We start from the raw sequence: 144179 nt of genomic DNA, 5'->3' as shown, positions 1-144179 counted from the left end.
ATGCTGTCAAAAGCCTTGGCCGCGTCCAACGAGACCACAGCCGAGTCAGAAGGGGAATTATGTGGGAGTTGCAAAATGGTATATAGTCTACGTAGGTTAATAGATGTGGACTTCCCTGGCATGAAGCCAGTCTGGTCCGAGTGAACGAGGGAGGCGATCACCATGTTGAGCCGTACTGCCAATATCTTTGCCAGGATCTTAGCATCGGTGGGAATCAGGGAAATCGGCCTATAGGAGTCTGGAGACCCAGGGTCCTTACCAGGCTTTGGAATCACTATTATAATTGCCTCTGACATAGAGAGAGGAAGCTCATTATTGGCAAATATATCCAAGTATAGGGCATGGAGCCTGGGCCCAAAGAAATCTATATGAGTTTTGTAAACCTCGGAGGGAATCCCATCACACCCTGGAGCCTTGCCACTAGGGGACATACCAATGGCCGCAGTCACTTCCTCGAGCGTCAAGGGCGCCTCTAGCAGCTCACAGGCCTCAGGGGATAGTGCGGGCAGCGCAATACCCCCCAGGTAATGCGAGATATCCAGAGTAGAGCACGTCAATTGTGAGCTATAAACTCCAGAGTAATAAGATCTAAATAACTGCGCGATGTCCGGCGTGGTGTCAACAAAGGAGCCATCCCCATCGGACATCTGGGTGATCGTAGACCCAGGCCGATCATAGTGTATCAGACGGGCCAGGAGTCCCCCCGTCCTATCAGCCTGCATATAGATATTAGTAGCCTTAAAAAGGAGGGAGCGTGAGTTTTTATCGGACAGATGGGCCATCCAAGCCGACTGAGCCACCAGCCAGCGTACCTTCGTCGCGGGGGCACCATCTAGCAAGTATTGGGACTCTAGTTCCCTGGCGTCGCTTTCAAGGGCCTGTTCTCTCTCCCTGGAGGATAGTTTATGAGCCGCTATGCGTCCAATATAGGAACCTCTCAAAAAAGCCTTAAATGAATCCCAAACTATCGTACCCGGGGCCGACCCTACATTATCGTTAAAGTACCCCCCCCCCCACTGAGTCTCCAGGTCGCTGCAGTCACCCAGCTGGGTCAGCCAAGAGGGGTGCAGCTTCCAATAAGAGTGTCCCCTCTGACCTCCCACAGCAATAGTCATCAACAGAGGGGAGTGGTCAGAGACCCCTCGGGCCTCATAATGAATGTCAACGATCCCGGGGACAAGGGCAGGGGACACTAGCATCAGGTCAATCCTGGAGAAGGAGCCATGAGTACTGGAAAAACAGGAGAACTGGCGGGCCGTAGGGTGACGGAGCCTCCACGCATCAACCCACTGCAAGCTATCTAAGAAATCTGCAAACTTGGTAGGGCCACCATCCGCCAGCGCAACATTCGGGGGATGCCATCGATCCAAGGACAAATCTAGGATGTTATTAAAGTCACCCAGGCATATCACTGGGGTGGTAGGAGATGGAGCAATGAAAGAGGCAGCCTGCTGCAGCACAACATATGAAAAGGGAGGGGGGACATACACCGCTAATATATAATAAGGCTGGGAGCTCAGTTTACATTCCATAAATATAAATCTGCCATATGGGTCAGTTTTGATCGACAATAATTCAAATTGTACTGATTTTTTAATCAGAATCGAGACACCCCTAGAAAAGGAAGAGTGAGAGGCATGGTAAGCCCATCCCACCCAGGCCCGGCGTAAAGACAATAAACTATGTCCCTCCAAGTGGGTCTCACTGAGGCATGCAATATCCGGGTCATATTTCTTAATCATATTTAAAACCAGAGATCGTTTGATTTTGTTATTCAGACCTTGGACATTCCATGCCAGGAATTTCAGGTTAATCATGACCCCATGTAGACTCTATGTGCCTCCCGGATAGACAGTTCCCAAAAATATAACTGAGAACCAACATCATTAATACCAGCAGCACATGACGCACATAAGCCCAGCATTAAAATCCATAGCATCTGAAATAGTAAACATCCTTGCTTCAGAAAAAACTCAGGTAAGAAAAATAACAAACTAAAGAAAGAAAACCAAAAACAGCAGCAAAGAGAGCCGCAACTAGCAGCTTCCCAATTATCCCTCCCCTCCCCGTATACCCCCCAGAACACCGGCATACTTATATCCCAAACCAACAACCCAAACTACCAAGTGCTAAGAAGGCCTAGATTCTCAACTAAACCTCTAACCAACACCACTTGGACGGAAAGTCTTGAGCCACCAATGCAAAGGAGGGGGGCTCCCCGATCTAAGATCGTTCCCTCCGATAGCCTAAGCCCAGCTTCTGTAACGCAGGAGATCAGTCCGGAGCCAGCTGTCGAGCACCTGGTGCAAATCTGTCCAGCCATTGTGCCACCTCCCTGGGGGAATTAAAAAACTTGGTCTCCCCATCCGCCACAACCCGGAGCCTTGAAGGAAACAGCATGGAGTATGGGATGTTGAGGTATCGCAGACGCCGTTTAATGGGCATAAACTGGGCTCGGTCCTTCTGGACGTCTGCGGCAAAGTCCGGGAAGGCCGACATCTTGACTCCATTACGGACCAGCGGGCCCTTTGTACGACCTAGGCGAAGAACTGAGTCCCGGTCCTTATAATGCAGGAATTTGGCGATGAAGGTGCGAGGAGGGGCACCAGGAGGTAGTGGCCAAGATGGTATCCTATGTGCACGCTCCACCGTGAATTGGGCCGTAAAGGACTCATCGCCATACATCTTCTTGAGCCAAGATTCGAGGAAGTCCTCCGGCTGCGAGCCCTCTTCTCTTTCAGGCAGGCCTACAAATCTGACGTTGTTCCTGCGTAGTCGTCCCTCCATGTCTAGGAGCTTGGTCTGGAGGGAGGAAACTTGCTGGGTCACCGTGGATACGGACTGCTTCAGGGGGCCACACATATCTTCCAGGTTGGAGACCCTTGTCTCCGCCTCCCCCACTCTCTCACGGATACGCTGAACATCTTGTCGGAGTAAGGATAGGTCACATTGCACCTTTTCCATCTTGTCGGAGAGACGCTGTTCACTGCCAGCTATAGCCTCTAGCACCTGTTGAATAGACGGTGCCTCCGCCGCCTCTGGGGAACCGGCCGCAGATGCAGAGGGGGAGTTCGAGTGGGCCGGAGAGGTTCCCTGAGAAGGAGCCGATGACACCCTGGGAGTGGGTTGCCTGGCATATCTTTCTAGTTTGGCTGCGGCCGCGCTCTGGCCGCCCTTAACCATATTGGACAGGAGCAGTCACACTCACCCAGGACAGGGTTTTCAGAATCAAAGTGTAAGCAGAAGGCGGTAGCAGCAAGGACGTATGTAATCAGTGGCGGGAAACAACCGTGCCCGGTCTTTAGGCCAAGATATCAATGGATAGAAAATACAGGCTTGTGTAAAAGCAACAATACGGATGGGGATATTGAGGAGGGGGTGTCCTGTAGCAATTCTGGGAGGCAAGGGTAGGATATTGGTGTGTAGTACCCTTTAGGATAGTAGTGCAGTGCAGCAGTGTAGTCAGTTCCAATCTATATGCAGCTCCTATATGACAGAATGGGAGAGCTGCGCAGCGGGAACAGCCGATTGTGCTTCCATGAACATATTAAGTTAATATAGATAGTATAGATATTGAGAGGCTGAGAATGGATGAGAGCAGCTTGCAGTAAGGTCTCAGAGATCAAAAACAGTTCACAGGGCACAGGAGAGTCTTATCAGGCAGCCCATCAGATGTCCAGACTTGGGCAGTAGCCTTTATAATCCACAATAATCAAGAGAGTAAGAATGGGAGAGAGCAGCATGCATCCAGCTCCCAGTGTGCAGAGATAGGACACAAGGCACATGAGGATCCCACAGGCAGCTTTATATAAGTCCAGGCGTGGGCAGCAGCCTATATAGGCAGTTTCTAAGATGGCCGCCGTGCCCCTTCCCCTTCCCCAAGAGTACCTGTACTTTCGCCGGTTATCCGGTTATCCGGGCCCCAAGCCACAGCCCGATAGGGAGGAGAGGAGTTATCCCCTGTGTGCAGTCCCTCCGCGGCGTCCGGAAGCCGCAGCAGCCGCCGCTCGAGCTCCGGGCGACTCGCGGTCGAGGTCACCGAAATCGAGGCCGGGGATCCGGAGGAGGTATAGGCCGCAGGGCCGGAGGTCGGTCAACGCCGCTCCACGGGTCCCGGAGAGTGCGGAAGAAGGTGCCCGCCGGAGTCAACAGCTTGTGGTAAAGATTCCGGCCGGGCAGAGGCACCAGAGGGGGTCAGGATTAGTTGCAGGAGTTTGGTGGCCGGGGAGCTCCCGAGTTCTGCTGCTTACTCCTCAGCCGTCGTAGCCATGCCCCTCGGAACAATTACATTTGACCTTAGTCATTTTTGAATGGCTTCCTGTAGGATAGCACTTTCTGTCAGCGAAGCTGGCAAGCCTGAATTGAAGAATCTGTGAGGTGGGACTTCTTGAAACTCCAGTCTGTACCCCTGGGTAACAATATCCTGTACCCAGGGATCCAGGCATGAGGACGCCCAGACATGACTGAAATTTCTTAGTCTTGCTCCCACCTGTCCGATTTGCAGGCTGGGAGGTCCACCGTTATGCTGAGGATTTTGAGGAAGCAGAAACAGGTTTCTATTCCTGGGAACCTGTGGGTGTAGGTTTTCGGGATTTCCCCCGACCACCTCTAAAGAAAGTGGAGGGGGATTTGGACTTTAGCGGTCCGAAAGGACTGCATTGCAGAAGTCGGATATGATTTCCTGGTTGGTGGTGTAGCAGAGGGAAGAAAAGTTGACTTACCCGCAGTTGCCGTGGAGATCCACACATCTAACGCTTCCCCAAACAGTGCCTGACCTGTGAAGGGTAGGTTCTCCACACTTTTCTTGGATTCCGCATCCTCAGACCATTGGCACAGCGGCCGCAGCCAGAGTCCTCTGCGTGCCGAGACAGCCATGGAAGAAGCTCTCGCATTCAGATGTCCCAGGTCTTTCATGGCTTCCACCATGAAACCAGCAGAATCCTGTATGTGACGTAAAAACAATTCAATGTCACTTCTATCCATAGAATCTAACTCCTCTAGTAAAGTGCCTGACCACTTTACTAATGCCTTAGAAATCCATGTACAACAAGCAATAGTGGGTCTTAAAGCTACGCCATTTGCTGTGTATAAAGAATTGAGAGTAGGCCCAATATTGCGGTCAGCCGGCTCTTTTAAAGCGGTGGACCCAGGGACAGGCAAAACCACTTTCCTAGACAATCTAGAAACAGAAGAGTCTACTACTGGCGGGTTTTCCCACTTTTTCCTATCCTCCTCAGGGAAAGCAAAAGCAATGAGAACCCTTTTAGGGATCTGGAATTTTTTCTCTGGGTTTTCCCAGGATTTTTCAAATAATGCATTTAATGCCTTAGATGCAGGGAATGTAAGGGATGATTTCTTATTGTCAGTATAGTAAGCCTCCTCTACCTGCTCAGGTACCTTATCAGTAATGTGTAAAATTTCCCTAATAGCCTCAATCATGAGTTGCACCCCCTTAGCAAGGGATGCCTCACCCCCCAGGATATCCCCCTCACCGTCTCCTGTATCAGAGTCGGTATCCGCGTCGACTTGCATTATTTGGGCAAGAGCACGTTTCTTAGGATATATATCAGGTTTTGGATGAGGTAGCCGGAGCAGAATACGACAAAACCTCTACAGATCTTTTCAAAACCTGTGTTTCAGTCTCATTATGAGCTATCCTAGATGAAATCTGGGATATCATTCCCTTAAGAGAAGTCACCCATGGGGGCTCGGATTCACAAAGCTGAGACAGTACATTGCATTCCTGAGTACATGGAAAATACTACTCTGGAGAGGACACACACTCTGTAGCACAAGATACAGAGTCCCTAGACATGGCAATGTGTGATATATAACATACACACACACACAGGAAAATGTCAGACACAGTTTCCCCCAAGTACCTTCAGAGAGACAGAGTATAAGGAGCCAGAACACACAGCGCCCCAGTAGGCAGTTATATGATAAATGCCTGGCACTGACTGAGTAACCTTAATAGGTTAAACAGTTAACAACACCTCCCCCCCCCCTTCTATAACACCCTGGTACCGCACAAGATAGCTGGAGTTACGTGGAGGGTCAGCGCTCCCTGTCAGCGTATCTGTATGTGATCTGCAGGGAGAAAATGGCGCTGGTGAGTGCTGGATCCGCTCTGAGGAGAAGCCCTGCCCCCTGTAATGGCGCGTCTTCCCGCACTTATTAGTTTATACTGGCCTGAGGTTTGCTGCAGCTAACAGTGGGATTAGCCCCTGTTAGCTAGTTTTGACCAATGTTAGGGTGTTGCGCTGGCCCAGGGCGCCCCTCACAGCGCCGCACACTTTGGTACTGCTGAGCCCTCCGGAGCGCAGCCTGTCAGCGCTGTGCTACGACCCTTATGTCACCATTCCTGCTTACCGGGGCACCGGCGTCATACTCACCACTCCATCTTCTGGCTCTGTTAGGGGGTGGCGGCAGTGCTGCGGAAGTAAGCGGTCGCCTCGGGGGCTTGTGATCATCACCCTCAGGAGCTCAGTGTCCTGTCAGCGAAGATAGGGGCCATTAACCTCTAGGGTTGGATCCTTCTCCCCCCCTAAGTCCCACGGAGCATGGAGGCTGTTGCCAGCAATCTCCCTGTATCTAACTCTTTAAAAATAGTATTTTGATAACCTACCGCTAAATCCTTTTCTCCTAGTCCGTAGAGGATGCTGGGGACGACATCAAGACCATGGAGTATAGACTGGATCCGCAGGAGACATGGGCACTCTAAAGACTTTTCATTGGGTGTGAACTGGCTCCTCCCTCTATGCCCCTCCTCCAGACCTCAGTTGTAGAAACTGTGCCCAGGGAGACTGACATTTCGAGGAAAGGAATTACTTCACTAGAGGTGAGATTCACACCAGCTCACACATAACAACAGAAAACCAAGCTAACCAGCTTGAATCAAGCCAGCAACGGCTGAACAACATTACGTAACCAAGTAACAATACAGTACTTAACCAAGGAACAAGGCAGTACTGAACCAAGTAACAACTGCAGGAAAACGAAGCGCTGGGCGGGCGCCCAGCATCCTCTATGGACTACGAGAAAAGGATTTACCGTCCTAGAGGATGCTGGGGTCCACATTAGTACCATGGGGATGTACCAAAACTCCCAGTACGGGAGGGAGAGCGCGGAGGCTCCTGCAGAACCGATTGACCAAACTTTAGGTCCTCAGAGGCCAAAGTATCGAACTTGTAGAACTTAGCTAACGTGTTCTACCCTGACCAGTTTCATTGGGTGTGAACTGACTCCTCCCTCTATGCCCCTCCTCCAGACCTCAGTTGTAGGAACTGTGCCCAGGGAGACTGACATTTCGAGGAAAGCAATTACTTAACTAGTGGTGAGATATATACCAACTCACACCCTCAACCATGCCGCACACATGGCATTCAACATAACACACGCCAACAGGCATGAACTAATTGCAGCAACATGCTGAAACCAAGATAACACAACTTGTGTAACTGTAATAACTAAACTGCAGGTAAAGTACGCACTGGGACGGGCGCCCAGCATCCTCTACGGACTAGGAGAAAAGGATTTACCGGTAGGTTATCAAAATCCTATTTTCTCATACGTCCTAGAGGATGCTGGGGATGACATCAAGACCATGGGGTCTATACCAAAGCTCCAGTACGGGCGGGAGAGTGCGGATGACCCTGCAGAACCGATTGACCAAACTTTAGGTCCTCATCGGCCAAGGTGTCAAACTTGTAGAACTTAGCAAATGTGTTTGACCCTAACCAAGTAGCTGCTCAGCAAAGTTGTAATGCCGAGACCCCCCGGGCAACCGCCCAGGATGAGCCCACCTTCCTAGTGGAGTGGGCCTTTACCGACGTCGGTAACGGCAATTCAGCCGTAGTATGAGCTTGCTGAATCGTATTTCTAATCCAACGTGCAATAGTCTACTTGGAAGCAGGACAGCCAATCTTGTTGTTATGATACAGGACAAACAGAGCCTCTGTTTTCCGTATACGAGCCGTTCTAGCAACATAGAGTTTCAAAGATCTAACCACATCTAGAGACTTTGAATCAGTGAATGTGTCAGTAACTACTGGCGCCACAATAGGTTGGTTTATGTGAAAAGCAGAAACCACCTTTGGAAGAAAATGTTGGCGAGTTCGCAACTCTGCCCTATTTTCATGGAAAATCAGGTAAGGGCTCTTGTGAGACAAGGCCCCCAATTCCGACACCCGCTTTGCAGATGCCTATGCCAAAAGCATCACCACTTTCCAAGTGAGAAACTTCAACTCTATCTTTTGTAAAGGCTCAAACCAATCCGATTGAAGGAACTGCAATACCACGTTAAGGTCCCATGGTGCCACTGGAGGCACGAATGGAGGCTGGATGTGCAGAACCCCTTTCACGAAGGTCTGTACTTCTGGAAGAGAAGCCAATTGTTTTTGGAAGAACACTGACAAGGCTGAAATCTGGACCTTGATTGATCCTAATCGTAGGCCCATCTCCACACCATCGTGCAAAAAATGAAGAAAACGTCCTAAGTGAAACTCTTTCGTAGGAGCTTTCTTGGATTCATACCAAGACACATATTTTCTCCAAATACGGCGGTAATGTTTTGACGTTACTCCCTTTCGGGCCTGAATAGGGGTGGGGATGACCTCCTTAGGAATACCCTTTCTGGCTAGGATATGGCGCTCAACAGCCATGCCGTCAAACGTAGCCGCGGTAAGTCTTGGTACACACACGGCCCCTGCTGCAGCAGGTCCTCCCGAGGAGGAAGAGGCCGAGGATCTCCTATGAGTAACTGCTGAAAATCTGGGTACCAAGCCCTTCTTGGCCAGTCTGGGGCAATGAAGATTGCTTGAACCCTTGTCTTTCTTATGATCCCGAGTACTTTTGGGATCAGCGGAAGTGGAGGGAAACATACACTGACCGAAACACCCACTGGGTCACCAGTGCATCCACTGCTACTGCTTGAGGGTCTCTCGACCTGGAACAGTATCTTTTTTTTTTTTAAATCACAAAAGTTTATTGACAAGAGAAAAACAATGACAAATGGAAGTAATTGACATACTCAGAGCACAAGAAATCTAGAATACATAGGCTAGAAAATTAAGTGCAGGAGTTTGTCTCTATGTTATTTAGGGATATTGTTGGCACTGGCTGAATGGTTTTAGGTCTGTGCGGACAGGGGAGCCATGGAAGATGAGAAACTGAATCGACCTGAGCCAAGTCACTCTCCAAGTCCACCCATCTCCTTGTGTGCCGTGGAGAAGGCCAGGCAACAAGTTGACTGAGTGCCGTGGCGTAGTAGTATCTTGATAGCAAGGGAAGGCCCAAACCACCACTCGTAGAGCTCTGCTGGAGAGTCTCCCTACGCAATCGCGGTTTCTTATCATTCCATATGAATTTACCATATTGGGTCTGGAGGGAGGATAGAATCCGGGGAGGGATTGGGACAGGGAGAGTCTGGAAGAGGTATAAAATCTTGGGGATGATGTTCATCTTAATGGCATTAATCCTGCCAATCCAAGAAATTAAAAAACAGAATGTAGTGACCACACCCGGCGCTACTTAATTCACCCAAAAAAAGGATTTTCTTTAACAGCTTACTTTTTCAATAATGCTCATGTTTACATTGGTGTCATAACGATCTCATTTCAAAAGAAGGTAAATATCTGAAAGATTAAGACACACAGAACATAGTGCAACCAATTTTTGGTAATCAATATAGGAGGTGTTTATTTGTTCAACTCACATAAGTATGAGTCAATATTGCATATCGTCCACCAGGTGGCGTCGATCCTTAGTTCTCACAATAGATGGTTTAGAACATCAATCCTCACAGATGCACTGGAAGCTCAAGAAGATAAATATATGGTGCAGTAGAGCTTAACCATAAAACACGTTTTTTATTTTGACAAAAACACACTTACATCAAACAGAAAATTAAAAGCATATATCACCCATTGGGATCAGCACCGGAGACCAAATTCCAAACAGAGCCAGCTGTAACTGTGTTGTGGATGGATTTCCGGATAGCAGGAACCTTGTGCTTAAGCGCACTTTCGGTCTAAAGAGACCTTCCTCAGAAACACAGTTACAGCTGGCTCTGTTTGGAATTTGGTCTCCGGTGCTGATCCCAATGGGTGATATATGCTTTTAATTTTCTGTTTGATGTAAGTGTGTTTTTGTCAAAATAAAAAACGTGTTTTATGGTTAAGCTCTACTGCACCATATATTTATCTTCTTGAGCTTCCAGTGCATCTGTGAGGATTGATGTTCTAAACCATCTATTGTGAGAACTAAGGATCGACGCCACCTGGTGGACGATATGCAATATTGACTCATACTTATGTGAGTTGAACAAATAAACACCTCCTATATTTATTACCAAAAATTGGTTGCACTATGTTCTGTGTGTCTTAATCTTTCAGATATTTACCTTCTTTTGAAATGAGATCGTTATGACACCAATGTAAACATGAGCATTATTGAAAAAGTAAGCTGTTAAAGAAAATCCTTTTTTTGGGTGAATTAAGTAGCGCCGGGTGTGGTCACTGAAGGGTTAACTCTTCTGTGCTTTGTAAATATTACTTTTTATATGATCAATTTCCTTATAATAGTTACAGTGTAAAAGTGAATATTTCTACTTCCCTAATGAAGGGTTAAAACATGCTATATGAACTGTTATGTGTTTGCATAGATGCGTGCTACCCTGTGCTGGGTACCTTTGTCTCCTCATACAGATACCAGGCTTGTATGAGGCTGGTTTTCAAGGGCAGTTCCATACCAGATCAAACCTGTTATTTTTACTTTTGTGTGTTACCAAATATCCTGTGTTACAGACCTTGATAAATGTTTTGAGAAACTTGTAGAAAACCCATATATGGACATCCGCCTTATCAATTCTGCCTGGTAACTACTAACGAGCCAATGAGAGTGTAACAACATGTCAGTTACACCCATATACGTTGTCTTTTATACTTTTGTTAAACGAACAATAAACAGTGTGAATCTTTGCTGCTTGTGTTGTGCATGTTCCTTGTGGCTAAAGGTTTACACTCACAGACGTCTGAGAGGCCATCACATCGAGGGTTAAAGAATATAGGGGCAATCCTTTCAAGTGGGGGCTCCGTCCGCGATTCAGTGATCGTCCCTGAATGGTAAGATAGAGAATTTATTGTCTGTCTTTGCCATACGGGATTGCGGTCATACACTGAAGCTGAATCCGTGTCAGTGTTCTGGGAACACGTGACCAAACATCTTTAATGTCTGGGACTTAAAGATACGTCTGAGAAGGGACCAGGGGTCCAAGCGCAATTCTCCAAAGACGTTAGTATCTGGGATACTTAAAATAGACCTGGGAGTCTATACATAACGTGATGTTAGTATCTGGGATACTTAAAATAGACCTGGGAGTCTATACGTAACGTAGAGAATACCTCGATTTGATCGTCTATATATTCTTGTATGTTTGTAGTGAGATAAGTTCTTATATTTGATCAGACGGCTGGTAAGTTTTCGTCTGCCAGATATCTTTACTCAAACACTTTTCCTGCTTCCTGTTTAAAACGCTGTATTTTTCTGACATCTTGTACGAATGGTAAGTATCGTACACGTCAAAAGATTTCATGTTCTCACTATACAGATAATATTGTGATATTGTCAATGACTAATTAACTGGTTAGCTGATGCATGTATAGTAGAGTGTTGTAAATTTTAGATATTTTCTTTTAAAGTTGTACTGTTGATTTATATTACTGTCTGACAATGGGCTCTAGTCAGAGTAAAAAAAAAAAAAAAAAAAACTACATATCCCCCGCCCCTCCCTGGTGAGACATGCAAGATGTATGTCGCCCGCAACTCTACCTCAGAGTATTACTTAGTTAACCCATGGGTGGATAATTTAGTGGGATGGACAGAGAAAGCAGGACAGGACCCATTCCTACGGGAAGGCAGTAATTACCCTTTCTATATGGAGGATTAAAAAAAAAAAAAAAAAAAAATGTCAGTTCCCAACAGCACAGAAGCGAAGAAGTGAGAAGCTGTAAATCTTTGAAATCCCTCTCGCCTCCCCCTTGCATTCCAATGTATCCTGCGCTCGGAGACACAGATCTCTTGGCAGCAGTAACCCTTTCACACCAGATGGGATCGCCTCCAACTCCACTGCTGGAGGGTGCGTCCACTAGCTCTATCCCTAACGCACCAGTAACCCAGAGTTTAGATAATAGTAAAACACTGTCCCAAGCCCACTATTACCCTCGATGGCTGTATATCTTATTTGCGCAAAGCTTGCAAAGGACGCAGCGATACACATATGAAGGAAGTCTTTAAAACCCGTGCTCCTTTGCCTGTGCTTTTTTGCCTGTCGCTGTAGCTTGTAAACAGAAACCTTCGGAGTCTGTTACTGAGTTTTGGAAAAGGTTTAAGGACTGCTGGACAGATGACGCTGGCTTACCTTTGCTTAACTCAGAAAGCTTACTCATTTCCACCTTCATTAACAACCTTCTGTCATAGTTTCTGTTAAGCAAAACGTCTAACGTCTCTTCCTGGACTTCTGATAGTACGATAGATTTTGAAAAAAAAACATCTGTATGAGAAAGAGGCTGCAGGGTGTTTTGATGTAAAGAAACCTGCGCCCACTCATAACTATCAGAACTCCGGACGCTTTGACAGACAGAACCAACCCCGCAGTCAGGGAAGATTCCAAAGACCCCGCGCACTGACGGGGCCCGGAGGAGGGTATCCCAGCCTTTATTCAACTCACCCGTCATAGTAAAGATTCACCTCTGCTGCCACTTATTATAAATGGAAGTAAAATTCCCTTTTTAGTGGACAGCGGTGCAACAACCAGTGTTTTGTGTTCTGACCTATGCAGTATCCCCTCTCACCAGAAAAGATAGAAGGTCTCCGCCCCATGATACAGCAATTCTTACAACAGGGTATTCTCAGACATATTGTATCACCATACTGTACTCCTGTGAACCCTGTTGCCAAAGCTGATGGCAGTATAAGATTTGTACAGGATCTCAGAGCGATCAATCAGTTAATTGTCCCAATTGCACCAATTGTTCCAGATGTAAACTCACTCATTTCTGCAATCCCTGCAGATGCTGCGTTCTTCTCTGTAATTGATTTGAAGAATGCCTTTTTCAGCATACCTGTAGATTCACAGACACAATTACTTTTTGCCTTTTCTTTTGAGGGTAAACAACTTACCTGGTGCAGATTATTGACGCACCTGTTGTCTCCAGGCCACATTGGGGCCCTGGCAACCTCACCATGGTTCAGTCCTGCTACAGTATGCAGATGATCTGCTGCTCTGTAGTCAAACTGAGGAGGCCTGCCGAGAGGATGGTGTTTCATTACTAAACTGGCTTTGTGAATGTGGACACAAGGTGTCCAAAACAAAAATGCAATGATGTAAAAAGCATGTTGATTACTTAGGTTTTGTGCTCACTCAGGGAGAGAGGAAAATCAGTCCACAACGCATACAGTCTGTATTGGGCCTGGTCACCCCAACTACCCAGAAGGAACTACTGTCCTTCCTGGGTATGGTAAATTACTGCAGACAGTGGATTTCTGATTGCTCTTATTATGATAACATTTTGAGACAAGCCACACTGAGGGACAAACCTAAAACTGTACAATGGTCACAAGAAATGTTAACTGCATATGAAAGTTTAAAATGTATGTTGATGAAAAGTCCGGCACCTGGCCTCCCCAATTATGTACTACCTTTCCATCTATATGCAAGGGACAATTGTAAAACCATGGCGGGGGTGCTCACACAGTTTCATGGAGGGAAGTTGCGCCCCGTGGCATTTTTTTTCCAAAGTCATGCCAGTGTCTGTGCAAGGTATGCCTGCCTGCCTCAGGGCTTTGGCAGCCTGTGCAATGGTTGCAGAGATGGCCACTACCCTCACTTTAGGCCACATCACAGTACTCCACACCACACATGATGTCCTGGCAATACTTAAAGGCTTACACACACAGCACATGTCAGCACAACGCCTTAGTGGATATGAAGTACTCCTTTTGAGTAACCCTACCCTTACCATTAAGTACACTGCTAGTTCTTCTGGCCCTGCACCCATTCTCAATGCCCTTTTAGGCTTGAAAGGTCCCGAGGATGAACCACCCGACCTACATGACTGTGCTGCTTCCATTGAAGCTGAAACTTCTCCCAGACTTGACATGTCTCCCGTTCCCATACCAGGCGCAGACATAGTTTTTGTTGACGGCTCCTGTAGTAGGCCCAATGACAATACATACCAGGCTGGCTATGCCATTGTCACCCTCCCTGACACTGTGTTGGAAACCCTGCCAATACCTTATCAGTCCGCGCAAGCTGCAGAACTCATTGCACTCACTAGAGCATGTCCCTCCCTTGACAACGTCCATCTGCTCACTCAACTTCAAGCTGCTGCGACTAATACTGATCTCTCCGACTGGACTTACCCAATTCTGCAGAAAAAATCCTAAATCAGGATTAATCTGCAAAGAGGGGAAACCCTGTATACCCCAGTCCAGTGCCCCTTTGCTCGTTGCCCAGTGCCGTGGTGTTGGTCACCATAGTAAAGCCACAACACTCCTCCTACTAACCAATGATTTTTATGTTACTAATGCCAAATCACTTGTGGACCAGTATGTTAGCAGATGCATCACTTGCCTCAGGAACAACCCTAACAACCCTAATAAAGCTAAACACCAGCATCTTGAATACCCCACCACCCCTTTTACACACTTACAAATTGATTTTACCCATATCCCTGGTACAGGTAAACAAGAATATGCCCTGGTCATTGTAGATATGTTCTCCCGCTGGCCAGAAGTATTCCTAACTAAGTCAGAGGATGCCAAGACAGTAGCAAGAATCCTAACACAGAAAATCATCCCTAGATGGGGGTGCCCCCTGCAAATAAATAGTGATAAAGGCTCAGCCTTTACAGCCAAAATCACACAGGCCTTAGTAAAAGCTCGGTACCACCTGCAGAGTTCAGGGGTCGTAGGAAGAATGAATAGGACCCTCAAAGACAAACTAAGGAAGGCCACAGGAGGTACCTTCCACAAATGGAAGCAGGTCCTTCCCATTGTCCTAGCAGAAATCAGAATGACCCCACAGAAAACTCTAGGATACTCACCCTTTGAACCCTTTGAAATACTAATGGGTAGACCCTTCCCCACACCCTGGGCTGAGAAACCGTTGGTAATACAGGAAGGAGATCTAGAACTCATCAGGGAAGAGTATGTCAGGTCCCTGATAACAAAACTGAATGAAATTGAACATGAGGTTGTTTGTAAAAACCCTTTGAATCCACAGGAACCTACACACCCCTTTAAAGTCGGAGACAGAGTCGTGGTGAAGGTGCTCCCCAGGAACAAGAGCCCAGGAGACTTCACCTATGGTCCAGAGACAGAGGTCGTAGCAGTTACCCGAACAGCAGTCCCGACAGAGGAAAGTCCTACCTGGATCCATGCATCCCGAGTAAAAAAGGTTCCTAGACCAGACCTAGAGAGGGAAGCAAGTGATTCCAGTGAGGTACGAACCGGGGCAGACAGCCCTGACCTCCCACCTAGCGAAGACAGAAGAACAGAAAACGATGAAGAACCTGCCCCCTATCTTTACCCTGGGGACTATCTTGATAGCCCTACTGGCCCATTTTTCCCCTCTCAATGACTGAGGTTGATATAACTCAGAATAAGGGAAACTGACACTATGGTATAACTCTTCCACCACATACACCGCAACCTACATACTAGATTATTTCCAATTCCCCCAACTAGCTGCTGTCCAAAAGTCTGTTGACTACCAGATCCGCGCTGACACCACAGACAACCTAAGCCCCGAGGTACCCTATATTTGCGTTACAGGCCATAACTGGGGAAATGATTGCAGCTCATGGTCCGCGGCTGCCTGGAACACAGGAACCCCATGGGGCTATAAGCCCGCTGAAGCCTTAGATGAAAAGGATAAACACGGAACATCATTAACTCAACGATTAACCCTTCTTAAAATGCCCAACAATTACTGCAACTCCCGCTCAGGCTAAAAATTGCGCCATTGGCGCGCAGAAAGACGTAAGCTTTGCAAGAATCATATAGTATAACAATAATGATTCTAAGAGGGGATTGAAGGGTTAACTCTTCTGTGCTTTGTAAATATTACTTTTTATATGATCAATTTCCTTATAATAGTTACAGTGTAAAAGTGAATATTTCTACTTCCCTAATGAAGGGTTAAAACATGCTATATGAACTGTTATGTGTTTGCATAGATGCGTGCTACCCTGTGCTGGGTACCTTTGTCTCCTCATACAGATACCAGGCTTGTATGAGGCTGGTTTTCAAGGGCAGTTCCATACCAGATCAAACCTGTTATTTTTACTTTTGTGTGTTACCAAATATCCTGTGTTACAGACCTTGATAAATGTTTTGAGAAACTTGTAGAAAACCCATATATGGACATCCGCCTTATCAATTCTGCCTGGTAACTACTAACGAGCCAATGAGAGTGTAACAACATGTCAGTTACACCCATATACGTTGTCTTTTATACTTTTGTTAAACGAACAATAAACAGTGTGAATCTTTGCTGCTTGTGTTGTGCATGTTCCTTGTGGCTAAAGGTTTACACTCACAGACGTCTGAGAGGCCATCACATCGAGGGTTAAAGAATATAGGGGCAATCCTTTCAGTCACTACATTCTGTTTTTTTGGTTTTATTCTGGTCTTGGTGAAGGCTAATTGTACCACACAGGCTGCCACTATATACATTTTAGCGCAGATCAAACCACACTATTTGTTTAATTCAAGAAATTAAATGTTTTTTTCCATCCTAAGATGTTTTGAGATATTTCCTTAAATAAGGGAGGAAAGTTTGCGTCATAGAGAGAATGGTACCCCCAAATATTTAATGGAGGTATGACACCATGCAAAAGGGAAGTTGGATTTTAGAAGATTTAGCGTGTTGAGAGGGATATGTAATGGGAGAGCCTCTGACTTGTCATTGTTCACCTTATATCCAGAAAGGTCCCCATAGAGAGTTAGTTCTTTGAAAAGATTGGGTAGGGAAATTAACGGGCTAGTGAGGGTGAGGAGGACGTCATCCGCAAAAAGGGAAAGTTTGTAGTGTGAGTCTTTGATAGAAAAGCCCGTAATGTCCGGATTAAGACGGATGCGGCAAGCGAGAGGTTCAATTATCAGAGCGAAGATTAGAGGCGACAGGGGGCATCCCTGTCGCGTACCATTGGTGATGGCGAAGGAGTCTGAAAGAATTCCGTTCGCTAGAACAGAAGTGGAGGGATTGTGATAGAGTGCTGAAATGGCTTGGAGAAATTCCCCGCGAACACCAAAGCTGCGGAGTGTTTGATCGAGAAAGGCCCACGAAACCCTATAGAAGGCTTTCTCTGCGTCTAGTGCCAATAGAAGAGAGGGGAGTTTGAGAGAGTTAGCATGATGGATCAGGTTAACGGTGCGTCTGGTATTATCTAGAGCTTGGCGTGTAGGGACAAATCCGACTTGGTCGGGATGTATAAGAGACGGAAGAAGGGGGTTCAGGCGTAGGGCAAGAATTTTTGCACAAAGTTTCAAGTCGGTGTTGAGAAGAGAAATAGGGCGATAATTAGAGACCTGTTGGTGATCTTTACCAGGTTTGGGAATAACAGTAATTAGTGCTTTAGTAGTTTCGCTGTGAAAGAGTTCCCCATTAAGGATTTTATTAAAAGTAGACGTCAAGTGAGGGACAAGAGAACACTCGAATGTTTTATAGTACGCAAAGGGTAGGCCGTCTGGTCCCGGAGCCTTAGAGGGTTTCTGTAGTTTAAGAGCAGCCAATACTTCCTCATCAGATATAGGCTTACATAATGCAGTGGCTGAGGGTGTATCCAACTGCGGTAGGGAGCATGAAATCAGGAAGTCAGAGATGCGCGTGTTTGAGTCAGGTAGGGATGACGTACTGCCTGGGGAGTTATACAAACGGGTGTAGTATTCCTTAAAGATAGAGTTGATGTCTGAGGGATTATAGTGTGTGTTACCGTTAGAGTCCTTAAGTGAGACTATAGCTGAGAGGGCTTTTCGTGTTTTTAATCTATTTGCCAAGAGGGCATCTGCCTTGTTGCTTTTCTCACAGAATCTCTGATTCAGCCAACGTAGGGATTTATCTATCTTTTCTGTGATTAGTGCATTGAGAGTTGCCCTAGCTGCCATAAACTGTTTGTAGTTTGAGTCCGTGGGACTACGCTTGTGAAGAGAGTCTAGGATTTGGACCTGATCAGTGAGGTTTCTAAGTATTGCTTTGTGTTCCCTATTGCGGTGAGATGCATAGCTAATTACATGGCCTCTGAGGACAGCTTTGTGAGCTTCCCAGACTAATGGGGAGCATCCTGATTCAGGATTGTTAAGAGAAAAGTATTCCGTGAGCAGTCCAGCTATCTTGGATTTGAAGGAGGGAATTTTAAGAAGTGTCTCATTCAGGCGCCAAGATGGGGCATCCAACAGATCAAATGCGGACGCGACGGAGGAGTGGTCCAACCATACATTGGGGATAATCGATGAGGACAAAATGTAGTTAGAGGCCGGGGGGCTGCAGAAAAGGTAGTCAAGTCTGGAATAAGACTGATGGGGATTGGAAAAAAAAGTGTAGTCCTTGGAGGATGGGTTAAGAGCATGCCAAGTATCGAAGAGAGATGCTTCTTTAATTATAAAAAACAAACAATTCCTGGCGCTGTGATTCAACAGATGTGTAAGCAGCTCTTTCAGGGGCAATTGGTTATTTGTCCCTAAAATCGAAACTAAGAAAATGCAAACGAAAGAGCGCTATTCACATCCAAAGTGGATTTTATTTTACAATTCAAAAATATCTAATTTTCATGCCGGCCGGCAATACATAAACATATATTAAAAATAACAATGTAACTTCATAAAATCCTAAAAACAGATAAATCACTGATTATATTCAAATAAATTCTTTACACACGCATGTGTAGGGATATCCGTCCCACTTATTTGATCATATTTCCTTATTCCTCAGATATCCAGAATTAGCATTATATTTCCAATCAGCTGGATACTCTGTGGATAACTTGTGTCCAACAATGAAACAATTATGTTCACATGCACTGCTCAAAAGCTTCCCAGCCTCATACTAGAACGTGCTTATGTCCATATATTCGTTTGATCTGATTAATGGAGCATGTATTGATCATGTTATATAAAGTGCATCCTTGTTCACAGCTGGTTCGTAATTTAAAGTGATTAATGCAAAGGTATTTTATACATCATAGTCACTGTAATGTAGCAATCTTGTGACTGAAAAGTGGGTATACCATACATATGCTTATGTTTGATCACGGTGCAGGTAATATTCCTCCTGGCTAATTACTCATAATCAGCTTTATATAGAGTAGATACAACCTTGCGCTTTGGCCACGGAAATCATGCTTTGCCCTCCCGGCCGGTGCTCATATTCTCGGCCTTATCTGGAGTCCGTGGGCAGATGAATCATCCAGCGCTCCCCTCCTCAAGGGTATAATGCGTCCGACCAGCTGATACCTTTTCGTCCGCTGTAGTCTGTGGTTTGTAACCGGAGGTACTGACAGACGCGTTTCCCCGCCTACTAACAAGCATCGGCGGCTTCCTCAGTGTCATAAATTCTCCTCCCCATTTACTCCTTTTTAAGCATACAATTAGCCAATGGGTACATGTGCAATCTAATGCTTCTCAAGCCTCAGTTTCATTAATCAATGTGCTTATACGGCTGCATTAATTACGTTTCTTTCATTGACAAACTACAATGTTATTTAAAAATATCTACAGCATACATTCATTATGAGAATTTATTTCTAAAATCTTTCTAAGTCTCTTGAACTTATATACCGAGGGACACACACATATACAACCCCTCAATCTCATATATCACTTAATACACACATCACTAATCACCTGTGATGGTTAACCATTTTCACACTGAATTTATTCTCTACAAAGTATTGGATATTTTGATGTAATTATCATTCTTATGTATACAGACAAACAGAAAAATAGAATAACTGAAGACCGTAAAACCGAAGGTGTTACATTTTATACTTTAACTTATATTCTATCTAACTATGCAACATCCTTTCATGTTCAACAAAATCAACTACATCATATGCACACTGTTTCTTTCCTGCTATTTATATACTACATTATGGCACTAATAAGTTATGCTAGATTCTTTCTGTATGGTGATTAATATTCATATCTCCTGTCTCTACTACATCATATAGCCCTGAAATCATGATGTGTATTGACTCATATTTATTCTCCTTCTAAACACCAATTTACTCCCCATAATTATAATCTACCAAACAATGTGAGGACCCTTTAACATGTTTAACCCTACTATGCACCTATTTCTCCCAATTCTTATAGACTGCCAAACAATATGAGGAACCCTTATCTGATCCCCTTCTATACACCAATTACTCCCCATAATTATAATATGCTAAACAATGAGGACCCTTTTATCATGTTTATCCCTTATGTATACCTATTTCTTCCAATTCTAATACACTATTTTTGAATTCAAGATGGGAAAATGTAACCATGATCGGCATTGAACATATCAAAATTACCAATAGAGGGGGAGATCGGTTTAATCGACTTCGCAGACGCGAAGCATATTGGATTTTCCTATTAGACACAATGGTTCCTTTGGGTTTGAATGATATGGTGGAACTGAATGGGGTTTAGATAAGGGTTCCTCACACTGTTTGGTAGTGTATTAGAATTGGAAGAAATAGGTATACATAAGGGATAAACATGATAAAAGGGTCCTCATATTGTTTAGCATATTATAATTATGGGGAGTAATTGGTGTATAGAAGGGGATCAGATAAGGGTTCCTCATATTGTTTGGCAGTCTATAAGAATCGGGAAAAATAGGTGCATAGTAGGGTTAAACATGTTAAAGGGTCCTCACATTGTTTGCTAGATTATAATTATGCGGAGTAAATTGGTGTTTAGAAGGAGAATAAATATGAGTCAATACACATCATGATTTCAGGGCTATATGATGTAGTAGAGACAGGAGATATGAAGATTAATCACCATACAGAAAGAATCTAGCATAACTTATTAGTGCCATAATGTAGTATATAAATAGCAGGAAAGAAACAGTGTGCATATGATGTAGTTGATTTTGTTGAACATGAAAGGATGTTGCATAGTTAGATAGAATATAAGTTAAAGTATAAACTGTAACACCTTCGGTTTTACGGTCTTCAGTTATTCTATTTTTCTGTTTGTCTGTATACATAAGAATGATAATTACATCAAAATATCCAATACTTTGTAGAGAATAAATTCAGTGTGAAAATGGTTAACCATCACAGGTGATTAGTGATGTGTGTATTAAGTGATATATGAGATTGAGGGGTTGTATATGTGTGTGTCCCTCGGTATATAAGTTCAAGAGACTTAGAAAGATTTTAGAAATAAATTCTCATAATGAATGTATGCTGTAGATATTTTTAAATAACATTGTAGTTTGTCAATGAAAGAAACGTAATTAATGCAGCCGTATAAGCACATTGATTAATGAAACTGAGGCTTGAGAAGCATTAGATTGCACATGTACCCATTGGCTAATTGTATGCTTAAAAAGGAGTAAATGGGGAGGAGAATTTATGACACTGAGGAAGCCGCCGATGCTTGTTAGTAGGCGGGGAAACGCGTCTGTCAGTACCTCCGGTTACAAACCACAGACTACAGCGGACGAAAAGGTATCAGCTGGTCGGACGCATTATACCCTTGAGGAGGGGAGCGCTGGATGATTCATCTGCCCACGGACTCCAGATAAGGCTGAGAATACGAGCACCGGCCGAGAGGGCAAAGCATGATTTCCGTGGCCAAAGCGCAAGGTTGTATCTACTCTATATAAAGCTGATTATGAGTAATTAGCCAGGAGGAATATTACCTGCACCGTGATCAAACATAAGCATATGTATGGTATACCCACTTTTCAGTCACAAGATTGCTACATTACAGTGACTATGATGTATAAAATACCTTTGCATTAATCACTTTAAATTACGAACCAGCTGTGAACAAGGATGCACTTTATATAACATGATCAATACATGCTCCATTAATCAGATCAAACGGATATATGGACATAAGCACATTCTAGTATGAGGCTGGGAAGCTTTTGAGCAGTGCATGTGAACATAATTGTTTAATTGTTGGACACAAGTTATCCACAGAGTATCCGGCTGATTGGAAATATAATGCTAATTCTGGATATCTGAGGAATAAGGAAATATAATCAAATAAGTGGGACGGCTATCCCTACACATGCGTGTGTAAAGAATTTATTTGAATATAATCAGTGATTTATCTGTTTTTAGGATTTTATGAAGTTACATTGTTATTTTTAATATATGTTTATGTATTGCCGGCCGGCATGAAAATTAGATATTTTTGAATTGTAAAATAAAATCCACTTTGGATGTGAATAGCGCTCTTTCGTTTGCATTTTCTTAGCTTCTTTAATTAGTTTAGAGAAAGTATTGGATATATGACAGGTGCGAGGGTGTTTCTGGGAAGCGGATTTATCTAATAGAGGGTCTAGAACTGCGTTGAAATCCCCTCCCAGGAATACATAACCCGCTCTGTGTTTTTGGAGAGCCTTGAAAAAGGATCTCAAAAACCGTTGTTGGCCTGTGTTGGGAGCATAGAGGTTAGCTATAGTCACTTCCAGGTTCCCCAGCCTGCCAACCAGAATGATATACCTCCCCTCTGTGTCAACATGAACCGAGCTTTGAGTGAAGGGGAGTTTGTTGCTTATCAGGATAGCGACTCCGTTATGCTTAGATTCACTTGAGGAGTACAACACAGTGGAGAATCGTCTGGAAGACAAAGTGGGGTGACCATATCGCTTAAAATGTGTTTCTTGTAGTAGAACTATGTCTGCGCGTAGAGTGCGGATTGTATGGAACAGGTGAGAGCGTTTATGGGGCGTGTTAAGGCCCCGGACATTCATAGAGGCAATGGTGAAAGGCATGATGTTGAGAGCGGGGGGAGTTGTGGATGAGGTATTGAAAAGGGGGAGCAGAGGAAAGGAGCCGACTCGCTCAAGAGAGAGAGTTTAGAAAAGAAGGAGAGAAAGAAAAGAGGAAGAAAAAAAAAAGAGGGGGGGGGGGTGTTAAAGGAGCAGAGTACCCAGAGTCCCCAATTCAGATTGAGCAAAACAGAGACAGGTAAGAAACAGGGGAAGAGCAGGTTACTCAATACAAAGGAGATTGGTACTCCTGTAATTAGGACTTAGTGGTCCAGAAAGGCGAGGGAACCAAAGTTCCGAGTCTCCAAAAGGGAATAAAAAATAAATAAAATTGGGGGGTGGTGGAGATCTAAATGAGTAGAGAAATATCACATGCAGGGAGGAGAACAGGGAGTATACGCACAACCCAAGAAGAGAAGGGATAATGCGTTAAACAAAACGGGCACTAGTGTGTAGGAGACCAGAGGTGGAGCTGTGTCCCCTGGGTGAGGGGGATAAAGGGAGAGAGACAAGGGAGAGGAAAAGAGAAAGGAAAAAAAAAAGTGTGTGTGTGGGGGGGAACAATCATCACCAGAAAATACATTGAGTAATTATCATCTGGAGATACCAGTAACTTTTACCTTTTACGGAGTACAAAGATACACACTTGTTAAAACTGGTAGGGGCGACAGGCAGAGGGGGCCCACAGTGCGGCATGTGGAGTCTAGGATAAAGCCAACGGAGAAGCTGGCTAAATATGTGAGGCCCCTGTGCCTGTGGACCACACCACAACCCAAACCAAATAGAACTTGTAAACGTTAGGACAGCGGGAGAGAAAAGACCTAATAATGCATGAAGCTAGAAATGTTACTGTAAACAACTAAGAGAAACATTGATTCCTTGAACTGGGAACAAACTAACAACGGGAGGTAAAATGCAGCCTCAGGGGACGTTAAAGTCAAACCGTGGCTAGAAGTGGCATGCGAGGCTAGGGGCGCTTGCTAGAAACCAAAATGTGGCCACCTAGGCTACTGTAAACATATTGAGTTTAGTGAGTATGAAGTGCTACAAAGAGTGACCTTGAGACAATTCCAGAAAAAGAAGATAAGGCATCATGGGGTAGGGAGGGGGGGGGGGGGAAAGAAAAAAAAGGTGGATGGGGGGAGGGGTGGACATATGCAGTACGTGAACATAACATTGAAGTCCTTACAGTCGTGGGGTGAGACCCTGACAACAAACAGTCAGTGAAAAGTTATACAAACGTCTGAGGGGGGAAGTGAGCGTAGTGGCGCAGATTTTTCAAGGGCTGATGTATTTATCAACGGAAAGGAAGGAGGGGCTCATAGGAAAACATCCATCCCAACGCATAATCAAATTTTAAGTTGAGTGGTCTGCCCCAACAGGGGGGTCCAGCTTCTTCTATATGCGAAAGCAAGTCCTTGCCCTCACGGGGATCTCTGATGATGACTGTTTTTCCCTGAAGGTCAACGATTAGCTTAAAGGGGAAACCCCATCGGTATCGGATGTTCCTGTCCCGTAGTGCCTTTGTTAGATCACGGAGTTCCCTCCGTTTAGCTATGGTTAGAGGGGCCAGATCTTGGAAGAACTGAAGTTTAGATGAATTGAAGAGTACATGAGGCTTTCCACGAGTAGAGTTGAGGACCCTTTCTTTATCTTTAAACTTGAGAAAGCGGAGGACCACATCGCGAGGAGGCTCACCATCCCTAGGCTTAGGACGGAGGGCACGATGAGCCCTCTCTAGAGGAAACTGTACATTCCCCAGGTCCGGTATCAGAAAGGAGAAGAGGTTGTGAAGATAGGGTTCGAGGTTATCCACACTGACGGATTCAGGGATGTTGCGAATGCGTAGATTGGATCTGCGTTCGTGGTTCTCAAGATCCTCGTTTTTAGTACGAAGTTCAGACAGTTCTGAGACAATGTGGTCCAGGTCACGACCCGTATCATTTGGAGCTTTCTGGAAATGGTCCTGACAAGATTCCATTTTAGAGGCTCTAGAAGCGAGGGATGAGATGTCCGTCTTAATGGAGGCCACCACCTTGTCCAGTTAGGACTCCAGGGAGTCCTTAAAGTCCGTAATAAGGGAGCGGAGAGCTAAGATATCATCCTTAGTGGACGGAGCAGAAGGCGGTGTGACGGAGTTATCCATAGAATCGTGAGGAGGGGAGGGGAGACCCCTATGTTGGGTATTCTTGGTGCCCCTGGTAAAATGTTGAGAGATATCAGCACCTCCTTGTTTAGGAGTATTGGACGAAGATTTCTGCATGTGGATCGGACCAGTGTAGGGTATTATACTATGAAATATGATCCGTCAGGGGAGACAGGGAGTCGGAAAAGAAAGAAGAAAAAAAAAAAGGGGGGGGGGGGACACACCCAGGGGGGACCACGCTCCTCACTTTCAGGTGGTCATAGAGCCGGGGGCTGGTATGGTGGGAATGCCAGCAGTGAGGACTCCACGTCAGAGGTAGGAGGGAGTCCCCTAGTCAAGGGCACTTCCGCCGTTGCGGATAGGGGAGTAAGAGTCCCGGGTATTAAAGCAGGCCAGGCAGTGGGGTCATCAAAGCAAGTTAGGTGCCAGTGGAGTCCCACCGGGAACAAGAGCCGGTGTCACCGGGGTCAGGGCGAAGCCGGACGAAGTTTCCAGCAACCGGCGTGTGATGTCAGGAGCCAATGGCGACTTCGCAACCCACTGGAAGCGATCAGATCGGCATATGGGGTCGGTGCGTGCAGAGGCAGGGACCAGGAATGATGTCCCAGCACAAGGGAGGGCAGAGGCTGAACCGTAATGTAATGTAGTGAGTGGGTGCCACTGAGGTCTTATGGCAGCAGCTAACTGGGAGATGTAGCTCCCAGGTGTTCCGCTGCGGACCCACAGTCCCCTCCGTGCGCCCCTGGGTCCCGGCTGAGGACCCCCTCCAAGATGGTCGCCGGGCCCCCCGCAGCTCCACCAATCCCCGGCGGCCCCAGCGATCCCGGGCACCCGCAGAAGTCGGCAGCGGCAGGAGACGCTCCCCTAGCTGGTCCCTTGATGGGTAGAGCTCCAGAGGGCAGGGGAGGAGTGCGCGCCGGCCCGGGGGTTTAATCTAGGCCCCTGTCTGGCGGCCGTCAGTAGGCCTCTCGGATCCGCAGCACAGGGGAGCGGGAGGAGAGCGGACCTCAGTGCGGCAACCCGTGGAGCCCAGGCGGCCGGCCGCAAGGCTCCCCGTGACCCAGGTTACAAGGAGGACGTAAGAGGCAGGGGAAGTAAGGCGCGTCCAGCGGCTTCAGCGGCTGCGGAGGACAATGGGCGCGGCGGCTGGCAGGGAAGCTCCGAGCACGGAGCTGACTCACCCGCACGTCGGGGCACGACTCTCCATCCACCGGGGAGGGCACAGCGGGTCCGAGCAGGGCGGCAGTATGCTGAGGGGGACCACCGGAGGCCAGTCCACAGCAAGGCTCCACTTCCCAACGGCCAGTCCGGGCCGCCTCCCAACTCCAGGCCCCGGCTTCACTCTGGGGGGGAAGGCCGCAATCCGCAGGAGCACTTAAAAGTGCTCCCCGACTCCGCGGGTCCCCCCAAACACCAGCAGCAGGGTAGCTGTAACCACTGAGGGGTGTCTGGGACAGTCAGGCATCAGTTGGGAGGGTATAAAAGATTAAATAAAAGCAATGCTTGCAGGAGCTGGGGAGATGCACAGCTACCCTCCACAGCAGCCAGGCCACGCCCTGGAACAGTATATTTGAAGCTTCTTGTTGAGACGAGATGCCATCATGTCGATTTGAGGAACTGCCCTAAGGCTTGTCACCTCTGGGAAGACTTCTTGGTGGAGGCCCCACTCTCCTGGATGGAGATCGTGTCTGCTGAGGAAGTCTGCTTCCCAGTTGTCTTCTCCCGGAATGAATATTGCCGACAGAGCTTGTAGATGTTTTTCTGCCCAGCGGAGGATTTTTGTCGCCTCTGCCATTGCTGCTCTGCTTTTCGTTCCGCCCTGCCTGTTTATGTATGCGACTGCTGTTACATTGTCCACCTGGATCTGCACGGAACGGTATTGAAGAAGATGTACCGCTTGTTGAAGGCCGTTGTAAATGGCTCTTAGCTCCAGAACGTTTATGTGAAGGCAGGCTTCCTGTTCTGACCAACGTCCCTGGAAGTTTTCTCCCTGAGAGATTGCTCCCCAACCTCAGAGACTTGCATCCGTGGTTACTAGGACCCAGTCCTGAATCCTGAACCTGCGTCCCTCTAGCAGGTGAGAGCTGTGCAACCACCACAGGAGCGAAATCCTGGTTTTTGACGACAGGATTATCTTTCTGTGCATGTGTAGGTGTGACCCCGACCACTTGTCCAACAGGTCCCACTGGAATACTCTGGCATGGAACCTGCCAAACTGTATGGCCTCGTAGGCCGCCACCATCTTCTCCAACAACCGAATGCACTGATGGATCGACACCCTTGATGGTTTCAATATCTGTTTTACCATTTTTTGGATTTCCAGAGCCTTTTCCAGCGGAAGAAATAGTCTCTGAACTTCTGTGTCCAGAATCATCCCGAGGAAAGACAACCTTGTTGTCAGTTCCAACTGTGACTTTGGGTAATTTATGATCCACCCGTGTTGTTGGATTATTGACAGGGAAACGGATATATTTTGTAATAACTGCTCCCTGGATCTCGCCTTTATCAGGAGGTCGTCCAGATAAGGGATTATATTGACTCCTTTTTGACGAAGGAGGACCATCATCTCCGCCATCACCTTGGTGAATACCCTCGGCGCCGTGGAGAGACCGAAAGGTAACGTCTGGAATTGGTAATGGCAATCCTGAATCGCGAATCTCAGATAAGCCTGGTGAGGAGGATAAATGGGAACATGCAGGTAAGCATCCTTTATGTCCACCGACACTAAGTAGTCCCCCTCCTCCAGACTGGCAATCACCGCCCAAAGTAATTCCATCTTGAACTTGAACCTTTTCAGGAAGAAATTCAGATCTTTTAGATTTAGGATCGGTCTGGCTTCGGTACAACAAAGAGGCTTGATTAAAAACCCCGCCCTTGTTGTAGCAACGGTACCAGGACTATAACCTGGTCTTGACATAATTTTTGGATTGTCGCTGTTACTGCTTCTCTCTCTGGCGGAAAAGCTGGCAAGGTCGATTTGAAAAATCGGCATGGGGGAACGTCTTGAAACTCTAGTTTGTATCCCTGGGATACTATTTGCAACACCCAGGGATCCAGGCCAGACAGAATCCAATCCTGGCTGAAGAGTTTGAGACGTGCCCCCACCCGAGCGGCCTCCCGCAAGGGAGTTCCAGCGTCATGCTGGGGATTTGGCAGAATTAGGGGTAGACTTCTGCTCTTGGGAACCTGGAGCCGGTGTGGGCTTCTTTCCCCTTCCTGCAAAGAAGGGGGAACCTCTCGCCTTTTTGTATTTATTGGGCCGAAAGGACTGCATTTGCGGGTGATAGGTATTTTTTGCCGGTGCAGGCGCAGAGGGCAAAAATGTTAACTTACCTGCGGGAGCCGCCGAGACTAACGCATCCAGGTCATCGCCAAATAAGGCCTCACCTTTATATGGGAGAGCCTCCATGTTTCTTTTGGAATCTGCATCCGCGTTCCACTGGCGAATCCATAACGCCCGTCTAGCCGATACTACCATGGTAGCGGCTTGTGAACTCAAGAGTCCAATATCCTTCATTGCTTCCAGCATGTAGGCGGCAGCGTCCTTGATATTCCCTAACTTAAGGAGTATCTCATCTTTATCAATTGTGTCAATTTCTGATGACACGCTTTCTGACCATTTTTCAATAGCGCGACTCACCCATGCGCAGGCAATAGTGGGCCTGAGCAGTGTACCATTGGTAACATAAATGGATTTCAATGTCGTTTCCATTTTGCGGTCTGCCGGCTCTTTAAGAGAAGCTGTGCCAGGAGCAGGGAGAATTACCTTCTTTGTCAACCTGGAAAGTGCACTGTCTAACACAGGGGGTGACTCCCAGACTTATCCAATCTACGGTTAATCAGATGCATACTGTCATGTAGCTCTTTCACCCATGCAGGCTCTTGGTGTGCCGGTAGTGCCACCAAATTACAACTCTGTGTCCCTAAAATGGCTTCCTCCGGGGAGGAACTCCTTGCCTCAGACATGCCTCACACGTGTACACCACACTCACAGACACATTGGGACTTATTTTGGGGACAGACCCACAGTAAAATCTGTCAGAGGGACACAGGATAGGAGCAGCCAGTTCACAAACCCAGCGCCAGTATTGCCTGTGAACACAATATGTCCACAGCCCAAAAGCGCTTTTAAATAGTAATATACACTATCAAATGCACCACAATCGCTTTGTGTCCCCCCTTTATAGCACCCTGTACGTGTCAGAAGTGGAGGAGAGGACCAGCGTGTTCTCTGCAGCCTGAGGAGAGAGAGAAAATGGTGCTGAGTAGTGTGCTGGCTGCCTAAGGAAGAAGCTCTGCCCCCACAATGGCGCATCCTTACACTCAGTATATTGACTTATTATTTATACTGGCGGGGGTAGGGCTGTGCCAGCGGCATCTTAAGCCCCCTTTTAGCCAGTTTGAGGTATTTTTTTTGTGGCCAAGGCGCCCCCCGCGCCCTGCACCCTGCAGTGCCTGTGTGTGTGGGCAGCAATGGCGTGCTGCGCTCCCGCCAGTCGCGCCGCACCTCAGCCGTCACTTACTTGATTGAAGATCATTCTTCTCATACTCACCTGTCTTCTGACTGTGTGAGGGGGGTGACGGCGTGCTGTGGGAGTGAGCATCTAGACACGGCTAGCGTTCAGTTCCCTTCAGGAGCTAATGTTGTCCTGTCAGCCAGAAGCAGAGCCATGAAACTCTGAGGAAGTTGGTCCTGCTTCTACCCCCTCAGTCCCACGAAGCAGGGAGTCTGATGCCAGCAGATCTCCCTGAAAATAAAAAACCTAACAAGTCTTTTCAGAGAAACTCAGTAGAGTTTCTCAGAGTGCACATCCAGTCGACCTGGGCACATTTCTAAAACTGAGGTCTGGAGGAGGGGCATAGAGGGAGGAGCCAGTTCACACCCAATGAAAAGTCTTTAGAGTGCCCATGTCTCCTGCGGATCCCGTCTATACCCCATGGTCTTGATGTCGTCCCCAGCATCCTCTAGGAGGTATGAGAAAAAACAATAAAACTAAAAGAACTCCTAGGAGCTCCCCTAGCTGTGACCGGCCCCACCAGGCACATTTTCTAAACTGAGTCTGGTAGGAGGGGCATAGAGGGAGGAGCCAGCCCACAATATTAAACTCTTAAAGTGCCCATGGCTCCCAAGGGGCCCGTTGTGGCCGGAGAGCCCCAGCCACAAGGGAAATGGCCGCCGCGGCACTGAAGGGGTTAACCCCTAGTGCCCGGCACCATTTTAAGAGACAATGGGCGCTTGGCGCCATGTTTGGAAAGTAGTGGGCGCTAGGCGCCGTGTGTATAAAGTGTTTAAAACTGTTTAAAATTGTATTTTAAACTGTGCCGTGGTCTCGGACCTCTCCGGAGACCACGGCAGTGAGGACAGCCCCCGGCGCGCTCAGCAGTGTGTGCGCGCCGGGGGAGAGGGAGCCGCTGACCGCCGGAGTCCGGGAGCTCCGCTCCCGGCAGCGGTCGGTGCAGCCCCGGGCACACTGGAGTGTGCGCGCCGGGGAGAAGGGAGAGCCGCCGCTGGGGGCCGGGAGCTCTGCTCCCGGCGCCTCAGCCCGTCGGAGGTGGCCAGCCGCGGCAGCCGGGATGAACGTCCCGGGCTGCTGGGCGGCAAGGGGGGTGCGCCGCAGCCCGGCTCCCCGCCGGACGCTGCGGCGAGGCCACAAGTTAGCGCCGCTCATGGGGGACCGGGCTAGCTGGCTCCCTAGCGGCGTGGGTGTAATTAGGATGGTGAGCGCTGGGGTCCGGGAGCTACGCTCCCGGCACCTCAGCGCTGAAACAAGACAGAGCTACAGCGGCCGGGACAAGTGTCCCGGACCGCTAGGCTTCGGAAAAGGGGGGGGGGACAGGGAGAGCCAGCTCCCTGGACCCCAGTGGCAGGCAGGCAGGCTGGAGGGTGGGGGAAGCCAGCCCCATACCTCCAGCACTGAGAGAGCCCTAGCAGCCAGGCTGCAGGGCTAGGGGAGCCAGCACAGACAGGGTCCTAGCAGCCAGGCTGCAGGACTAGGGCACAGGGTTTAAAAAAACAGACATTGTGTAAAAAAATGTATAACATGTACAGTGTGATCTAAATGTAATGTGTCACAATCCCATGTAGTTTCTACTCCATGCCTGGGGTGGCGCTCTCTGCTCTGGTGTTCAGAGTTCTGCTCTGTATCTGCATCTTGATTAGTAGCTGCTACCACAGCTGTGAGCAGCACCTGTACTCACTACTTAGGCCAGCCACACAGGCTCCCTGGTGCCAGTTCATCGAGTCAAGATTGTTACAGCTCCTGGTCCTGGTCATGCTGATCTCTGCTGCTAAATAGACCAAAGAACTGCCAGTGCTTTTGTTCCCGGCGAGGTTCTCCGCAGTCTACCCCAGTGTCTCCGGTGCTTCCAGCATTAACTGCTGCACAGCTTCCAGCATTCTCAAGCAGCTTCTGGACTTTAATTATTATTCTCAAGTTCCTGGAATCATCAGCGTCCTCAGTCACCGTTTACTACTTTGCAAATCACCAGTGTCTTTAATTATTATTTTCAAGTTCCTGGAATCATCAGCGTCTTCAGTCACCGTTTACTACTCTGCACACCATCAATGTCTTTAATTGTTATTTTCAAGTTCCTAGAATCATCAGTGTCTCCAGTCACCGTTTACTACTCTGCAAACCATCAGTGTCTTTAATTGTTATTTTCAAGTTCCTAGAATCATCAGTGTCTCCAGTCACCGTTTACTACTCTACAAACCACCAGTGTCTTTAGTTATCATTCTCAAGTTCCTGGAATCATCAGCGTCTCCAGTCACCATTTACTACTCTGTAAACCACCAGTGTCTTTAACCATTATTCTTAAGTTCCTTAACTCATCAGCATCTTCAGTCACCATTTACAAGTCTGCAAATCACCAGTGTCTTCAATCATCATTTACAAGTTCCTTAACTCATCAGCATCTTCAGTCACCATTTACAAGTCTGCAAATCACCAGTGTCTTAAATCATCATTCACAAGTTCCTTAACTCATCAGCACCTTTAGTCACCGTTCACAAGTTTACAAATCATCAGTGTCATCCTGTGTTCCAGTTACAGTGCAATCCTGCAACCCTGGTACGTGCATACTCTACCACAGTCTACATCATTCTCATGTACTCACAGTTTCCTGGCATCCCATGTCCCCTCAGTTTTCCCTTTGTGTTCTCTAGTTATTCCTGCTTTATATTTATTGTTTACAGTTGTACGTTGCTTTAATAAACTAGTTATTATTCCGTGAACCTCAGTCCCTGCTAATATGTTTTCACACTGGAAGATCCAAACGAATTCTGACAGTAATGTATTTAAAGGTAAATTGCACTTACTTGGTTGTGTGTCCCAGGAGGGGGGAATCCATGGCTGTGCAGGCTGATGGATTCTCCCAGACCTTTTCCCCAAAAACGGAATGCTTTCCCATCCAGCCTCACACTTCCAAGGGGCACAGGGAGAGAGAGAAGCAGCTCAGCTATGAAACAAGCTGAGTGGTTTCTTGGAGCTCCATGGAGATCACCCGTAGTGGCCAAGAGACCTGGACTGGGGAGCCAGGCTGCCCAGCTCTGGAGCCCAAATCCAGGCTGCAGGCAGTGAGCTGGGTCCCAGGCAGGTTTCTGGAAGTCAGATTTAGGAGGGAAAACTTCCCCCAGCCAGACTGAACGGCACCAGGGCGTATCCTGATCCTCCAAGATGGGAGAGTCAAAGGAGACCGACCACTCCCCACTGTCCATAGGGAACAATGTAAGCTGTGCATGAGACAAAGGCATGCACAGCTCATGGGTAAACATTGATTGGTTGTGCACCACAGGGCGGGCTTACCCCCTGTGGTAAGGGGTCTTGGAGAGGGATAAAAGGAGGGCAGTTGGCCCATAGGAGGGTGTATTGTAACATCTTATTCTGCTGAAAACATCTGATTGTATGCTGTTGCCCCTAGCAATAGGGAGGAGCCTTTTTAAAGGTTATCATTGAGCAAATAAACATCATTGCCTCAAGAAGAGTGCTTCATCTTGTGACCAACAGGGTTAGGCCAAACCTAGCTCCGTTCTCCGGCTGTCCAGGGAAGCACCTAACGTCTCCAAGCTCCGCCTTCCGCCAGCTACCGGTAGAGGCCTAGCAAGTGGCTAGTGGGGATTCGTCAGCACCACACAGCTGTGGTAAGGCAGTGTGTCGGCACATACAGAGCAGAACCGTGGTTCCAAACGCCACAGCAGGTTAGGAGTTTGGTGGTGGCAGCGAGAACCCGCCCACAGCGCAGTGGGTGGAGTCAGTAACAGGCGGTTACTGACGGTAAGCGGGAATCCCCTATGTGGTCAGGCCTCGTGTGACTTGACCTTCCATTCTGTGCGCAGACAACGGGACGCGAAAGCGGCAAGTGCTTTCGTACGGTCCCGTTCTGTCACACCCGTCTATACCCCATGGTACTAATGTGGACCCCAGCATCCTCTAGGACATAAGAGAAAATGACATCCACCTCAATGGGAGTTCATTGTACATGCAACGAGAACATATGTGTGAACGAAACTGTAGTGAGAACACCATGTGGTTGTGCCACACATGGGGCCTAATTCAGAGATGGGCGCTATGTGCGTCACTGCTGAGTCTTTGTAAGTGATGTGCATATATGCTGTTACGGAAGGAGGACAAAAAGACCCTCCTGCCGGCATCGCAGATCCATAAGGTGCGTCTTCACCATCGTGACTATTGGTCGAGACGGGATGCAGTCAATATGCCGGTGGTCGGGATCCCGGCGTTGAGGATACCGAAATCCCGACAGCTAGCATCCGCAAACCCGGCGCACCAGGGCTATTCCCACTCGTGGGTGTCCATGACACCAATAGAGTGGGAATAGATCCTGTAGCAAGCGAAGCGAGCCACTGTGCCGGCAAGGAGAGTCTTAGCACTCGCCACGTTGCCGGCATTCTGGATATTGACAGTCGGCATCCCATCCGCAGGTAAAACTTATGTAATCCGGTCGAGACAGCTGTATCCTCAGATTGCTCACAACGGCCCTCATAGCTCCGTAGCCCCATTTCTAGGAACGCCGCCCACCTCCTCGCTACAGTCTGTCAAACAGGCTTCGGCTCGGAGCACTGAGACAGTACTGAAAAATACAACAAAATTGAACTATATCCTAACACCTCTATCTCTCCACCACCTAAATATAAACCAAAACCTGTCAGTACCATCTGACGAGATGCGGTCACACGCCCGGCGGTCAGGATGCCGACGCCGGGATCCCGATCGCTGGCAATGCCAACGGTTGCCACCCCGACATGCAGGGACTATTCCCACCCATTCTGGCAGCCGGGATCCCGACCGCCGGCAAAACAATCCCCACCCCCTCTGACATGTTATAGTATTAATGAGAGCATAAGGACCCAGGGGAAGTGCTTTATCCTATACACAGACTTCATGAAGCAGAGATTAGTAGTTACAGGTCACCATACTCTGGGCCAGGACCTGGACATTACACAGTCTGCACTGAGGAGCAGCTCGGGATATGGTCGTTAGGTCGACGGTCATTTGGTCGACAACTGAAGGTCAACATGAGCATTAGGTCGACATGTACTAGGTTTAATTTTTTGGGATTTTTCCATACTTGACGATCCACTTGGACTATGATTGGAACCGTAACCTAGGGGACACAGTGCACTATTAGGGGTTCCCCGTCACTTTAAGAAGGAAACAACACAAAAAAATAAGAATTTACTTACCGATAATTCTATTTCTCGGAGTCCGTAGTGGATGCTGGGGTTCCTGAAAGGACCATGGGGAATAGCGGCTCCGCAGGAGACAGGGCACAAAAAGTAAAGCTTTACGATCAGGTGGTGTGTACTGGCTCCTCCCCCTATGACCCTCCTCCAAGCCTCAGTTAGGTACTGTGCCCGGACGAGCGTACACAATAAGGAAGGATTTTGAATCCCGGGTAAGACTCATACCAGCCACACCAATCACACTGTACAACCTGTGATCTGAACCCAGTTAACAGTATGATAACAGCGGAGCCTCTGAAAAGATGGCTCACAACAATAATAACCCGATTTTTGTAACTATGTACAAGTATTGCAGACAATCCGCACTTGGGATGGGCGCCCAGCATCCACTACGGACTCCGAGAAATAGAATTATCGGTAAGTAAATTCTTATTTTCTCTATCGTCCTAGTGGATGCTGGGGTTCCTGAAAGGACCATGGGGATAATACCAAAGCTCCCAAACGGGCGGGAGAGTGCGGATGACTCTGCAGCACCGAATGAGAGAACTCCAGGTCCTCCTTAGCCAGGGTATCAAATTTGTAGGATTTTACAAACGTGTTTGCCCCTGACTAAATAACCGCTCGGCAAAGTTGTAAAGCCGAGACCCCTCGGGCAGCCGCCCAAGATGAGCCCACCTTCCTTGTGGAATGGGCATTTACATATTTTGGCTGTGGCAGGCCTGCCACAGAATGTGCAAGCTGAATTGTATTACACATCCAACTAGCAATAGTCTGCTTAGAAGCAAGAGCACCCAGTTTGTTGGGTGCATACAGGATAACAGCAAGTCAGTTTTCCTGACTCCAGCCGTCCTGGAACATATTTTCAGGGCCCTGACAACATCTAGCAACTTGGAGTCCTCCAAGTCCCTAGTAGGTGCAAGGCACCACAATAAGCTGGTTCAGGTGAAACACTGACACCACCTTAGGGAGAGAACTGGGGACGAGTCCGCAGCTCTGCCCTGTCCGAATGGACAAACAGATATGGGCTTTTTTGAGAAAAAACCACCAATTTGACACTCGCCTGGTCCAGGCCAGGGCCAAGAGCATGGTCACTTTTCATGTGAGATGCTTCAAATCCACAGATTTGACTGGTTTTAAACCAATGTGATTTGAGGAATCCCAGAACTACGTTGAGATCCCACAGTGCCACTGGAGGCACAAAAGGGGGTTGTATATGCAATACTCCCTTGACAAACTTCTGGACTTCAGGAACTGAAGCCAATTCTTTCTGGAAGAAAATCGACAGGGCCGAAATTTGAACCTTAATGGACCCCAATTTGCGGCCCATAGACACTCCTGTTTGCAGGAAATGCAGGAAACGACCGAGTTGAAATTTCTTTGTGGGGCCATCCTGGCCTCACACCACGCAACATATTTTCGCCACATGTGGTGATAATGTTGTGCGGTCACCTCCTTTCTGGCTTTGACCAGGGTAGGAATGACCTCTTCCGGAATGCCTTTTTCCCTTAGGATCCGGCGTTCCACCGCCATGCCGACAAACGCAGCTGCGGTAAGTCTTGGAACAGACATGGTACTTGCTGAAGCAAATCCCTTCTTAGCAGCAGAGGCCATAAGACCTCTGTAAGCATCTCTTGAAGTTCCGGGTACCAAGTCCTTCTTGGCCAATCCGGAGCCATGAGTATAGTTCTTACTCCTCTACGTCTTATAATTCTCAGCACCTTAGGTATGAGAAGCAGAGGAGGGAACACATACACCGACTGGTACACCCACGGTGTTACCAGAACGTCCACAGCTATTGCCTGAGGGTCTCTTGACCTGGCGCAATACCTGTCCCGTTTTTTGTTCAGACGGGACGCCATCATGTCCACCTTTGGTATTTCCCAACGGTTTACAATCATGTGGAAAAAACTTCCCGATGAAGTTTCCACTCTCCCGGGTGGAGGTCGTGCCTGCTGAGGAAGTCTGCTTCCCAGTTTCCATTCCCGGGATGAAACACTGCTGACAGTGCTATCACATGATTTTCCGCCCAGCGAAAAGTCCTTGCAGTTTTTGCCATTGCCCTCCTGCTTCTTGTGTCGCCCTGTCTGTTTACGTGGGCGACTGCCGTGATGTTTTTCCCACTGGATCAATACCGGCTGACCTTGAAGCAGAGGTCTTGCTAAGCTTAGAGCATTATAAATTTACCCTTAGCTCCAGTATATTTATGTGGAGAAAAGTCTCCAGACTTGATCACACTCCCTGGAAATTTTTTCCTTGTGTGACTGCTCCCCAGCCTCTCGGGCTGGGCTCCGTGGTTACCAGCATCCAATCCTGAATGCCGAATCTGCGGCCCTCTAGAAGATGAGCACTCTATAACCACCACAGGAGAGAGACCCTTGTCCTTGGATATAGGGTTATCCGCTGATGCATCTGAAGATGCGATCCGGACCATTTGTCCAGCAGATCCCACTGAAAAGTTCTTGCGTGAAATCTGCCGAATGGAATTGCTTCGTAGGAAGCCACCATTTTTACCAGGACCCTTGTGCAATGATGCACTGTTTTTAGGAGGTTCCTGACTAGCTCGGATAACTCCCTGGCTTTCTCTTCCGGGAGAAACACCTTTTTCTGGACTGTGTCCAGAATCATCCCTAGGCACAGCAGACGTGTCGTCGGGATCAGCTGCGATTTTGGAATATTTAGAATCCACCCGTGCTGTTGTAGCAGTATCCGAGATAGTGCTACTCCGACCTCCAACTGTTCCCTGGACTATGCCCTTATCAGGAGATCGTCCAAGTAAGGGATAATTAAGACGCCTTTTCTTCGAAGAAGAATCATCATTTCGGCCATTACCTTGGTAAAGACCCGGGGTGCCGTGGACAATCCAAACGGCAGCGTCTGAAACTGATAGTGACAGTTCTGCACCACGAACCTGAGGTACCCTTAGTGAGAAGGGCAAATTTGGGACATAGAGGTAAGCATCCCTGATGTCCCGGGACACTATATAGTCCCCTTCTTCCTGGTTCGTTATCACTGCTCTGAGTGACTCCATCTTGATTTGAACCTTTGTAAGTGTTCAAAAAATTTTTAGAATAAGTCTCACCTAGCCTTCTGGCTTCAGTACCACAATATAGTGTGGAATAATACCCCTTTTCTTGTAGTAGGAGAGGTAATTTAATTATCACCTGCTGGGAATACAGCTTGTGAATTTTTTTCCCATACTGCCTCCTTGTCGGAGGGAGACCTTGGTAAAGCAGACTTCAGGAGCCTGCGAAGGGGAAACGTCTCGACATTCCAATCTGTACCCCTGGGATACTACTTGTAGGATCCAGGGGTCCTGTACGGTCTCAGCGCCATGCTGAGAACTTGTCAGAAGCGGTGGAACGCTTCTGTTCCTGGGAATGGGCTGCCTGCTGCAGTCTTCTTCCCTTTCCTCTATCCCTGGGCAGATATGATCTTATAGGGACGAAAGGACTGAGGCTGAAAAGACGGTGTCTTTTTCTGCAGAGATGTGACTTAGGGTAAAAACGGTGGATTTTCCAGCAGTTGCCGTGGCCACCAGGTCCGATGGACCGACCCCAAATAACTCCTCTTCCTTTATACGGCAATACACCTTTGTGCCGTTTGGAATCTGCATCACCTGACCACTGTCGTGTCCATAAACATCTTCTGGCAGATATGGACATCGCATTTACTCTTGATGCCAGAGTGCAAATATCCCTCTGTGCATCTCGCATATATAGAAATGCATCCTTTAAATGCTCTATAGTCAATAAAATACTGTCCCTGTCAAGGGTATCAATATTTTTAGTCAGGGAATCCGACCAAGCCACCCCAGCTCTGCACATCCAGACTGAGGCGATCGCTGGTCGCAGTATAACACCAGTATGTGTGTATATACTTTTTATGATATTTTCCAGCCTCCTGTCAGCTGGTCCTTGAGGACGGCCCTATCTATAGACGGTACCGCCACTTGTTTTGATAAGCGTGTGAGCGCCTTAGCCACCCTAAGGGGTGTTTCCCAACGCGCCCTAACTTCTGGCGGGAAAGGGTATACCGCCCCTAATTTTCTATCGGGGGGAACCCACGCATCATCACACACTTTATTTAATTTATCTGATTCAGGAAAAACTACGGTAGTTTTTTCACATCCCACATAATACCCTCTTTTGTGGTACTTGTAGTATCAGAAATATGTAACACCTCCTTCATTGCCTTTAACGTGTGGCCCTAATAAGGAATACGTTTGTTTATTCACCGTCGACACTGGATTCAGTGTCCCTGTCTGTGTCGACCGACTAAAGTAAACGGGCGTTTTAAAACCCCTGACGGTGTTTTTGAGACGTCTGGACCGGTACTAATTGTTTGTCGGCCGTCTCATGTCGTCAACCGACCTTGCAGCGTGTTGACATTATCACGTAATTCCCTAAATAAGCCATCCATTCCGGTGTCGACTCCCTAGAGAGTGACATCACCATTACAGGCAATTGCTCCGCCTCCTCACCAACATCGTCCTCATACATGTCGACACACACGTACCGACACACAGCACACACACAGGGAATGCTCTGATAGAGGACAGGACCCACTAGCCCTTTGGAGAGACAGAGGGAGAGTTTGCCAGCACACACCAAAAACGCTATAATTATATAGGGACAACCTTATATAAGTGTTTTCCCTTATAGCATCTTTATTATATATTTCTAACGCCAAATTAGTGCCCCCCCTCTCTGTTTTAACCCTGTTTCTGTAGTGCAGTGCAGGGGAGAGCCTGGGAGCCTTCCCTCCAGCCTTTCTGTGAGGGAAAATGGCGCTGTGTGCTGAGGAGATAGGCCCCGCCCCTTTTTCGGCGGCCTCGTCTCCCGCTCTTAACGGATTCTGGCAGGGGTTAAATATCTCCATATAGCCCCCGGAGGCTATATGTGAGGTATTTTTAGCCAAAATAGGTTTTCATTTGCCTCCCAGGGCGCCCCCCTCCCAGCGCCCTGCACCCTCAGTGACTGCCGTGTGAAGTGTGCTGAGAGGAAAATGGCGCACAGCTGCAGTGCTGTGCGCTACCTTTAGAAGACTGAGGAGTCTTCTGCCGCCGATTCTGGACCTCTTCTTACTTCAGCATCTGCAAGGGGGCCGGCGGCAAGGCTCCGGTGACCATCCAGGCTGTACCTGTGATCGTCCCTCTGGAGCTGATGTCCAGTAGCCAAGAAGCCAATCCATCCTGCACGCAGGCGAGTTCACTTCTTCTCCCCTAAGTCCCTCGTTGCAGTGATCCTGTTGCCAGCAGGACTCACTGTAAAATAAAAAACCTAAGCTAAACTTTTCTAAGCAGCTCTTTAGGAGAGCCACCTAGATTGCACCCTTCTCGGCCGGGCACAAAAATCTAACTGAGGCTTGGAGGAGGGTCATAGGGGGAGGAGCCAGTACACACCACCTGATCGTAAAGCTTTACTTTTTGTGCCCTGTCTCCTGCGGAGCCGCTATTCCCCATGGTCCTTTCAGGAACCCCAGCATCCACTAGGACGATAGAGAAATGTAAAAAACTCATGTTGGCCTATTGCTCATGTTGACCTTCAGTGGTCGACCTAAGTTGAGTCGACCCAACGACCCATACCCGAGCAGCTCATAGTGTAAATGAGACTGGCTGAGCTGGTCAGGCAGGGATACACAGAGCTGCTGCCCAGGGTCTTCTTTTCAGGCTCATCATCTTTCTGCACTCCATACATCTGGACTCTGTCAGACTTTATAATCAATCTCAGATCCTCTGGCTCCCAGCACGTTTTTTTTTTCTATGCACCATTGGTCGCTCACCACGCTTCGGGCTCTGTGTCTCGCTCTGCTCCGCTCGCCACAGATTACCATTCCAAATAGTTTGTGACATGGACCCAGGGGGTTATGGTTGTGTCTATTTCCTAGTAGGCTAAGGGACATTTTACCACACTTGCCTACCTGACCCTCTCCCTGAGGGAGAAAATGCTCTGTTCCTGGACTTTCCTGGTAATGTATGATTGCCATCACCTGTGGTGAAACACCTTTCTTATCAATTAACTAGCTCACCACAGGTGATGGCGTTCATACATTACCAGGAAAGTCCAGGAACAGAGCATTTTCTCCCTCAGGGAGAGGGTCAGGAAGGCAAGTATGCATTTGACCCATGTGACACGCAAGAGAAGGGGAGGCGCAAGTTCGGCAAAGGGTCCAGAAATGGACCCTCGCGGACTCGCCACACTTCGGGCACAGTGGCTCGCTCTGCTCCGCTCGCCACCTAATTACTAAACGGTAATAGTTGGTGGCGTGGATACTGAAAGTAGTATCCTGCTCCGCCCCCTGACGTCACAGGTCCCTTAGCCCACTAGGATTTAGCATCTACCAGGGGGTTATGGGAAAGGTCCTCTCCACGAAACGAAACTAGATGGTAGACGCTAAGTGCTAGTGGGCTAAGGGACCTGTGACATCAGGTCACGGTTGAGTCTATGTCGGAGTGGGAGAAGGGACCTTCTGACGTACCTAGGGAAGGAGACACGTCACCAGGGGGAGGAGCTACAGCCGAACAGGGTACCCGAAAAGTACCCTCGCGGGCTCGCTTCGCTCGCCACCCTTCGGGCTCGGTGGCTCGCTCCCCACCTGATTACTAAAGGTAATAGTTGGTGGCGTGGATAGTAGAGGAACTATCCCACTGGCATAGCTCCTCCCCCTTGTGTCGTGGGTCCTCCCCCAGACGGAAAAGGTCCCTTAGCCCACTTGATTCTAGCATCTACCATCAGGTCACAGGTCCCTTAGCCCAACTACACGCTGCCCTCCCAGCACTTAGCAACCACCCATCCCCCAAATGTCCGATTTTCTCCTCACTCAGCTTATAAACACAAGCTACAGCGAGGCCACGCCCCTTACAGTGAAGCCACGCCTCATTTCCGGAACATCGAGTTGGTACGGATGGGTTAGTCTGCTACTACGTACACTACAGGATCTGACTTTGCGGCCATTTTGTCTGCTACATTTCCAATTAGCTGCTTTTAGTATTGGTCTTCAGAAACATGGCCGTCGCACCTTATGTATCCATACGAGGACCTGAGTCAAAAAGGTGTCCCCTGTTAATGATGCAGTCACATGTCGTCTCCCGGCACCGGCAGTAGCCGCACCACGTGACTACAGACTTTCTGGGAATTGTAGTTCTAACACCTCATGCCAACGCTGTGTGTACTGGGAAGGACTACAGCTCCCATCAGCGCTTGCGGCGCATTGGTGTACAGAGGCTTGCCCAGTGTTTGTCCATCTGCCGGTGACACATCCTGCTGCAGGGTAAGGTATGATCCGCTGTTCTCGTCATGCAGAGGGTAAGGTATGATCCGCTGTTCTCGTCATGCAGATAGTATATACACAGTATATTATACATACATACAGTACTGGGTTCCCTTGGTGGTTCCTGCTTTGTGTTGGGAGAGAAGCATACCCCCTCCCAGAAACCCAGTACTGTATGTATTACTGAGGGCACCATGGTCACAGAGTGTCAATTTAACTACAGTATCATTACAATGTGGCATATTATCCATAGGGGACATTACAATGTGGCATATTATCTAGAGGGGGCATTACAGTGTGGCATATTATCTATAGGGGGCATAACAGTAGCATATTATCTATAGGGGGCATTACAGTGTGGCATATTATCTATAGGGGGCATAACAGTGTGGTATATTATCTATAGGGGGCATTACAGTGTGACATATTATCTATAGGGGATATTACAGTGTGGCATATTATCTATGGGGGGCATTACAGTGTGGCATATTATCTGTGGGGGGGGCATTACAGTGTGGCATATTATCTATGGAGGGGCATTACAGTGTGGCATATTATCTATGGGGGGGCATTACAGTGTGGCATATTATCTGTGGGGGGGGCATTACAGTGTGGCATATTATCTTTAGGGGCATTACAGTGTGGCATATTATCTATGGGGTGACCCCATAGATAATAATAATCTATGGGGTGACCCCATAGATAATAATAATAATTTCTCTAACGTCCTAGTGGATGCTGGGGACTCCGAAAGGACCATGGGGAATAGCGGCTCCGCAGGAGACTGGGCACAAAAGTAAAAAGCTTTAGGACTAGCTGGTGTGCACTGGCCCCTCCCCCTATGACCCTCCTCCAAGCCTCAGTTAGATTTTTGTGCCCGAACGAGAAGGGTGCATGCTAGGTGGCTCTCCTGAGCTGCTTAGAGTAAAAGTTTAAATAGGTTTTTTTATTTTCAGTGAGTACTGCTGGCAACAGGCTCACTGCATCGTGGGACTAAGGGGAGAAGAAGCGAACTCACCTGCCTGCAGAGTGGATTGGGCTTCTTGGCTACTGGACATTAGCTCCAGAGGGACGATCACAGGTTCAGCCTGGATGGGTCCCGGAGCCGCGCCGCCGGCCCCCTTAGAGAGCCAGAAGAGCGAAGAGGTCCGGAAAAATCGGCGGCAGAAGACGTTCCTGTCTTCAAATAAGGTAGCGCACAGCACCGCAGCTGTGCGCCATTGCTCTCAGCACACTTCACACTCCGGTCACTGAGGGTGCAGGGCGCTGGGGGGGAGCGCCCTGAGACGCAATAAAACACAGTTTAAACCTTATATGGCTAAAGAAATGCATCACATATAGCTCCTGGGCTATATGGATGCATTTAACCCCTGCCAGTTTTCCTAAAAAAAGCGGGAGAAAAGGCCGCCGTGAAGGGGGCGGAGCCTATCTCCTCAGCACACAAGCGCCATTTTCCCTCACAGCTCCGCTGGAAGGACGGCTCCCTGACTCTCCCCTGCAGTCCTGCACTACAGAAACAGGGTAAAACAAGAGAGGGGGGGCACTATTTGGCAGTTAATATAAATACAGCAGCTATAAAAGGGAGAAACACTTATATAAGGTTATCCCTATACAGATATAGCGCTCTGGTGTGTGCTGGCAAACTCTCCCTCTGTCTCCCCAAAGGGCTCGTGGGGTCCTGTCCTCTATCAGAGCATTCCCTGTGTGTGTGCTGGGTGTCGGTACGATTGTGTCGACATGTATGAGGAGGAAAATGATGTGGAAGCGGAGCAATTGCCTGTTTTAGTGATGTCACCCTCTAGGGAGTCGACACCTGACTGGATGGTCGTATTTAAGGAATTACGTGACAATGTCAGCACTTTGCAAAAAACTGTTGACGACATGAGACAGCCGGCGAATCAGTTAGTGCCTGTCCAGGCATCTCAAACACCGTCAGGGGCTCTAAAGCGCCCGTTACCTCAGATGGTCGACACAGACCCAGACACGGATACTGACTCCAGTGTCGACGGTGAGGAGACAAACGTAATGTCCAGTAGGGCCACACGTTACATGATCACGGCAATGAAGGAGGCGTTGAACATTTCTGACACTACAAGTACCACAAAAAAGGGTATTATGTGGGGTGTGAAAAAACTACCCGTAGTTTTTCCTGAATCAGATGAATTGAATGAGGTGTGTGATAAAGCGTGGGTTTCCCTCGATAAAAAACTGCTGATTTCTAATAAATTATTGGCACTATACACTTTCCCGCCAGAGGTTAGGGCGCGTTGGGAAACACCCCCTAGGGTAGATAAGGCGCTCACACGCTTATCAAAACAAGTGGCGTTACCGTCTCCCGATACGGCCGCCCTCAAGGAACCAGCTGATAGAAGGCTGGAAAATATCCTAAAAGGTATATACACACATACTGGTGTTACACTGCGACCAGCAATCGCCTCAGCCTGGATGTGCAGCGCTGGAGTGGCTTGGTCGGATTCCCTGACTGAAAATATTGATACCCTGGATAGGGACAGTATATTATTAACTATAGAGCATTTAAAGGATGCATTACTATATATGCGAGATGCACAGAGGGATATTTGCACCCTGGCATCAAGAGTAAGTGCGATGTCCATTTCTGCCAGAAGAGGGTTATGGACGCGACAGTGGTCAGGTGATGCGGATTCCAAACGACATATGGAAGTATTGCCGTATAAAGGGGAGGAGTTATTTGGGGTCTGTCTATCGGACCTGGTGGCCACGGCAACGGCTGGAAAATCCACCTTTTTACCCCAGGTCACCTCTCAGCAGAAAAAGACACCGTCTTTTCAAACTCAGTCCTTTCGTCCCCATAAGGGCAAGCGGGCAAAAGGCCACTCATTTCTGCCCCGGGGCAGAGGAAGGGGAAAAAGACTGCACCAGGCAGCCTCTTCCCAGGAGCAGAAGCCCTCCCCCGCTTCTGCCAAGTCTTCAGCATGACGCTGGGGCTTTACAAGCGGACTCGGGCACGGTGGGGGCCCGTCTCAAAAATTTCAACGCGCAGTGGGCTCACTCGCAAGTGGACCCCTGGATCCTGCAGGTAGTATCACAGGGGTACAAATTGGAATTCGAGACGTCTCCCCCTCGCCGGTTCCTGAAGTCTGCTCTACCAACGTCTCCCTCCGACAGGGAGGCAGTATTGGAAGCTATTCACAAGCTGTATTCCCAGCAGGTGATAATCAAGGTACCCCTCCTACAACAGGGAAAGGGGTATTATTCCACGCTGTTTGTGGTACCGAAGCCGGACGGCTCGGTGAGACCAATTTTAAATCTAAAATCCTTGAACACTTACATAAAAAGGTTCAAATTCAAGATGGAGTCACTCAGAGCAGTGATAGCGAACCTGGAAGAAGGGGACTATATGGTATCTCTGGACATCAAAGATGCTTATCTCCATGTCCCAATCTACCCTTCTCACCAAGGGTACCTCAGGTTTGTGGTACAAAACTGTCATTATCAGTTTCAGACGCTGCCGTTTGGATTGTCCACGGCACCCCGGGTCTTTACCAAGGTAATGGCCGAAATGATGATTCTTCTTCGAAGAAAAGGCGTCTTAATTATCCCTTACTTGGACGATCTCCTGATAAGGGCAAGGTCCAGGGAACAGTTAGAGGTCGGAGTAGCACTATCTCAGGTAGTGCTACGTCAGCACGGGTGGATTCTAAATATTCCAAAATCGCAGCTGATTCCAACAACACGTCTACTGTTCCTAGGGATGATTCTGGACACAGTCCAGAAAAAGGTGTTTCTCCCGGAGGAGAAGGCCAGGGAGTTATCCGAGCTAGTCAGGAACCTCCTAAAACCAGGACAAGTGTCAGTGCATCAATGCACAAGGGTCCTGGGAAAGATGGTGGCTTCTTACGAAGCGATTCCATTCGGAAGATTCCACGCAAGAACTTTTCAGTGGGATCTGCTGGACAAGTGGTACGGATCGCATCTTCAGATGCATCAGCGGATAACCCTATCTCCAAGGACAAGGGTGTCTCTCCTGTGGTGGTTACAGAGTGCTCATCTCCTAGAGGGCCGCAGATTCGGCATTCAGGATTGGGTCCTGGTGACCACGGATGCCAGCCTGAGAGGCTGGGGAGCAGTCACACAGGGAAAAAATTTCCAGGGCTTGTGGTCAAGCATGGAAACGTCACTTCACATAAATATCCTGGAACTAAGGGCCATTTACAATGCCCTAAGTCAGGCAAGGCCTCTGCTTCAGGGTCAGCCGGTGTTGATCCAGTCGGACAACATCACGGCAGTCGCCCACGTAAAACAGACAGGGCGGCACAAGAAGCAGGAGGGCAATGACGGAAGTTGCAAGGATTCTTCGCTGGGCGGAAAATCATGTGATAGCACTGTCAGCAGTGTTCATTCCGGGAGTGGACAACTGGGAAGCAGACTTCCTCAGCAGACACGATCTTCACCCGGGGGAGTGGGGACTTCACCCAGAAGTCTTCCACATGATTGTGAACCGTTGGAAAAAACCAAAGGTGGACATGATGGCGTCCCGCCTCAACAAAAAACTGGACAGATATTGCGCCAGGTCAAGGGACCCTCAGGCAATAGCTGTGGACGCTCTGGTAACACCGTGGGTGTACCAGTCAGTATATGTGTTCCCTCCTCTGCCTCTCATACCCAAGGTACTGAGAATCATAAGAAGGAGAGGTGTAAAGACTATACTCGTGGCTCCGGATTGGCCAAGAAGGACTTGGTACCCGGAAATTCAAGAGATGCTCACGGAAGACCGTGGCCTCTACCTCTAAGAAAGGACCTGCTCCAGCAGGGACCATGTCTGTTCCAAGACTTACCGCGGCTGCGTTTGACGGCATGGCGGTTGAACGCCGGATCCTGAAGGAAAAAGGCATTCCGGATGAAGTTATCCCTACCCTGATCAAAGCCAGGAAGGATGTAACTGTGCAACATTATCACCGTATTTGGCGTAAATATGTTGCGTGGTGTGAGGCCAAGAAGGCCCCTACAGAGGAATTTCAACTGGGTCGTTTCCTCCATTTCCTGCAAACAGGACTGTCTATGGGCCTCAAATTAGGGTCCATTAAGGTTCAAATTTCGGCCCTGTCAATATTCTTCCAAAAAGAACTAGCTTCAGTTCCTGAAGTTCAGACGTTTGTCAAGGGGGTACTGCATATACAGCCTCCTTTTGTGCCTCCAGTGGCACCTTGGGATCTCAATGTAGTTTTGGGATTCCTAAAATCACATTGGTTTGAACCACTCACCACTGTGGACTTAAAATATCTCACATGGAAAGTGGTAATGCTGTTAGCCCTGGCTTCAGCCAGGCGTGTCTCAGAATTGGCGGCTTTATCCTATAAAAGCCCTTACCTGATTTTTCATACGGACAGGGCAGAATTGAGGACTCGTCCTCAATTTCTCCCTAAGGTGGTTTCAGCATTTCACTTAAACCAGCCTATTGTGGTGCCTGCGGCTACTAGGGACTTGGAGGATTCCAAGTTGCTGGACGTAGTCAGGGCCCTGAAAATATATGTTTCCAGGACGGCTGGAGTCAGAAAATCTGACTCGCTGTTTATCCTGTATGCACCCAACAAGCTGGGTGCCCCTGCTTCTAAGCAGACGATTGCTCGTTGGATTTGTAGTACAATTCAGCTTGCGCATTCTGTGGCAGGCCTGCCACAGCCAAAATCTGTAAAGGCCCATTCCACACGGAAAGTGGGCTCATCGTGGGCGGCTGCCCGAGGGGTCTCGGCTTTACAACTTTGCCGAGCAGCTACTTGGTCAGGGGCAAATACGTTTGCAAAATTCTACAAATTTGATACCCTGGCTGAGGAGGACCTGGAGCTCTCTCATTCGGTGCTGCAGAGTCATCCGCACTCTCCCGCCCGTTTGGGAGCTTTGGTATAATCCCCATGGTCCTTTCGGAGTCCCCAGCATCCACTAGGACGTTAGAGAAAATAAGAATTTACTTACCGATAATTCTATTTCTCATAGTCCGTAGTGGATGCTGGGCGCCCATCCCAAGTGCGGATTGTCTGCAATACTTGTACATAGTTATTGTTACAAAAATCGGGTTATTATTGTTGTGAGCCATCTTTTCAGAGGCTCCTCTGTTATCATGCTGTTAACTGGGTTCAAATCACAAGTTGTACGGTGTGATTGGTGTGGCTGGTATGAGTCTTACCCGGGATTCAAAATCCTTCCTTATTGTGTACGCTCGTCCGGGCACAGTATCCTAACTGAGGCTTGGAGGAGGGTCATAGGGGGAGGAGCCAGTGCACACCAGGTAGTCCTAAAGCTTTTTACTTTTGTGCCCAGTCTCCTGCGGAGCCGCTATTCCCCATGGTCCTTTCGGAGTCCCCAGCATCCACTACGGACTATGAGAAATAGAATTATCGGTAAGTAAATTCTTATTATCTATAGGGGATATTACAGTGTGGCATATTATTTATATGGGGCATTACAGTGTGGCATATTATCTATAGGGGGCATTACAGTGTGGCATATTATCTATAGGGGGCAGTACAGTGGGGTATATTATCTATAGGGGATATTACAGTGTGGCATGTTATTTATAGGTGGCATTACAGTGTGGCATATTATCTATAGGGGGTATTGCAGTGTGGCAAATTATGGGGGGCATTACAGTGCGGCATATTATCTATAGGGGGCATTACAGTGTGGAATATCTATAGGGGGGCAGTACAGTGGGGTATATTATCTATAGGGGGCAGTACAGTGTGGCATATTATCTATAGGGGGGCAGTACAGTGTGGCATATTATCTATAGGGGGCAGTACAGTGTGGCATATTATCTATAGGGGGCAGTACAGTGTGGCATATTATCTATAGGGGGCAGTACAGGGCGGCATATTATCTATAGGGGGCAGTACAGGGCGGCATATTATCTATAGGGGGCAGTACAGTGCTGCATATTATCTATAGGGGGCAGTACAGTGTGGCATATTATCTACAGGGGGCAGTACAGTGTGGCATATTATCTATAGGGGGCGGTACATTGTGGCATATTATCTATAGGGTGCAGTACAGTGTGGCATATTATCTATAGGGGGCAGTACAGGGCGGCATATTATCTATAGGGGCAGTACAGTGCTGCATATTATCTATAGGGGGCAGTACAGTGGCATATTATCTATGGGGGATATTGCAGTGTGGCATATTATCTATAGGGGGCATTACAGTGTGGCATATTATCTATGGGGGGCATTACAGTGTGGCATATTATCTATGGGGGGCATTACAGTGTGGCATATTATCTATGGGGGGCATTATAGTGTGGCATATCTATGGGGGGCATTATAGTGTGGCATATCTATGGGGGGCATTACAGTGTGGCATATTATCTATAGGGGGCAGTACAGGGTGGCATATTATCTATAGGGGGCAGTACAGGGTGGCATATTATCTATAGGGGGCATTACAGGGTGGCATATTATCTATAGGGGGCATTACAGGGTGGCATATTATCTATGGGGGGCATTACAGGGTGACATATCGATGGGGGGCATTAGTGTGGCATATTATCTATGGGGGGCATTACAGGGTGGCATATTATCTATGGGGGGCATTACAGGGTGGCATATTATCTATGGGGGGCATTACAGGGTGGCATATTATCTATGGGGGGCATTACAGGGTGGCATATTATCTATGGGGGGCATTACAGGGTGGCATATTATCTATGGGGGGCATTACAGGGTGGCATATTATCTATGGGGGGCATTACAGGGTGGCATATTATCCATGGGGGGCATTACAGTGTGGCATATTATGTATAGGGGATATTACAGTGTGGCATATTATGTATAGGGGATATTACAGTGTGGCATATTATGTATAGGGGGCATTACCGTGTGGCATATTATCTATTGAGGACATTACAGTGTGGCATACTAACCTTCCCGCAGCCTATCCCTTCCTTCCCTGCAGCCTATCCCTTCCTTCCCCGCAGCCTAAAACTAACCTCCCCCCACCCCCGCAGCTTACTGTCCTCAGCCTTGGCAAACCCTCGTTCAGGATCACGGCAGCGGGATTGTGCTCCTTGTGGAGATGCCGGCGCCAGCATTCCGAGGAGAGTTGGGATAACGCTGTTGGTCTTGTGGCCCTCTGTCCAAAGTCATTTTCTTACTACGGCTCTCCAAGAAAAAAGTTTGGGTGCCTCTGGTCTATGTGGTTCAGCAGGTGCTGGTGAGTCTGGAGGGAATTGATCTGCAGACAGTTGGAGGAGGCATTCTGTGTTCCTGCTGTGCTGTCCACCATATCTGATGTCCCTGTTTCATCCAGGCCAAGACTGTGGCTGCCATTTTGGGAAACTGTACAAACAGAGAGGTCCAGCTCTTCCACTAACTCGCCCGTCATTTACATCTCACCCTGACATAGAATAGGGGGTCTCAGGGGGGCTTCTCCAGCTCACTCTGAGAAAGAATGACAACATCTGAGCGCATCCCCCACTGGCCACACCTCCCCCACCATTTACAAGTTACAGGGGATATGGACTGTGGGAGCAATTGACATATATGGAGCTGACAGAACATTGTTCCTTCCCTTAGGAGACGTCACCTGAAGACCAGCCATGGAGGTCCAGGTCCTGGAACATATTCGGCACTCGCTACTGAGTGACAGAAACAAAGACCTGATCATAGACAAGCTGCTGAGTCTCACCATGGAGATTATCTGTCTGCTGACTAGAGAGGTGAGAGGCGCTAGATACCTCACTGTTCTATTTACTAGCGGAACTACAGGGTCACAGTTCCCGGGGTAGTAGCAGCTGGCATTCTTTCCAGAATAGTGCACCTCTTGTCAGTATACCATGCAGGCAGCCATTTTCTAGTCTTAAATATTGTTTGTCCTGTAACCGATCATTTCACTATGAATAGGTGACAACTCTGAGGTGCGAGGCACCAGGTTTCAGATATGCCTTATGTCTCTTTGATGTTACTGGTGCATAGCCAACTGACAACATTCTCGTATGTATTTATTCAGATCCCCAGTTGGCTACTTCCATCATGTGTGGGCAGTCGGTGTACTGTATGATATACTACTTCCTCCCGCCATGCTAGTTGTACAACACACAGTACAGGTCGCCGCCATTTCCCTCTATGTCTTCCACTCTCTCCTGTGTCTGGCTATAAGAGGCGTCACTTTCCTGTCACACGTCTGTTATACACGACAAGTCTTCTTCAGGGATTTATGCTATAAAGTGACATTTTCCCACAGAGATACAGCAGTGGCCCCCAGGAATTGTGGGTAGGAGCAGGCAGATCCCTCTGTGTGTGTCTTCTGCCTCTTATGGTTACAGCCATATATACACACAGCCTGTGTTACACAGAGATGGTGCAGGGCTGCTATCCGCCTATATACAGCTGGGATTAGCTTGCTGTATATGAGGGTGTTACTGTATTATATACATAGGGCGGCATCTTACATATTGGTGCTCTCATAGGATTTCATTGTTGTGAGAAAGTCGGGTGACCAGGTGACAGACATCAGCGGCCCCCCTGTGTCAGACAGAAGCAGCGGCACCCAGAGTCCAAACCCGGAGGCTCCACCTCATGCGCCAACAGAGGAGAGGAGCCGTGACAGGAATAGGCGGGCACCTACTGAGGTATATCCCAGAGAGACAGGAAAGGTGAGCGCTCTCATTGTACATATAGCTGTATATTCCCAGGGAGAACGCTGTTTTTTTTTTGTTTTTTTTATAATAAATGCTATAAGGTCGTTTCATTTTTAATTGATTTATGTTGTGCTAAAGTGTAACAATACTGATACATCACTGGAGTACTGATGATTGGTCAGGACGCACTCATTAATTGATCCCTGACCCATTGTCTGCCATTGTGCCCTGCAGTGGAATGTATTACACGGTACTCCTAGGTGTGGGGGTAAGTCATGTGACCAGCTCTCCTATGCTGCAGGTGCCTGGGAAGTGTAAGGATGTGGAGGTCTCGTTCTCTGTGACAGAGTGGGACTATTCAGGCGGACACAATGACGTTGTAATGGACCCTCCGCAGCTGCGTGACTCAGTGGGTAAGAGGACGTCTCTCAGGGTGTGTGATTCTATCCTGTCACTTCTCTCCGCCCCTCTCCCGGCTGTTTGGCTGTTACTGATCACTGCAGTTGGGACCTAATTGGCCTCCATTCCCTCTGCATGTGGGTCCAAAGCGACTGCCAATTCCAGCTGACACCTGATCACGATCTATCGGATGCTGGGGGCTGGTGGAAGGTTGGATGATAAATTCTTCCCCCAGTGTCACTGGTCATGGTGACCCTCGGGGGTGACATCCCACCCAGATACACGTAACGGTGCAGGGCTGTGATTTACACCCGAGCCCTAGTGGCAGGTGACCCTGTGCAGTGATATGTTCTGCTGTTATTACTAAGCATTGCTATATGGCTGTCATTGTCTGTTGTCCCCGCAGGTGAGTGTAGCTCTAGAAGCCCCCCAGGACGATGTGAGACCCCCCTGTACTCTGGGGATTATATAAAGGAAGAGAACCGGATTGTCATAGCGGATTATCAGGTAGCGGGACTGGCTGCATTATCTCTTCTGCATTATGTTACTCTCATATCCTTATCCTGTGTATCCTCCTGGTATAGACGCTCGGTGTAATAATGTTTCTGTCCTTGTATGACAGGCTGAGCCGGGACACGGGGTGTATCACCCGCAGTGTAAGGAAGAGGAGCCCGTCCCTGATCCCACCAGCTCAGGTGAGACAACCAAAGATTGGATTACATAACTGACAAAAAAATAAATAAATGTACTGTGGCACCTATGACAGCATTAGATTATTATGTTACTGATTAGTGTATCATTACCTTCAGCTGCTGCCAGTGTTACAGCTGCTGACACTGTGTGCTAGGAATGGGGAATAGGTGCTGGGCAGCGCCTCATACTGCCAGTGCCCTTTCCTCCAGCTGGCAGACCTCCGGAGGGGTGACCTGGTCACTGCCATAATGACAGGCAGCCTCTCTACACGAGACAGGAGGGGTAGGAGCTTAAATTCTGTAAGTGTAGTCAGTGCTGGGGAGGGGAAGGGGCCTAATTCCTGTCAGTGCATGTAGTTTAGTCCACGCTGGGCCTGAGGAGGAGGAGCCAAATTCCTCTCAGTGTATGTAGTAGTGTAGTCAATGCTGGACCCGAGGAGGGGGAGGAGCCTAATTCCTGTCAGTGTATGTGGTGTAGTCAGTGCTGGGGAGGGGGAAGAGCCTATTTCCTGGCAGAGTCTAAATCTCCCCTCACAGTAACGCTGCCTTTATCTGACATATGCAGAACATAGTGATGACTCACCCATGTCTCCTACCCAAGGGAAGTTAGAGTGTCAGCTTAGTGCTATTAGTAGATAGAGCACCATGTTCCGTCAAACTCAAGTGACAGGTCGGCACGCCCCCTAAATACGCCCAGATCTGTTTCTAACCACACCCCTGACACGCCCACTGTTCATCCCCTTTTGATAGTGTTTTATATAAAATAAGCTTACAAATTAGTTATAATCTGTGTTTAATCATTGAAAAACCTCCTGTGTATTAACTCTTAGATGTTGCATCAGTGTATATTATTTCCAATTGATTTGTGTATTATTAACATTTACTGTTGCAACTAAGAGTTATTTCCAATTGATTTATAAAATAAGCATGCAAGCTATGAATTATGTTTATTGGATTCGAGTGTGATATCTATAAAAGTGTATTCTGCTATGCCTGCGAGCAAAAGATCCGGCGTGTTACGACGGTCGGCTAACTGAAAAAAGCATATGAAGAATGTGTATTACACCGTATTAAACCAAGGGAGTTGTAGCGGCGTTGATAAGTTTTATGCGTCGAATAAAGACGTGTTTAAAAGTGGCGATATTAAAGAATGGTAGCAAAAACAAGATGCGTATACATTACATAAGCTGGTCAGGAAAAACTATAAAAGGAATATGATCTGCTTATCGGATATAAATCAACAATGGCAATGCGACTTAGTTTTGCTCATAGATCTTGCAAAGTACAACGATGGATTTAAGTACACACTAATAATCATCGATATTTTCAGTAAGAGATCGTGGGCTGAATTTATCAGATATAAATCAACAAGGAAAAATAAGAATTTACTCACCGGTAATTCTATTTCTCGTAGTCCGTAGTGGACGCTGGGACTCCGTAAGGACCATGGGGAATAGCGGCTCCACAGGAGACTGGGCACAACTATAAAGAAAGCTTTAGGTCTAACTGGTGTGCACTGGCTCCTCCCACTATGACCCTCCTCCAGACCTCAGTTAGGATACTGTGCCCGGAAGAGCTGACACAATAAGGAAGGATTTAGAATCCCGGGTAAGACTCATACCAGCCACACCAATCACACCGTATAACTCGTGATACAATACCCAGTTAACAGTATGATAACAACTGAGCCTCTCAACAGATGGCTCAACAATAACCCTTTAGTTAAACAATAACTATATACAAGTATTGCAGACATTCTGCACTTGGGATGGGTGCCCAGCATCCACTACGGACTACGAGAAATAGAATTACCGGTGAGTAAATTCTTATTTTCTCTGACGTCCTAAGTGGATGCTGGGACTCCGTAAGGACCATGGGGATTATACCAAAGCTCCCAAACGGGCGGCACCGAATGGGCAAACTCTAGGTCCTCCTCAGCCAGGGTGTCAAACTTGTAGAATTTAGCAAATGTGTTTGACCCCGACCAAGTAGCTGCTCGGCAAAGTTGTAAAGCCGAGACCCCTCGGGCAGCCGCCCAAGAAGAGCCCACCTTCCTCGTGGAATGGGCTTTCACTGATTTAGGATGCGGCAGTCCAGCCGCAGAATGTGCAAACTGAATCGTACTACAGATCCAGCGAGCAATAGTCTGCTTTGAAGCAGGTGCACCCAACTTGTTGGGCGCATACAGGATAAATAGCGAGTCAGTCTTTCTGACTCCAGCTGTCCAGATTTTCAGGGCCCTGACTACGTCCAACAACTTGGAAGCCTCCAAGTCTGTAGTAGCCGCAGGCACCACGATAGGTTGGTTCAGATGAAAAGCTGATACCACTTTAGGAAGAAACTGGGGACGAGTCCTCAATTCTGCCCTATCCATATGGAAAATCAGATAAGGGCTTTTACATGACAAAGCCACCAATTCTGATACACGCCTGGCCGAAGCCAAGGCCAACAGCATGACCACTTTCCACGTGAGATATTTCAATTCCACGGTTTTAAGTGGCTCAAACCAATGTGACTTTAGGAAATCCAACACCACGTTGAGATCCCAAGGTGCCACTGGAGGCACAAAAGGGGGCTGAATATGCAGCACTCCCTTAACAAAAGTCTGAACTTCAGGTAGTGAAGCCAGTTCTCTCTGGAAGAAAATCGATAGAGCCGAAATCTGGACCTTAATGGAACCCAATTTTAGGCCCATAGTCACCCCTGACTGTAGGAAGTGCAGGAAACGGCCCAGCTGAAATTCCTCCGTTGGGGCCTTCCTGGCCTCACACCACGCAACATATTTTCGCCCTATGCGGTGATAATGGTTTGCGGTTACTTCTTTCCTAGCTTTAATCAGCGTAGGAATGACTTCCTCCGGAATGCCCTTTTCCTTCAGGATCCGGTGTTCAACCGCCATGCCGTCAAACGCAGCCACGGTAAGTCTTGGAACAGACAGGGCCCCTGCTGCAGCAGGTCCTGTCTGAGCGGCAGAGGCCATGGGTCCTCTAACATCATTTCTTGAAGTTCCGGGTACCAAGCTCTTCTTGGCCAATCCGGAACAATGAGTATAGTTCTTACTCCTCTTCTCCTTATTATCCTCAGTACCTTTGGTATGAGAGGAAGAGGAGGGAACACATAAACCGATCGGTACACCCACGGTGTCACTAGAGCGTCCACAGCTATCGCCTGAGGGTCTCTTGACCTGGCGCAATATCTTTCTAGCTTTTTGTTTAGGCGGGACGCCATCATGTCCACCTGTGGCCTTTCCCAACGGTTTACAATCAGTTGGAAGACTTCTGGATGAAGTCCCCACTCTCCCGGGTAGAGGTCGTGCCTGCTGAGGAAGTCTGCTTCCCAGTTGTCCACTCCCGGAATGAACACTGCTGACAGTGCTAACACGTGATTTTCCGCCCATCGGAGAATCCTTGTGGCTTCTGCCATCGCCGTCCTGCTTCTCGTGCCGCCCTGTCGGTTTACATGGGCGACCGCCGTGATGTTGTCTGACTGGATCAGTACCGGGTGGTTTTGAAGCAGGGGTTTTGCCTGACTTAGGGCATTGTAAATGGCCCTCAGCTCCAGAATATTTATGTGCAGGGAAGTCTCCTGACTTGACCATAGTCCTTGGAAGTTTCTTCCCTGTGTGACTGCCCCCCAGCCTCGAAGGCTGGCATCCGTGGTCACCAGGACCCAGTCCTGTATGCCGAATCTGCGGCCCTCTTGAAGATGAGCACTCTGCAGCCACCACAGCAGAGACACCCTGGTCCTTGGAGACAGGGTTATCAGCCGATGCATCTGAAGATGCGATCCGGACCACTTGTCCAACAGGTCCCACTGAAAGGTTCTTGCATGGAACCTGCCGAATGGAATTGCTTCGTAGGAAGCTACCATCTTTCCCAGGATCCGCGTGCAGTGATGCACCGACACCTGTTTTGGTTTTAGGAGGCCTCTGACTAGAGATGACAGCTCCTTGGCCTTCTCCTCCGGGAGAAACACTTTTTTCTGTTCTGTGTCCAGAACCATCCCCAGGAACAGTAGACGTGACTTTGGAATATTTAGAATCCAGCCGTGCTGTTGTAGCACCTCCCGAGATAGTGCTACCCCGACCAACAACTGCTCCCTGGACCTCGCCTTTATCAGGAGATCGTCCAAGTACGGGATAATTAAAACTCCCTTCTTTCGAAGGAGTATCATCATTTCGGTCATTACCTTGGTAAAGACCCTCGGAGCCGTGGATAGACCGAACGGCAACGTCTGGAATTGGTAATGACAATCCTGTACCACAAATCTGAGGTACTCCTGGTGAGGATGGTAAATGGGGACATGCAGGTAAGCATCCTTGATGTCCAGTGATACCATGTAATCCCCCTCGTCCAGGCTTGCAATAACCGCCCTGAGCGATTCCATCTTGAACTTGAATTTTTTTATATACGTGTTCAAGGATTTCAAATTTAAAATGGGTCTCACCGACCCGTCCGGTTTCGGTACCACAAACATTGTGGAATAGTAACCCCGTCCTTGTTGAAGTAGGGGCACCTTTACTATCACCTGCTGGGAATACAGCTTGTGAATTGCCTCTAACACTGCCTCCCTGGCTGAGGGAGTTGTTGGCAAGGCAGATTTGAGGAAACTGCGGGGGGGGAGACGTCTCGAATTCCAGCTTGTACCCCTGAGATACCACTTGAAAGATCCATGGATCCACCCTTGAGCGAGCCCACTGATCGCTGAAATTTTTGAGACGGTCCCCCACTGTACCTGGCTCCGCCTGTGGAGCCCCAGCGTCATGCTGTGGACTTAGAGGAAGCGGGGGAGGACTTTTGCTCCTGGGAACTGGCTGTATGCTGCAGCTTTTTCCCTCTACCTCTGCCTCTGGGCAGAAAGGACGCGCCTTTAACCCGCTTGCCCTTATTGGGCCGAAAGGACTGTACCTGATAATACGGTGCTTTCTTTGGCTGTGAGGGAACATGGGGTAAAAATGTAGACTTCCCAGCTATTGCTGTGGAAACGAGGTCCGAGAGACCATCCCCGAACAACTCCTCACCCTTATAAGGCAAAACTTCCATGTGCCTTTTTAGAATCTGCATCTCCTGTCCACTGCCGAGTCCATAACCCTCTCCTGGCAGAAATGGACATTGCACTTATTTTAGATGCCAGCCGGCAAATATCCCTCTGTGCATCCCTCATGTATAAGAGTGCGTCTTTAATATGCTCTACGGTTAGCAATATAGTGTCCCTGTCTAGGGTATCAATATTTCTCTATCGTCCTAGTGGATGCTGGGGTTCCTGAAAGGACCATGGGGAATAGCGGCTCCGCAGGAGACAGGGCACAAAAGTAAAGCTTTCCGATCAGGTGGTGTGCACTGGCTCCTCCCCCTATGACCCTCCTCCAAGCCAGTTAGATTTTTGTGCCCGGCCGAGAAGGGTGCAATCTAGGTGGCTCTCCTAAAGAGCTGCTTAGAAAAGTTTAGCTTAGGTTTTTTATTTTACAGCGAGTCCTGCTGGCAACAGGATCACTGCAACGAGGGACTTAGGGGAGAAGAAGTGAACTCACCTGCGTGCAGGATGGATTGGCTTCTTGGCTATTGGACATCAGCTCCAGAGGGACGATCACAGGTACAGCCTGGATGGTCACCGGAGCCTTGCCGCCGGCCCCCTTGCAGATGCTGAAATAAGAAGAGGTCCAGAATCGGCGGCAGAAGACTCCTCAGTCTTCTAAAGGTAGCCATTTTCCTCTCAGCACACTTCACACGGCAGTCACTGAGGGTGCAGGGCGCTGGGAGGGGGGCGCCCTGGGAGGCAAATGAAAACCTATTTTGGCTAAAAATACCTCACATATAGCCTCCGGAGGCTATATGGAGATATTTAACCCCTGCCAGACTCCGTTAAGAGCGGGAGACGAGGCCGCCGAAAAAGGGGCGGGGCCTATCTCCTCAGCACACAGCGCCATTTTCCCTCACAGAAAGGCTGGAGGGAAGGCTCCCAGGCTCTCCCCTGCACTGCACTACAGAAACAGGGTTAAAACAGAGAGGGGGGGCACTAATTTGGCGTTAGAAATATATAAAAAAGATGCTATAAGGGAAAACACTTTTATATAAGGTTGTCCCTATATAATTATAGCGTTTTTGGTGTGTGCTGGCAAACTCTCCCTCTGTCTCTCCAAAGGGCTAGTGGGTCCTGTCCTCTATCAGAGCATTCCCTGTGTGTGTGCTGTGTGTCGGTACGTGTGTGTCGACATGTAGGAGGACGATGTTGGTGAGGAGGCGGAGCAATTGCCTGTAATGGTGATGTCACTCTCTAGGGAGTCGACACCGGAATGGATGGCTTATTTAGGGAATTACGTGATAATGTCAACACGCTGCAAGGTCGGTTGACGACATGAGACGGCCGACAAACAATTAGTACCGGTCCAGACGTCTCAAAAACACCGTCAGGGGTTTTTAAAACGCCCGTTTACTTTAGTCGGTCGACACAGACACAGACAGGGACACTGAATCCAGTGTCGACGGTGAATAAACAAACGTATTCCTTATTAGGGCCACACGTTAAAGGCAATGAAGGAGGTGTTACATATTTCTGATACTACAAGTACCACAAAAGAGGGTATTATGTGGGATGTGAAAAAACTACCATAGTTTTTCCTGAATCAGACAAATTAAATAAAGTGTGTGATGATGCGTGGGTTCCCCCCGATAGAAAATTATGGGCGGTATACCCTTTCCCGCCAGAAGTTAGGGCGCGTTGGGAAACACCCCTTAGGGTGGATAAGGCGCTCACACGCTTATCAAAACAAGTGGCGGTACCGTCTATAGATAGGGCCGTCCTCAAGGACCAGCTGACAGGAGGCTGGAAAATATCATAAAAAGTATATACACACATACTGGTGTTATACTGCGACCAGCGATCGCCTCAGCCTGGATGTGCAGAGCTGGGGTGGCTTGGTCGGATTCCCTGACAAAATATTGATACCCTTGACAGGGACAGTATTTTATTGACTATAGAGCATTTAAAGGATGCATTTCTATATATGCGAGATGCACAGAGGGATATTTGCACTCTGGCATCAAGAGTAAATGCGATGTCCATAACTGCCAGAAGATGTTATGGACACGACAGTGGTCAGGTGATGCAGATTCCAAACGGCACAAAGGTGTATTGCCGTATAAAGGAAGAGGAGTTATTTGGGGTCGGTCCATCGGACCTGGTGGCCACGGCAACTGCTGGAAAATCCACCGTTTTTACCCTAAGTCACATCTCTGCAGAAAAAAACACCGTCTTTTCAGCCTCAGTCCTTTCGTCCCTATAAGATCATATCTGCCCAGGGATAGAGGAAAGGGAAGAAGACTGCAGCAGGCAGCCCATTCCCAGGAACAGAAGCGTTCCACCGCTTCTGACAAGTTCTCAGCATGGCGCTGAGACCGTACAGGACCCCTGGATCCTACAAGTAGTATCCCAGGGGTACAGATTGGAATGTCGAGACGTTTCCCCTTCGCAGGCTCCTGAAGTCTGCTTTACCAAGGTCTCCCTCCGACAAGGAGGCAGTATGGGAAAAAATTCACAAGCTGTATTCCCAGCAGGTGATAATTAAATTACCCCTCCTACTACAAGAAAAGGGGTATTATTCCACACTATATTGTGGTACTGAAGCCAGAAGGCTAGGTGAGACTTATTCTAAATGTAAAAAAAAATTTTGAACACTTACAAAGGTTCAAATCAAGATGGAGTCACTCAGAGCAGTGATAACGAACAGGAAGAAGGGGACTATATAGTGTCCCGGGACATCAGGGATGCTTACCTCTATGTCCCAAATTTGCCCTTCTCACTAAGGGTACCTCAGGTTCGTGGTGCAGAACTGTCACTATCAGTTTCAGACGCTGCCGTTTGGATTGTCCACGGCACCCCGGGTCTTTACCAAGGTAATGGCCGAAATGATGATTCTTCTTCGAAGAAAAGGCGTCTTAATTATCCCTTACTTGGACGATCTCCTGATAAGGGCATAGTCCAGGGAACAGTTGGAGGTAGGAGTAGCACTATCTCGGATACTGCTACAACAGCACGGGTGGATTCTAAATATTCCAAAATCGCAGCTGATCCCGACGACACGTCTGCTGTGCCTAGGGATGATTCTGGACACAGTCCAGAAAAAGGTGTTTCTCCCGAAAGAGAAAGCCAGGGAGTTATCCGAGCTAGTCAGGAACCTCCTAAAAACAGTGCATCATTGCACAAGGGTCCTGGTCGAAAATGGTGGCTTCCTACGAAGCAATTCCATTCGGCAGATTTCACGCAAGAACTTTTCAGTGGGATCTGCTGGACAAATGGTCCGGATCGCATCTTCAGATGCATCAGCGGATAACCCTCTATCCAAGGACAAGGGTGTCTCTCCTGTGGTGGTTATAGAGTGCTCATCTTCTAGAGGGCCGCAGATTCGGCATTCAGGATTGGATGCTGGTGACCACGGAGCCCAGCCCGAGAGGCTGGGGAGCAGTCACACAAGGAAAAAATTTCCAGGGAGTGTGATCAAGTCTGGAGACTTTTCTCCACATAAATATACTGGAGCTAAGGGTAAATTTATAATGCTCTAAGCTTAGCAAGACCTCTGCTTCAAGGTCAGCCGGTATTGATCCAGTGGGAAAAACATCACGGCAGTCGCCCACGTAAACAGACAGGGCGACACAAGAAGCAGGAGGGCAATGGCAAAAACTGCAAGGACTTTTCGCTGGGCGGAAAATCATGTGATAGCACTGTCAGCAGTGTTTCATCCCGGGAATGGAAACTGGGAAGCAGACTTCCTCAGCAGGCACGACCTCCACCCGGGAGAGTGGAAACTTCATCGGGAAGTTTTTTCCACATGATTGTAAACCGTTGGGAAATACCAAAGGTGGACATGATGGCGTCCCGTCTGAACAAAAAACGGGACAGGTATTGCGCCAGGTCAAGAGACTCTCAGGCAATAGCTGTGGACGTTCTGGTAACACCGTGGGTGTACCAGTCGGTGTATGTGTTCCCTCCTCTGCTTCTCATACCTAAGGTGCTGAGAATTATAAGACGTAGAGGAGTAAGAACTATACTCATGGCTCCGGATTGGCCAAGAAGGACTTGGTACCCGGAACTTCAAGAGATGTTTACAGAGGTCTTATGGCCTCTGCCGCTAAGAAGGGACTTGCTTCAGCAAGTACCATGTCTGTTCCAAGACTTACCGCAGCTGCGTTTGTTGGCATGGCGGTGGAACGCCGGATCCTAAGGGACAAAGGCATTCCGGAAGAGGTCATTCCTACCCTGGTCAAAGCCAGAAAGGAGGTGACCGCACAACATTATCACCACATGTGGCGAAAATATGTTGCGTGGTGTGAGGCCAGGAAGGCCCCACAAAGAAATTTCAACTCGGTCGATTCCTGCATTTCCTGCAAACAGGAGTGTCTATGGGCCTCAAATTGGGGTCCATTAAGGTTCAAATTTCGGCCCTGTCAATTTTCTTCCAGAAAGAATTGGCTTCAGTTCCTGAAGTCCAGAACTTTGTCAAGGGAGTATTGCATATACAACCCTCTTTTGTGCCTCCAGTGGCACTGTGGGATCTCAACGTAGTTCTGGGATTCTTCAAATCACATTGGTTTAAAACCAGTCAAATCTGTGGATTTGAAGCATCTCACATGAAAAGTGACCATGTTCTTGGCCCTGGCCTGGACCAGGCGAGTGTCAAATTGGTGGTTTTTTTCTCAAAAAAGCCCATATTTGTTTGTCCATTCGGACAGGGCAGAGCTGCGGACTCGTCCCCAGTTCTCTCCCTAAGGTGGTGTCAGTGTTTCACCTGAACCAGCTTATTGTGGTGCCTTGCACCTACTAGGGACTTGGAGGACTCCAAGTTGCTAGATGTTGTCAGGGCCCTGAAAATATAGGTTCCAGGACGGCTGGAGTCAGGAAAACTGACTTGCTGTTATCCTGTATGCACCCAACAAACTGGGTGCTCTTGCTTTTAAGCAGACTATTGCTAGTTGGATGTGTAATACAATTCAGCTTGCACATTCTGTGGCAGGCCTGCCACAGCCAAAATATGTAAATGCCCATTCCACAAGGAAGGTGGGCTCATCTTGGGCGGCTGCCCGAGGGGTCTCGGCTTTACAACTTTGCCGAGCGGTTATTTAGTCAGGGGCAAACACGTTTGTAAAATCCTACAAATTTGATACCCTGGCTAAGGAGGACCTGGAGTTCTCTCATTCGGTGCTGCAGAGTCATCCGCACTCTCCCGCCCGTTTGGGAGCTTTGGTATAATCCCCATGGTCCTTTCAGGAACCCCAGCATCCACTAGGACGATAGAGAAAATAAGAATTTACTTACCGATAATTCTATTTCTCGGAGTCCTTAGTGGATGCTGGGCGCCCATCCCAAGTGCGGATTATCTGCAATACTTGTACATAGTTACAAAAATCGGGTTATTATTGTTGTGAGCCATCTTTTCAGAGGCTCCGCTGTTGTTATACTGTTAACTGGGTTTAGATCACAAGTTGTACGGTGTGATTGGTGTGGCTGGTATAAGTCTTACCCGGGATTCAAAATTCCTCCCTTATTGTGTACGCTCGTCCGGGCACAGTACCTAACTGGCTTGGAGGAGGGTCATAGGGGGAGGAGCCAGTGCACACCACCTGATCGGAAAGCTTTACTTTTGTGCCCTGTCTCCTGCGGAGCCGCTATTCCCCATGGTCCTTTCAGGAACCCCAGCATCCACTACGGACTCCGAGAAATAGAATTATCGGTAAGTAAATTCTTATTTTTCCGACAGGGAATCTGACCACGCAGCTGCAGCACTGCACATCCATGCTGAAGCAATAGCTGGTCTCAGCATAACACCTGTGTGTGTATATATAGACTTCAGGATAGCCTCCTGCTTTCTATCAGCTGATTCCTTCAGGGCGGCCGTATCCGGAGACGGTAGTGCCACCTTCTCTGACAAGCGTGTGAGCGCTTTATCCACCCTAGGGGATGTTTCCCCAACGTGACCTATCCGCTGGCGGGAAAGGGTACGCCATTAGTAACCTCTTAGAAATTACCAGTTTCTTATCGGGGGAAGCCCACGCTTCTTCACACACTTCATTTAATTCCTCAGATGGAGGAAAAACAACTGGTAGTTTTTTCTCTCCAAACATAATACCCTTTTTTGTGGTACCCGGGGTAACATCAGAAATATGCAACACATTTTTCATTGCCTTAATCATATAACGTGTGGCCCTATTGGAAGATACATTAGTCTCATCGTCGTCGACACTGGATTCAGTATCCATGTTGACATCTGTGTCTGCCATCTGAGGTAGCGGGCGTTTTAGAGCCCCTGACGGCTTTTGAGACGCCTGGGCAGGCACAGGCTGAGAAGCCGGCTGTCCCATATTTGGTATGTCGTCAAACCTTTTATGCAAGGAGTCGACGCTGTCGCGTAATTCCTTCCACAGAACCATCCACTCAGGTGTCGTCCCCGCAGGGGGTGACATCACATTTATCGGCATCTGCTCCGCCTCCACATAAGCCTCCTCATCAAACATGTCGACACAGCTGTACCGACACACCGCATACACACAGGGAATGCTCTGACAGAGGACAGGACCCCACAAAGCCCTTTGGGGAGACAGATAGAGAGTATGCCAGCACACACCAGAGCGCTATATAACACAGGGATCCCACTATAAATGAGTGTTTTTTCCCTTATAGCTGCTTATATTATATATACTGCGCCTAAATTTAGTGCAGCCCCCTTTCTTTTTTACCCTTATGTAGCTTGACACTGCAGGGGAGAGCCAGGGAGCGTCCTTCCAGCGGAGCTGTGAGTGAAAAATGGCGCCAGTGTGCTGAGGGAGATGGCCCCGCCCCTTTTCCGGCTGACTTCTCCTGCTTTTTCTGGAATTCTGGCAGGGGTATTTTTACACCTATATAGCCTTCCTGACTATATATGGTGTAGATTTGCCAGCCAAGGTGTATTATATTGCCCTCAGGGCGCCCCCCCCCCCCCCCAGCGCCCTGCACCCATCAGTGACCGGAGTGTGAGGTGTGCATGAGGAGCAATGGCGCACAGCTGCAGTGCTGTGCGCTACCTTGTTGAAGACAGAAGTCTTCTGCCGCCGATTTTCCGGAACACTTCTTGCTTCTGGCTCTGTAAAGGGGCCGGCGGCTCCGGGACCGAACGATCGAGGTCGGGTCCTGTGTTCGATCCCTCTGGAGCTAATGGTGTCCAATAGCCTAAGAAGCCCAAGCTACCACCAGTTAGGTAGGTTCGCTTCTTCTCCCCTTAGTCCCTCGCTGCAGTGAGTCTGTTGCCAGCAGATCTCACTGTAAAATAAAAAACCTAAAATATACTTTCTTTCTAGGAGCTCAGGAGAGCCCCTAGTGTGCATCCAGCTCAGCCGGGCACAAGATTCTAACTGAGGTCTGGAGGAGGGTCATAGTGGGAGGAGCCAGTGCACACCAGTTAGACCTAAAGCTTTCTTTATAGTTGTGCCCAGTCTCCTGCGGAGCCACTATTCCCCATGGTCCTTACGGAGTCCCAGCATCCACTTAGGACGTCAGAGAAAGTGGATTAAACTTATTTAGCATTATTTTTGCACACACAATGATCTGACACAAGGTCTATGGGAACCTGATTGTTACAGATAAGTAATCTTATTAATGTACCATTCCCACAGACATACCATGTGCATTAATTAAGATCTGTCGCAATTGCTATGAGAATTCATGTTTGTAATTGACGTGTTGTCAGGCGTGAAATTGCATACATCTGTGTATAATGAACGTTGTTAATCATTACACGATGCCTGCGCAGGTAAATGTTATTAACCAATAATGTTTTGTTACATATGGATGATGTATAACAAGATAGCTGTGAATATTGTTATTTGATTAAAGCATTTTATATATAAAAGTAAATCTTTATCTAGCACTCTGCTATGCCTGTGAACAAAAGATCTGGCATTTTACGACGGGCGGTTAACCGAAAATGGGTAGCTATATTATTTCCTTTGACTAGACATAGTAGTGACTTTCATGAATGCTTAGCAATAGGTATGTCTAGTGGGACTACAAGCGCCAGCAAGCCACACTGCATCTGTTAATTATCATATATGACTTTCATGAATCCTTAGCAATAGGTATGTCTAGTGGGACTACAAGCGCCAGCAAGCCACACTGCATCTGTTAATTATCATATATGACTTTCATGAATGCTTAGCAATAGGTATGTTTAGCTTATTAATCATTAGCAGATTTAAGCAAACTTTATTTTGTGCATTTGGGGAATGTGTGATGGTTTCATACCCCCACACCATTTGTCTGTGTAAGTTTTATTGCTTTAAATGGGTGATGGGCTAGGGGTGGGTCCAATCAATCAATGTGCTTACATACACATGTTTGTTGCTCTTTATATTAGCTTGTAGTCTAGCTGAAACAGCGTAGCTGATTCAGTGTGGGGTGAAAGCTTTCAAAGGGAGAAACTTTCTAAGGGTGTCATCTGTGACTTTTACTGGACTTCTACTGGACGGAAACTGAAAGGAAGCACCATCAATTGCACACAAAAAAACAACACAAACCCCAATACTTGGACTGCAGCTACAAATGTTTGTTTACTCCTAATATTCTCCAAACCTCACTTATTTGGAAACTATACATTCACTTTCTGCACAAACACCTGCATTGCAACTTCTACTCTGACCCTGCAAACACCTGGACAACAAATGGGTCACTGAAAAGCATATTTAATGAAGTAACACTGACTTGCAGTTTGCCAACACTGTGTAATTTTCCAACTAACATCAGCAAATATTTGATTTACTGTTACCTGTAGATAATAACGACAGTTTAACATTGAATTTATTTCTGCAAACTTCACTGCTCTCTTATTCAGCCACCACTCCTCCTCCTACTCTCATTTTGCTACCACTATTTACCCCATCCACACTATGGCCAGGCTGGCAACATCCCTCATTAATCCTCGTCTTCCTATTCCTTTTTTCTGTCCCCTGTTACCACCTCTATCCCTCTCTCCCAGTCTCCTACATCTCATGCTGTCTCCTCTCCTCTGTCTGCCTCCCTTCCCCTCCTCTTCTGTTTCCCCACTGCAATTCACTTCTGCCCCTTCACACCATTTATACCCCAGCACTCAACCCTGCTCTCTCCCTCCTCTGCCTGTCTCCTCACCTCTCCTCCACCAGTATCATACTGCACTCCCTCCCTGCCTCACTCCTGCAGTCTCCCTTCCTAGCCAAGGCCCCAGCACCATCAATTCACCCTCTTTATCCCTTCCTTCCCCATCAAGCTTACCTCAACGCCATAGCAATCCAGATAATCTCATTCACATCTCTCCAACAAACTCATACCCCCTATCCTGTGCACTCTGGAATGCCAGATCTGTTTGCAACAAATTGACCCCCACTCACGACCTCTTCATATCCAACTCCCTGCACCTCCTGGCCATTACTGAAACCTGGATTACACCCTATGACACCGCTTCTCCTGCTTCTCTCTCGGCTGGGGGCCTTACATTCTCACACACACCCCGACCTGGGGGTCGTCATGGGGGTGGTGTTGGGATCCTTTTACCCTCAAGCTACACATACCAACTTATACCTCCAGAACCATCTCTTACATTCTCTACATTTGAGGTCCATGCAATTCGCCTCTACCAACCCACTAATCTTCGAGTTGCTGTCATTTACCGTCCACCTGGCATTTCCTCTAAATTCCTCGACAACTTTGCTTCCTGGCTACCTCACTTCCTCTCTTCTGACATTCCCACCATTATCCCAGGTGATTTCAACATCCCTATCGATAACCCCACAAAACCACCTGCCTCTAAACTCCTTAACCTCACATCTTCACTTGGTCTCTCCCAGTGGACCAGCTCACCCTCCCATGTGAACGGGAGCTCACTGGATCTGGTTTTCACTCACCGCTGTGTTATTTCTGATTTCTCCAATTCCCCTTTTCCCCTCTCTGACCACCACTTGCTCTCATTCAACTTATCTATCTCTGCTTCCCCATCTCTCCCTCCTAAGGCTACCATCACTAAGTGTAATATTGAGGCTATTGACACCTCATCCCTATCCTCCCTGTTTGACTCGCTTCTCTCTCCTCTTCTCTCTCACATGCCCTGAACAAGCCACATCTCTATACAATGCATCTCTTACTTCAGCCCTTGACTCTGTTGCTCCGCCAACCACTATTCACCCTCGCAGATCAACACCTCAACCCTGGCACACCAAATGCACCAGATATCTACAAAAATGCTCACGTACTGCCGAGCGACACTGGAGGAAATCACGCTCTCAAGCAGACTTCCTCCATTTCAAATTCATGCTCTCATCCTTCAGTGCTGCCCTTGCTAAACAATCATACTTCAAAATCCTCATCTCTACCCACTCTTCCAACCCCCGGCGCCTCTTTGCCACTGTTAACTCCCTCCTCTGCCCACCACCACCTCCTCCTCTCCCTTCCTCATTGTCTGCTCTTGACTTTGCCACTTACTTCACATCCAAGATTGACTCCATACGTCAGGACATCACATCCCACCAGTCCAGCAACCAGCCACCACCCATCCTTTGCCACCCCTCCCCTACCCTCTTACCAACTCTGACATCTTTCTCCCTAGTATCTGGTGAGGAAGTCATGGCCCTCATACACTCCTCCCCCCCCCCCACAACCTCCCCACTCGACCCTATCCCCTCCCACCTCCTTCGCTACCTCTCCCCTTCTGCCTGTTCCCATCTTGCCCACCTTCTCAATCTCTCCCTCTCATCAGGCACTGTCCCCTCTGCCTTCAAGCATGCTCTTGTCTCCCCTATTCTTAGTAAACCTACCCTTGATCCTAACACTCTCTCCAACTATCGACCGATCTCTCTCCTCCCCTTTGCCTCCAAACTTCTTGAGCGTATTGTCTATAATCGCATTACTGCCTTTCTTTCCTCTCACTCACTGCTTGACCCATACCAGTCTGGTTTCAGCTCTCTCCACTCCACTGAAACTGCCCTCACAAAAGTCTGCAATGACCTCCATGCCGCCAAATCTAAGGGCCACTACTCTCTGCTTATTCTTCTTGACCTCTCTGCTGCTTTTGATACTGTGGACCACCCTCTTCTTCTGCAAATCCTTCACTCTCTTGGTCTACGTGATACTGCCCTCTCCTGGCTGTCCTCCTACCTCTCCGATCGTTCCTTCTCTGTCTCCTCTCATGATGCTACCTCGCCCCCACTTCCACTAACTGTTGGTGTCCCCCAAGGTTCTGTTCTTGGGCCTCTCCTTTTCTCTCTCTATACGTCCTCTTTAGGTGAACTCATTAGTTCTTTTAATTTCCAGTATCACCTCTATGCTGATGACACTCAAATCTACCTCTCCTCCCCTGATCTCTCCACGGCTCTCCTCACTCGTGCCTCTAACTGTCTTTCTGCTATCTCTTCCTGGATGTCCCAGCGCTTTCTTAAACTCAACATGTCTAAGACTGAGCTGATCATCTTCCCACCCTCCCGCACAACCTCACCTCCCACAATCTCATTATCCATTGATGGCACGACTATCTCCTCTAGCCCCCAAGTACGCTGTCTTGGTGTAATCCTTAACTCCTCCCTCTCCTTCAAACCACACATTCAGCACCTCTCACAAACCTGTCATTTTCATCTCAAAAACATTTCCAGGATCAGACCTTTTCTCACCCAGGATGCCACTAAGATCATTATTCACTCACTGATTATTTCCAGACTGGACTACTGTAATCTCCTCCTAACTGGCCTCCCTGACAATTACCTCTCTCCTCTCCAGTCTATCCTCAATGCTGCTGCTCGGCTCATCTTCCTCACCAAACGCACTACATCCACCTCCCCTCTCCTACTAGCCCTTCACTGGCTTCCCTTCCCCTTCAGAATCCAATTCAAACTTCTCACTCTCACTTACAAAGCTCTCACCCAATCCTCTCCCATTTACATCTCTGACCTTATCTCCCTTTACTCTCCCACCCGTCCTCTTCGCTCTGCTAATGCACGCCGCCTCTCCTGTCTCCTGATTACTTCCTCCCACTCCTATCTCCAAGATTTTTCACGTGCTGCTCCCTTCCTTTGGAATTCTTTACCTCTCCCCCTCAGACTCTCCACCTCTCTACAAAACTTCAAACGGGCTCTCAAGACCCATTTCTTTACCAAACCTAGCCAAATCTCATCCTAACCCCCTGTTCCATGCTCTCTATGTACCCCATCTGTGTCACCCCTGTCTGTCTACCCCTACCCCTAGAATGTAAGCTCTCACGAGTAGGGCCCTCTTCCCTCATGTGCTCACCCTTTTCTTCTTTAATAATTCTCAACTGCCCAAATCACAGTTTTTGGGCCACCTGGAACTTATCTCTGTCATTTACTGGTGTAGTTATGCTTAGTTACCCTGTACTTGTCCAAAATTGATTTCAACTGTAAGTCACTGTTTTGATTATGTGCATATATACTCTGTAATTGGGCGCTGCGGAACCCTTGTGGCGCCATATAAATAAATGATAATAATAATAATAATAATAATAATAATAATAATAATAAATAGTGCATGTGAAATCTGTATTAGAACAGCGAGTTAGAAATGTGGTAAATTGTGTTGTTGATAAATATCATAAGGCGAATAAAGGGGGATTAAAAATGGTTACAACAGGTAGGGAATGTAATATTAACAATGAAACAATGTAAATAGTAGTACAAAAATAACCAGCTGCACGCAGAACCTTTTCTGTGTACCAGCAATTCATACATTGGGGCAGATGTATTAACCTGAAGAAGGCATAAGGAAGTGATAAACCAGTGATATGTGCAAGGTGATAAAGGCACCAGCCAATCAGCTCCAATATGTAAATAAACAGTTAGGAGCTGATTGGCTGGTGGGTTTATCACCTTGCACATATCACTGGTTTATCACTTCCTTATGCCTTCTCCAGGTTAACACATCTGCCCCTCTGTTTGAAAAGTCCCAGTATGTTACAGAGCGCAGTATGAATGAAAGTGGTTTCACGGGGGATGGGGGTTGGGAAGCAATAAAAGTGTAAATTGCTTATTTCCCTCTCCCCTCACTGCTCTGCGTTGTACAAGGCAGTTCTGTTGCTATTGGAGGCACACACATTATGCATCTCTCACGAGGAGCTGGGTTATAGTGTCACCCTCAACCAGCCTGCTAATTATTGGGAGTTGTGGCCCCCTAGCTTATGTACAGGTAGTGGCGGCTGAATATAAGTCTTAATATTATAAGTCTCTGCAGCGGGGTACACTGGGTTCCACAGGGATAACATCGGGGTGTAGAGTAGGAACTTGATCCGAGGCACCAACAGGCTAAAGCTTTGACTGTTCTCAAGATGCTCAGCTCCGCCTCCTCTATAACCCCGCCTCCGTGCACAGGAGCTCACTTTGTAAGTTGGTGCCTGCAGTGCTTGCAGCAAAGGCTTTTAAAGTGAAGGTAGAAGACTCCAAGGGCTGCAGCAGAGACACTGTCAGTGCTAGATGTCATTCTGACATCTCCTGCTGCAGGTCCCTAACCTCCCCCCCAGCGGCGCTGTATACTGGTTGCCGGGTACTTATAGCGGAGGCTCTGGATTTCTACGTCAGGCACACACAACAGCCACAGCTCTCCGGGATTGCGTGGCCGCACTCAGAGGAGGTAAGAGGGTCCCCCAGGCGGGACCCGCTGGAAATCGTGATCCAGCGCAGCCGTTGGGAGGCGGGCCGCGCGCTCTGGTGTGGACACTGTGGCAGTACAGGGACCCCACTAGACCACCGGGGCAGGGGCACAGGTCGGTTTTATTAAAAAACGTTTGCATATGGCCCACAGTACCTGGTGGTGAAGCCCAGCAAAGGGATAAGGCTCTGACCTGTAGCCCCTCCCCCATCCCCAGGGCGCCATTTAGAGTAAATGTTCCCGCCCTGGAGCTGCATCTCTCTCTCTCTCTCTCTCCCTCACTCCCTGTCAGAATTTGGGCACCATCTTCACATGCTGAGCTGATCCTGGGACTGTTTGGGCAAAGCCTCCTCTGTAAAGCCGCCAGCATATCAGCGCTGTGCATTTCTGCTGCGGGGTACACTGGGCTCCACAAGGATTAACATCGGTGTGTAGAGTAGGCTCTTGATCCAAGGCACCAACAGGCTCAAAGCTTTGACTGTTCCCAAGATGCACAGCGCCGCCTCCTCTATAACCCCGCCTCCCTGCATAGGAGCTCAGTTTGTAAGTTGGTGCCATGCAATAAGCAGGCAATCAACAGGGGGGCTGCTCCAGCAGCCCATTTTATAGCTTAATTTCAGAAGAAAGAAGAAATTTGAAGACTTAAGGGCTGCAGCTTTAATGAATGTCAGATAGACATCACCTGCTGCAGCTCCATCACTCCCCCAGCGGTGCTGTATACTTCCGCGCCCTGGTTGCCTGGGTAACTACAGTGGAGGCTCCGATGTCTTTCCTGTCAGTCACACACACTCGCCGCTGCCCTCCGGGATGGCGTGGCACCAGGTACATGGGGAGGTAAGGGGTCTCTTTGGCCCGCTATTATCGCGGTAAAAAGTGGCCGCTCCACTAGTCACAGGGCACAGGTGGGGGTTTTTCTCCTATAAAAACCCATTTTTAACAGCCCGCAGTGCCCGGTGGGGAAGCCAGCAGGGGGATAAGGCCTAACCTGTAGCCCCTCCCACAGCCCCAGGGCGCCATTTGGGTAAATGTTCCCGCCCTGGAGCGACATATCCCTTACTCCCTGTCAGTAGCCATCACACGGAGCTGCGCTGTTCCTGGGACTGCTGGGGCAAATCCTCCTCTGTAAAGCCGCCTGCTCACCAGCGCTGTGCATTTTACAGGACACTTAGGTATTCTACCTGTCAAGGGACAGTGTTAGTAAAGAAAGAGTGCATACATTCAGGGTAGTGTGGTACAAACACCCTGTGATATACATCCAGTATCTACTGTGTTTTGTTATATCTACTGTTTACATATATAGCTATACTGAGTATTACTTTGTATTGCTAGTCCAGTGTACTTTTATGGTGTATAATTTCTGCATGGTACGTTTGTGACTATATATGTGTGTGTGCATGTAGCTGCTGCGTGGCTGCCATCTCGGGTATTTCACTCAGCTTGCGACTCCTATACTCTGTAACCTGAGGGGGCTAAGTGTGTCAGGTTTATTAACTGATATAGGCATTTCACAAGATATACTTGCTGTGTATTTTTCTTTGTGATTTATAGTTACCATATATCTCTTGGATTCCTGGTTTGTGCTGACAGGACAGTCACACTGCACTGGCAGTTCTTGCTAAGGTATATCGCTGCTAACATTGTACTAGGTTGCCTGATATTGTGCTTGTCATTATGTCAGCTACACGAGGCAACGGAACTGGGGCTTCTCCCACATTGCGTGGTGGTGATGCTGCAGTCACTTTTGAGGATAACATGGCAGCAGAGAGTTCAGTTTCAGGGGGTTCCTTACCCCTCAGTGGGTCTGTAGCACCAGGGGCAACTAATGACCCACCTTGGGCTACCTTCTCCACATTGTTGAATACGCTGATAACTAAACTTACGCCCCCTGTGGGACCCCCTATGCCACTGCAGCCATTTATGGTCCCTGCTGTCAATCCGCCGTGGGCGAATCAAATCTCAACACAGTTACAGCATTTGAACCGATCGCTGACTAAACATAAGTCTCACTCTCGCCCTCCTAAGACTAAGTAGTCTTCTAAACGGGCCGCTACATCCTCACATTCCACCGCTGTCCCGGACACATCCTCTGAGGAGGATGGTGCATATACTGACCCCACAGACACTGACTCTGATGCTTCTGATGGGGAAGGCAAGTCCCTGGTGTATGTCCCTGATTTGATTGAGGCTGTCAGGCTCATTCTTCAGGTCTCTGATGAACCTGAGCCTGCGGCTGTCTCTAAAAATCCGGACAGATTTAAACGTAAGAAAGTGGTTTAACAAGTTTTACCTCATTCTCAACACCTGACTGACATACGCCAGGAATCCTGGGAAAATCCAGGTACGAAATTCACACCGCATAAGAGACTGTTGGCTCACTATCCTCTCTCTGCGGAGCTATGTAAAAATTGGGAAAATCCTCCGCCTGTAGATTCTCATGTGGCTCGCATGGTAGTTTCCTCAGCTCTGCCAGTAACTACCGTCACCTCTCTGAAGGAACCGACGGATAGATGTGTGGGGGGTTGTCTAAAAGCGATTTATACCCTAACGGGGGCTGTGCACAGGCCAACCATTGCAGCAACATGGTCTGCTGAAGCTGTTGAAGCATGGGCTCAGGAGCTGGTGGCGGAGCTGCCTTCCGACATTTCTGATCATGCTAGACAATGTCTCTCATATATTGCCACGGCTTCTCTGTACCTTAAGGAGGCGGCTTTCGATGCCGGGGTGCTGGCAGCCAAGGCTGCCACTACGTCCATTTTGGCTCGCCGTATCCTGTGGTTGAGATACTGGTCGGTGGATATGGATTCTAAGAAAACCCTGGAGGTGCTTCCTTTTAAAGGAGACATTCTTTTTGGTGAAGACCCGAATAAGATTGTGGCTGATCTGGCTACTGCTAAAACAGCTTGCCTACCTAGTACAGCTCCTTCTGCACAGAAGGCTAAAAGGACTTTCCCTCTGCCCTTTCGTCCTCTAGGTAAAGCAAAAGGTCAGGCGTACCCAAAGCAGACTCGTGCTTCCAGACCGAAGCGTGCCTGGGCTGCCTGTCAGCCTGCTTCCAAAACTGACAAGCCTGCCGCATGACGGGGCGGGCCTCCCTCTGGGGGATCCCAGGGTGGGGGGCCGACTTCTAGGTTTTGCCCAGGAATGGTTGAAGATCACTTCGGATACCTGGGTACGGGAAGTCATCACTAAAGGTTATGCCGTACCCTTCAAGAACCGTCCCCCTTATCGATTTTGTCTGACATGTCCCTTTGGATCCGATGAAGGCAAACACTCTCCATTCGGTGGTACAATCCCTCCTGACCACAGGAGTGGTGGTACGGGTGCCTCTGGCTCAGCGAGGCAAAGGGTTCTATTCACCGCTGTTCCTAGTCCCGAAACCGAACGGGTCCTTGTGGCCCATTTCCCAGGGGCCTACGCCCAAAAACCTTTCCCGCCTTTGAGCTAATAACAGAGAACCTTAAGAAGGAATGGGAATCTGCCCTGTTAAAATGTTCTTTTGAATTGATCGGGATTCTTATCAAACATGACCATTTAGTTCTTGAGGAATGCCAAAAAGAGATCAATCTTCTAGGTAAAAAGCTAGAAACATGGGAACAGAATAAAACTTTACAGAAATGTTTTGAGGACCAGAAAAAGGAACTTGAACAATATGAAGATACTATCATAGAGAGAAAGAGGGTTAAGTTTGCAAGAGACAAAAAAGATTTTGCCATCAATAAGGTGTTCAGATGGCATAAGCTATCCGAACAACAGTCCAGAAGATTGAGAGAGGATCCCTACACCTCATCAGAAATTGACTCTTCAGGCAGTGAAGACACAGGTGATCATATATCGATAAATACCTCCAGTCATAAAGGGGATTTAGATCAGAGACTCTCTTTTTTTAGAGGACGGCAGCGCCCATAGTGGACAAGGAGGAAGAAGAAAAGGAGACGTGGCCGCAAGAAAGACCAAAAACAGACAGAGGTGGGAGTCACCCCCATCCGGGAGATATCCCACCAGGACATACAAGAAAAAATGAACCAACTCAATATCATTAATCTTACTGAACGGACCCTTACGGAGGACCAAAAGAATATATTGATGAAGGGTCTCTCTCACCCTCTAAACCCCTTAACCGGTTCATATGGGAAAAAAATCTACGTCTTTTTGGAAGGAAGCTTCTATTGAAGAAGTTCTTTTCCATGAAATCTAATGAAAACCTGTTTTCCTCACAATCGGTAGATCCGGGATTAAGCCAGGGAAATGAGAATACAACCATTCCATGGTCATCTCAAGAAAGGGTAGCCCTGGAGTCCCTGGAGGAACTATCCAGTAATGGACCACCAGCATTGGATAATCTTATCACTACAAGAAAGATATGCAAAAAAAGGTCTACTTTTGTTCCTCCTGAAATAATTAGTCCAGAAACTACGGTCTTCCTGAACTTGGTATCCAAAGAATTTGATCAAATTTATAAGAAAACTGGACACCTCAGATTGTCAGGGAATCTGAGTAGAAAGGAAAGATTGGCCCTAGCTGAGATCAAGGGGTGGGACGATACCATAATTAAGCCCTCTGACAAAGGGGGCAACACGGTATTGTGGCCAAAAGTGTTGTACATGAGGGAAGCACTCGGACAGCTCAATGATACAACCTGCTACCAAAGACTCACATTTAATCCCACTCAAAACTACAAGGAGGTCTATAACAACATGATTGAACGTGCCTTTATAAATGGCATCATTCTCAAGGAGGAACGTGATTTCTTACAAACCATTAATCCAAAAATCCCCACTTTTTATCTACTCCCGAAGGTCCATAAAAATTTACAGGAACCTCCGGGACGCCCCATTGTATCCGGAATAGGTGGACTCTCGGAGAAGGCGAGCATTTTTTTAGATACTCACCTTAGATCGCACGTGACTCAGCTAGCATCATATGTTAAAGACACGCCTGACGTCTTGAGAAGATTAAATGATATCCAACTTGAGGATAATTATATCCTAGTGAGCATGGACGTGGAGTCCCTTTATACTTGCATCTCCCATGATCTAGGTATGAAAGCAGTGGAATATTTCCTGCGCATGGAAGGGATTGGTGACTTTCAACTTTTTCTATTGAAGTTACTCAAATTTGTGTTGAATAAAAACTATTTTGTTTTTGATGATCGCTACTACCTCCAGGTAAGAGGGACGGCTATGGGGGCGGCTTGTGCGCCCACATATGCCAACCTCTTCCTGGGGTGGTGGGAAAGAGAATATGTCTTCTCCGATAGAAATGACCATCATACACGGCATATCATTACTTGGCTACGTTATATTGATGATGTCCTCATCATCTGGGGCGGCTCTGAATGTGAACTTTACGAGTTCCTTACAGAATTAAACATCAATGACCTCAATCTGAGACTCACGTTGAACCACAGCTGCCAGGAAATTCCCTTTCTTGATTTGAGAATCTACCGGGATGGAGAGAATATGCTGGCCACAGAATTACATCGAAAGAAGACTGCTACGAACAGCATTCTCCATAACTCCAGCTCACACTTTCCTCCCACCATATCCAACATACCTAAAGGGGAGTTCCTTAGGCTTAAGAGAAATTGTTCTGATGTGGAAACCTATCGACACAAAAGTGAGGAGGTCACCATCCGTCTCAAGGAACCAGGCTACAGTCATAGGTCCATCAAAAAGGCACGTAATTCCCTCCTAAAGACAAGCAGGAACTCACTTATTTTCCAAGAGAAGAAGGATAATGATCAAGATGAATTAAGATTTGTGGGAGATTTTTGTCAGGAGTGGAGACAACTCAAGAATGGTATACAAAAACACTGGCATGTGCTCCTATCTGACCCAGATTTGGCGACCAATCTGGGAGACCAGGTCTCAATGAGCTGGAGGAGGTCACCCAATTTGAAGGACCATTGGGTACAAAGTCATTACCAGCGGAACCCCTCTGTGTCTCCCACGGTGAGGGGTACCTTTCCGTGCGGGACATGCAGGGCCTGTAACTATATCTTGCCAACACAGGAAATCGTTGATAAATTCGGAAAGCAACATAGGATCAACGATTTTTTCAATTGTAAAACAACCAATGTGGTTTATTGTCTTCAGTGCTTGTGTGGCAAAAGGTATGTCGGAATAACTACACGCATGTTCAAACAACGTATACTTGAACATGCGGGTACAATTAGGAATGTGGACAGAGACTTGCAGAATTTTCGACAAATCACGACGGTGGCGAGAAATGTTCTCCAATACCGCCATGACAAATCTCATAGGATGCAAGTTTTTGGCCTGGAAAAGGTAAAACTTGGAATAAGAGGAGGGGATGCAATGCAGGAACTACTGAAAAAGGAGAGCCAGTGGACCTATATGCTGGGAAGCCTTGCTCCATCCGGACTTAATGAACATATAAATTATACAGTGTTCCTGTGACAACCTCCATATGATCTAGTCCCATCTCTTGATCCACAATAATAATCGCCTTTGTCATCTTGTACCTTTACATTCATTCTTATGCACACTCTGTCTTTTCTCTATTTATTTTGTTTCTGTGTTTATCATATTTATTCAATCCATACATTGCATAATTCCAGCATTTTTATTTTCCTACAATACATAATTAAAATGATCCCCATCTCTCCTTTATTATTTTCTCCTTCCCTCAGATTCCTTAATCACATTAATTTATTACACTCATTCACTACACTATAGTCATGAGGGCATGCACTCACATACATATGTTCCCGTTTTTGTCCTGGTTATTTTCACTAGTGTTATTTTTTCACTTTGGGTTGGGTTTGTATCACTGCACCAACACACTCATTTATAATTCGCTACTTCCTTTATGGTCAAATTCACATGTAGGCCCCCCCCCCCCCTTTTTTTTCTCCCCCCCCCCCCCCCCCCCCTTTTCTTTAGACCACTCTGGTCGAACCATATTATACACACACCTTTTACAGAATTACACATCGCATTAGCACATTTTCACTACTTCAAATCCCCAGTCTCATCATAATCACAGAGCAGCCACACAACAATAGGGCAAACACTTTTTTGTTTATTTTTCTTTTTTTTCTATATTAACACTGATATTCATATTTATTTGTAACTCACATAACACTTAAAGATACCTTGATGGGGATTTTATTAAGTTTTTCAGTTAATTAGATTATGAATTTCCTATTTGTATATAATAAAATCTTTATATATACCTATATCTATATTTATTTATATCCATTTTAGTCAGAGTGAAATATTGCATATATGGATTATTTCTTATTGTTAATGTACTATTCTATTACATTTAGGCCTAAAATACCGGCTTAATGTTTTGAAATCTCTTCATGGACTGTTGTGATTAGTGATTAGTGAACAAGGCATAGCCTTCGGTATGCGGCACAGGTGTGTTAAGTGACGTGTAGCACACGAATTTACATATCGGTAAGGGTATTGGCCAATGCTCCCTTTTTAAGCGTATCACCTGAACACCACCTTAGCCTGCAAGGTGAGCAAGCCCACGAGGTGAAACATACGTCCAAAACGGCCTCACGGACTCCCCACTGCAGGGGGAGCCGTGACCAGCAGTGCGAGCATACAGCGGCTGAAGCGGCACAGAACGGCTGATCGGTATCTCCCCTCTTTCTTTTCTTCCTTCCAGTTTGGACGGAGGCTCTGGCCCCGGTGGCGCATCCGAACCCTGCAAGGCTGGCGGCATCAGGGTCCGCCTAACACCACAAACGGGACCACGAGCCGCCGCCTGTCTTCTTTCATTGTTTTCAACGGCACAGCCCGCGGTCTCACTCTCATCCGTCCTCCGCTCTCTGATGAGGTCAGATAGCAGAAGGGATATTCGGACTGGAGTGCCCACTGTTTCTTTTCTCATTGCTCACAATACAGTTACCCGCACCCCATTGTCTATATACCAATGGGATTTGTTCCCTCTGATATGGTAACAATTAGTGGTTTATTCAATGTGTTAACATCAGTATTTATCTGGCATCATATATTCAGTTGACACTGCCATATAAGTGAAACTGTGCTGTGGGAACACAATTAAACTCCCTCAAAATATATATTTTTTTCAATTACACCTCACTGTTCCAATAAACGAATTGTGTGCACTTAATTTGGTATCCCAGTCAGCCAAAAATAACGAGACTGATTTGGGTTTTCCTCTATAACAGGCCTGGCCAACCTGTGGCTCTCCAGCTGTTGTAAAACTACAAGTCCCATCATGCTTTGCCACAGTTTTGCTATTAAGGAATGCTAAAACTGTGGTAGGGCATGCTGGGATATGTAGTTTCACAACAGCTGGAGAGCCACAGGTTGGCCAGGCCTGCTCTATAACCTTCTTTTCCCTTCTCTCTCTCCCTTCTTTATTCCATATGTACATATATCCTTTTTCCAGTGGCGCATTTGGACCCTGCGAGGCCGGTTTGGCATCAAGGTTCACCTAACACCACGTAAGGAATTTAGGTTTTTGTCCATCTCTAATTTTTCTGGACACAGCTCACCTTCCCACTCTCATCTCTCCTCCGCTCTCAGATGAGGTCAGACAGCAGATGAGATTAGTGAACTAGAGTGCCCACTAATTCTATTCTTCCGCACAATTTGTGTTTTTTGAAAAAAAAAAAAAAGTTGTTTATGGTTACAATCCTGTATGCACTCAAAAGCGCAGAGTGTCATATATCTGTTATGGTTTATTTTCTATGATCTTGAGTGGCTACTCATAGGGCATTTCTATTCTGACCACATACTACACACAAAGGTTATTTTTGTTGGATCTGGTGTGACTTATGCAATTTGTTGCTTGCTTCTGCACAATAACAACAGTCACTTCTATTATATACAACCAAATCATTTCAGGGATCCTACTTAGTAACCTTGTGTGATGCCTTGTGACACCAACATTTAGATACATACTTTGAGGTTGTTACAATGTTATCTTTGAACTGCTTTGCCCATGGAATACTCTGCTATGTTCATTTTGAATTACATTGTTCATGATATGCTTAGCTACATGGCTGGGTAGCCACCCATTACTTGAATTTTATATTATTCTTACTGGAAATATAACAGAGGAGTCATGCCGATGTAATTATTAGATTTTTGTTATTTAAACTGGGATTTAGGAGGATATGTTAGTTTCATGTGCAGACTTTCTTCAGCCACAGGATCTGATGACCTACAATGTATTATGTATGCCGCCTGCTGGAACTTAGACAGATGACTGTCTTTTGAGCTGTGTATGAATTATATGCTCAAGTTTTATGATTACATATGATTTTTGATTAATTTTTGCCACAAGGACGAATTCTACGTCCAACACTATATTTCTAGGGGAATTCTTTAAATATTATTTGAATTGTGTTACCCCATGTATTTTATAGTCTAATGTTGAAAAATAAAGGTTACGTTTTAATTTTGAACAAACATTTCATTATCACATATATATTATCTAAAAAGAGTGCTCCAAACAAAGGAATTTTCTTTTATCAGTGAGTTGTGGGTCCTACCACACACGTCGATTAACTGTGTACTTGTTACATTATTCCTGGAGCACCTCCAACATAACGGATAGCTATCCATTGGGGTCTATTTTGTATTAGTTGGTTTTTTCTAAGTAATTTCTATATTTTAGTCTGGTGCGGGATAATCCCTAGTTTATTGGCCCATTTTCAGTCTCAAGTCCTTGAACAAGCATGTGAGGATCTCCAAGTTTCGTATGGAAACTCTTCGCTCTATTGTTCTGGCCTTAGAGCCTGGGGACTATATGGTCTCCCTGGACATATAGGATGCCTACCTGCATATTCCTATTGCAGTGTCTCATCAGCAGTACCTGAGGTTTGCGGTGGGCAACCTTCATTACCAATTTCGGGCGTTACCCTTTGGTTTGACAATGGCTCCCCGAGTTTTCACCAAAGTAATGGCAGTCATGACGGCTACACTCCGCCATCAAGGGGTCAGGATCCTACCGTACCTAGACGATTTGTTGATCCTGGCAAATTCCCCAGAAATTCTCCTGTGTCATCTAGATCTGACTGTCCAGGTCATGACAGCTCACGAGTGGCTTATCAACTGGAAGAAATCATCCCTGGTTCCTGCTCGGAGCATGGTACACCTGGGAAAGTTATTGGACACTCACAACCAGCTGTTGTTCTTGTCTCAGGAGAAGGTCCTGATACTTCAGGACAGGATTCGATGCTTCCTATCTCGTCCGCAAGTGTCGATTCATTCGGCAGTGCAAGTGCTAGTTCTCATGGTGTCGGCTTTCGACATGGTGGAGCATGCTCAATTTCTTTCTCGCCCTCTGCAGAAGTTAATTCTGACCAAGTGGGAAGGCCTGCCTCACCGGATCAGATCTCACATGATCTCCTTGTTTTCGGAGGTCCGCCTGTCACTGAGCTGGTGGCTTCAGGACCATCGATTTTAGCAGGGGCCGTCCCTTCTGGATATCCAACTGGGTCCTGCTGACGACGGACGCCAGTCTGAGAGGTTGGGGCGCGGTGTTGGAACAACACTCCTTTCAGGGTCGGTGGACTGAGGAGGAGTCTCTACTCCCGATAAATATTCTGGAACCACGGGCAATGTTCAATGCGTTGACAATGGCCCAGCATTTGATACAGAACAGACCTGTTCAAGTACAATCGGACAACGCCACCACGGTGGCGTACATCAATCATCAAGGCGGCACTCGAAGCCGCATAGCAATGAGGGAAGTATCAAGGATTCTCCAGTGGGCAGAACGCCATCTGCCGGCCATATCCGCAGTGTTCAGGTGTCAGGACGTACACGCCGGAGAATGGAGCCTCTATCCAGAGGTATTTCAACTAGTGGACAAGTGGGGCCTACAAGACATAGACCTGATGGCGTCTCAACACAATCACAAGGTTCCGGTCTTCGGATCAAGGACAAGGGATCCTCAAGCAGCGTTTGTGGAAGCACTGGCAATTCCATGGAACTTTCGGCTGCCGTACGTGTTCCCTCCGGTGTCACTTCTGCCCAGGGTAATAAGGAAGTTCAAACAAGAAGGAGGAATACTACTTCTCATCGCTCCAGCGTGGCCCAAACGGCATTGGTTCTCAGACCTTCAGGGTTTATCGATGGAGCGTCCCCTTCTACTTCCGCAACGCCCAGACCTCCTCGTTCAGGGCCCTTGTGTATACCAGGATTTGGCCCGGCTGGCTTTAACAGCGTGGCTCTTGAAGCTTCAGTTCTGAGGGCCAAAGGATTTTCTGAGGCGGTCATTCAAACCATGTTGAAGGCCCGTAAGCCGGCTTCTGCTCGGATTTACCATAGGGTCTGGAATTCTTACTTTGCTTGGTGCGCAGCTAACAATCACGACGCTTACAAGTTTAGTACGGCCAATCTTTTGGCCTTCCTGCAACAGGGCCTGGACTTGGGCCTTCGTCTGGCCTCCCTCAAGGTTCATATTTCTGCCTTGTCGATTTGGTTTCAGAGAAAAATTGCTACTCTGCCTGATGTTCATACATTCACTCAGGGTGTTTTGCGGATTCAACCTCCCTATGTCCCGCCTGTGTCAGTGGTTCTGGAGGCTTTGCAAGAGTCTCTGTTTGAACCTCTTGAGTCTGCGGACCTTAAGTGGCTTACTCTTAAGGTTTTATTTCTGCTGGCTATTGCCTCTGCTAGACGGGTTTCAGATTTGGGTGCCTTATCCGGTCTGTCTCCCTTTCTGATTTTTCACCAAGACTGGGCGGTTCTTCGGACACGCCCTGGTTATTTACCTAAGGTGGTTCTTTCCACCTTAACCAAGAGATTGTGGTTCCAGCCTTTATCTCTAATGACTTGTCCTCCAAAGAGAGGTCTTTGGATGTGGTACGGGCTCTCCGTATCTATGTGAAGAGGACAGCTTCCACTCGGATGTCTGATTCTCTCTTTGTCCTTTTTGGTTTTCACAAAGTGGCTGACATGCTAACAAGCAGACCTTGGCCAGATGGATTAGAATGGTGATTGCATACGCTTATGTACAGGCTGGCCTTCCAGCTCCTGCTACCATCAAAGCCCATTCTGCTCGGTATGTTGGACCTTCTTGGACGGCCCGCCGTGGTGCGACCCTTGAACAATTGTGCAAAACGGCTACGTGGTCCTCAGTGGAAACGTTCATTAGATTCTATGCCTTCGAACTTACCGTTGTTAACTCTCTTTCTGCAAGGTACACTGGGTTCCACAGGGCGCCCACCCTGACGCACTTAGCTTCTTTGGGTTTGTATGGCATTAGCCGCTGATACCTTCTTTTGTCGTGACAATGTGATGTCTGTGGCTACTAAAGGTTGTCGTTTCTTTTGCCTGCTACTGCATTGGACTGGTTAACGAAACTGAGCTCCTGTGCACTGAGGCCGGGCTATAGAGTATGCAGCGCTAAGCATCTTGGGAACAGTCAAAGCTTTAGCCTGTTGGTGCCTCGGATCAAGATCCTACTCTACACCCCGATGTTATCCCTGTGGAAATAAGTCTACAGCCCTGTGTCTTTTTGAGACACCTGCTCCTCTTCTTTAGGCTCCCTACACCCTCTGGTTACCTCAGCCGGACGGGATCGGTGGTCCCCTGCGGCTGAACGTTGAGATCTGTAACCCACAGACTTCACAACACGCCACCTTGCACCCAACACACGCAGCATTTCCCTGCATTACAAGCGATTTCAATGCCTAGATTTCAGTGGGACAGCTAGTATTATGCCCTCCCACCTTTAGTGACGAGAGCAGAGTTACACTACACTCGCCCTGATAATTGTTTCCACTCACGGAATTGATACCACGGAGAATTCACCATATCTGTATGTTGGCTGGCTGGAATAACTTCCTAAAGCTCTTTCTCTGTTCCTGTGGGATAATAAGAAAGTTATATCCACAGCCTTCATTTTACAATATGGCTGACTGTTGGCTCTGTCACCCTGTCCATTTTGTTGGCTCATCCACTCTGCCTAGCTGTGGTTTTATATATTGATTGGTGCCGAATTCCGATTTGAACCCTGAGGCCACGACACTCTGTACGCCACCAGCTCCCACATTTCTAATTTATATGCTGTATAATTTCATATCAACCGTGCTGGCCTAAATTCCAGCTTTTTGGGGCCTCTCCTACAGAACCCATCTGTGGATCCGTGTTGGTCTTTCATCATTCCTACTGATTTTTGTATCTGCATACCAAACTCTAGGTCGCTCCTGGCAAATTTCTAGTCATGTCTAATAAAATAAGAGATCTGCTGCGACTACAATGCCAAGTACGTTTCCTACCTAATCCAAACCCTCCCAGCAGATAGAGTAGTCTGTCCCTTCATCTCCCATGTCATCTTCAGAGATAGACTTTGACCCATCGATACAGGCGGTCCTTACCACTCTATTGTACGGGATTAAACATGTGAGGTGAGATGTGGGTGTATATAGGAACACTATAATAACAGTTACTGTAATGACACGTATTGCCCATGAAATCATATAAAACAAACATAAAATGTAATTACTGTAGCACATGTATTAGTGCAGATGAGAGATGTCCTGGGGCTGGATGTTGGGGCAGGGACATGAGGGAACTACAGGAGATCAGCGGCCATGGGGTAAGGTCCTGTGTGTGTGTGAGGGGCCATCTTCCGTATACAGGCGGCAACCTGTACTGACAGCAGCACCTGATTGGTGCGTGATATATGTACACCCTTTCCTTTACTCCAGTACGTTTGGGGATATCTTACATAGCAGCAGCAGCAGGTAGGGTCTTCTCTACAGCACAGGACAGCCGGGGGATGGCTGAGTGTTAGGTCTTATCTGTAGGTACCAGAGGTACAGCAGGTGCAGGCGTCTTGCCTGGGCGAGTAGTGTAACATGGGACATTTCTGCCATTGTCTATACACTTACACAAGTTACTATGCGGTAATTGTGGCCACTGTTCCTGTAACATGTCCAGGCTGAGTCAGTGTGTGACCCTACATGTAACCTTGTACTCGGTGGCAGGCGGTGGTCTCCTCATTACTCAGTAGGGAAGTCCTCACCTCCCCACTGACTGTACATAGAATCACTATACTTACTGTAATGTTCTGTATCCATTCCCCGCAGGTGGGTGCAGCTCTAGAACTCCGGCAGACCCCTGTGAGACCCCTCTGTACTCTCCGGGCTGTATAGAGGAAGAGAACAGGACTGTGACACAGGAATATCAGGTAGAGGAACCTGCTCTGACCTCTCCTCCTCGCACATCCGCTCCTCACATTGCAGGATATTGTGTTATTCCCATGTCCCCGCCCTGTGTGTGTCCTATAGAGATGTCCCGTGTAACGTGTGGGTGGGACATGTATGTGACACATGTTCTTGTATGACAGGATGAGCCGGGACACGTGATATATCACCGGCAGTGTAAGGAAGAGGCCGTTCCTGCAGAGATCAGCCCAGGTGAGAGACGCAGACGCTCTGGGGATATAATATTGCTGTATGGGGAGAAGTATTTATATTACTGGAGATGTGGCTTATATGTGACGTTACATACATGGGAGGGAAGAGCAGCTTATCTCAGCGCTATAACATGGAACACATGACAAGATACTGAGACAGTTGTACATTACAGCCGCCATCTTTACCATGCAGTGACACGTCTCTTCATTCTGATGTCACCGCGCCGCACACAGAGGTTTAGGAACCTGGTGACCCCAACTAGACACCTTCTGTATAACCAGCCGCACTGACTGCTGGGGGTGCCCTCTCTACCTGAGATCATTCCCAGCGCTGCAGGTCTCTGTTGTGTGTCTGACGTCTGCATATTAATTAGCTTTATAATGATTTGTAATTTATAATAGTAGTGATATTAACGTTACTGCTTTTGTTGCCATAAGCACAGCTGGGCCAATCCCCAGAACCCAAGCCAAAAGACATTACATACATGTACACGTAACATATTACACACACTGACTGATTCAGGTGCGGCTCAGTTTGGTGACGTATCTTGTGTGTTATCGCCGGTGTGTAATGTACACAAGTAGTGCACTGCAGGGATGTACACAATCAGTCACATCTCCCTTGTGGCACAGGTCAGTGAGGGCTGTGAGGATACCGGGTGTTAGATCCGGAGTTTGCTAAGTGTTCCCAGATCCTTAGGTTCAGCAATCACACAGGTACGGAGGAGAGGGGGTACAATGGCACCTTTACTGCACATACAGATGTAGCCAAGCTCGTCTTTGCTACTATGCAGCATGTTGGAACACGGTGTGCTGCGTGGCATGCCAGGGTGAGACTCTTTGAGTTCTGTGATCACTCCATTAATTACTAATGGAATAATGGAGCAATCGCCGGCTGCGAATAGTCACCGCCTGGCACGCCGTGCAGCATGCCGTGTTGCAGTAAGATGAGCATGGCTGCATCTGTATAACACACCCACAACTAGAACAATACAATAGTCTATTAAACCCCTACAAACTATAACACATAAGGTAACATGCAATCTGTGGGTAAAATATTGAAAAATTCACAATTAATTCCCAACCATAGTCTCAGTGTAATGTAGTCCTGTGGAAGTACCGTTAGGGGTATTAGTACAATACCCCCTCCCCTGGTCTCATCACAGTAAGTATAACAATCTACATTTCCCCGTCGCTGCTGACTGCGGCGCTGCAGGAGAATGGGCCATTAGCAGTGATCGGGATAAGGTTTTATTTGCAGGACTTTGGTTCTATGTTACTCCGCCATATCCGTCACTATAATGTGTGTGTATCAGCTGAGGTCTTCTTCTGCGTTATCATTTATACAGATACATCTGTGTCTATTCCCCACAGGTGGGTGTAACCCTACACACCCCGCAGACCCATGTGACACCCCTCTCTATACTCCGGGGTGTATGGGAGAAGAGAACAGGATGATCAGCCAGGATTATCAGGTAGAGGAACCTGCTCTGACCTCTCCCAGCTCCTCACATGTCTCACATTGCAGGATCTTGTGTTATTCCCATGTCCCCGCCCTGTGTGTGACTCCTATACAGATGTCCCGTGTAACGTGTGGGTGGGACACGTATGTGACACATGTTCTTGTATGACAGGCTGTGCCAGGAGACGGGATGTGTTACCAGCAATGTAAAGAAGAGGACGTTCCTGCTGAGATCAGATCAGGTGAGAGAGATGGACATACAGACAGTGCTGTCATACAGGAGATATGTATAGAGGTCTCTGTGGTCTGGGGTTCTCATGCAGCATCATGCTGGCTCTAAGGATTTCCTGTGATAATGACAATATAGACTTGTGTAGCAACATCACCAATCCAACGTATATACCCCCACTGTGACCCAGCGGTGTAATATATGGGGGTGATTATGTTTCATTAGTATGGTGTATATATGCAGGGTCTGGAAGCCTCTGGGCACCGGGAACGGTCACCACACATGTGTGAGTGTCGGGAGTCTGATCAGATTACGGGATAGTAACTATATCAGTGAAAGCGGGCGTGGGGGGGGGGGGGGGGGGGAGGGGAGGGGGTGTGATGTTGGTGATTGTCTGAATAGTCATTATCACATCAGCCTCAAATTTGTTTTCAAAAGTGGCCGGACACTGGTGGGTGATGGGGACAGAGGGTTAGAGCTAGGAGGAAAGAACAGGGGAAGAGGGCCCTGCCTGTCAGTACTTACAGAATATAGAGAGGGGGGTAATATGTGGGGTGATCTGGGACAGAGAGTAGGTGGGAGGTCAGGGGGGTAGAGTAATGCCTTATTAGGAGGGCTGATGGGCCTATAGGTGAGACATAAGGGCTCGTGTGAAGGTGTGGGTGCTGGGACTGTAAGGAACCATGACACTTTCTCCTGTACTGGTGATAATCTGCTTGGTGTAGTGTAGAAGTGATGCCAGCTCTCTGTGAGGGCGCAGAGCTGTGCCGGACACTCACTATAAGGAGGTGACGTAGGCTGTGGTACCTCATGGCGATCTACATGATCTTCCTGATGTAAGTGGTCCGTTCTGTTACAGCCGGCACTGATACCTGGTATTATCTAGTTACACCTACGCTTCATCATATACCCAGAGGGCCTGAGCCCCGGGACAGCCCCCAGACAGACCCACTGTAGCCGGTATCTGTTCCCTCAGTGACTGTATCGGGGAGAGGTGACCGGTACCTACAGGCTTCCGGTGTTAGGTTCTGCAGCTTGGGGTATAAAAGCTATTTCTCAGGCAGCCACTGACACACTGTCCCCACATTGTGTAACATCCAGGAGCCAGACCATCGCCCCACACACCGTGTATGAGCTGGTATAGGAAACGCAGACTTGCATGAGGAAATAAGAATTTTCACACCCTTAACTTGAATACACTGAGGACAGGGGAGCAGGTGGTTATATACCTTTTATAGCTACTGTATAATAAAAATTGTCGTTCCTGGTAAGAATCCCCCTCTCCCCTCCCCACCATTATGGCCAATATAAAGCAGACTGTCTGTAGCATGTCCCTATATCTCACTTATTGTACAGAAGAACCAACTCTTGTAAATGATGTTACCAATGTCCCAAAGCTGAGAAGAATGTACTCCCATGTAGGTTGTGCTTTTCTGATGCGCCTCGATGCCTTATACAAGCGATCACAGACTTGTTTGATCCCATAGGGCCTGGTCCTCTTACCGTTATTTACCTTTTGTTGACTCCACCCACTGTGCAGTGGGCGGGTGTTTTGCTGCCACCACTAGTTTTCTTCAATGTAGCACCTGGAACCGCGTTACTGCTGTGTATGCATGGACACTGTGCGGCCACAACTTCTGATTGGTGTCCGCTGAACCCCAGTGGTCACTCCCCACCAGGCTCTTCATGATACCTTGCAGAGGCCAGAGCATGGAGACACTGGGCACACTCCACGACAGACCGAAACTGGAGTTACGTTTTGCGCAGTTCTGTTGGTCACAGGATTGATAGTTGTCTTAAAGGCAAGATGTTTATTGCTCAAAAAGTCTTAAAAGTCTTTAAAAAGACTAAGGGGGTCATTCCGAGTTTAGGAACACAGACATGCGGGGGTACGCCGAGCACAGGGCTAGCCCGCCGCGCATGTCAGTCCCTGCTCCGTCGCTGAAGCACAAAAGCATCACACAGCGGCGATGCTTTTGTACTTTAGGAGTAGCCAGCGTGCAAAAGCTGCGCTGGCCGGGAGCTACTCGTCGCTGCCCGGCTCGCAGCGGCTTCATGTGACGTCACGCAGCCGCTGCGGCCTGCCCCCCTGCACGGTCCGGCCACACCTGCGTTGGCTGGACCGCACCCACAAAACGGCAGCCAAACGCCGCCGTGCCCCACCCTCCTGCCCAGCGACCACCTCTGCCTGTCAATCAGGCAGAGGCGATCGCTAGGCAACGACAGCCGTCGGCTGTCCGCCATGTGCCGGCACACTGCGGCGCCGGCGCATGAGCAGTTCTGACCTGATTGCTGCGCTGTGATAAACTGAAGCGAGCGATCAGGTCAGAATGACTCCCTAAGTCCTGTCGCTAAGGGTGCTAGGGACCATTCACAGCATACAGACGTCACAGCAACATTCTCCTCTCAATCAGAGGGTATATCTATGGGCTGTAGTTACTGTCCTGGCTGTCTGTAACCCGGCAGTCAGAATACCGACGCCGGGATCCCGTCCGCCGATAATGCCGACAACTGCGCCAAGGCTATTCTAACTCCCATAGACCTCTACACTAGGCCTGGCAAACCTGTGGCTCTCCAGCTGTTGTGAAACTACACATCCCAGCATGCCTTAATAACAAAACTGTGTGAGGCCATGCTGGGACTTGTAATTTCACAACAGCTGGAGAACCACAGTTTGGTCAGGCCGGCTCTACACACTCGGGGCTCGCAGACCCTTTATATATAGTCTGAAGACACAATACAGCACGCTGTAATCCTCCCATAGTTGGTCTTGTATACCAATCAGACCAGTTATCCCAAAAATTAAATGCACCCCACATTACACAGGAACTGGTAATTTGCATTCCTCCTTTATCACACAGATTCAAAGTATCGATACAGTTTACGCAGCAATAATGATTGCATTGTACTTCCTAAAATATAGAGGAAATCATAGAAAACGAACAAATTGTTTTCCTTCATCCTCACTAGAGACTTTACATAGACACACAGAAGAATCTTTCATTAGCACTTTTTTCCACAGGATCCTGCAAAATCCATGCACATCACCTGCTATAAGTCCACAGTCCACTATCAACGCCTGATTCTTCACCAGACCTCCTGCTAGGAAAGGACAAATAACATCCCATTTCCCGCAGTCACTGCTTCTAAAATCAATTAGCGAATAAATAAGACTCGGAAGTGCATTTTTACTTTTAAACTACATTCAAACACATCCTAAATTTAAATACTGTACTTTTCATCATACACTTCTACAACTGTGCATAAAGCATTAATTATAACATGCTAAAACACATCATTACCTATGCTTTTACAGTACATGGCGCCTAGCGGCGATTCGTCCATTTAAAAAAATGGCAAACGCTCTACGAGTTTATCCTGTGTGCTGGGTCTCCGGGCACATTGTCTCTTTCCTGCCTCTGACTAGGACACTTACTACATACTTATCAGGAAGGGTTTTACATGCAAGACCCAGGAGTGTCCCTATCACTATGGACACTGCACGTGTCCTGTGTGACTCTCTCAAGGAAATAGCCAATTTTAATGCTAGGACCACTGCTGTGGCAGTGTCGGCGCGCAGGGCTTTGTGGTTGCGTCAGTAGATAGCGGACACAGAATCTAAGCGCAATGTCGAGTCTCTTCCCTTTTTTGGGGGAATGGCTCTTCGGGGTAGAATTGGATACGTGGATTTGTAAAGTTACTGCGGGGAAATCCATGTTTCTCTATCGTCCTAAGTGGATGCTGGGGTTCCTGAAAGGACCATGGGGAATAGCGGCTCCGCAGGAGACAGGGCACAAAAAAGTAAAGCTTTACTAGGTCAGGTGGTGTGCACTGGCTCCTCCCCCTATGACCCTCCTCCAGACTCCAGTTAGATTTTGTGCCCGAACGAGAAGGGTGCAATCTAGGTGGCTCTCCTAAAGAGCTGCTTAGAGAAAGTTTAGTTTAGGTTTTTTTCTTTACAGTGAGTCCTGCTGGCAACAGGATCACTGCAACGTGGGACTTAGGGGGAAAGTAGTAAACTCACCTGCATGCAGAGTGGATTTGCTGCTTGGCTACTGGACACCATTAGCTCCAGAGGGATCGAACACAGGCCCAGCCGTGGAGTCCGGTCCCGGAGCCGCGCCGCCGACCCCCTTGCAGATGCTGAAGCGTGAAGAGGTCCGGAAACCGGCGGCTGAAGACTCCTCAGTCTTCATAAGGTAGCGCACAGCACTGCAGCTGTGCGCCATTTTCCTCTCAGCACACTTCACTGGGCAGTCACTGAGGGTGCAGAGCGCTGGGGGGGGGCGCTCTGAGAGGCAAATATAAACCTTATACAAGGCTAAAAATACCTCACATATAGCCCATAGGGGCTATATGGAGATATTTAACCCCTGCCTGACTGGAAAAATAGCGGGAGAAGAACCCGCCGAAAAAGGGGCGGGGCCTATCTCCTCAGCACACGGCGCCATTTTCTGTCACAGCTCCGCTGGTCAGAACGGCTCCCAGGTCTCTCCCCTGCACTGCACTACAGAAACAGGGTAAAACAGAGAGGGGGGGCACATTAATGGCTATATATATATATATATTAAAGCAGCTATAAGGGAGCACTTAATATAAGGATATCCCTTGTATATATAGCGCTTTGTGGTGTGTGCTGGCAGACTCTCCCTCTGTCTCCCCAAAAGGGCTAGTGGGTCCTGTCTTCATTAGAGCATTCCCTGTGAGTTTGCGGTGTGTGTCGGTACGTGGTGTCGACATGTATGAGGACGATATTGGTGTGGAGGCGGAGCAATTGCCAAATATGCAGATGTCACCCCCCAGGGGGTCGACACCAGAATGGATGCCTTTATTTGTGGAATTACGTGATGGTTTATCTTCCCTTAAACAGTCAGTTGAGGACATGAGGCGGCCGGACAATCAATTAATGCCTGTCCAGGCGCCTCAAACACCGTCAGGGGCTGTAAAACGCCCTTTGCCTCAGTCGGTCGACACAGACCCAGACACGGGCACTGATTCCAGTGACGACGGTAGAAATTCAAACGTATTTTCCAGTAGGGCCACACGTTATATGATTTTGGCAATGAAGGAGACGTTACATTTAGCTGATACTACAGATACCGTAAAACAGGGTATTATGTATGGTGTGAAAAAACTACAAACAGTTTTTCCTGAATCAGAAGAATTAAATGACGTGTGTGATGAAGCGTGGGTTGCTCCTGATAAAAAGTTGATAATTTCAAAAAAGTTATTGGCATTATACCCTTTCCCGCCAGAGGTTAGGGCGCGCTGGGAAACACCCCCTAAGGTGGACAAGGCGCTCACACGCTTATCCAAACAAGTGGCGTTACCCTCTCCTGAGACGGCCGCACTTAAGGATCCATCAGATAGAAAGATGGAAGTTATTCAAAAGAATATATACACACATGCAGGTGTTATACTACGACCAGCTATAGCAACTGCCTGGATGTGCAGTGCTGGAGTAGTTTGGTCAGAATCCCTGATTGAAAATATTGATACCCTAGATAGGGACAATGTTTTACTGTCGTTAGAACAAATAAAGGATGCATTTATCTATATGCGTGATGCACAGAGGGATATTTGCACACTGGCATCTCGGGTGAGTGCTATGTCCATTTCAGCCAGAAGAGCCTTATGGACACGACAGTGGACAGGCGATGCGGATTCAAAACGTCACATGGAGGTTTTGCCGTATAAAGGGGAGGAGTTATTTGGAGTTGGTCTATCAGACTTGGTGGCCACGGCTACTGCCGGGAAATCCACTTTTTTACCTCAAGTCACTCCCCAACAGAGAAAGGCACCGACCTTTCAACCGCAGCCTTTTCTCTCCTACAAAAATAAGAGAGCAAAGGGCTTGTCGTACCTGCCACGAGGCAGAGGAAGAGGGAAGAGACACCAACAGGCAGCTCCTTCCCAGGAACAGAAGCCCTCCCCGGCTCCTGCAAAAACCTCAGCATGACGCTGGGGCCTCTCAAGCGGACTCGGGGACAGTGGGGGGCCGTCTCAAAAATTACAATCACTCGCAGGTAGACCCCTGGATCCTGCAGATAATATCTCAGGGGTACAGGTTGGAATTAGAGACGGATCCTCCTCATCGTTTCCTGAAGTCTGCCTTACCAACCGTCTCTTCCGAAAGGGAGAGGGTGTTGGAAGCCATTCACAAGCTGTACGCTCAGCAGGTGATAGTCAAAGTACCCCTATTACAACAAGGAAAGGGGTATTATTCCACTCTATTTGTGGTACCGAAGCCGGATGGCTCGGTAAGGCCTATTCTAAATCTGAAGTCCTTGAACCTCTACATAAAAAAGTTCAAGTTCAAGATGGAGTCACTCAGAGCAGTGATAGCGAACCTGGAAGAAGGGGACTTTATGGTATCCTTGGACATCAAGGATGCGTATCTACACGTTCCGATTTACCCCGCACACCAAGGGTACCTCAGGTTCATTGTTCAAAACTGTCACTATCAGTTTCAGACGCTGCCGTTCGGATTGTCCACGGCGCCTCGGGTCTTTACCAAGGTAATGGCCGAGATGATGATTCTTCTTCGAAGAAAAGGCGTATTAGTTATCCCATACTTGGACGATCTCCTAATAAGGGCAAGGTCCAGAGAACAGCTGGAGACAGCTTTAGCACTATCTCAAGAGGTGCTAAGACAACACGGGTGGATTCTGAATATTCCAAAATCCCATTTAATCCCGACAACTCGTCTGCTGTTCCTAGGAATGATTCTGGACACGGTTCAGAAAAAGGTTTTCCTTCCAGAGGAAAAAGCCAAGGAGTTATCCGATCTGGTCAGGAACCTCCTAAAACCAGGAAAAGTGTCAGTACATCAATGCACAAGAGTCCTGGGAAAAATGGTGGCTTCTTACGAAGCAATTCCATTCGGCAGATTCCATGCAAGAATATTCCAAAGGGATCTGTTGGACAAATGGTCAGGGTCGCATCTGCAGATGCACCTGCGAATAACCCTGTCACCAAAGACAAGGGTGTCACTTCTGTGGTGGTTGCAGAAGGCTCACCTATTAGAAGGCCGCAGATTCGGCATTCAGGATTGGATCCTGGTGACCACGGACGCCAGCCTGAGAGGCTGGGGAGCAGTCACACAAGGAAGAAACTTCCAGGGATTATGGACGAGTCTGGAAAAGTCTCTTCACATAAACATTCTGGAACTAAGAGCAATCTACAATGCTCTAAGCCAGGCGGAACTTCTCCTGCAAGGAAAGCCGGTGTTGATTCAGTCGGACAACATCACGGCGGTCGCCCATGTAAACAGGCAGGGCGGCACAAGAAGCAGGAGTGCAATGGCAGAAGCTGCCAAGATTCTTCGCTGGGCGGAGAATCACGTGATAGCACTGTCAGCAGTGTTCATCCCGGGCGTGGACAACTGGGAAGCAGACTTCCTCAGCAGACACGATCTTCATCCGGGAGAGTGGGGTCTACATCCAGAAGTCTTCAACATGTTAATAGACCGTTGGGAAAGACCAATTGTAGACATGATGGCGTCTCGCCTCAACAAGAAACTGGACAAATATTGCGCCAGGTCAAGAGATCCACAGGCAATAGCTGTGGACGCACTGGTAACTCCTTGGGTGTACCAGTCAGTGTATGTGTTTCCTCCTCTGCCGCTCATACCAAAGGTATTGAAGATCATACGGCAAAGAAGAGTAAGAACAATACTAGTGGTTCCGGATTGGCCGAGAAGGACTTGGTATCCGGAACTTCAAGAGATGCTCACGGACGAACCGTGGCCTCTACCTCTGAGAAGGGACCTGCTACAGCAGGGTCCCTGTCTTTTTCAAGACTTACCGCGGCTGCGTTTGACGGCATGGCGGTTGAACGCCAGATCCTAAAAGGGAAAGGCATTCCAGAAGAAGTCATTCCTACCTTGATTAAGGCACGGAAGGAAGTCACCGTGAAACATTATCACCGCATTTGGCGAAAATATGTAGCGTGGTGCGAGGATCGGAGGGTTCCGACGGAGGAATTCCAACTGGGTCGTTTCCTACATTTCCTGCAATCAGGATTATCTATGGGTCTCAAATTGGGATCCATTAAGGTTCAAATTTCGGCCCTGTCAATATTCTTCCAAAAAGAATTGGCCTCTGTCCCTGAGGTCCAGACTTTTGTCAAGGGAGTACTGCATATACAGCCTCCTGTGGTGCCTCCGGTGGCACCGTGGGATCTAAATGTAGTTTTAGATTTCCTCAAATCCCATTGGTTTGAACCATTGAAAAAGGTGGATTTGAAATATCTCACATTGAAAGTGACTATGTTACTAGCCCTGGCCTCTGCCAGGAGAGTATCTGAATTGGCGGCTTTATCTTATAAAAGTCCTTATCTAATCTTCCATTCGGATAGGGCAGAACTGCGGACTCGTCCGCATTTTCTCCCTAAAGTGGTATCAGCATTTCATCTGAACCAACCTATTGTGGTGCCTGCGGCCACTAGCGACTTGGAGGACTCCAAGTTGTTGGACGTTGTCAGAGCCTTAAAAATATACATTGCAAGGACGGCTGGAGTCAGAAAATCTGACTCGCTGTTTATATTGTATGCACCCAACAAGTTGGGCGCACCTGCTTCTAAGCAGTCGATTGCTCGTTGGATTTGTAACACAATTCAACTTGCACATTCTGTGGCAGGCCTGCCACAGCCTAAAACTGTAAAAGCCCACTCCACAAGGAAGGTGGGCTCATCTTGGGCGGCTGCCCGAGGGGTCTCGGCATTACAACTCTGCCGAGCAGCTACGTGGTCGGGGGAGAACACGTTTGTAAAATTTTACAAATTTGATACCCTGGCAAAGGAGGACCTGGAGTTCTCTCATTCGGTGCTGCAGAGTCATCCGCACTCTCCCGCCCGTTTGGGAGCTTTGGTATAATCCCCATGGTCCTTTCAGGAACCCCAGCATCCACTTAGGACGATAGAGAAAATAAGAATTTACTTACCGATAATTCTATTTCTCGGAGTCCGTAGTGGATGCTGGGCGCCCATCCCAAGTGCGGATTATCTGCAATACTTGTACATAGTTATTGTTAACTAATTCGGGTTATTGTTAAGGAGCCATCTTTAAGAGGCCCTTTCTGTTGTCATACTGTTAACTGGGTTTAGATCACAAGTTGTACGGTGTGATTGGTGTGGCTGGTATGAGTCTTACCCGGGATTCAAAATGCCTCCCTTATTGTGTATGCTCGTCCGGGCACAGTACCTAACTGGAGTCTGGAGGAGGGTCATAGGGGGAGGAGCCAGTGCACACCACCTGACCTAGTAAAGCTTTACTTTTTTGTGCCCTGTCTCCTGCGGAGCCGCTATTCCCCATGGTCCTTTCAGGAACCCCAGCATCCACTACGGACTCCGAGAAATAGAATTATCGGTAAGTAAATTCTTATTTTCTCCCCTCTGGGGCTTCGCCGGCTAGGCGTTCCTTCCCAGGGCCGTCTACCCAGTCCTTTCGGTCTAAAAGGTTTAGATCTAGGGCCAGGGGTACCTCCAGTGCGGCTAGAGGCACTAGAGGTAAGACCAGAAAACCAGCGATCGCCAGTTCTCAGGAGAGCACCGGTACAGCTTCCACTAAGGCCTCAGCATGACGGTGCCCACCCACCCCAAGGGCATCTGGAGGTGGAAGCTCGGCTGCGTCACTTCAGCCGCATCTGGGAAAATTCCTGCCAGAATACCTGGGTCAAGGACCTCATTTCTCAGGGCTACAAGCTGGAGTTCGACAGTGCTCCTCTTCAATTATTTTTCAAATCAAGCTTACCAGTTTTGAAGGATACGCGTGTTACCCTGCAACAGACCATTCTAAAGTTGGTCCAATCCCAAGTCATTGTTCCAGTGTCACTGCAACAACAGGGAAAGGGTTACTACTCTAACCTGTTTGTGGTACCGAAACTGGATGGTTCGGTAAGACCCATTTTGAATCTAAAATCCTTGAACCCTTATCTAAAGGTTTTCAAGTTCAAGATGGAATCCTTGGAAGCAGTGATTGCGGGCCTGGGAGAACAGGAATTCCTGGTCTCCCTGGATATCAAAGATGCCTATCTCCATATCCCTATTTGGCCACTTCATCAGGCTTACCTGAGATTTGCCCTGCTGAATGATCACTACCAGTTCCAGGCGTTACCCTTTGGCCTGTCCACAGCTCTGAGGGTGTTCACGAAGGTGATGGCGGAGATGATGTTCCAACTCCGGGTCCAGGCGGTCAATGTTGTCCCTTACCTGGACGATCTCCTGATAAAAGCAAGATCCAGGGAGCTTTTTTTTTTTGTATAATCTGTTTTTATTGTAACAATATAGACTTACAACAAGTTGTAAATATAGCTGGGTATCAATCAATGACAAAATGGTGTGACAACATGAGCGTATACAGATCGATAATCACATGTTCTGTACAGTTATAGTCCACATTAACATTTTGGTTTAAGAAAACATAATAATGGATAGGTATGTAACAAGAAGAAGAAAAAGAAAAGAGAAGAGAAACTTCAAAAGATTGGGGTGACTGAACCGAGTATGTTATGCAAAGGAGAATAAGACATGTGCCGTGATTCAAGCGTTAGGGTTATTCATCCAAGACCCTATTACCAATTGAGTCAAAAGTCGGTTCCCGTCCTCTACTCTATTTTGTGGAGGAAATGTAAGTCTTATATGATTCGGATGTCTTGTATTCTATCCAAGGCCACCACATAGCAGTAAATTCCGACCGCCTGTCCCCAGCACTCATTAATACATCTCCAGGGAGCTTTTATTGCTCCATATAGACCGCAACATACACTTTCTGTCACATTATGGGTGGATCCTCAATTTACAGAAGTCCCACCTGGAGCCAACTCAGAGGCTGCTGTTCCTGGGAATGTTACTGGATACTGTAAACCAGAAAGTGTTCTTCCCAGATAACAAGGCGAGAACACTTCAGCGGATGGTCCGCATGGTTCTCCGGCCAACTCGAGTATCCATCCAACTTTGCATAAGATTGTTGGGACAATGGTTGCCTCGTACGAGGCGATCCAGTATGGGAGGTTCCATGTCAGGACTTATCAATTGGATCTCCTGAGCAAGTGGTCCGGATCACATCTTCAGATGCACCAGATGATTCGGCTGTCACTTCAGGCCAGGATTTCACTCCTGTGGTGGCTGCAGTCCTCCAACCTACTGGAAGGCTAAAGTTTTAGGATTCAGGATTGGATCCTCCTTACGACGAATGCGAGCCTGAGAGGATGGGGAGCTGTCACCCAGGAGGTTCAGTTCCAAGGCAGGTGGTCAGGCCACGAAGCCCTCCGTCCGATCAACATTCTGGAACTTCGGGCGATCTACAATGCTCTGCTTCATGCCTCTCCTCTGCTCAGGGATCACGCGATCCAGGTACAGTTGGACAACGCCACAGTAGTGGCATACATCACTCGACAAGGAGGGACAAAAAGCAGGGCCTGCATGCGAGACATGATGTCTTCTCGGCTCAACAAGAAGCTTCGTTGGTATTGCTCACGAACCAGGGACCCTCAGGCGAGGGCAGTAGATGCACTGATGTCGCCTTGGCCTTATCGGCTAGTCTACCTGTTTACTCCGATGACATTGATCCCAAGGGTGCTCAAGGGCATCAGGAATCAAGGTGTCCAGGCAATTCTGATTGCCCCTGGTTGGCCTCGGAGGGCTTGGTACGTGGATCATCTGGATATGTCCGTCGAAGACCCTTGGCCTCTGCCACTGAGAAGAGATCATCAACAAGGGCGTTTGTCTACCCGGACAAACAGCGGCTTCGTTTAACGGAATGGAGGTTAAACGGAACATCCTAGCTCACAAGGGCCTTTCCAAAAAGGTTATTGCTACCATGGGGCAGGCTAGGAAACCTGTGACGTCAAAACACTATCATCATATCTGGAGGAGATATGTCTCTTGGTGCGAGGACTGCACGTATCTGCCTGCGGAGTTTCATTTGGGACGGATTCCGTTTCCTGCTAGCTGATGTGGCTAAGGGCTTATGTCTGGGTTCCATTAAGGTCTAGATTTCAGCTCTCTCCATTTTCTTATAGAAGAAATTAGCAGTATTGCCAGAAGTTCAGACCTTCTTGCACGGGGTGCTTCATGTTCAACCTCCTTTTGTGCCGCCTACGGCACCCTGGGATTTGAATGTAGTGTTGGAATTTCTACAGTCCTCCTGGTTTGAACCTCTGACGACTGTAGAAGTCAAGTATCTCACGTGTAAGACAGTGATGTTATTGGCCCTGTCTTCTGCTAGACGTGTCTCAGATTTGGGGGCCTTATCGTGTAAAAGCCCCTACTTGGTCTTTTATGAGGACAGAGTGGAGCTCAGGACTAGGCAGCAGTTCCTGCCGAAGGTTGCACTTGGATCAACCTATTGTGGTTCCGTCAAGTTCTGCCACTTCTGCTCCTCCAGAGGCACTGGATGCTGTGAGTATCTAGGTCAAGAGAAAGGCTCGGATCAGGAAGACGGATTCCTTGTTTGTGCTATATGATGCACAGAAAAAGGGTTGCCCTGCTTCAAAGCAGTCCATTGCTTGTTGGCTTAGGCTTACTATCCACCAGGCCTATGTGTCGGCAGCCTTACCTGTTCCACATTCTCTGAAGGCCCACTCTACAAGATCGGTGGGGTCTTCCCGGGCAGCTGCCCATGGAGTCTCGGACTTGCAACTATGCTGAGCTGCTACCTGGTCGGGAAGAACACCTTTGTGAAGTTCTACAGGTTTGATACTCTGGCCAAAGAGGATTCCCAGTTTGGGCAGGTGGTGCTGCAGACGTTTTTGCCCGTTCTGAAAGCTTTGGGACATCCCCATCATACTAGATTCCCCCAATATCCCTTATGGATGCTAGAGAAAATAGGATTTTAATTACCTACCGGACGTTGGACCCGGGTAGAATCTCTGCTGCCAATCAATATACTGGAGTTGAGAGCAGTGTTCAGTGCACTGTCTCTGGCTCTCCCTATCCTGCAGAACAGACTAGTTCAAGTTAAGTTTGACAGTGCCACCATGGTGGCCTATATCAACGATCAGGGCGACACTCTAAGCCTCATGGCAATGATGGAAGTGTCCAAGATCCTGCGCTGGACGCAATGCTATCTTCTGGCCATATCGGTGGTCTTCATCCCGAGGTTTTTCAACTCTGGTTAGACAAACCTGACGTGGATCTCATGGCCTCTCGACACAATCACAAGGTTACAGTCTTCGGATGTAAGACCAAGGATCCTCAGGCAGCATTTGTGGACGCACTGGCGGTTCTGTGGACCTTTCACCTGCCTTACATCCTCCCTACCTCGGGTTCTTCGCAAGTTCAAACAAGAAGGAGGAAGGTTCATGCTCATCGCTCCAGATGTCACTGGTTCTCAGATTTCCAAGGACTCTTAGCAGAGCAGCCCCTTCTACTTCCTCAGCGACGGGACTTTCTATGCCAGAGTCCCTGCCTTCCTCTGGACCTCGATCGGCTGTCTTTGATGGCACTGCTCTTGAAGCTTCATTTCTGAGGTCAAAAGGTTTTTCTGAGGCATTCGTACAAACTATGCTGAAAGCCCGCAAACCGGCTTCTGACTGTATGGCACGCTTACTTCACTTGGTGTGCTGCTTAGCATTGGGAAGCCACTAAGTCCAGGACTTCCAGGATTCTGGCCTTTCTTCAAAGAGGTTTAGACCTAGACCTTCGTCTTGCTTCTCTCACTGTACACATTTCTGCCTTGTCTATATGGTTCCAATGCAAGATTGCCTCCATTCCTGATGTACACACGTTCCTTTAGGATGTTCTTTGCTTTCAGACTCCCTATGTCCCTCCGGTGTATCCATGGGATCTGTCTGTTGTATTGGAGGCTCTTCAGGAGGCCCCCATTCGAACCTCTTGAATCAGTGGACCTCAAATGGCTAATTGCTAAGACTCTTTTCCTACTGGTTATTGCCTCAGCAAGGAGGGTTTCGAACTTAGGTGCATTGTCCTGTTGTCCTTCCTTTTTTTGATTTTCCACTGTGACAAAGCAGTTCTCTGAACTAGACCTGGTTTACTTCCAATAGTGGTTTCTTCTTATTGTGGTTCCAGCCTTCATCTCGCCAGACTTGTTGGCTAAAGAGCGTTCTTTAGATGTGGTTAGGGGGCTCTACGTGTCTGTGTGGACCGTACTGCCTCCTTTAGACGTTCTGATGCCCTTTTTGTCTTTCTTGGTTTTCACAATTGGTGCTGGCCTGCTAACAAGCAGACATTGGCCATATGGACAACAATGATGATTGCACAAGCTTACACTCTGGTTGGTCTTCCAGTTCCAGCTTTGATTTCTGCCCATTCTACTGAGTCTGTAGGACCTTTTTGGGTGGCATGCCGTGGGGCATCTGCCAAACAATTGTGCAAGGTGGCTACGTGGACTTAGGTACACACGTTTCTTAGGTTTCATGCCTTTGATGCCTTCGCCTCCCAGGATGCTTCCTTTGGACGCCGGGTTCTCTTATCCGCTCAGATGCGTCCCCTCCCTTGATAAACTGCTTTGGGACACCCCCCGATGTTTCCCTGTGGAACCCCTATGTACCCTGCTGCAGAAAAGGAGAGTTATGGTAGACTTACCTTTGTTAACTCCCTTTCTGCAAAGTACATAGGGTCTACAGTGCGCCTACCCTGACACACCTGGCCTCTCAGGTTTTGTATGGCATTGGCCTCTAGTTCCTTCTCCAGTCAGTAAGAATGTGTTCTTATGTGCCTGACATCTTCCTTCTCTCCTTCCTGCTTGCTGCATTGGACTAGTAAACAAAACTGCGCTATCAGGGGTTATAGAGGAGGGAAGCTATGCATTCTGGGACAGCTAAAGCTTTAACTGTTTGGTGTCCAGATGCCTCATCCACCACTACACATCCTGATGTTTCCCTGTGGACCCTATGTACTTCGCAGAAAGTAGCGGCTGGCGACTGTCCAACTATAAAACCACAAAACTTAGAAACAGCAAGCCCAATTTCCCTGGTTATAAGTGGAACAGACGGCTATACTGCTGGGGCTGATGTACTTTCTCCAATATATCTAGTCACTAGGACTGAGATATTCATCTCTATGGTGACCGGTAATTGTTCTTACGTAATACTGCATTTGGATATTGCCTCTATACAGCTGTCTGTGGCCAACACGTGTGGCCGGATATTCGTCCTGTCACTGTCAGTGTAACATATGGGAACACGTATGGCCGGATATTCCTCCTGTCACTGTCAGTGTAACATATGGGAACACGTGTTGCCGGATATTCCTCCTGTCACTGTCAGTGTAACATATGGGAACACGTGTGGCCGGATATTCCTCCTGTCACTGTCAGTGTAACATATGGGAACACGTGTGGCCGGATATTCCTCCTGTCACTGTCAGTGTAACATATGGGAACACGTATGGCCGGATATTCCTCCTGTCACTGTCAGTGTAACATATGGGAACACGTGTGGCCGGATATTCCTCCTGTCACTGTCAGCGTAACATATGGGAACACGTATGGCCGGATATTCCTCCTGTCACTGTCAGCGTAACATATGGGAACACGTATGGCCGGATATTCCTCCTGTCACTGTCAGTGTAACATATGAGAACACGTGTGGCCAGATATTCCTCCTGTCACTGTCAGTGTAACATATGGGAACACGTGTGGCCGGATATTCCTCCTGTCACTGTCAGTGTAACATATGGGAACACGTGTGGCCGGATATTCCTCCTGTCACTGTCAGTGTAACATATGGGAACACGTATGGCCGGATAGTCCTCCTGTCACTGTCAGTGTAACATATGGGAACACGTGTGGCCGGATATTCCTCCTGTCACTGTCAGTGTAACATATGGGAACACGTGTGGCCGGATATTCCTCCTGTCACTGTAACATATGGGAACACGTGTGGCCGGATATTCCTCCTGTCACTGTCAGTGGAACATATGGGAACACGTATGGCCGGATATTCCTCCTGTCACTGTCAGTGGAACATATGGGAACACGTGTGGCCGGATATTCCTCCTGTCACTGTCGGTGTAACATATGGGAACACGTGTGGCCGGATATTCCTCCTGTCATTGTCAGTGTAACATATGGGAACACGTGTGGCCGGATATTCCTCCTGTCACTGTCAGTGTAACATATGGGAACACGTGTGGCTGGATATTCCTCCTGTCACTGTCAGTGGAAAATATGGGAACACGTGTGGCCGGATATTCCTCCTGTCACTGTAACATATGGGAACACGTGTGGCCGGATATTCCTCCTGTCACTGTCAGTGTAACATATGGGAAAACGTGTGGCCAGATATTCCTCCTGTCACTGTCAGTGTAACATATGGGAACACGTGTGGCCGGATATTCCCCCTGTCACCGTCAGTGTAACATATGGGAACACGTGTGGCCGGATATTCCTCCTGTCACTGTCGGTGTAACATATGGGAACACGTGTGGCCGGATATTCCTCCTGTCATTGTCAGTGTAACATATGGGAACACGTGTGGCCGGATATTCCTCCTGTCACTGTCAGTGTAACATATGGGAACACGTGTGGCCGGATATTCCTCCTGTCACTGTCAGTGTAACATATGGGAACACGTGTGGCCGGATATTACTCCTGTCACTGTCAGTGTAACATATGGGAACACGTGTGGCCAGATATTCCTCCTGTCACTGTCAGTGTAACATATGGGAATAATGACTACTACACAGACACTGCCCCTTCTGTCTCTGCCTATGTGTGTAACCTTTGATAAAGCTGCAAGCTGACTGCAGCGAAACGCGTCAGGTGTACCAGGGACCCCAGCCAGGAGCTGCTCTGAAGGAGGACCGAACCATCCCCCAAACTTCGTCCAGACGATCCATCCAAACTCTGAGACTACAAATAGCAATAGCCGCACAAAAGGACTGTGTCAACCGTAATGCATGAGGAGCCCTCCACTAAAAAGAATCTGGAGCACACTACCCTCTAACGGTAAACTGCCCATCTATTGGCTACTGCTTATCTCTGAGACTGTTGTTTATGCTGGACTGTAGTCTTGTAGGGGAAAACAATCCGGAACGGTCACCTCAAAACTTCCAATTTTCAAACATCACCTCCTGGCGTATTGGGTAACCCTATCGAAGTGTCTTATGAATTTTAGATCATATACCAACTGTATTTGACATGTAATTGTCCTATATGTACCTAGTTCTTAATTGTTACCTATTGCATCTATTTTAGGAATAAATTGTGTTTTTATTTACATCACTTGTTGTATCCATCAAATTTAGCGCGGTCTCATCCCACCTTTTTTTCTGTACTGTAAACGGGAGTGACTTCCCTTATTCAGAGACTGCTGCTTGGTGAAGCATCTCCTATCTAAAGCGCCCGAGCACCCTAAGGTATCTATTTCTGTGTGTAACACTGTCTGCTTATTGTCATACACAGGAACTGAGGCCGGTATAGAGCTGGATGCTGGTGATCATCGGGGGCTGCAGGAATTCCTCCCAGAGTCCAGTGCAGGTCAGTGATGCTCACTCTTCTATAATGTGACATCTATCGCATTGCCGGACAGAATGGGAGATCATAGACTGTGCACGGCGGCTGTTCTGGGTGTGAGACGCTCCTATGGCAGCTCCCTGTTCTGTAATATGTTGGGGAGAATAGATGTCTGACCGTCTGGTATGAGAGGGATCGGGCTGCTCCTCTGGCCACATACGCCAGGCGTTAGTAAGTGTGTTACTTACTTGTGAGTGATCCTGTATAGGCTTCGGTGGAACACTGCCTCTAGTGGCCAGATCTGATGTTAGGAAGTGTGTTATACACCTGTGACTGATCCTGTATAGGCTCTGGTAGAACACTGCCTCTAGTGGCCAGATCTGATGTTAGGAAGTGTGTTATATACCTGTGAGTGATCCTGTATAGGCTCTAGTGGAACACTGCCTCTAGTGGTCAGATCTGATGTTAGGAAGTGTGTTATATACCTGTGAGTGATCCTGTATAGGCTCTGGTGGAACACTGCCTCTAGTGGTCAGATCTGATGTTAGGAAGTGTGTTATATACCTGTGAGTGATCCTGTATAGGCTCTGGTGGAACACTGCCTCTAGTGGCCAGATCACTGTCACTACCCCTGTCACATGCAGCCCTGTCCCCACTGACACAATCACACAAGTGTACAGGTCGCTCCCACAGGTTCCATGGGCTGATGGCTATAGTGAGTTACTAAAGGTATAGAATAAGAGTGATCTCCGCGAGCTGGAGCGCAGTGTGTGCGGTGTGATAACAGCCGTGCGCTCCTCATTATAATAATCTTGCTCTACAAATAGAAATCTCATTGTTGCTCTGCTCAGCAAGCTAGAGGCATCGGGGAGCCTAAGCCATACGTAGCGAGGGGACCCTCACCCCACCCAGCTCCTCAGGGCGACATCTGCTCCTCCACACACACCACTGATCTTGCTCTGGAAACCAGTGTGCTGCAGTGGGGACCTGGGAGCACCAACAGCTGAGTGCAGCAGCTGCTGACAGAGGGAGGTCACACAGAGCATGGTGCTGTGTCATGGATGTGGTCCGGCAGAGCTGTACCCGTCTCCTAGTAACAAGACTGTGCGCTGGCAGTGGCCAAGGCCCCCGACACTGGAGGATTGGTAACATCACCTGGCTCTGACATTTCCACCAATGTGATCCACAAGATGAGGAGCGCCATGATCCACCATGCTGGGTGCCGCGTGCCGGCTGGTGGTGCCCGTGTACAGTTACTGCCGGATGTTGGGCATAGTGGTTAGAACAGGGACTTTGCCCCCTCAGTGTATATGTGAGTGCAGGACACCATGGACTCTGCCTGCCAGTATACCAGCGCTATATCTCACCATGGGTTTCATTTAGATTGTAAGCTCTTAGGTGCAGCGATCTCAATGATAATGATTTATCCTTTGTCATGTGTATCTCCCCTTCCGCATTATCTGCTTATCATAATGTCACAAGAACATGTGTCTGCTGTGTGGCTGAATGTATATTCATACATTCATAGAGGATGATGTTTCCGTCTGCAGAGGAGTCTCCAGGAACATGGCCGCCGTCTCCCCAGTCACCAGATCCCAGTTCGTCCATCTGTCTATGGCAGGAGTTACTTACAGCTACAATAATGGGGCGTGCTGTGATTGGACGCCCTGTGCTGCCCTATCTCCACCCCGCTCAGTCAGTCTCCAGTGACATCTGGCAGATGGTGGATCGTGTTAATATTAGGCAGATGGGCACAATGACGCAGTCACTCCGTGTATACTGTATATGAGTGACATTATTACGTTATCACTGTCTATAATGTTATCTCCCAGCTCAGTCCCTAGTTATATGCTGTATTATATTATATATGGGCACACATGAGGATCTGGTTACACACTGTCAGTCCCTAGTAATATGCTGTATTATATTATATATGGGCACACATGAGGATCTGGTTACACACTGTCAGTCCCTAGTAATATGCTGTATTATATTATATATGGGCACACATGAGGATGTGGTTACACACTGTCAGTCCCTAGTAATATGCTGTATTATATTATATATGGGCACACATGAGGATGTGGTTACACACTGTCAGTCCCTAGTAATATGCTGTATTATATTATATATGGGCACACATGAGGATCTGGTAATACACTGTCAGTCCCTAGTTATATGCTGTATTATATTATATATGGGCACACATGAGGATGTGGTTACACACTGTCAGTCCCTAGTAATATGCTGTATTATATTCTATATGGGCACACGTGAGGATCTGGTTACACACTGTCAGTCCCTAGTAGTATGCTGTATTATATTATATATGGGCACACATGAGGATGTGGTTACACACTGTCAGTCCCTAGTAATATGCTGTATTATATTATATATGGGCACACATGAGGATGTGGTTACACACTGTCAGTCCCTAATAATATGCTGTATTATTTTATATATGGGCACACATGAGGATCTGGTTACACACTGTCAGTCCCTAGTAATATGCTGTATTATATTATATATGGGCACACATGAGGATCTGGTTACACACTGTCAGTCCCTAGTAATATGCTGTATTATATTATATATGGGCACACATGAGGATCTGGTTACACACTGTCAGTCCCTAGTAATATGCTGTATTATATTATATATGGGCACACATGAGGATGTGGTTACACACTGTCAGTCTCTAGTAATATGCTGTATTATATTATATATGGGCACACATGAGGATGTGGTTACACACTGTCAGTCTCTAGTAATATGCTGTATTATATTATATATGGGCACACATGAGGATCTGGTTACACACTGCCAGTCCCTAGTAATATGCTGTATTATATTATATATGGGCACACCTGAGGATCTGGTTACACACTGTCAGTCCCTAGTAATATGCTGTATTATATTATATATGGGCACACATGAGGATCTGGTAACACACTGTCAGTCCCTAGTACTATGCTGTATTATATTATATATGGGCACACCTGAGGATCTGGTTACACACTGTCAGTCCCTAGTAATATGCTGTATTATATTATATATGGGCACACCTGAGGATCTGGTTACACACTGTCAGTCCCTAGTAATATGCTGTATTATATTATATATGGGCACACCTGAGGATCTGGTTACACACTGTCAGTCCCTAGTAATATGCTGTATTATATTATATATGGGCACACATGAGGATGTGGTTACACACCGTCAGTCCCTAGTAATATGTTGTATTATATTATATATGGGCACACATGAGGATGTGGTTACACACTGTCAGTCCCTAGTAACATGCTGTATTATATTATATATGGGCACACATGAGGATCTGATTACACACTGTCAGTCCCTAGTAATATGCTGTATTATATTATATATGGGCACACATGAGGATGTGGTTACACACCGTCAGTCCCAAGTAACATGCTGTATTATATTATATATGGGCACACATGAGGATCTGATTACACACTGTCAGTCCCTAGTAATATGCTGTATTATATTATATATGGGCACACATGAGGATGTGGTTACACACTGTCAGTCCCTAGTAATATGATGTAGTATATTATATATGGGCACACATGAGGATGTGGTTACACACTGTCAGTCCCTAGTAATATGATGTAGTATATTATATATGGGCACACATGAGGATCTGGTTACACACTGTCAGTCCAAGTAATATGCTGTATTATATTATATATGGGCACACATGAGGATCTGATTACACACTGTCAGTCCCTAGTAATATGCTGTATTATATTATATATGGGCACACATGGGGATGTGGTTACACACCATCAGTCCCTAGTAACATGCTGTATTATATTATATATGGGCACACAGGATCTGATTACACACTGTCAGTCCCTAGTAATATGCTGTATTATATTATATATGGGCACACATGAGGATGTGGTTACACACCGTCAGTCCCTAGTAATATGCTGTATTATATTATATATGGGCACACATGAGGATGTGGTTACACACTGTCAGTCCCTAGTAATATGCTGTATTATATTATATATGGGCACACATGAGGATGTGGTTACACACTGTCAGTCCAAGTAATATGCTGTATTATATTATATATGGGCACACATGAGGATGTGGTTACACACTGTCAGTCCCTAGTAATATGATGTAGTATATTATATATGGGCACACATGAGGATGTGGTTACACACTGTCAGTCCCTAGTAATATGATGTAGTATATTATATATGGGCACACATGAGGATCTGATTACACACTGTCAGTCCCTAGTAATATGCTGTATTATATTATATATGGGCACACATGAGGATGTGGTTACACACTGTCAGTCCCTAGTAATATGCTGTATTATATTATATATGGGCACACATGAGGATGTGGTTACACACCGTCAGTCCCTAGTAACATGCTGTATTATATTATATATGGGCACACCTGAGGATCTGGTTACACACTGTCAGTCCCTAGTAATATGCTGTATTATATTATATATGGGCACACATGAGGATGTGGTTACACACCGTCAGTCCCTAGTAACATGCTGTATTATATTATATATGGGCACACATGAGGATCTGATTACACACTGTCAGTCCCTAGTAATATGCTGTATTATATTATATATGGGCACACATGAGGATGTGGTTACACACCGTCAGTCCCTAGTAATATGCTGTATTATATTATATATGGGCACACATGAGGATGTGGTTACACACCGTCAGTCCCTAGTAACATGCTGTATTATATTATATATGGGCACACATGAGGATGTGGTTACACACTGCCAGGCCCTAGTAATATGTTGTATTATATTATATATGGGCATATATGAGGATGTGGTTACACACTGTCAGTCCCTAGTAATATGCTGTATTATATTATATATGGGCACACATGAGGATGTGGTTACACACTGTCAGTCCCTAGTAATATGCTGTATTATATTATATATGGGCACACATGAGGATCTGGTTACACAATGTCAGTTCCTAGTAATATGTTGTAGTATATTATATATGGGCACACATGAGGATGTGGTTACACACTGTCAGTCCCTAGTAATATGCTGTATTATATTATATATGGGCACACATGAGGATCTGGTTACACACTGTCAGTCCCTAGTAATGTGCTGTATTATATTTTATATACGGGCACACATGAGGATGTGGTTACACACTGTCAGTCCCTAGTAATATGCTGTATTATATTATATATGGGCACACATGAGGATCTGGTTACACACTGTCAGTCCCTAGTAATATGCTGTATTATATTATATATGGGCACACATGAGGATGTGGTTACACACTGTCAGTCCCTAGTAACATGCTGTATTATATTATATATGGGCACACATGAGGATGTGGTTACACACTGCCAGGCCCTAGTAATATGTTGTATTATATTATATATGGGCATATATGAGGATGTGGTTACACACTGTCAGTCCCTAGTAATATGCTGTATTATATTATATATGGGCACACATGAGGATGTGGTTACACACTGTCAGTCCCTAGTAATATGCTGTATTATATTATATATGGGCACACATGAGGATCTGGTTACACACTGTCAGTTCCTAGTAATATGTTGTAGTATATTATATATGGGCACACATGAGGATGTGGTTACACACTGTCAGTCCCTAGTAATATGCTGTATTATATTATATATGGGCACACATGAGGATCTGGTTACACACTGTCAGTCCCTAGTAATGTGCTGTATTATATTATATACGGGCACACATGAGGATGTGGTTACACACTGTCAGTCCCTAGTAATATGCTGTATTATATTATATATGGGCACACATGAGGATGTGTAACACTGTCAGTCCCTAGTAATATGCTGTATTATATTATATATGGGCACACATGAGGATGTGGTTACACACTGTCAGTCCCTAGTAATATGCTGTATTATATTATATATGGGCACACATGAGGATGTGGTTACACACCGTCAGTCCCTAGTAACATGCTGTATTATATTATATATGGGCACACATGAGGATGTGGTTACACACTGCCAGGCCCTAGTAATATGTTGTATTATATTATATATGGGCATATATGAGGATGTGGTTACACACTGTCAGTCCCTAGTAATATGCTGTATTATATTATATATGGGCACACATGAGGATGTGGTTACACACTGTCAGTCCCTAGTAATATGCTGTATTATATTTTCTCTATCGTCCTAAGTGGATGCTGGGGTTCCTGAAAGGACCATGGGGAATAGCGGCTCCGCAGGAGACAGGGCACAAAAAAGTAAAGCTTTACTAGGTCAGGTGGTGTGCACTGGCTCCTCCCCCTATGACCCTCCTCCAGACTCCAGTTAGATTTTGTGCCCGAACGAGAAGGGTGCAATCTAGGTGGCTCTCCTAAAGAGCTGCTTAGAGAAAGTTTAGTTTAGGTTTTTTTCTTTACAGTGAGTCCTGCTGGCAACAGGATCACTGCAACGTGGGACTTAGGGGGAAAGTAGTAAACTCACCTGCATGCAGAGTGGATTTGTTGCTTGGCTACTGGACACCATTAGCTCCAGAGGGATCGAACACAGGCCCAGCCGTGGAGTCCGGTCCCGGAGCCGCGCCGCCGACCCCCTTGCAGATGCTGAAGCGTGAAGAGGTCCGGAAACCGGCGGCTGAAGACTCCTCAGTCTTCATAAGGTAGCGCACAGCACTGCAGCTGTGCGCCATTTTCCTCTCAGCACACTTCACTGGGCAGTCACTGAGGGTGCAGAGCGCTGGGGGGGGGCGCTCTGAGAGGCAAATATAAACCTTATACAAGGCTAAAAATACCTCACATATAGCCCATAGGGGCTATATGGAGATATTTAACCCCTGCCTGACTGGAAAAATAGCGGGAGAAGAACCCGCCGAAAAAGGGGCGGGGCCTATCTCCTCAGCACACGGCGCCATTTTCTGTCACAGCTCCGCTGGTCAGAACGGCTCCCAGGTCTCTCCCCTGCACTGCACTACAGAAACAGGGTAAAACAGAGAGGGGGGGCACATTAATGGCTATATATATATATATATTAAAGCAGCTATAAGGGAGCACTTAATATAAGGATATCCCTTGTATATATAGCGCTTTGTGGTGTGTGCTGGCAGACTCTCCCTCTGTCTCCCCAAAAGGGCTAGTGGGTCCTGTCTTCATTAGAGCATTCCCTGTGAGTTTGCGGTGTGTGTCGGTACGTGGTGTCGACATGTATGAGGACGATATTGGTGTGGAGGCGGAGCAATTGCCAAATATGCAGATGTCACCCCCCAGGGGGTCGACACCAGAATGGATGCCTTTATTTGTGGAATTACGTGATGGTTTATCTTCCCTTAAACAGTCAGTTGAGGACATGAGGCGGCCGGACAATCAATTAATGCCTGTCCAGGCGCCTCAAACACCGTCAGGGGCTGTAAAACGCCCTTTGCCTCAGTCGGTCGACACAGACCCAGACACGGGCACTGATTCCAGTGACGACGGTAGAAATTCAAACGTATTTTCCAGTAGGGCCACACGTTATATGATTTTGGCAATGAAGGAGACGTTACATTTAGCTGATACTACAGATACCGTAAAACAGGGTATTCTGTATGGTGTGAAAAAACTACAAACAGTTTTTCCTGAATCAGAAGAATTAAATGACGTGTGTGATGAAGCGTGGGTTGCTCCTGATAAAAAGTTGATAATTTCAAAAAAGTTATTGGCATTATACCCTTTCCCGCCAGAGGTTAGGGCGCGCTGGGAAACACCCCCTAAGGTGGACAAGGCGCTCACACGCTTATCCAAACAAGTGGCGTTACCCTCTCCTGAGACGGCCGCACTTAAGGATCCATCAGATAGAAAGATGGAAGTTATTCAAAAGAATATATACACACATGCAGGTGTTATACTACGACCAGCTATAGCAACTGCCTGGATGTGCAGTGCTGGAGTAGTTTGGTCAGAATCCCTGATTGAAAATATTGATACCCTAGATAGGGACAATGTTTTACTGTCGTTAGAACAAATAAAGGATGCATTTATCTATATGCGTGATGCACAGAGGGATATTTGCACACTGGCATCTCGGGTGAGTGCTATGTCCATTTCAGCCAGAAGAGCCTTATGGACACGACAGTGGACAGGCGATGCGGATTCAAAACGTCACATGGAGGTTTTGCCGTAAAAAGGGGAGGAGTTATTTGGAGTTGGTCTATCAGACTTGGTGGCCACGGCTACTGCCGGGAAATCCACTTTTTTACCTCAAGTCACTCCCCAACAGAGAAAGGCACCGACCTTTCAACCGCAGCCTTTTCGCTCCTACAAAAATAAGAGAGCAAAGGGCTTGTCGTACCTGCCACGAGGCAGAGGAAGAGGGAAGAGACACCAACAGGCAGCTCCTTCCCAGGAACAGAAGCCCTCCCCGGCTCCTGCAAAAACCTCAGCATGACGCTGGGGCCTCTCAAGCGGACTCGGGGACAGTGGGGGGCCGTCTCAAAAATTACAGCGCGCAGTGGGCTCACTCGCAGGTAGACCCCTGGATCCTGCAGAAAATATCTCAGGGGTACAGGTTGGAATTAGAGACGGATCCTCCTCATCGTTTCCTGAAGTCTGCCTTACCAACCGTCTCTTCCGAAAGGGAGAGGGTGTTGGAAGCCATTCACAAGCTGTACGCTCAGCAGGTGATAGTCAAAGTACCCCTATTACAACAAGGAAAGGGGTATTATTCCACTCTATTTGTGGTACCGAAGCCGGATGGCTCGGTAAGGCCTATTCTAAATCTGAAGTCCTTGAACCTCTACATAAAAAAGTTCAAGTTCAAGATGGAGTCACTCAGAGCAGTGATAGCGAACCTGGAAGAAGGGGACTTTATGGTATCCTTGGACATCAAGGATGCGTATCTACACGTTCCGATTTACCCCGCACACCAAGGGTACCTCAGGTTCATTGTTCAAAACTGTCACTATCAGTTTCAGACGCTGCCGTTCGGATTGTCCACGGCGCCTCGGGTCTTTACCAAGGTAATGGCCGAGATGATGATTCTTCTTCGAAGAAAAGGCGTATTAGTTATCCCATACTTGGACGATCTCCTAATAAGGGCAAGGTCCAGAGAACAGCTGGAGACAGCTTTAGCACTATCTCAAGAGGTGCTAAGACAACACGGGTGGATTCTGAATATTCCAAAATCCCATTTAATCCCGACAACTCGTCTGCTGTTCCTAGGAATGATTCTGGACACGGTTCAGAAAAAGGTTTTCCTTCCAGAGGAAAAAGCCAAGGAGTTATCCGATCTGGTCAGGAACCTCCTAAAACCAGGAAAAGTGTCAGTACATCAATGCACAAGAGTCCTGGGAAAAATGGTGGCTTCTTACGAAGCAATTCCATTCGGCAGATTCCATGCAAGAATATTCCAAAGGGATCTGTTGGACAAATGGTCAGGGTCGCATCTGCAGATGCACCTGCGAATAACCCTGTCACCAAAGACAAGGGTGTCACTTCTGTGGTGGTTGCAGAAGGCTCACCTATTAGAAGGCCGCAGATTCGGCATTCAGGATTGGATCCTGGTGACCACGGACGCCAGCCTGAGAGGCTGGGGAGCAGTCACACAAGGAAGAAACTTCCAGGGAGTATGGACGAGTCTGGAAAAGTCTCTTCACATAAACATTCTGGAACTAAGAGCAATCTACAATGCTCTAAGCCAGGCGGAACTTCTCCTGCAAGGAAAGCCGGTGTTGATTCAGTCGGACAACATCACGGCGGTCGCCCATGTAAACAGGCAGGGCGGCACAAGAAGCAGGAGTGCAATGGCAGAAGCTGCCAAGATTCTTCGCTGGGCGGAGAATCACGTGATAGCACTGTCAGCAGTGTTCATCCCGGGCGTGGACAACTGGGAAGCAGACTTCCTCAGCAGACACGATCTTCATCCGGGAGAGTGGGGTCTACATCCAGAAGTCTTCAACATGTTAATAGACCGTTGGGAAAGACCAATTGTAGACATGATGGCGTCTCGCCTCAACAAGAAACTGGACAAATATTGCGCCAGGTCAAGAGATCCACAGGCAATAGCTGTGGACGCACTGGTAACTCCTTGGGTGTACCAGTCAGTGTATGTGTTTCCTCCTCTGCCGCTCATACCAAAGGTATTGAAGATCATACGGCAAAGAAGAGTAAGAACAATACTAGTGGTTCCGGATTGGCCGAGAAGGACTTGGTATCCGGAACTTCAAGAGATGCTCACGGACGAACCGTGGCCTCTACCTCTGAGAAGGGACCTGCTACAGCAGGGTCCCTGTCTTTTTCAAGACTTACCGCGGCTGCGTTTGACGGCATGGCGGTTGAACGCCAGATCCTAAAAGGGAAAGGCATTCCAGAAGAAGTCATTCCTACCTTGATTAAGGCACGGAAGGAAGTCACCGTGAAACATTATCACCGCATTTGGCGAAAATATGTAGCGTGGTGCGAGGATCGGAGGGTTCCGACGGAGGAATTCCAACTGGGTCGTTTCCTACATTTCCTGCAATCAGGATTATCTATGGGTCTCAAATTGGGATCCATTAAGGTTCAAATTTCGGCCCTGTCAATATTCTTCCAAAAAGAATTGGCCTCTGTCCCTGAGGTCCAGACTTTTGTCAAGGGAGTACTGCATATACAGCCTCCTGTGGTGCCTCCGGTGGCACCGTGGGATCTAAATGTAGTTTTAGATTTCCTCAAATCCCATTGGTTTGAACCATTGAAAAAGGTGGATTTGAAATATCTCACATTGAAAGTGACTATGTTACTAGCCCTGGCCTCTGCCAGGAGAGTATCTGAATTGGCGGCTTTATCTTATAAAAGTCCTTATCTAATCTTCCATTCGGATAGGGCAGAACTGCGGACTCGTCCGCATTTTCTCCCTAAAGTGGTATCAGCATTTCATCTGAACCAACCTATTGTGGTGCCTGCGGCCACTAGCGACTTGGAGGACTCCAAGTTGTTGGACGTTGTCAGAGCCTTAAAAATATACATTGCAAGGACGGCTGGAGTCAGAAAATCTGACTCGCTGTTTATATTGTATGCACCCAACAAGTTGGGCGCACCTGCTTCTAAGCAGTCGATTGCTCGTTGGATTTGTAACACAATTCAACTTGCACATTCTGTGGCAGGCCTGCCACAGCCTAAAACTGTAAAAGCCCACTCCACAAGGAAGGTGGGCTCATCTTGGGCGGCTGCCCGAGGGGTCTCGGCATTACAACTCTGCCGAGCAGCTACGTGGTCGGGGGAGAACACGTTTGTAAAATTTTACAAATTTGATACCCTGGCAAAGGAGGACCTGGAGTTCTCTCATTCGGTGCTGCAGAGTCATCCGCACTCTCCCGCCCGTTTGGGAGCTTTGGTATAATCCCCATGGTCCTTTCAGGAACCCCAGCATCCACTTAGGACGATAGAGAAAATAAGAATTTACTTACCGATAATTCTATTTCTCGGAGTCCGTAGTGGATGCTGGGCGCCCATCCCAAGTGCGGATTATCTGCAATACTTGTACATAGTTATTGTTAACTAATTCGGGTTATTGTTAAGGAGCCATCTTTAAGAGGCCCTTTCTGTTGTCATACTGTTAACTGGGTTTAGATCACAAGTTGTACGGTGTGATTGGTGTGGCTGGTATGAGTCTTACCCGGGATTCAAAATGCCTCCCTTATTGTGTATGCTCGTCCGGGCACAGTACCTAACTGGAGTCTGGAGGAGGGTCATAGGGGGAGGAGCCAGTGCACACCACCTGACCTAGTAAAGCTTTACTTTTTTGTGCCCTGTCTCCTGCGGAGCCGCTATTCCCCATGGTCCTTTCAGGAACCCCAGCATCCACTACGGACTCCGAGAAATAGAATTATCGGTAAGTAAATTCTTATTATATATGGGCACACATGAGGATCTGGTTATACACCGTCAGTCCCTAGTAATATGCTGTATTATATTATATATGGGCACACATGAGGATGTGGTTACACACTGTCAGTCCCTAGTAATGTGCTGTATTATATTATATACGGGCACACATGAGGATGTGGTTACACACTGTCAGTCCCTAGTAATATGCTGTATTATATTATATATGGGCACACATGAGGATGTGGTTACACACTGTCAGTCCCTAGTAGTATGCTGTATTATATTATATATGGGCACACATGAGGATGTGGTTATACACTGTCAGTCCCTAGTAATATGCTGTATTATATTATATATGGGCACACATGAGGATGTGGTTACACACCGTCAGTCCCTAGTAACATGCTGTATTATATTATATATGGGCACACATGAGGATGTGGTTACACACTGCCAGGCCCTAGTATTATGTTGTATTATATTATATATGGGCATATATGAGGATGTGGTTACACACTGGCAGTCCCTAGTAATGTGCTGTATTATATTATATATGGGCACACATGAGGATGTGGTTACACACTGTCAGTCCCTAGTAATATGCTGTATTATATTATATATGGGCACACATGAGGATCTGGTTACACACTGTCAGTCCCTAGTAATATGCTGTATTATATTATATATGGGCACACATGGGGATGTGGTTACACACCATCAGTCCCTAGTAACATGCTGTATTATATTATATATGGGCACACAGGATCTGATTACACACTGTCAGTCCCTAGTAATATGCTGTATTATATTATATATGGGCACACATGAGGATGTGGTTACACACCGTCAGTCCCTAGTAATATGCTGTATTATATTATATATGGGCACACATGAGGATGTGGTTACACACTGTCAGTCCCTAGTAATATGCTGTATTATATTATATATGGGCACACATGAGGATGTGGTTACACACTGTCAGTCCAAGTAATATGCTGTATTATATTATATATGGGCACACATGAGGATGTGGTTACACACTGTCAGTCCCTAGTAATATGATGTAGTATATTATATATGGGCACACATGAGGATGTGGTTACACACTGTCAGTCCCTAGTAATATGATGTAGTATATTATATATGGGCACACATGAGGATCTGATTACACACTGTCAGTCCCTAGTAATATGCTGTATTATATTATATATGGGCACACATGAGGATGTGGTTACACACTGTCAGTCCCTAGTAATATGCTGTATTATATTATATATGGGCACACATGAGGATGTGGTTACACACCGTCAGTCCCTAGTAACATGCTGTATTATATTATATATGGGCACACCTGAGGATCTGGTTACACACTGTCAGTCCCTAGTAATATGCTGTATTATATTATATATGGGCACACATGAGGATGTGGTTACACACCGTCAGTCCCTAGTAACATGCTGTATTATATTATATATGGGCACACATGAGGATCTGATTACACACTGTCAGTCCCTAGTAATATGCTGTATTATATTATATATGGGCACACATGAGGATGTGGTTACACACCGTCAGTCCCTAGTAATATGCTGTATTATATTATATATGGGCACACATGAGGATGTGGTTACACACCGTCAGTCCCTAGTAACATGCTGTATTATATTATATATGGGCACACATGAGGATGTGGTTACACACTGCCAGGCCCTAGTAATATGTTGTATTATATTATATATGGGCATATATGAGGATGTGGTTACACACTGTCAGTCCCTAGTAATATGCTGTATTATATTATATATGGGCACACATGAGGATGTGGTTACACACTGTCAGTCCCTAGTAATATGCTGTATTATATTATATATGGGCACACATGAGGATCTGGTTACACAATGTCAGTTCCTAGTAATATGTTGTAGTATATTATATATGGGCACACATGAGGATGTGGTTACACACCGTCAGTCCCTAGTAACATGCTGTATTATATTATATATGGGCACACATGAGGATCTGATTACACACTGTCAGTCCCTAGTAATATGCTGTATTATATTATATATGGGCACACATGAGGATGTGGTTACACACCGTCAGTCCCTAGTAATATGCTGTATTATATTATATATGGGCACACATGAGGATGTGGTTACACACCGTCAGTCCCTAGTAACATGCTGTATTATATTATATATGGGCACACATGAGGATGTGGTTACACACTGCCAGGCCCTAGTAATATGTTGTATTATATTATATATGGGCATATATGAGGATGTGGTTACACACTGTCAGTCCCTAGTAATATGCTGTATTATATTATATATGGGCACACATGAGGATGTGGTTACACACTGTCAGTCCCTAGTAATATGCTGTATTATATTATATATGGGCACACATGAGGATCTGGTTACACAATGTCAGTTCCTAGTAATATGTTGTAGTATATTATATATGGGCACACATGAGGATGTGGTTACACACTGTCAGTCCCTAGTAATATGCTGTATTATATTATATATGGGCACACATGAGGATCTGGTTACACACTGTCAGTCCCTAGTAATGTGCTGTATTATATTTTATATACGGGCACACATGAGGATGTGGTTACACACTGTCAGTCCCTAGTAATATGCTGTATTATATTATATATGGGCACACATGAGGATCTGGTTACACACTGTCAGTCCCTAGTAATATGCTGTATTATATTATATATGGGCACACATGAGGATGTGGTTACACACTGTCAGTCCCTAGTAACATGCTGTATTATATTATATATGGGCACACATGAGGATGTGGTTACACACTGCCAGGCCCTAGTAATATGTTGTATTATATTATATATGGGCATATATGAGGATGTGGTTACACACTGTCAGTCCCTAGTAATATGCTGTATTATATTATATATGGGCACACATGAGGATGTGGTTACACACTGTCAGTCCCTAGTAATATGCTGTATTATATTATATATGGGCACACATGAGGATCTGGTTACACACTGTCAGTTCCTAGTAATATGTTGTAGTATATTATATATGGGCACACATGAGGATGTGGTTACACACTGTCAGTCCCTAGTAATATGCTGTATTATATTATATATGGGCACACATGAGGATCTGGTTACACACTGTCAGTCCCTAGTAATGTGCTGTATTATATTATATACGGGCACACATGAGGATGTGGTTACACACTGTCAGTCCCTAGTAATATGCTGTATTATATTATATATGGGCACACATGAGGATGTGTAACACTGTCAGTCCCTAGTAATATGCTGTATTATATTATATATGGGCACACATGAGGATGTGGTTACACACTGTCAGTCCCTAGTAATATGCTGTATTATATTATATATGGGCACACATGAGGATGTGGTTACACACCGTCAGTCCCTAGTAACATGCTGTATTATATTATATATGGGCACACATGAGGATGTGGTTACACACTGCCAGGCCCTAGTAATATGTTGTATTATATTATATATGGGCATATATGAGGATGTGGTTACACACTGTCAGTCCCTAGTAATATGCTGTATTATATTATATATGGGCACACATGAGGATGTGGTTACACACTGTCAGTCCCTAGTAATATGCTGTATTATATTATATATGGGCACACATGAGGATCTGGTTATACACCGTCAGTCCCTAGTAATATGCTGTATTATATTATATATGGGCACACATGAGGATGTGGTTACACACTGTCAGTCCCTAGTAATGTGCTGTATTATATTATATACGGGCACACATGAGGATGTGGTTACACACTGTCAGTCCCTAGTAATATGCTGTATTATATTATATATGGGCACACATGAGGATGTGGTTACACACTGTCAGTCCCTAGTAGTATGCTGTATTATATTATATATGGGCACACATGAGGATGTGGTTATACACTGTCAGTCCCTAGTAATATGCTGTATTATATTATATATGGGCACACATGAGGATGTGGTTACACACCGTCAGTCCCTAGTAACATGCTGTATTATATTATATATGGGCACACATGAGGATGTGGTTACACACTGCCAGGCCCTAGTATTATGTTGTATTATATTATATATGGGCATATATGAGGATGTGGTTACACACTGGCAGTCCCTAGTAATGTGCTGTATTATATTATATATGGGCACACATGAGGATGTGGTTACACACTGTCAGTCCCTAGTAATATGCTGTATTATATTATATATGGGCACACATGAGGATCTGGTTACACACTGTCAGTTCCTAGTAATATGTTGTAGTATATTATATATGGGCACACATGAGGATGTGGTTACACACTGTCAGTCCCTAGTAATATGCTGTATTATATTATATATGGGCACACATGAGGATCTGGTTACACACTGTCAGTCCCTAGTAATGTGCTGTATTATATTATATACGGGCACACATGAGTATGTGGTTACACACTGTCAGTCCCTAGTAATATGCTGTATTATATTATATATGGGCACACATGAGGATCTGGTTACACACTGTCAGTCCCTAGTAATGTGCTGTATTATATTATATATGGGCACACATGAGGATGTGGTTACACACTGTCAGTCCCTAGTAATATGCTGTATTATGTTATATATGGGCACACATGAGGATGTGGTTACACACTCAGTCCCTAGTAATATGCTGTATTATATTATATATGGGCACACATGAGGATGTGGTACACACTGTCAGTCCCTAGTAATATGCTGTATTATATTATATATGGGCACACATGAGGATGTGGTTACACACTGCCAGTCCCTAGTAATATGCTGTATTATATTATATATGGGCACACATGAGGATGTGGTTACACACTGTCAGTCCCTAGTACAGTGGTTTCCAATCTTTTTTGAATTACGGCACCCTGGAATATCAGAATTGTTTTCACGGCACCCCCTAGGCCAAAAATTTCTTATTGAGAAATTTAGAAAGAAATATTACATTAAGTAGATCGCATTTATATGTCATCCTTAGGGTCAGTTGTGTGGTGAGGGACAAGATTTGCTTCTGTTTGGCCACATATTTTATGACTGGCAGCCACCAGCACTGGTTTTGCCTATTATATTGACCATGAATAATTTGAATTGGTCCTGGACCACCAAGCCAGGGCACCCCTGCAAGTGTCCCGAGGCACCCCAGGGAGCCACGGCACACAGTTTGGGAACCTCTGCCCTAGTACTATGCTGTATTATATTATATATGGGCACACATGAGGATCTGGTTACACACTGTCAGTCCCTGGTAACATGCTGTATTATATTATATATGGGCACACGTGAGGATCTGGTTACACACAGTCAGTCCCTAGTAATATGCTGTATTATATTATATATGGGCACACATGAGGATGTGGTTACACACTGTCAGTCCCTAGTAATATGCTGTATTATATTATATATGGGCACACATGATCTGGTTACACACTGTCAGTCTCTAGTAACATGCTGTATTATATTATATATGGGCACACATGAGGATCTGGTTACACACTGTCAGTCCCTAGTAATATGCTGTTATATATTATATATGGGCACACATGAGGATGTGGTTACACACTGACAGTCCCTAGTAATATGCTGTATTATATTATATACGGGCACACATGAGGATCTGGTTACACACTGTCAGTCCCTAGTAATATGCTGTATTATATTATATACTAGCTGAATACTTGAGCTTCGCTATGGAAGTTCAAGTATTTCCGTGCGTATAATTTTAATTTTGAAGGACTTCCTGGTAAACTAATTAGACTTACAACAGGACATGCCCCGCCCACTGCTGCCAGTCTTTGTCAGGCCTTGCCCGGAATGATGCTGTAAAAAAGGTTGGCGCTGAGGAGAATAATCCGCCTTCTTCTCTGCCCCGTCCCGCCGCTTATGCTGCCCTGCTTAGTGCTGAAAATGCTGGGACGACAGGCCAAGCTCCACCCGCTGTATTTTAAATATGTAAGGTTTGCAGGGATAGGCTGACTCTATTCCAAGGTGCCCTAGGTCTCCTTGCTTAGCTTCTCGCTCTTCTTAGTGCTCTTCATTTGAGGTAAAAAGTTAAAGTTTCCCCTTCATGCACTACGGGCCACTGGAGTGCAGTAACAATAGGGATATAGTAGGCCAGCAGTGGCCAACCCGTGGCTCTTGAGCCACATGTGGCTCTTTCTTTATTGAAATGTGGCTCCCGACACTCAAAGTCACGTGACTATAAAAGATTTGGAAACTGCTGCACTGCAGCCAGACATGCAGCAGCACTATGGGAACTGAGGGAGCCATCGGCAAACAGAGGACGCATAAGGGGCTGTTGCAATGGCACAAGTTGGGGTGCAGCTGTAGTGACATATGAAGGTGTGCTAGAATGACACAAGGGGGATGCTGGCTGGAGTGACACAGGAGGGTGCTGGCAGGAGTGACACATTGACACATGGGGGTGCTGGATATAGTGACACAGGAGGGTGCTGGCTGGAGTTACACATGGGGGTGCTGGATGGAGTGACACAGGAGGGTGTTGGCTGGAGTTACACATGGGGGAGCTGGCTGGAGTGACACTGGAGGATGCTGGCAGGAGTGACACTGGAGGGTGCTGGCTGGAGTTGCACATGGGGAAGCTGGCTGGAGGGTGCTGGCTGGAGTTGGACATGGGGAAGCTGGCTGGAGTGACACTGGAGGGTGCTGGCTGGAGTTGCACATGGGGGAGCTGGCTGGAGTGACACTGGAGGGTGCTGGCTGGAGTTGCACATGGGGAAGCTGGCTGGAGTGACACTGGAGGATGCTGGCTGGAGTTACACTGGAGGGTGCTGGCTGGAGTTGCAGATGGGGGAGCTGGCTGGAGTGACACTGGAGAGTGCTGGCAGGAGTGACACATTGACACATGGAGGTGCTGGATATAGTGACACAGGAGGGTGCTGTCTGGAGTTACACATGGGGCAGCTGGCTGGAGTGACACTGGAGAATGCTGGCTGGAGTGACACTGGAGGGTGCTGGCAGGAGTGACACATTGACACATGGGGGTGCTGGATGGAGTGACACAGGAGGGTGCTGGCTGGAGTTACACATGGGGGAGCTGGCTGGAGTGACACTGGAGGGTGCTGGCTGGAGTTACACATGGGGGAGCTGGCTGGAGTTGCACATGGGGAAGCTGGCTGGAGTGACACTGGAGGATGCTGGCTGGAGTGACACTGGAGGGTGCTGGCTGAAGTGACACTGGAGGATGCTGGCTGGAGTGACACTGGAGGGTGCTGGCTGGAGTTGCACATGGGGGGAGCAGGCTGGAGTGACACTGGAGGATGCTGGCTGGAGTGACACTGGAGGGTGCTGGCTGGAGTTGCACATGGGGAAGCTGGCTGGAGTGACACTGGAGGGTGCTGGCAGGAGTGACACATTGACACATGGGGGTGCTGGATGGAGTGACACAGGAGGGTGCTGGCTGGAGTTACACATGGGGGTGCTGGATGGAGTGACACAGGAGGGTGCTGGCTGGAGTTACACATGGGGGAGCTGGCTGGAGTGACACATGGGAGGAGCTAAAGTGTATTATGTGAATCTGGCATTTTCAATATATTTTATGTGGCTCTGGCTTTTTCAATGTATTTTATACCATGGGCATGGCCTAGCAGGCACAAGGCCACACCCCATTTTTGCACACGTGCCTTCGGCTCAATGCCGGCTCTTTGACGTACCTAACAAGATTTTTTTGCCTCTTTGTCTCTGACTGGTTAGCCATCCCTGTAGTAGGCAGTAACTGGCACTTTCAATTTATAATCATGTGACTAGCTCCTCCCCTACTATGTCCCCCTCCAAGCCAGTGTAGTCTTTAATTTGTGCCCAAGGGAGCTGGTTCACTCTTGGGTGTCTTCCTGATTTTTATTTATTAATTAATCTATTTATTTGCACTTTGAGAACAGACAGGCAGCTTCTGCTGTCCTTGTCTGCATCGGTGGAGCTGCCGGTGGGGTCACCATCTGAGCAGCTTGCGGCTCAACGCTAGGGCTCCAGCTCTCTGGAGAGGATGACCGGACTCCGCTGCTTGCGGCGCGCGTCGGGGTCACCTCCTCAGCCACACCTCCTCCGGACAGCACGATGGTTAGTATATTTTGGCCGGACGCCGCTCCTCAGCATGCTGTCTGCCATTTCCAGTCAGTCGGCAGCAGTAAGTATAACCCCGGCTTCTGTTAGCAGAAGCCAGGGCTTTTCAGTGGGTACAGATCGCTCCGTTAGCGGGGCATCTGCTATCGCCATTACAATTTTAAATAGGCGCCATAGCGGGGGGGGGGGGGGGGCAGAGCTTATCCCCGGCTTGGGTTCTCAGTTCCCGGCGGCCCCGGCATTTCACACACAGCCGCTGGCCACCATTTTGCAACAACAGAACATGTGAGGCACCTGTTTTTTTTTATTTTAACACGGCATACAGAGCGGGTGGGCCTGCAATTCCTCTTCTGTATTTACCTCACACTTTTTTCTTGTAGATCAAACATACAAGTAGTGCAGAGACTGTGGCTCAAGGCACTACTGCAGGGGGCTGGTATTTGTTACCCAGGTTCAGTAACACCCTTGGAACCCCTTGTCACATAGTGTGAGGCACCTTACTAATTTAGTGGTACACTGCATTCAGGGTGGGTACTGCCCTCCCTTTATTATTTCTTTGCTTCACACTTTTTTCTTGTAATGTGCTAAGACTAGTGTCTACACCTAGATTCATGTCCAGTTCTGGACCACAGGTGGTACTAGAACTGTAGTTGGGCATCAGACAGTGAATCCAGGGTCCTTTTAGCTAATGCTTCATTTAAACTGTGTCAGACGCCTTATCAATAATGCCTCATATTGTTCCAATGCATGCAATAAAAGGCAAAAAAATACCCCAGCAGGGGTAGAAATGCAACGGCAGAACCAAAGTACTGGAAGGTGCAAATAGGACACTGCTAGGAGGAGCAGAGCGCCAGTGAGCTGACCCGGGATGCCGCTTGGTGATACACTATCTCTCATACTTCCATATTGAACTTTTTAACACCAGTTCCATTATTTCTGGTAATTTACTCATTGCCGCTACCGCTACTTTGATCCCAGTATTTTTGAGTGTTTATACTTTGTGTGTATTTCATTGTATTGATCCATTAAAACATATTATGCCATGCGGTTGGTTTTTTTCTTGCCTTTTATTGCATGCATTGGAACAATAGGAGGCATTATTGATAAGGCATCTGACACAGTTTAAATGAAGCATTAGCTAAAAGGAATCTGGGTTTCTGAACTGAAGTGCCCACCATATAAGAAAAATCATCCTGCCTCTATAAAGAAAGCGTCTATTATGTTCTCTCAGCATACTTAAACACACACAGACACTGTAGCAAACATACTCACAGCACACTTACTTACAAACACAGGGCAGACACATACGCACATACATACACAGCACACATACACACATAGCATACTTACACACACAGCACACTTACTTACAAACACAGGGCAAACACATACACACATACATACACAGCACACTTACCAACACACATACACACATAGCATACTTACACACACAGCACACTTGCTTACAAACACAGGGCAAACACATACATACACACATACATACACAGCACACTTACCAACACACATAGCATACTTACACACACAGCACACTTACCAACACACATAGCATACTTACACACACACAGACACTGTAGCAAACATACTCACAGCCAACACACTTACAAACACAGGGCAAACACATACATACACACATACATACACAGCACACTTACCAACACACATAGCATACTTACACACACAGCATGGATACACACAGAGCTTCCATCCTCTGTTACACTGCCTGGTGGTGCGATTCTCCCCCTCACTCCACAGGCTGCTCGGCGCTGTAATAATGGCACGCTGAAGCTGCTCGGCCGCTGCAGGTTCCGTTATGGGTGCTCCACTTCAGGTGGTATGGACATGAAAGCCACCTGATAGCTGTAACCGGCTATCACCAGGCAGTTCCTTTTGTGGCTGGACTGGTGCAGAGACAGAGACAAGGGTGTCTCCGTTAGGGTGGTGACTGGGGGGGGGGGGGGACTTCTGGGTGCGCTACAGCCTCTTCCATCCTTTGGCGTGTATCACCCACGGAAACCCAATCAAATTAGAGTGTTTTTTTATTCCAGCGCTCAGTATGATGGCGTCTCCCTCAACAATCTGCTCCTTACTGGGCCAAACCTAAACAACAGCCTCATAGGAGTGCTAATTCGCTTTAGACAAGAACCTGTGGCAGTAGTAGCTGATATCCAGCAAATGTTCCATTGCTTCATAGTCAGGGAAGACAATCGGAACTACCTGAGGTTCCTGCAAAAGGACCACAACACAACAATAAAGTCATAGATTACCGGACGAAGGTACATGTATTTGGCAACAGCCCTTCTCCTGCTGTAGCAATCTATGGACTCAGGAGAACAGCCCAGAAAGGTGAGAAGGACTATGGATCTGACGCTCGTCATTTTGTTGAAAAGAACTTCTGTGTTGATGACGGACTTAAATCCCTACCCACAAGTGAAAAGGCAATTGATCTCACCAGAACACAAGAAATGCTTTCTGTTGCAAACCTCAGCCTCCACAAGATTATCTCCACCAGCCAGAAGGTAATGGAAGCATTTCCTTCTGATGATCATATCACCAACTTGAAGGATCTTAATCTTGGCTCTGATGTTCCTCTCTGCAACACAGCCTAGGCTTGCTCTCGGACATCAAACAAGACATATTTGCTTTCCAAGCATCAACCTATGACAAACCTTTCACCAAACGGGGAGTTTTATCGTGAACAGTATCTATGATCCTCTTGGATTTATATGCCCAGTCACCATCCATTTCAAGATATTGTTGATACAGTTTACCAAGGTGAACTTAGACTGGGACACTCCATTACCTATTGAGCAACAACAAAGGTGGGAGACATGGAAGAAGTCGTTGAAGATATTAGAACAACTCCAAATCCCACGTTTTTATACTCCCAGCTCCCTTTCAGCTGCTGTCAGGAGAGAAATCCACATTTTCTCTGATGCATCGGTTGAAGTCATAGCCGCAGTAGCCTACCTCAGGATCTCTGAACCCAACAACAAACTACACTGTGGATTTGTCCTGGGTAAGGCCAAATTAACTCCAAAACCTGCACACTCTGTACTAAGACTCAAGCTTTGTGCAGCAGTAGAAATTGCAGGAGTATCTGCCATAATCAATGCAAGACCACTTGTCCCAGTATCCTCAGACCCTGATTCTCCAACCATGTATACTCCAGTCACTCTTCTTACCCAGATGATTGGAGCTGCTTTAATTCCTCCTGAAATCTTAGACCACAGTGACATTTTACAGGCGTCAGTGGAAACAGGTTCAACAGCTGTCCAATGTGTTTTGGCATCGCTGGAAGACAGAGCATTTACATATGCTTCAAAGTCGTCCCAAATGGCAGATGTCAAAGCCCAACCTCCACATCGGTGACCTTATTCTTTTGAAGGATAAAGAGGCCCAGCGCAATGAATGGCCAATGGGACGTATTACCAAGGTTGTCCCCAGCTACGATGGAAAGACTCATAAGGTGGAGGTCAAAGTGACCAAAGGAGGGTCTGCCCGAGTTTTCCTCCGTCCAATCACTGAACTAGTGCTTCTTCTTCCAAAGGAAGATATCACATAAAGAAGGACTTGGCTACTAGATTCAACTCATAATGCCAGTATTCTACCACAAACTTCTAGCTATGATATACCATCGACACTTTATTATTTGGATTATACTGTGGGTTGGTGGAAGTGTTTGCAAGTTGCGACTTCCCCAATCCGAAGATGGGTTTATTACGTGGAACTTGATCTAACATTTCCCTACTGTTATAGATTACAAGCCTCAAGACCTTGACCCACAAGATTTAAACTAAACTTATTTCCTATTATTGTTTGTAGTTTATTGTTGCAGATTTCTCTCTCTTGTCTTACAGTTCCCAAGATCAATTCTGGACTTCATCTAAGGACATTATTATAATGTTTGATTTATTGTGAAATCTAAAGATTTCAGATGGGGAGTGTCATGTCCGACGATATATATTTGTGTTTCATATGCTAAGTTACTGCCATGTTACTATTGCAGAGCTTTGCATCGTGTTAAAATTTGTCACTCCTGATTCTCTGTAGCTAGGTTCCGATGTCATTAGCCCTCCCTTCTTCATGTCTCTAGCTCTTTGTGTGTCTGCCATTTTAGCCTTCCTGTTGAGTTCTGGCAAATTATCATCGTTTTAGCTACTATTTGTGCATAACTACAAGAATATCAGCTTGAAATAAACCCTCATCTGGAATCTTCATACGTGCCTCTTCAGTTGCGTTGACACTGTCTGACAAGGGGGGTCATTCCGACCCAATCGCTCGCTGCAGTGGGTCTATGGCAGTTGTCGGTGCTCAGCGATTGCCTCTGAGACAGAGGCGGTCGCTGGGCGGGAGGGGGCTGAACGGCGGCATTAAGCCGACATTTAGTAGGTGCGGTACGGCCAATGCAGGCGTGGCCGGACCGTTGGGAGGGCGTGGCACGGCGGCCGCTGCGGCCAGCGGCAGCGAGACACAACTCCCGGCCGGCCGCAGGAGCTGCGCTGGCCGGGAGTTACTCCACAGATACAAAGGCGCTTTTGTATTTGTGCGGGGGGGGGGGGGGGGGGGGGCGGCACTGACATGCGGGGCGGACTAGCCCTGTGCTGGGTGTCCCACCGCATGTCTGAGATTACGATCGTAGCTGTGCTAAATTTAGCACCGCTACGATCAACTCGGAATGACCCCCGAGGTCTCTTGGTGTAAGTACTGGTTCAATACAGACATACACAGAGGAATTGTCTCAGGAGCCTAACACTAACAGCCTGGTTATTGAGTCATAATAGGGGTACCCTCCTGTGGTTTTACAGCAGGAAGAGACCCTTTGATCATGTATTGTTATAGTAATGATTTTCACAATATTGTCCTGTTGATCATGCCCATAGTATGTTATATACAACGTTTGCCTAGCGAAATTAAAATGGTCTATTTGGGTGTAAAGTTTGTGTTCTCTTTGCATGGAGTGATGAGACGTTAGTGGGGTCCTATCATTCCCAGCTGTATCTTGTACATGTGATTCTGTCTACACCATCTGTATTCCAGTGATGGGCGATGAGTTCCTCTCAATCCTTCCTGCTCCCGTAGATATCACTCTTATCACCAAACCTTTCAGAGTACTGTGTTATTATTTATAGATCACCATACTGGCTCACTTCTCAGTATACAGTACCTCTTCCCTCTCTGACCGGGCATTATGTAGAATATGTTCCAACACTTTTCTAGGGCAATCTGTGTAGCCTGGAGTGCTAGATATGTGGATATGAAGCCTCCCATTTCCCCCAGGCCTCTAAGCAGCACACAGGCCGCCAAAATCCAACGCTGCGTCTTACTACCCCCATCATAATGAGTCACAGACCAAACGCCAGTACATATCTCAGTGCTAGGGCTTATCATCCAGAGGATAGGGCAGGAGGAGGAGCAGATTCTCCCCACCCCTGCCTGGTGTAGAGTGACCTGAGACGCGGTAGTGTAATATAGAGGCGGGTGTATTATGGGAGATATCCCGTGGAAAGATTGGGAACACACATAACAATGTAACACGGACATTCCTCTGCCTTTCCGTCCCCTTCTTCTTGGTGTTCCCACCACCCATTGGCGTAACAATGGCTCTGGAAGACTCCCCATTGTTTAATAAGAGATGGCTGCATCCATTGTGCCAGTGTAAACAGAATGACCGTGTCACCCACTATTACATTTGTAATATGTGCTAACTACACAAGCTCCAATGTAATGTGGGAAGGACAGGTGTAACGTTTAGGGAACAAATCCATATGAGACTGAATAAGGTGAATATAGCATGATGTCTGAGTTGTACATGTGTATAATTTATCACACATAATGATGCAACCCATCCGCTGATGTATAGAGGGTTTATCTTAGTACTTTTGTCCCCAACAGGTCCGCACGCCTCCTCACACTATCCTGAGAAGACGCATCAGTGCTCGGAGTGTCAGCAATGTTTCCCTAATCATTCAGCCCTCGTCACCCATCAGCAAACGCATAGCACTAGTAATCTATATAGATGCTCGGTTTGCGGAGAGCGTTTCAGCGCCAGATTGGCTCTAATTGCCCACCAGCGATGTCACACCGAGGTCAAAGTATTTCATTGTTCTTATTGTGGGAAATCCTTCCATCAGAGGTCACGTCTCCTGTACCATAAGAGGACTCACACCGGGGAGAGGCCATTTTCATGTCTGGAGTGCGGAAGATGTTTTACCAGACGCTACGGCCTTACTACGCACCAGCGGATTCACTCTGGCGACAAACCATTTAAGTGCACGGAGTGCGGCAAACTTTTCGCCCAGAGATCCCGCCTTGTCAAGCATCAGCGCACTCACTCCCGGTAGAGGCCGTTCGTGTCTGCTCAGTGCGGCCGCTGCTTTTCCCGTGGCTCTGAGCTTGCTCGACACCATAGAATTCACATTGGGGGGGGGGGGGGAATCTTTTGTGTTCTAGGTGAACAAACATTGGGATACATCATAAGGGTGGTCTACAAACAACGTGGACATGCATTGCTTCTTTGTCCGTTAAATGCATTTTATGCTTCAGGGCAACTATCTGGTCTTAACAATTGCGTGCTAAAGTGTATGCGTCCGGTTACAGATCCACCTAAGAATGCGCGTTGTGGAAGTGATCATTTTAAATGTACAAAGAGCAAGCTCCTAAATGTTTACATTTTTTTCTCCTAAGATAATGATAAAAATATTTTTGGAGAGTGAGAGAATATCGGTTCTGTCTGATTCCATGTAATCCTTTTGTATGTTTTAATGTCATTAATCCATTGGTTGAAGTGCATCTAGAATGGTGGTTTTCCAAAAGTGCAAGTGGCAGGATGAAAATTTGTTCATTCCGATTCTAGGATGAGGCCCATTCGCCACCATTTTCAAAGTGGTAGAAAAATGAAGCCTTTTAACTGACAGGATATAGCAGTGCAGGGAATGGCAAAATATACGTCTCTTCCTCCCTTCTTTGTCTCATTCAAATAATTCAATGGAAATCTTGCTTTTTCATGTGAGAGCAAAGCAGGTGCCCCGCCCACAACCTCCCCCAACAACCCCATTCTACCAAAGTCTGCTGTCAGTTTGTTGGCGCACCTCTAGTAGCACCTCCATCTTGGCTCTCAAATCCGTGACCTTCAGTAAAAAAAAAATGTATAACTGCAATAGTAGGAGAGTAACCGCACAGAACATTTGCATTTTTGTACATTTGTAAGCAAACTGTAATAGGCTGTGTAACATTACATCTAATTCTGCTTTGTACTTAATGCATTTAGTAAAAAAAAAAAAACTATTATAACAGCATACGCTCCAACAATTTACACATAAAAATAGATACAAATGCAAAAGGGGGCGTGGCCACTGGTAAAGTGGAGTGACCACGCCCTTTTCCTATCCTTTCAATTAAAGTTTGGAGATCCAAAAATCGGTACAGACCATTAAAAAAAAGGTACTGTACCTGCCAAAAAGGTACCGTTGGAGGGTATGTAATAGCAAACAGTGGTGGCAGCCATTTTGTGCTCCTAGCTAGTAATATAACTGTGCAGCCTATCGATACACTAGAGGCCAGTGATGTCAACGAGACAAAATGGCTGTTATCTGGGCTGAATGGAAACACAAAGTTGTAGCTTATCAGCTCTCTAGTAATCAATAAGGGCCATCTGTTCCTAGTAAATATTTGGATTTTCATGATCATTGGTACTGTATGAAATGAAATACTTTGATTTGATTGGTCTGTGGTCAGATTACTGTGTAACCTGCACTGGAAATCTTTCTGGTTTTGTAGAAAGTGCATAATAAGCTCCCCGTGAGCAATGGAAAATGCAAAACTGGCCTTCTTTGTAACGTACATGTTGTCACACTGCGGTTCTCCAAACCCGGATCTCTTTTTTCCATATGACTATTTCAACCTATCTGTGTTCTAGTGCCCTATTTAAGTTCCAGGTCCACTGGCACATAGCCAGTACAACTGCTGACTTCATCTGTCTGACACACTCTAAGTTTATCCGGTGCTTCTGTGCAAACATTCCAGCACTGTTCATGCTCTCCAATGCTCAGGTGTTCTCCTGTCTACATTATTCAAGACCTACTTGAAGCCTTCCTGCCTTTCCTTTGTAGCGCAGCTTGTATTAAGGTATCCTGGATATTCCTGCACCTACTGACTTGCAGACTTACCAGTCCCTGTTCGCAGTCTTCACCAGTATATTCCTGCACACAGCTACCAAAGTCTGCATACCTCCCAGCACGACCCTCTCCAGGAGGGACAGAATGCTCTGCTCCAGGGCTTCCCTCTTAATGTATGATTGTCATCACCTGTGGTGAAACGCCTTTCTTATCCATTTACCTGTTCAACACAGGTGCCGACAATAACACACTGAGAGAAAAGTCCAGGAGCAGAGCATTGTGTCCCTCCTGCAGAGGGTCATGTTGGGGGTTATGCAGTGCAAGTCCCAAAGACCATTTCAGTGTGCTTTCATTTCTGCTAAATACCAGCTGGCCGATTTCTACCAATACCCAGTGCTGAAAGTAGGGTGTTACAGGGTGGTATTGAGTACCATTAAGAAATCCATCAGCCCACCACTGGGGCATAATTTATAAGGGTGCGTTTTTGTGTGTGGGACATAAAATGGTGTAACATAACGTGTGTGTTTTAATATGTATGGCATTTCGGTGTGTGGCATAATGTGTTATGGGCATTATGGTGTGTGGCATAATGTGTAATAGGCATTACGGTGTGTGGCATAATGTGTAATGGGCATTATGGTGTCTGGCATAATGTGTAATGGGCATTACGGTGTGTGGCATAATGTGTAATGGGCATTATGGTATCTGGCATAATGTGTAATGGGCATTACGGTGTGTGGCATAATGTGTAATGGGCATTATGGTATCTGGCATAATGTGTAATAGGTATTATGGTGGGTGGCATAATGTGTAATGGGCATTATGGTATCTGGCATAATGTGTAATAGGTATTATGGTGTGTGGTATAATGTGTAATGGGCATTACGGTGTCTGGCATAATGTGTAATGGTCATTACGGTGTGTGGCATAATGTGTAATGGGTGTTACGGTGCCTGGCATAATGTGTAATAGGCATTACAGTGTTTGGCATAATGTGTAAGGGGCATTACATTGTGTGGCATAATGTGGCCAAGCCCATAATTTCGTGTGACCACACCCCTCATGACATGTGGCCACGCCCTTTTTTTACCATCAGTACCACTAAGAAAACATTTCTACTTGCACTACTGCCAACACCTGTGCTGTATAGAGACATCCAGTGTCCATTTCAAATCCTTCCTGCAGAGGGCGCATGTTTTTCACCAAATTGCTTCTAGTAAAAGCTTCAACTGTGCACCCAATGGCACTCACCAAATTTGCCCAGTGGTCCCAGTTCTGTGCCCGCAACAAATACAAAATCTGACACTAATAAATAAGTTCTGTGCCCGCAACAAATACAACATCTGACACTAATAAATATAGAATATATAAAATGTATGTGTCAGATTATATAATTATACTATGGCACTCTTACAATGGCTGGCCACACTCCAGCCCGGCCCTAGGAATGCTTACATTCCCCTGTTGGGCCCCTTACGACCCAGTCTGACATGGGTGAGTGTGAGGAGATTGAATTGGATTCTGTGAGGATAGGTGGGGTGCTGTAGGGTCTGTACGTTTGGTGAGGAAGATGCAGGAAGATCAAGCAGCAGCATGGAGGCAGATGAGAGCGATGGGAAGACCAGATAAGAGAAGGTTACAGTGGTCCAGTGTAGAGATGACCAGTGAGTGGATGACGGTCTTTGTTGCCTCCAGGGTGAGATGTTCACAGTAATGTGCATGATCTGTCTGTCTTCTTTGTGGTTTATCTAATGTCTTTGTGATCCTATACTCTACAGTGTTAGATAAAGATGGATTCTGTACCCTATTCGTGTGACTCTGTACCATCTCTATCACAAAGGTGATGGATCATGAGTTACAATGCATTTTTCCACCCACAATTACAGAATGTGATCTCTCTCCCTCTGAGCTCCTCACTGATGGAATCCAGTCGTCTGTGGACAGACCTCTTGTCCATCACCAACTGGTCTCCATCTCAGCCTCCCTGCTTCCCCCGCTATACTGTATACGGATATTATTAAAACATCTCTTTTCCTCTTTTCAGTCAGATGCCAAGCACCACTTGTGACATTGGTTAAAACCTAAGATCTGAATTGCACATATGTATAAATCTGCATTATTTTATGACACATTTAAGCGATCCATTCACTGTAAAAAGGGTTTATCTTAGTACTTTTGTCCCCAACAGGTCCGCACGCCTCCTCACACTACCCTGAGAAGACGCATCAGTGCTCGGAGTGTCAGCAATGTTTCTCTAATCATTCAGCCCTCGTCACCCATCAGCAAACACATAGCGCCAGTAATCTGTATAGGTGTTCGGATTGCGGAGTGCCTTTTAGCTCCAAATTGGCTCTTACTGTCCACCAGCGATGTCACACAGAGGACAAACTGTTTCACTGTACTTACTGTGGGAAATCCTTTCATCAGAGGTCACATCTACTGTCACATAGGAGGACTCACACCGGGGAGAGGCCATTTTCATGCCAGGAGTGCGGGAGATGCTTTACCAGAAGGTCTGCCCTTACTATGCACTGGCGGATTCACTCTGGCGAGAAGCCGTTTCACTGCACAGAGTGCGGCAAATGTTTTGTCCAGAGATCCGACCTTGTCAAGCATCAGCGCACTCACACCGGGGAGAAGCCGTTTGCCTGTTCTCAGTGCGGCCGCTGCTTTTCCCAGAGCTCAGATCTTGTTCGTCACCGGAGAATCCACACGAGGGGGAAATCTTTTGCCTTTTAGCTGATTTGTATTCCCATCATATTGTTCTGCAGTTTTGCTCACAAATCCATGGCTCGTCTGGATAAACTGGAGCATTGCGCAAAAGTAGCTGGGTGATGTCACACAATCCGCAGTTGCGCCATTCTATGACAAAGTGAAGCCTGAGGGTTAGTTCTTCCTGTTCCACTGATATCCTCTCTCACCAGCACAGGACTGTTATCAAATTTCCAGATTTGATTCTATTTAAATTATCACTAATAAACTGGCTATGTACTAGAAATTCTAACTACATGATGTGTAAATTGTTGCATAAACGTAAACCACCTGATAAGTTACATTAAGGGGATGATTACATTAAGCGGTGGTTGCGGTCCGTGATCTCTGCTGGTACCTCCAACTACTGTGAGTAACCGCGCATTGCCCCCGGACCCTGAGAACCATTCCGGCGGCTGTTGCGCTTAATTATATCTACCCCTAAACGTAAGTTTTGGCTTTTCCAGTTTAAGATGCATAACAATATATATATAATTTTATATACAAAAAAGTAAGGCATAAAAAAAAATATTTTTAATTTGCCAAAAGTAACATGGTAAATCAGTGCGCTACATTTACAGTACTGCAGTTAAAAAATAATTCTAAAACAAACGAACAGAACGCACTTCTACGCAATACATTTCCCGTCAGACCTCTATTTGGACCCAGTTACATACGCAAACCCCTAAAATGATTTGTAAATGAAAGCTATAGCCTTTGTTTTCTCAGCAATGAGTTCACAAGAAACGGTTAGAAAGAGGAGAGAGGCTGAAGACGTGAGGAAGGGTTACCTAGAGAAAGACAGGCTGAGGGGGAACAAATTCAGAGAGGCAGAAAAGCAAAAGCTGTTGGAGGATCCTCACAAATTACAAGTAAAACGCCTGGAAACCGCCGAGCGAGTCAGGAGATGGCGAGAGAGAAAGCTGGAAGAAATGTGGAGAAAAAGCAATAAGTGCAGATCCACCGAACACTTCCAGCAAGAAGTCTACAGTGGTGAACAAGTTCATCAGTGATGTCCAACCATGAAATTATAATATTTTCCAGAAAAACATAAAACCAATACAACAAGGTTTTCAGAAAGTTGGAAATGAAAAAAGTTATCTGTGATGACGTGGCCACCAGAGAATGGGATACAAAACTGTCAAGTCCTGGTTCCCTCTGAACTCAGCTGATGATTTGCGAGAGGGGGTTACTGGGTTGGAATGCCACAATAAAAGAGGAAAATGAATGTAGGATCTCCTCGTGTACTGCTAGTACCGGAAGTTGACAAGACCTGACCAGAGGTACGGAGTCTAAACCACCAGAAGGTTTTCACCAATGACCCACTTAAATGATGATTTGGGTTTCGCGGTTTCAAATGAGCAGGTCATGGCCTCCCTGGACAGGTACCCAGTAAGAGCTGAGGAGTCGGAGGATAGATAACTAGAGGTAGTCGTGATATATGAATAAGTCACTGGTGAAGCAGTCAGAAACTAGACGCTAAGTACTAATTGCTGGGAAGACCTGAGAGCTTAGCAGAAATAACAAATGACAATGCAAAGAATGACAAAACTTGAAGCTCTGGTGTACTGGACGTTACATGAAGAAGCAAACAATGGTAACTAATGACACACAGTACTTGAGGCACTGGAGAACTAGAGGTTACTTGAGGAAGCAACCAATGGTGACCGAAAACACTCAGTACTTGAGATACTGGAGAACTAGAAGTTACTTGAGGAAGCAACCAATGCTGACCGTTGGCACTCGATATTTGAAGAAGCAATCGATGGTGACCGATGGCACTCTGTACTTGAGACACTAGAGAACTAGAAGATATTTGAAGAAGTAATCGATGGTGACCGGTGGCACTTCGTATTTGAGACACTGGAGAACTAGAAGATAGTTGAAGAAGCAGTCGATGGTGACTGATGGCACTTGGTACTTGAGGCACTGGAGAACTAAAAGGGGATCCGGTCTTTAGGTCGACACTCATTAGGTCGACTACTATTGGTCGACGTGCATTAGGTCGACATGGTCTATAGGTCGACATGGAAAAAGGTCAACATTTGTTTTTCAATTATTTTTTCCCCCCCATTTTTGTGAACTTTTTCATACTGTACGATCCATGTGGACTACTATTAGGAATAGTAACCTGTGTCGAGCGCAGCGGTAGAGGAGCGAGGCACCTTGCCCAAAGCAATGGGATACGGTGCACTAATTGGGGTTCCCGGTCACTTTACGAAGAAAACGACCCAAAAAATTAAAAAAACTCATGCTAACCTTTTTCCATGTCGACTTAATGACAGTGCTGACATAATTCAGATGTCGACAGTCACTGTGGACCAGTAGTGGTCGACCTACTGACTGTCGACCCTATGATCCACATCCAACTAGAAGATACTTGGAGAAGCAATTGATGGTGACTGATGGCAATCTGTATTTGAGACACTGGAGAACTAGAAAATACTTGAAGAAGCCATCGATGGTGACTGATGTCACTAAGTATTTTAAGAAGCAATCGATGGTTACCGATGGCACTTGGTACTTGAGACACTAGAGGACTAGAAGATACTTGAAGAAGCAATCGGTGACCGATAGCACTCGGTATTTGAAGAAGCAATCGATGGTGAATAACTCTGAGCGATGATCAATATTAAATCAATGTTGGATCAATGTTGAATAACTCTGAGCAATGATCAATATTGGATCGATGTTGAATAACTATGAGCGATGATCAATATAGAAATGCTCTGGAATACACGTGGAGACACAGAGTGGTGCCTGGAACAGCAACATACAGCAGCATGCACTGAAGAAGGAAGTTGTTCAGGCAACTTCCTGTTCCCAAGATCCCATTATACCCTGAGACAGTCTGCTATTGGTTAGAATAATCAGCTGAGCAATTCCAGGATTCCCATTGTGCATTACTGCGTTCAGCTGACTCTGTAACGTGGCTGCCCAACGTCCTGTATAATCTAAGCACTCCACCACAGTGTACTCTTAAGACAAGACAGAAGCATGTATTGCAGCCTCTGGCCGGTACAGTAGCTTGGCGTCTGACAGCACCCATGACCTGTGGAAGCCGGTGTCGCGGTGAGTGACGGCTGGCTCTAGGCCGGATCCTGACACACAACCAGTTATAGATCCTTCTACTGGTAAACGTACAATGGTTCAGAGGACAAGTACAATAATGACCAGACAGGAAGCTTTCTGTTCATCCATAGAGGAGCAGCACGGGGTTTACAATAAAGCGATCAAAATGTTACGAGCTCCTTATGTCCCAAATGGCGCATACTGTATGTGTATGCAAATTACAAATTACACCATGCACATTACAACTTCATCCCTCAGTCCCTCCACAATAAGCAGTAACAGTGATGGTCTGACTTCATCTTGTCAGAATGTAGAAACTGGGACATTTACATTATCTACATTTACCAGTGTGACAGAAATAATACAAAGTGGCGTTATGTAGCGAGCGGTCTCTCAGTCTGAGGCTGACGCAGATCTGGGATGTAGGACTCTGCCTTATATTGTGTAATAAGGGGAAGCAAAGACATTTATGTGACCACTGAGAAGGACGTCTGTGATGTGACGTGTGACCGCTGAGAAGGGCGTCTGTGATGTGTTGTGTGATCACTGAGGACGTCTGTGATGTGTGACCACTGAGAAGGATGTCTGTTATGTGTTGTGTGACCACTGAGAAGGACGTCTGTGATGTGACGTGTGATCACTGAGAAGGACGTCTGTGATGTGTTGTGTGACCACTGAAAAGGACGTCTGTGATGTGACGTGTGACCACTGCGAAAGACGTCTGTGGTGTGACCATTGAGGACGTCTGTGATGTGACGTGTGACCACTGAGAAGGACGTCTGTGATGTGACGTGTGACCACTGAGAAGGACGTCTGTGATGGGACGTGTGACCACTGAGAAAGGCGTCTGTGATGTGACGTGTGACCACTGAGAAGGATGTCTGTGGTGTGACCCCTGAGAAGGGCATCTGGGATGTGACGTGTGACCACTGAGAAGCGCGTCTGTGATGTGACGTGTGACCACTGAGAAGGACGTCTGTGATGTGACGCGTGACCACTAAGAAGGACGTCTGTGATGTAACACGCAACCATCTAGAACAGAGGTCCTCAAACTCGGTCCTCAGGGGCGCACACAAGGTGTATTAATTTTTCACTAGCACATTTTAAAAGGTCCACAGGTGGAGCTAATTATTTCACTTGTGATTCTGTGAGGAGACCTGCAAAACATGCACTCTATGGGCCCCCGAAGACCGAGTTTGAGGACCTCTGATCTAGAAGGACGTCTGTAATGTGACGTGTGACCACTGAGAAGGATGTCTGTGATGGGACCTGTGCCCACTGAGAAGGACGTTTGTGATGTGACGTGTGACCACTGAGAAGGGCGTCTGTGATGTGACGTGTGGCCACTGAGAAGGATGTCTGTGATGTGACGTGTGACCACTGAGAAGGGCGTCTGTGATGTGACGCGTGACCACTGAGAAGATGCGTGTGATGTGACGTATGACCACTGAGAAGATGCGTGTGATGTGACGTGTGACCACTGAGAAGGACGTCTGTGATGTGACGTGTGACCACTGAGAAGATGTGTGTGATGTGACACGTGACCACTGAGAAGTATGTCTGTGATGTGACGTGTGACCACTGAGAAGTATGTCTGTGATGTGACGTGTGACCACTGAGAAGTATGTCTGTGATGTGACGTGTGACCACTGAGAAGGACGTCTGTGATGTGACGTGACCACTGAGAAGGACGTCTGTGATGTGACGTGTGACCACTGAGAAGGATGTCTGTGATGTGACGTGACCAAATTTTAGGAATTCCACCTTGGCCAAAAAAGAGCCTCGGACTACATGCTTTCTTGGAGTTCTCATAAAATGCTAATATTCCAGTTTCTGCTTTGTGGTTTCACTGTTATCGGCCCTCAATTTATCAAACATCTATCCTGATTATTTCTATATATTATTATGCCTATCTTATGGTGTTGTACACGCCAGTTTGTTTCATTTCCAGCGCAGCAATAACTGTTAAGTTAGAATATTGCAAACAATGTAAACAAAATAAAGTGTAACTTCTATTATCCATGATTTATTTCCTAAGGGTCTCTACAATGTAACAATTTAAAGCTGACCAGACACAGAGCCTTATTCATGTGTGACTGGAGGTGCTATAGCTGTTACGTACATGGAAGCATCGGCAACAACACTAATATGGTAATACTGCAGGAGGAGTCTTATATAAGGAGACGCCTCCTGCTTGCATTAGTGATCCGAGATTCATCCATAGATGTGCACAGGAAAGTCAGTGATGTTGGGGTACTTTATCTGTGATGTGCGCTTATAGTAATAGCTTCCACTCAGCCTACTGGTTGCCTTCTGCGTATATAATGCCTCCTGCTGCTGTCTGACCCGGCGTCATGTAGGATTAGTCTCTGCTGTTATCAGGGGTCTATCCCTGAGTTGGGGATCTCTGGATAGCAGCCTCTCACATCTCCCCATGTTCACACAGCCGACCTTAATCCAGCGCTGCGTCCTACCGCTGCCTCCGCTCTGTCTCACAGCCCACACACTATTATATCTGCTAGTACTGGGGCTGCTAGTCCGGTAGATAGGGCAGGAAAAGGTGCCCCCCCCCAGTCAGCCAGTAGTTACAGTAATAGGTGGGGTACTTTCAAATATATTCCCTGGACAGGTTGGGGTGTCATATGAAAATGTCAAGTAAATGTGGACATCTGTCTAACATCTGTTCTGTCCCAGAATTACTCTATACTTGTATAACTCTGTCCCTTCCATTCTGCTTGGTGTTTTCCCCTTATTGCCAGTGAGGGAAGGAGACAGATTCAGCAACATTCTAGTAGTGTAAAAAGCAAGATGGCTGCTTCCATTGTGCTGATGTGCGTGGACAGCAATATCAGTACAACAGTCCATTTATGTTTATAATACACTGTAAACTAGACAATTCTAGTCAAACTCTATGGTGGGAATGACAGGGTTAACTTATAAGTAACAAATGTATAAGGTGCTAAATACATTTAATAATATCTGATATCTATATGGTACATGTGTATGACTATATAGAATGTCTCGCACATGATGACGTGACCCATCCGCTGATGTACAGAGGGTTTATCTTAATACTTTTGTCCCCAACAGGTCCGCACGCCTCCTCACACTATCCTGAGAAGACGCATCAGTGCTCGGAGTGTCAGCAAGGTTTCCCTAATCATTCAGCCCTCGTCACCCATCAGCAGACGCATAGCACCAGGTGCTCAGTCTGCGGAGTACGTTTCTTCTCCAAATTGGCTCTCACCATCCACCAGCGATGTCACACCGAGGACAAACTTTCCCATTGTTACAGTGGGAAATCCTTTCAACAGAGGTCCCGTCATCTGTCACAAAAGAGAACTCACACCGGGGAGGGGCCATTTTCATGCCCGGAGTGCGGAAAATGCTTTGCCAGAAGGTCTGCCCTTACAACGCACCAGCGGCTACACTCTGGCGTAAAACCTTATCAGTGCACAGGATGCAGCAAATGCTTTGTCACAAGATCCCGTCTTATCAAACATCAGCGCACTCACTCAGGAGAGAGGCCATTTTCCTGTTTGGAATGCGGGAGATGTTTTACACAGCAATCTGCTCTTACTACGCACCAGCGGATTCACTCTGGCGAGAAACCATTTAAATGCTTGGAATGCGCCAAATGTTTTGTCCACAAAGGCGACCTTGTCAAACATCAGCGCTCTCACAGCGGGGAGAGGCCGTTTTCATGCCCGGAGTGCGGCAGATGTTTTAAACTCAGATCTGCCGTGTCTATGCACCAGAGGATTCACTCTGGCGAGAAGCCGTTTTCATGCACCGAATGCGGCAAATGTTTTGTCCGGAAGGGTGACCTTAACAAGCATCATCGCACTCACACTGGGGAGAAGCCTTTCGTGTGTTCTCAGTGCGGACGCTGCTTTGCTAACGGCTCACATCTTTGCCGACATCAGAGAGTTCACACCAGTCTAGGTGATTAAACTTCCCGTTATATGCAGAACAAGGATTATTTACCAACTGGAAAAAAAGTGACTCATTTTCCCACCAAATAGTGAATACAGTGAAAACATCACTTGAATTACTCCTTGGTTTGTTATATATTGAGTATGAGAGTGACAGGACATCGGGACTGTCTGTTACTTCTTTGACTTTTTGTGTGCGAATGTGGTGATTACTTTTTTTTTTTTTTTGAATCATGGAATTTTATTAGGAGAAATAAACAGAGTTAACAACACTCGGTAACAGAGGGAATAACAGTACAATAAATGTGTTGTGGGTTAAATGTCACGAGACTCGTCATATAGAATGTTATGGCAATAGAAATTCACGAGTGACGAGAGAAAACATTAGAAGAGTGTGAATCCAATAAGTATAATCATCAAATCGTAGTAGGAGATCTAGTCAGAGTGAGTAGGGGTGGCGGGTGGGGAGATGTAGGGAAGGAAGGAGAGATGGAAAGAAGAAAAAGACCTCTGATGAGCCAGGAGCCCGGGTGATAGGGAACAGGGAAAAGGAGAGAGAGAGAAAAAAATAAAAAAAGATAAAAAAAAAATTGGCTGGGGGGCACGGAACATGGTCCAGTAAGAGGTGATCACTGGGCAGGACCACCATGTGTGAAAGAACGTGCCTACCTGACCACAGTTTCTCCAGCAAAGTTTTGAAGTGCCAGGAAACATTCTATGCAGGCGGTCTGGAACCAAATACCATCTTGTATATATTTTAAACGAATTTTGACGGATGGCCATGCTGATGGAGCACTTTGAGACCGCGGCCCGGATAGTTTCCCACTCCTCGTCCTCGAGATGTCGCCCCAAGTCTGTTTCCCAGGCCTGTTCGTGAGGTTCAAGGGCGGGGGTTTCGGGGGACAAGTTGGTTTTGTAAAGGAGTGAGATGACGCCTCTGTCAGTGGAATTATGTAAGCAAAGCCTTTCAAAAGAGGAAGGGATTGGAAGTGGGAATGATAGGTGTAAAGAGGAAATATAGTGACGTATTTGTAGATATTGGTAGTGCAGGGAGTTGGGCAGGCTATATGTAGTCTGTAGGTCAGAGAATGATCTGATGGCGTGGGTTCCTGTAAAGTGGTGGATCCTAGTAACACCAGCAGAGATCCAGGGACGGGCCATTGCTGAAGATAGGCCTGGTGGAAATTCCAAATTGTTCCAGATAGGGGTTAGGAGGGAGGGGTAAGTAGACAGTTTAAATTTTTACTCAGGAGCTCCCAGTTCCCGAGTGTTACCTCTACAGTAGGTGTAGGGAGGCTAAATTGAGGGTAGTTTTTGCGGTGAACCCAAGGCAGATAGGAGATCGAAG

At 47.0% G+C, this 144179-nt stretch overlaps 1 protein-coding gene across 3 annotated transcripts; it reads left to right on the top strand.

Annotated features, from left to right (window-relative positions):
* Positions 1-41891: 41891 nt before the first annotated feature.
* On the top strand, positions 41892-143156 carry LOC134996138 (oocyte zinc finger protein XlCOF7.1-like). Of its 3 annotated transcripts, none has more exons than XM_063951165.1 (12): positions 41892-42117; positions 50667-50809; positions 51560-51745; positions 52032-52143; positions 52536-52636; positions 52752-52824; positions 85511-85611; positions 85771-85840; positions 87214-87314; positions 87474-87543; positions 104896-104970; positions 141987-143156. In XM_063951165.1, exons 2-12 carry the CDS (start codon positions 50690-50692, stop codon positions 142847-142849), a joined length of 1872 nt encoding a protein of 623 aa, XP_063807235.1. In that variant the 5' UTR covers positions 41892-42117; positions 50667-50689; the 3' UTR covers positions 142850-143156. The 3 variants fall into 3 exon arrangements, with proteins under 3 accessions (XP_063807235.1, XP_063807237.1, XP_063807236.1); XM_063951167.1 differs by having other exon boundaries at positions 41892-42122; XM_063951166.1 differs by having other exon boundaries at positions 41892-42152.
* Positions 143157-144179: the final 1023 nt, after the last annotated feature.

This window comes from Pseudophryne corroboree, chromosome 2 (assembly GCF_028390025.1).
Source record: "Pseudophryne corroboree isolate aPseCor3 chromosome 2, aPseCor3.hap2, whole genome shotgun sequence".
Taxonomy (NCBI): Eukaryota; Metazoa; Chordata; class Amphibia; order Anura; family Myobatrachidae; genus Pseudophryne; species Pseudophryne corroboree.
This window is presented reverse-complemented; position numbering and strand designations above follow the sequence as displayed.

What these genes read in the sequence shown, in the direction of transcription:
- LOC134996138 (XM_063951165.1), top strand. Translation starts at nt 50,690, where the DNA reads ATGGAGGTCCAGGTCCTGGAACATATTCGGCACTCGCTACTGAGTGAC. An exon ending in TCTGTCTGCTGACTAGAGAG is followed by an intron (nt 50,810 to 51,559) that starts GTGAGAGGCGCT and finishes GTGCTCTCATAG; the next exon opens with GATTTCATTGTTGTGAGAAA. An exon ending in TCCTGCAGAGATCAGCCCAG is followed by an intron (nt 85,841 to 87,213) that starts GTGAGAGACGCA and finishes TATTCCCCACAG; the next exon opens with GTGGGTGTAACCCTACACAC.